The 144,179-nt window shown below is 47.1% G+C and overlaps 2 protein-coding genes across 3 annotated transcripts; one reads left to right on the plus strand and one right to left on the minus strand.

Moving 5' to 3' along the window:
• The first annotated feature begins 19,929 nt into the window (after nt 1-19,929).
• On the plus strand, nt 19,930-76,481 carry LOC142572969 (uncharacterized). 2 transcript variants are annotated; one of them, XM_075682448.1, is made up of 6 exons: nt 20,093-20,608; nt 45,751-45,907; nt 51,041-51,207; nt 68,405-68,487; nt 72,142-72,225; nt 76,323-76,481. In XM_075682448.1, exons 2-6 carry the CDS (start codon nt 45,785-45,787, stop codon nt 76,460-76,462), a joined length of 597 nt encoding a protein of 198 aa, XP_075538563.1. In that variant the 5' UTR covers nt 20,093-20,608; nt 45,751-45,784; the 3' UTR covers nt 76,463-76,481. The 2 variants fall into 2 exon arrangements, with proteins under 2 accessions (XP_075538564.1, XP_075538563.1); XM_075682449.1 differs by lacking the exon at nt 72,142-72,225 and having other exon boundaries at nt 19,930-20,608.
• On the minus strand, nt 24,842-26,080 carry LOC142572968 (uncharacterized). Its single transcript, XM_075682447.1, has one exon. It carries the CDS (start codon nt 26,078-26,080, stop codon nt 24,842-24,844), a length of 1,239 nt encoding a protein of 412 aa, XP_075538562.1.
• Nucleotides 76,482-144,179: the final 67,698 nt, after the last annotated feature.

A 144,179-nucleotide genomic window follows, 5' to 3' on the forward strand; every position in this document is an offset into this window, starting at 1 on the left:
TGAGCATGTAACTTACAGAAGTCGCATTTACAGGAGTAGCGAAGTAAGTTTCCGCTACATTTCTTCTGCGCTTACCGCACACGCAGAGCCATCTTGCGGCAAACACAGAAGACCCCCTCGTCTCAATGTACGGCGCTGCCCCGACAGGTGGCGCGCCATGCGCGCATTGGGGCTGTGCGCGGACCGGTGCCAGGCGCGTCGCGGCTCCGATTCCCTCTCCCCTGACGACGCTTCGCCGTGCTCCCACGCGGGTTGCAGAATCAAGCGCCGTTCCTTTCTTTAGATCACTATCTATCTATCTGTCTGCCCGTGCCGATCACGACGTTTGGCTGGCGTAGATCGTTTCCCCCTCCGAGACACCGAGTTCTTTGGTTCGTTCCGTTTGCTCAGGCGCACGTTTCGTTGCCGCGCCGAACGCTGCGTTGCTCGACGCTCTCCGTGTGGTAGGTGGCCGCAAAGTCCGATGCGGGGCGCCTCGTAAGTGATCCCTGCGCCGTAGCGCATTGTCTTACACCCCTTGGCGGGTCGATGGGAACGCTGTCGCGTTCCACTCTTGAAGGCGAAGCTTAAGCGTCCTCCAATTTTTTTTGTGTGTTCCGATTGTCGCGCTCGCATTTGACTGCAAGGAAATCATGCCTGGCTGCTGCGCCTTCGGGTGCAGCAACCGAACAGAGTCTGGAAAGATTTTTTCTAGATTCCGACCGGAAAAAATGACCGAGAGCATCGTTCTGCGTACTTACACAGAATCGGCCGGGAGAACTTCAAGCCTACAAAAAACACCCGCATGTGCGAGGTATAAGTACACCTTGCTTGTGCTTTTCGGCACTGTTTTAGAAGATATTTAAGCGATGTGCACGCGGTGTTAGCGATGCTACGAAAATAGGAGTTCATTGCAGGGATCGTTCGCGTCTTGCACGCTTGACTCGGGTACACGTGTACGCGTTTGTTGCTCAACATACGCGGCTATTCCGTGCTCGTGGCACGCGAAGGCACACGTGTCGCGCGAGGATTCCGCGTCCTCACGTGCACCAGGTACTCGCATGATTTCTCCGCGCGCGCAGGCGTGCTCTCGCCTCGAGTGACTCGACCCATATGGCACTTGTTTTTCGCAGATGGTGACGATCACAGTCAATAAAAACATGGTCAATGCGAGGCCCATGATACTTCCTTTTTTCCACTTATGCTTTCTCATTTATACATACGCATATTGAGTTTGAAACCAACGGCCAGGTGATATTCACAACACGTGCTTCAAATTTCGAGCGTCTAAGCCGAGCACATACAATGAAGTCAGCATACATCTTATGTTTTATGTTGGAATGCTACGGTGCATACCCAAATAAAGCTGTGCTTGATATATAACAAGAAATACAAAATAGAACACCCAGTAGCTTTAGTTTTACTCTGTCACTATGCATGTTACATAGACCGCTTTAAAAGCACAAGGATTTTATACATCGCCTATATAACTTAGAAAAAAGAGTGCTGCGTTACCAGCTGGCGTTCCTGCTTTTTTTTTTTTACACAGGCAGCAAATCTTGGCATTCTAAGAAAACCCTCATAAATAAGTTGAGAAGAGTAGCCGCTCATGGGGGGGGGGGGGGGGGGGGGGGTGTCAACGCACTAGACAGTCGCGTTCATAAATCGCAACGTAGCAAACTCTCGCTCATAATCAGTGTACAGAAGTACCTATACGTTGCTGCAATCAGGCAATGGGCTCATATTGGCCTTCCCCAAGATTTAGTGAGCAAAATGGTCATCGAAGTTGGTTTTTACGCCTGCTGTGCACAGATCGTCTTACTATCACGGCGCAAACACCGGTGCGCACACGGCAGTCGCAGTGTGTCGTGCGTTTACGGCGGACGAAGTCATCCGGCAGAATCGAGAACGCGCGGTATCCATTTACAAACTAAATTAAATGTATCCGATTTAGCTTGTGAAATTATGAAATGAGCGTACGTGCCTGTGACACTGTCAGGCGTTAGTTTTGTCCTGATTGGAAACATTCAATAGAAGCCGACGGCGGTCCACGATGTTCATGCCCAAAAGCACAAGCTTGCCTCATTCCGGCTCGAAGTGCCGAAGTGTTTCCTTCGTAGCTCGCTCCGCGGAAGGGGAAAAAAACGCGTGCATAAGCTCCCGATAGCAGCGCTAAGCTGCTGCCCACAATCGTAGCACAGTTCCAGCAGTAGACACGATCGGCGTGCAAAACAACCACCGGCTGCATTACTTCGTACAAAATAACATTTCATTTCCGTCCTTAGCAACCATTATCTCTGGGCACAAAGTATTTGTACTTTAGTAAACACTCAATCCAATGTGTCACCGAATATCAAGCTCTTCCAACACGGCGGCCTTCTCGCGACGCAGTCGGCTTGGAAGGTATACGGCGGTGGCTGCTCAGTGTTGCCAGTGAAATCCCGACCTTAGCGGTACTCTCAAATTTTGCCCAGTGACTCTAACAGCGAGTGCCTCTTCGCGTCGCCTACCGCAAATTGGGCGCGTTAAGTTAAGGCGCTCGAGCGCGCTCTAGCCAGCAGAATGCGCTCTTTTAAACTTAACGGCTGTTGCGTTTCGCCTGCGACACGTGGTTTTGCCGGCGCGACTGCGGCGGGGCGGCAGACATTTTGGCCCGATCGTCGTCGCCGCAACACTCATCGCCAGGTGTTTCCAGGCGCGTCTGCGGCGATGCGACCGCCTAGGGATCTCGTTCCAGTCATTGTGCCCGAAACAGGCGATGCCAAAGCAGGGATCTCATTCCAGTTATTGGGCCCGAAACAGGCGATGCCAAAGCAGGGATCTCGTTCCAGTCATTGTGCCCGAAACAGGCGATGCCAAAGCAGGGACCATCTTCTCGTTACAGTCATTGTGTCCGACCGGCAGCGCCACGACAGGGTGCTACGAGATCGTGCGCAGCGCCACGACGGGGTGCTACGAGATCGTGCGCAGCGCCACGACAGGGTGCTACGAGATCGTGCGCAGCGCCACGACAGTGTGCGTCACCATTAGCCCATTGTACATTCACGTGCTCGTCTTTTGAGGGGTTCCTTCTTGCCCTCAACTGCGAGAGTATAAAAACAGCTGCCCCCGGACGCCAAAAGGAGGGCTCCGATTTCTTCTGTTGAGTGAAGTGCTCTCCCGTCTCTCTACTTCGGTCAAACCTGACCGCCAACTCTTTGCGATGTTAAAATAAACAAGTTGTTTCGTTGTTACCAGTCGACTCATGCTTTGCCGGGACCTTCGGATGCTTCGAGTTGTACCCCAGGCCGCCAGGCCAACGCTACCCTTGGGGCTTGCGACCCAGGTACAACCACGGGCGTCAGCGCCGAGTTCCCATCCGATCGCTCCAGTGTCGCGATCCCAAACATCTGGTTGGCAGCGGTGAGATCGCCTACGACTTCAAACAACTGTCTGCCAGCGGCGAGATCGCGACAACGGAGGCCAGCAGCGAAGAGATGCAGTTGACTGTATGCTGAGCAGCTCAACGACGATCCGGGAGCAGTGCAACGAGCCCTGTGTGACGACTGGTTGCCTGCAGCGGAACGACTGCGCGGAATTCCTGCCTGCGAGGTTTGGTGAGTGCGGGACTTTCTTCTTCTGAGCTTTGCCAGGCTTTTGTTAGTGTCAGAAACAGAGCTGGTAATTGTGGTTGTCGTTGCTGCCGGGTTAGTTTGCGGCAAGACAATAGTAAGCAGTAGAGAAAGCAGCATTCAGAGCAGCCATGGATTTGAAGTCGTTGCGCAAACCGAAATTGTTGGAGCTTGCAAGAGAGTTGGGTCTGGATGTCTCAGACAAACTCAGAAAACCAGAACTGCTAACGGCTATTCTTGAGTTAGAGGCTGAGGATGACGAGCTGTCGGAATGCCTTGAGACTATTGAGGAGAGGTCAAAAAGACAGGAGCGCGAACTTAAAGAGCAAAAAGAGAAACAGGAGCGCGAACTTAAAGAGCAGAAAGAAAAAGAAGAGCGTGAACGTAAAGAACAGAAAGAGCGAGAGCAACAAGAGCGTGACCGTCAACACGCTTTGGAAATGAAGCGTCTTGAGGTAGAAATGGAACGCGCTCGTAATGGAAGTCAGGCACACGGTGCAGGAGAACGAGTATTGTTCAAAATGACTGACCTGATGCGGCCGTTTAAGCTTGGAGAGGACATTGGTTTGTTCCTGGTTAACTTTGAGCGAACGTGCGAGAAGCAGGGGTTCTCTCGGGAAACGTGGCCACAGCGCTTGCTCACTTTGTTACCCGGCGAGGCGGCCGACGTAGTCGCTCGCTTGGATAGAGAGGAGGCAGAGGATTTCGACACAGTGAAATCGAGTCTTCTAAAAAAGTACCGGCTGTCTGCGGAGGCGTTCCGTCGGAAGTTTCGGGAAAATGAGAAAGGCAAAAGTGAGTCATATACAGAGTTTGCGTATAGGCTTATGTCGAACATGCAGGAGTGGCTCAAAGAAGAGAAAGCGTTTGGTGACCACGATAAAGTTCTGCAGTGTTTCGGGCTAGAACAGTTTTATAGTCGGTTACCGGAGAACGTGCGATACTGGGTCTTGGATAGGCCAGACGTGAGTACGGTGGCTAGAGCCGCTGAGCTAGCCGAGGAGTTTGTGACGCGTCGAGCTCGCGGAGCTAAGGACGGTCAAAAGGGTGAATTTGGCTCCAAGTCTGAGAGGCCAAGGTTCACGCCCATGAGATTTAAGGGGGACACGCGTAGTGAGGATGCGAGTGAAAGCAATCCGACCAAACGTAAAGAGACGGCAGCCGAAGCCGAACGCAGAAAGCGGTTCGAGATGAGGCGAGCGGGCGTTTGTTATACGTGCCAGAAGCCGGGTCACTTTTCGGCGCAGTGTCCGGAAACAACACCAAAAGTTGTGTTTTTTTCAATAGGCAGCACGGACGAGAACATGAAGCTTCTCGAGCCTTACATGCGAGACCTCCTCGTGAACGGGAAAGAGTGCCGAGTGCTTCGCGATTCCGCAGCTACGATGGATGTAGTTCACCCGTCTTACGTAGAACCCCATATGTTCACGGGCGAGTGCGCGTGGATCAAGCAAGCCGTGGAAGCTCATAGCGTGTGTCTGCCAGTAGCAAAGGTGCTTATTGAAGGACCTTTCGGAGCGCTTGAGACAGAGGCGGCAGTGTCATCTATGCTGCCACCCCAGTACCCGTACCTATTTTCAAACAGGTCCGATCACCTCCTGCGCGAGAAGGGGCTTTTGTTTGGTGAAGCTAGTGTTCAGGCCTTAACCAGGTCGAAGGTTCGGGAGCTCGCTGCAAAGGCGGTAGTTGCGGGGCCGACGTTATCAAACAACGAAAAAGGGTCAGAGGCGCAGCAAGCTGATATTCAGAGCACGCCCGAACAGAATAAAATTGAGTCTGTAGCGTTAAAGGCGCCAAATACTGGAGAGGAAACGCCCGACGCGGGAAAGTTAGAAGAGCTATCTACTGATTTGCTCATCGCGCCTACGTCAGACGGACTTGATAGGTTGCTAAAAGTCAGCCGGTCGGCTTTGATAGCCGAGCAAAAAAAGGATGGCAGCCTGGAAAACGTGCGCTGCAATGTCAAAGAAGGTATCGCCAGGAAAACTGCGCGTTTTGTGGAAAGAGGTGGAGTCCTGTACCGGAAGTATCTAGACCGCCGAGGAGTGGAGTTCGATCAGCTGGTCGTGCCTCAATGCTATCGTCAGGATCTGTTGCGCTTGTCACATGGGGGTTCGTGGTCCGGACACCTAGGAGTTAAGAAAACTAAGGACCGTCTCTTGCAAGAGTACTATTGGCCAGGGTGTTTTCGGGACGCAGACCATTTCGTGAGGACATGTGACACTTGTCAGCGGGTGGGCAAACCAGGGGACAAATCAAGGGCGCCGTTGAAATTGGTACCTATCATAACGGAGCCTTTTAGACGGCTCGTTATTGATACAGTGGGACCTCTGCCGGTAACAGCCACGGGGTACAGACACATTTTGACTGTGATCTGCCCAGCGACAAAGTTCCCTGAAGCAGTGCCGCTTAAAGAACTCAGCTCAGTTGAGATAGTCAATGCACTACTGTCCATATTTGCGCGAGTTGGTTTTCCTGCAGAAATTCAATCAGATCAGGGCACAGTGTTTACTAGCGCTTTGACGACAACTTTTCTCGAAAGGTGTGGGGTAAAGCTGTTACACAGCTCAGTGTACCACCCACAGTCGAATTCCGTTGAGAAGCTCCACTCCGTCATGAAGCGCGTGTTGAGAGCGTTGTGTTTTGAACATCGAACTGACTGGGAGCTGTGTCTGCCTGGGGTGATGTTTGCTTTAAGGACCGCGCCGCATGCGGCTACGGGGTTTTCGCCAGCTGAACTGGTGTACGGTCGCTCGCTTCGATCTCCGCTTCGCATGCTTCGAGAATCATGGGAAGGTAGGGGCGACGACCCAGTCGTGGTGGAGTACGTGCTTAAGCTCCTCGAACGCTTAAGAAGGGCACAGGAGTTGTCAGGTGAAGCAATGACAAAGGCCCAGCAGAGGGCCAAGGTTTATTATGATCGGACAGCCAGGGCCCGTCGTTTTGAGGTTGGCGATGAGGTCATGATATTGCGCACATCGCTAAACAACAAACTAGACGTGCAGTGGGAGGGCCCAGCGCGAATTGTTCAGAAACTGTCGGACGTTAACTACGTGGTAAGTCTGCCAGGAAAGCGGAAAGCACAGCAAGTTTACCACTGTAATCTGCTCAAACCTTATAGACAAAGGGAAGCAGTGGTGTGCATGATGATAAACGTTCCTGAAGAGCTTCCGGTCGAGCTTCCAGGACTAGGCTCAGTGACGAACAGGGAAGACACCGGTCAAGTCATTAGTGACCTTATCAGTAAAGCACCGCTGTCGCCTGAGCAGAAAACCGAACTACACCAGCTATTACAAGAGTTTCAAGGTCTGTTCTCTGAGAGGCCTGGTAGGACTTCTGTACTTACTCATGATATAGAACTTACCTCCACAGAGCCAGTACGATCCAAGGCGTATCGGGTGTCACCCCGCCAGAGCGATATTATGGAGGCTGAGGTAAAGAAAATGCTACAGCTCGGTGTTATTGAGGCAGGTGAGAGTGATTATACCTCCCCTTTGATTTTAGTTGAGGTACCGGGCAAGGAACCTCGTCCTTGCGTCGACTACCGCAGGCTTAATTCCATCACTAAGGATCAAATTTATCCGATCCCTAACATCGAGGAGCGCCTTGAGAAAGTTAGTAGCGCTCAGTTTATTTCCACCCTAGATCTTGTCAGGGGTTATTGGCAGGTTCCACTTACAGAAGAGGCTAGTAGGTATGCGGCGTTCATTTCACCAATGGGAACATTCCGTCCTAAAGTGTTGAGTTTTGGTTTGAAGAACGCGCCATACTGTTTTTCAAGCCTCATGGATAAAGTGTTGCGGGGACAGCAAGAATTCGCTTTACCGTATCTAGACGACGTAGCGATATTCTCCGCATCCTGGTCTGAGCATATGACACACTTGCGGGCAGTGCTAACCCGCCTGCGCGAAGCGGGCTTGACAGTCAAGGCTCCTAAGTGCCAGTTAGCACAGGCCGAGGTTGTCTACCTCGGTCACGTGATTGGTCAGGGTCGTCGCCGCCCCTCTGAAATAAAAGTGGCCGCTGTGCGAGACTTTCCGCAACCGCGCACCAAGACCGATATTCGGTCGTTCTTGGGTGTCGCCGGCTACTATCAGAGGTACATCCCTAGGTACTCTGATATCGCGGCTCCCCTGACGGATGCTCTAAGAAAAACAGAGCCTCAAACAGTCGTCTGGGACGAAACAAAGGAAAGAGCTTTTAGCGCCCTAAAGAGTGCCCTAACAAGCCAGCCTGTGCTACGATCGCCAGACTATACAAAAGGGTTCATTGTTCAGTGCGATGCTAGTGAGCGAGGCATGGGCGTTGTACTGTGCCAACGGGAAAATGGAGAAGTAGAACACCCCGTCCTGTATGCTAGTCGTAAGCTGACCAGTCGTGAGCAGGCGTATAGCGCCACCGAGAAAGAGTGTGCGTGTCTCGTGTGGGCCGTTCAGAAATTGTCATGCTATCTAGCCGGCTCGAGGTTTATCATTGAGACGGATCACTGCCCTCTCCAATGGCTGCAGACCATCTCTCCCAAAAATGGCCGCCTCCTGCGCTGGAGCCTCGCTTTACAACAATATTCCTTTGAGGTGCGTTACAAAAAGGGGAGTCTCAACGGTAACGCCGATGGCTTAAGTCGAAGCCCCTAACGTAGGAATCAGCCTCAAAATTGTTTGTTACTGATGTTTTTCTTCCTGAGGCAGGATTTTTTTTTAACATATTGCTTTTGTTTAGTGTTTCAAAGTGATGATATGCTTTCTAGTGCAATTTTTCAATTTGTGGACGCGTTCTGAGTGATGCTAGACTACTGTAAGGAACTAGGCAGTGGTATAAAAAGGGGAAAGAGCCTGGCAGGGCTTAGTGAGGGTTGTGCCGTGCTTGCTGACTGAGCGGTTGAGTTTTCAGCGTAGTTCTAACGCTTGCCGGGAACGAGAACAAAAATGTGAACTCTCCCGAAGTCACTTTGCAGTGTCCCGTGCGAACCTGAACGAGAGAACGAGGCCTTCTCTGTGCGCTGCGCTCAAGAAACGTCAAGGGACGCCCGACTTCGGTTATGAGCATCATCGAGCGACATCCCTCCGGACAGCGGATGCAGTCCCCTGTCCATCGGGATCTCCTTCCCCCGGCGGGGCGGTCTGTTGCGTTTCGCCTGCGACACGTGGTTTTGCCGGCGCGACTGCGGCGGGGCGGCAGACATTTTGGCCCGATCGTCGTCGCCGCAACACTCATCGCCAGGTGTTTCCAGGCGCGTCTGCGGCGATGCGACCGCCTAGGGATCTCGTTCCAGTCATTGTGCCCGAAACAGGCGATGCCAAAGCAGGGATCTCATTCCAGTTATTGGGCCCGAAACAGGCGATGCCAAAGCAGGGATCTCGTTCCAGTCATTGTGCCCGAAACAGGCGATGCCAAAGCAGGGACCATCTTCTCGTTACAGTCATTGTGTCCGACCGGCAGCGCCACGACAGGGTGCTACGAGATCGTGCGCAGCGCCACGACGGGGTGCTACGAGATCGTGCGCAGCGCCACGACAGGGTGCTACGAGATCGTGCGCAGCGCCACGACAGTGTGCGTCACCATTAGCCCATTGTACATTCACGTGCTCGTCTTTTGAGGGGTTCCTTCTTGCCCTCAACTGCGAGAGTATAAAAACAGCTGCCCCCGGACGCCAAAAGGAGGGCTCCGATTTCTTCTGTTGAGTGAAGTGCTCTCCCGTCTCTCTACTTCGGTCAAACCTGACCGCCAACTCTTTGCGATGTTAAAATAAACAAGTTGTTTCGTTGTTACCAGTCGACTCATGCTTTGCCGGGACCTTCGGATGCTTCGAGTTGTACCCCAGGCCGCCAGGCCAACGCTACCCTTGGGGCTTGCGACCCAGGTACAACCACGGGCGTCAGCGCCGAGTTCCCATCCGATCGCTCCAGTGTCGCGATCCCAAACACGGCTAAAAAGTGACTTCCGGTGCGTGATTGCGGAGCGCGCTCTACGCGCCCCATCCTGGGGCCGAATCTTATAACGGTTCGGAATACGAACCGTTCGCTTCGTAGCTTACGTCACTAAATGTGCCACTCCCAAGCCGGTGGTGGAAGAAGGGGAGGACGCGACCAATAGATGAGAGGGTGCCACCTATGAAGTGTACGTCATTATATGACGCTCTAATCGAGGAATTGCAGAATGTTTATGCTTGCTAAATAAATGTAAAATATCAATTAAATATTATATGCCAAGTTCTGAACTACAAACGAGTGGTGCCTGGCGTTTACGCAATGCAGAAGTAATTTATTAATGTCATTCTTTTCCACTCTCAGCCGACAGGCGGTATAGCAAGCGTAAATACATTACGCTTGCAACGCTATTTCGTCTGCTACCAGGAGCTCGCACGATGCACGCAACAGGAACGCACTGCCAGTACTTTTAAGTAGCGATCGCGACAAAACCGTGAACTGGTTCTTAGGGACACCTTTACTTGCCGACTATATCAATTTTCCTTCTTTTTTTGCCCTTCGTCATCGGCTCGGACATGACTCGCTCGCCGCCGCACTGCCGCTATCCCTGCGATCTGTGCCCCACGGCGCGTCGCGTGATAAAAGCAATGGAACTCGTAGTGGAACATTACGATACACTGGCCCTGCATTGCCTGCGCGAAGCAAAATCGAAGAGTGTGGTGCTGACGGTGCGCGCTGGGCCGTGAAATTGAGGAACAAAGTGTTGCACTCCCGAACTAGAAAAATAAGGGCAGCCAAATAAGATATCTCCATAATATATCTTCCTATCCTGACTGTATGGTTTGATCAGCCGAACGAAGGAAGCGTTTAACCAGCCTAGTTTGAACCCTTCTGATTGCTGAACGGGGATCTGCGAGCTATTCACGCTGGCGATAGCACGGGGAATTCGATCTCACCTTGCAAATATCCCCTTGGCAGTGGCTTTGAAGCGGAGGTCATGGGAAAGCTGACTCAGCTCTTCTACCGGCCAACACAGTAAGTGCGAGAGCAACTTTGTGGACAGCGTAGACAGCAGAGATCTAGGTAATTCCGATGAATGCTTCACGTCCGACCGACCTCTGGGAGCTGCAGGCCGGTGGCGATGAACCGCAGCGCGCAATATTCTTTCCTCTGCGTGGAATGACCACTGGTACGCTTGCACCCGAGTCTCCTCCATTTGATAGCGTAGCCTGCAAAAGGTCTACTTAGAAAGCCGGCAGGGGCGGTGCAATTCATTATCCTTCATTTCTTCGAACGCGTATTGCACTTCTAGCCGTGGTTGATACTGAAAGAGCAACGCCGCAACGCCAAGCAGACGACGAAGGCGAGTAATAGCCTCCGAAGCAACCAACGCACGCGCGCGGTACGCCCGCGTGTCTCCGGGGTCGCGCGACCGGCGCGCGCGGCCAGGGTCGCAAGCCCACAGCCAAGCCACAGCAACGGAACCCAAAGCGGACTACCCCTTCGCGGGTTCCTAAGACCGGTTCGGTTTGAAGATGATTGGCAGATGCGTGACGTATTCAAAAATTGCGATACTGCCCCGCTGCCTCTGACGACCTGTGACGTAATCAAAATTTTGGCCAATCAGGTGAGGCCATAGGAACGGTTCCCCAACCGAACCGTTATAACATTCCGCCCCTGGAAACGGTGCGCGAGAGCGCGGGCCTGCTACGGCTTCCTGAAAGATGACGTGTTTCCTACTCTTTCCACTGATGCAAGTCCGTTCTCCTTGCCCACTCGTTCCTCCCGCCGCCGCACAGCCGGGCGTCTGAAGCTGCTCTCAGGCGAGATCGGGAACGTGTTGGCGCGCTTTCAGCTTGGAGCGAACGTTGAGCTTGCATCGCGTACGTCAGCCGCTGTTGTTGTTGTTGTTGTTGTTATTGTTGTTGTTGTCCTGAGTGGCCGTGGCACATACCCACAGTGGGGGATTGGCCAAGGATCGGGTGGTTCAATTAGGTGCATAATAAGAATAATGATAACAAAGGAGTTAACAATTTGAGCATTGGAGTTTAAAAGTAAACGTTTTGTGTTTGGAGAAAAAAGGAAATAATCAGAGGAAAACCGGGTATAAAATAGTAATAATAAGAAGAAGAACAATATTAAGTAATACTAGATAAGAAATAAAAGAAAGCTACGGTTGAGAGGGATGACGGTCAATCTAACATGGAAATCGTTTAGTTTCAATGAGGTAATTTTGGGTTGCCAAGCAAACATTTCTGTGGCTGAACCCAATAATGGAGGCTCCAAAAGATAGGATCACAGGCACTGATAAAGTTAGACCAATAGAGCGAAGCGGGATTTCGAGTAGTCGTTTTCTTATAATAGAAAAACGTGTGCAAGACAACAAGAAATGGTCCATTGTCTCCGCTTCGCCACAGAATGAGCATAATGGTGAGGGGACCAGACCAGACCTGTGGAGGTAGAAATTCAATGCAGGTATACGGCAGCGCAGCTTCGTGATGGATACTTCAATTTTCCGTGTTCAGCAAAAATCTATGTTCCAAGGGTGTAGGAGATGTCCGCAATTCACAGAGTTAGTAATTGCGGAGTCTGATACTGTCTGTATAATGACACTCCTGCGAAATCTAGCAGCAGTAACATAAGCAGTCAAAGGGCAGCAAGGGAGAATCGGGCCACTTATTGATGCCTTGGCTAGAGAGTCTGCAATTTCATTAATTATTAGTCCTTTATGGTCAGGCACCCCAATCAAACGCACGCTTCTCAAGTAACCAGGTACCAATGAATGAAATGTCCTCATCACGCGAGAATCACTAGAAGCAGTAAGGGATGAGCACAATGATAACGAATCAGTGACTATCACGGCTGACGTAATTGATGGTCCTAATTTGCGTAATGCCAGCACCACGGCCATGAATTCGGCTAAAAAGATCGGTATGAAATCTGACAGCCGAAGAGAAAATGTCCAATCGAGAATAGGGGAAATATTCCTACACCTGAATTTTCTTCACATTGTTAAGCATCTGTAGCAATTACAACGTTTGTTTGAAGGTTTTTCAGGTGATCTTGTAATATACCGTCTAGAACACGGTGTGGAAGTAATTTTGCGTTATTAGGAAAGATGTCATCGAATTGAATATCCGTGGCAACAGCTCTGTCGGGAATAGGAAGTACATCGCATATGCACACGCCCAAAGAGTCAAGTAGTTTTCGCACGAATATAATTTCCGGAGTATGTAGTCGCGGCCAGATGACACCGAAAAACAACGCAGGTTCTGAAATAAAGATTATTTGAATTGACGCAGCGGTGATTCATAAATCCTTAAGAACGTCTGCACCGTCAAAAGCCGCAACCTGCACGAAAGTGGCGGAACACATGATTCTAGATAAAGAATAGAATTTGCAACAAATTTAGGAAGACCTAAACACAGACGTAATGTTTCTCTTTCTAAGAGGATTAGAGGACGGGACATGTAGGCTGGAGCTCCAGAGAAGAGCAACCAAATTCTAATACAGGGCGAACGTACATACGATATATCATGAGGAGAGTATCTCTTCCCAATCCTATTCGACGACTGCTCAGCCTACGCAACATGCCAATTGCACGGGTACCTTTCCCAGTCACATGATCTATGTGTGAGCGCCACTTGAGAGAGGCATTATAAATAATTCCGAGATATTTAACAGATTCCACCTGTGGTATGTCTTGAAGGTGGTAAGACAATGAAATGTGCACTATGTCACGTATCCGAAAAACGAGAACAGCACATTTGCTGGCATTGAGTGTGAAGGGACTAACATCTAAGCACCTCTCCAGATCATAAAGGCAAGTTTCCAGTCCTTGGTATAGCGTGTGGTTGTCGTTAGCAGATGCAAAAAACGCAATGTCATCTGCATAAACATAAGTAGTTATTTCTTGGTGACAAGGTAGTCTGCTCATGAGAATATTAAAAAGCACCGGGGAAAGAACTGAGCCTTGCGGTACGCCCCTCGTTTGTTTGTGTTTAGAAGAAGAAACGCCGCTTTCGTAGCAATAGAATTCTCTTTCACCTAAGAATGGCTGAACCCACGCTACTATATACCCAGGAACACCACAGGAAGTTAACCGATTGATCAATACAGTGTGCTCCACAGTATCATAGTATGCTTTAGCGATATCGAGCGTCACTAAGGCAGCGTATTGCTTATGACGTCGAGCGAGTTGTATTTGGCTTTCTAAGTCGACGTGAGCATGCCAGATGGAGCAGCCGGCCCTGAAACCAATCTGACAGGGAGTAAAAATGGAATTATCAGTAATAAATTTCATGATACGACGGTGAAGAAGCCTCTCAATGAATTTTACTACGTTTTATGTAAGCGCAATGGGCCTAATGCTCTCCAATACATACCTTCCTTCTTGTTTCTTAAGCATCAATATTACTTTGGCGAGCTTCCAGTGCAACGGAATCCAAGCATACTTAATTGAGTAATTCACCAGGTCTAAAGAACGTTAGGCGATTCCTGTAACAATATTTTTAACATTGCATTTGTGACACCATCAGGGCCAGGGGCTGGATACGGTAAACATAGTGCAGTCTCATTTAGTTAAGCTAAGGAAATTGGAGTAAAGCCATTCGAAGAATCTAATGTAGAATGAATAGCCGGGACCCTGGCCGTAAATCAATTTTCTGAGCCTTCAGCAATCTCTTCTAGGGAGGCGCTCAGTTCCTGCGGGGTCAAAATAATTGAATCTAATGTTAAGGGTGTTGGTAGCACCTTCCTTGCACGAAGAAATGCAAATAAAGCACGCTTATTTTTTTAATTAGATAGATAATTGTAATGTCTAATATCGTATTCCTCTCTGGCTCAATTAACAGCACGCTTAAATACACCAGCATTAAACTGATAATTTCTCCAATTTGTCGGGCACTGATTATGCAGAAGAATTTTCCAAGCGGCCTTTCTTTTTCTATAGTCCCGCGGACACTCATTATTCCACCAACGACAAGCGGTGCCTTTAGCCGAAGGGATGACAAATACAGCTTGCTTCCGGGAATCCTCTAGAATTGAGCAAATGGATGAAGCGATTTCCTTATCATTGGCATTGGCAAGTTTCGAAACGGCAGAGCGCAAGAAAGTCTTAAATTTCGTATGCTCCACAAATGTACATGCCTGGTATTGTAAAGATGTTATTGGACAATTGATTTCAAATGACACAGGAAGATTATCACTGTTGGTTGCTGAGTCAACCGCTACCCACGACAAAGCCTTGATGCCAGCGCTACAAAACGTCAAATCTAACACTGAACGGAAGGGTCCTCTAGCAAACGTTACTTGTCCTGTGTTCTGACATGAAAGGTGACTATCGATAGTCCACTCCCAAAGTCGCCTACCACACAAATCTGTTTTTAGCCCCCACGACACGTGATGCGAATTAAATCCCCCACAAACAAAATTTCTTTTCTACAGGCAGCCACAGCCCTATCAAGTTGACGTGTACTTTTCACACCGCTGGGGAAATAAGCATTTATAATTGAAAATGGATGGTATACTGGGAGACACAAATCTATGGCCAAAATTTCACAGTCGCAGTCCATGATCTGAAAAGAAATTTTTGCCTTGTGACAAATTTTTCTGGAAACAAGTATCATTAATCCTCCACCTCGCGAGTCTCTATCTAATCGGAAAGCCCGAAAACCTTTTAAATGAAAAATTTTCTCTGGTGAAAGCCACGTTTCTTGAAGAAGTAAGATATCTGGATTGAATTGAATAGATAGGCAAGATAAATCTGTTAAAGCTGAAAATATAGAATGACAGTTCCACTGCAGCACTTTCATACTGTCCAATGGTGTTGAACGCACAGCAGCGGCAACTGCCGCCTTTAGAATACTTTCTGTAAGCACAGGAGTTGGTCGACTCTTTTTTGATTTTGGTTTCATAGTTCTTGAAATTGGGGACCCCATACATTTGGGAGCTCGAGTGTCGAGTTCCACGTCTGTGACAGTAACAGTGTCTGAATTGTCACTGTCACAATTCACAAGTATTCTTGTGAATTGTCAGTTAGTCTGTCACAAGTAACAGTGTCTATTGTCACTGCAGGCATAACCACTCCTTTTTGTTTTGTTTTTTTTTCTGTTGTCTCTTACAGCAATTTTCCCAATTGTATATACATATTCAATATGAAATAACTCTCGTCTCAATGTTACCAACCACTCTGTATTTCGATCTTGTTTAGTGTTTATTTTATGCGCTGAATGTCTTGTGCTCTCGAATGGGAGCAAGGGCAAAGACTCCTTGTCAGGCAACCACTTGCCTTTTGGTCTGCGCCCTAGGCAACTGTACCACGTTGTCTGAATAAACTCTTTGAATTGAATTGAATTGAAATAAGAGGGCTCATCCTCGCGTGTTTGGACTAGCGAAGTAGTGTCTGTGGAATGTTCTGCAACTGTGGAAGGCGTCTCTACCTCGTTGCTAGGCATTCGAGTTGGGCGTTAGATACAGGGCACTGCATTGGTGTCTTAGTGGTCTGCATTATTTGCATCATGTGACTGGAAATGATTTGCGCTAAGCAATCAGAGAGACTGGATATCAATTTATTCATAGCTTTAGCCATTCCTTTTTCCACAGCAGAGTCAATTGCGTCTGAGAGATTAAGAACCATGCTTGGAGTGTTGCGCGCTGTAACACCAGAGTATCCGAAGGCCCTGTCTTTGATAACTGAAATTGCATCTCTTCGGGGGCAGCGACGGCGGTCGATTATTTCAAGAATTTTTATTTCTTGAGCGCGAGCTGAGCAGTTTCAGTAGTCTGCTGGGTGTTCTCCCCCACAGAGGCAGCACTTTTCAGATTGAGTAGAGCATGCACTTGAAGAATGACCATCCCCACATGTGCGGCAACGCAAGCTAGACTTACATCCTCCTGCGCTGTGCCCGAATCTCCAACAACTCTTACACTGATAGGACGTGACGCAAGCGGCTCTACACGGAACACAAGAGGCCACACCTTTATTTCAGATGGACATGATGTGCCCACAAACGTTGCAATTACAGATTCTGTCGGAACCCTCTCGTTATTTGCCAGTCGATTGCAACGGTAGATAGCAATGACGCCTGCTGCGGATAGCTTGTCCAGGGTTTCAGTAGGACTTAATCGGGAGTCTACGTCCCGTACAAGACCCTTGGTGCACGCAAGGTGAGGCGGAATGAAAGTACTCACCGGGGTGGAAGCGAATGAAGTGCATTTCAAGAGGTCTTCAACACAGGTCTGGTCGGGTGAACGACACACTATACCTCCCCGTCCGAACGCTCGCACATCAGTGATGGTCTGTAAGTGGTTGGACGTGGCCTTAAGTGCCTTTTGGACAGCCTGTGGATTCGTGATCCTGATGGAACCTCCATTGGTAGGCACAAGCGCCACAGGAATGGTGCTGACGCCACTGCGAAAAAATAAATCTATGGGCAATTCATTAGGTGGCAGGGATGCTTACCAGGCGGATCGCGCCTGGCCTGGAGAACTGGTCGACATGAGCTCAAGACGGCTGACGCAAGGGATGCCAATCAACCATGAAATAAAATAAAGTTATTGAGACACCTGAAACCACCCTATATCCAGCCAAAACACCACTGCAAGTCAACGAACGGTCGCTCTGTCGAGGCCAGCAGGAACCAGGGCTGCGTACGGGTTCCTCGTCCCGTTAATGACGATGCGACGACCGGTTGACTGGAACGCTCTTTTGTAGTCCTTCAACCGCCTGCCGCTGCTGCTGCCTCCATCGCCGCGCGTCAAGTTCTTCTACCTCTTCATCGTCTAACAAGAACTGCAGGAGTACGGTCGGTGGGGTCATTTTCGAACAGCGCGCGAAGTGCGATAACGGATGCGGAACATTCGCCAGACGGCGCGTTCGTGCACCCAAAAAAACAGTGGACGAAAATAGCCGTTAAGTTAAGCTCCGAAGGCGTCGCACTCGAGCGCACTCGAGCGTGCTCCATTGAAGTTCGGAGCGCGCTAACTTAACGCGCCCATTGGTTACCCGGACGACCGCGCCCAGCCATGCCAGCGTCAACTCACCGACTCTGTAAACGCGAGAGTGACGTGACCTCATCTGATCCGGCAGACGTCCCGCGGTTGTACGGTGTCCGGGAACTCTGCATCGACATGCCGGACATCACCTTCATCCAGCTGGACAGCCACTTGTATATACATGGCTAGAGGCTCGGGCTGCCACCTCGTGGCCCCGACTTCTAGAGGAAAACGGGCAGCCATCCTTACTGACTACAGCACATCGAGCGCTCAGTCACCACAGCTCATACCATTTGAACCGTCGCGCCATTCGGCGTGTGATCGTCCTGCATCGCCTGGGTCCACCCGTGCCGACCGTTACCACGCGGCGGCCCCAACATCAAACCTCTACTCGGCTCGTGATTCTCCTCCCCAGCTCAAAGGCAGCAGGGCAACGACTCTTTCCCAGTAATTCACTGGGCCAAACGCACGCGCTTTCCGCTACACTGCGTCCCACAGCTCTCCTACCCTGGATGTTCCCGCAAGCTATCCGCTTTCCGTTTCACTCATCACAGATTCAGAGGCTCTCCCACCGGCTGCACTAGGCGCAAATGTACCTCTGACAAGCAAGGCGACACTATATGCACATCCTTGGCGATACCTTCAGCGACCATGGCAACCCTGATGCTATCGGCATTCGAGGTTTCACCCCAAGCAGCGGCAGCCGAGCCTTCCGATGTTCTGTAGTTGCACTCTCCGTGGATGCACGGCCTGCTGAAGTTTCGCAGGAGCAGCTCTGCCATCTGATTTCTTCATGTCGAGAATCACTTCTACAGCGACAGCGTGAGTGACCAACACTTGCGCTATCTCTACGCAAGTCGCGAGCTACCAGACGGTCTTCTTTCGGAGCTCCGACTTCTACCAGGCCTGGGCATCTACGAGAACCTGTGGCAGGTCATGATTTCGCATTACGACCTCACTATTGCTGCGCCTCGCTCACGACCTACGGTGTCGGCGCTGTCTGGCACGTCTCTCTCGTTTTGCGTGAACCCGACATTGTCAATGGCGACAGCATCTGCTTGGTGGTGGTGATCCGTGCCTCTCTGGCAAAAGCCCTGGCAAATTACGCACCAAAGGAGCAACGGCCGGCTTGAACACGCCATCTCGAGGTCAAGGTCTTACTGGTCGCAACAATACGCTGCCTTGCACGACCCTACCCGCACCTGAAATGGTGACTCAGCATGAATCAGCAAGGGTAACGAGGCACAGCGACACTCGCAGTTCTCCGTCACTGCCACAGTTACACTCCATTCGATGGCAGCGTCTTCTGCATTGTTCCTCTCAACGGCCTGAACTCTCGGAACGCGCCAGTAACCGGCCAGTACGCCTCAACTCTGCTTGCCGAGTTGCACCGCATTGGGCGCGCAGGTGCCGACAACGCAAGACGATGTTCTCCACACAGAAGACAATGCACCCTCTTTTCAGACACTCTCAGCCACGACCACCAGAGAGCTACTTGTGCTCTTCGCCGCACCATGGACTTTACCTGGAGTTCTTAACGGACGCTATAAATTGCCACTCATGTATATAGGCTCACGTATACAGCTGTACGTGGGCCCACACTTGCCTTTAGATAGGTCCTTCGTTTGGCATTTATGAAGTGCAACACGAGATGCGCGAGTGCAAGAACAAAGAAGGTACGTTATCAGCTAGGAACAGACGGGAAAGAAACAATGACTCTCCCAAATGGGAGCACTTTCTGCCATTTTACTTGTAGTGCTAGTGGGGGCAAATGCAAAAGAACTTGGCGAAAGAGATCGAATAAAGAAGACTAGTATCACTCACGTTGCCCGCAGATGGCGTAATTACGATAATTAGTTACGAACTAATAAATTATGAGGTCATCGGAAGATAAGCAACGGAAAGTGTAACTGTTTAAATCATCAAAACTAAATCTCGGTGGCTCCAAAGTACAAAGAAAAACTAAAAGGTAAAATGAAAGCTGAAAGAAAAATTATCAAACAAACATCACATATACTCAGGCATAGAACGCGCGATTCATCGGCAACATGCGAACGTCCACAGGGCAGATAGCCAGAACATGTGTCTGTTCATCCACTATACAAAAACAAAGCTCAATAGCAATCTCATAACTATAGAACGACTTTGGGACCTTGGCAGTAAATTCCACCAAAGGAAAACAGGAAAAGTGACGTTACCGACTCGGGGCATTCACAGGCGCGAGATACCATCGCTCTCAATATCGGATCCCTCTGCCGCTATACTTGCATTGCTCGGGGCGATGAAGTCAAGGAAAACATGCGCGAATAACATAAAGAGTGGTAGCTACGTGCCTAGCACGCAGACTAAGCTACTTGGAATGCAGGAAAACTACAGCAGCGAAACGTCGCGGGCAATGGCTTAACCCCGATAGGTTTAGCTGCCTGCGTGGCTCGAAGAAAGCGTCATTTGTGACCAACAAAGTCGCGACGAGTATCTGCGTCACCGCTTCTGCGCCTTCGCCAGCCTTGTACGCGGCTTTCTGCCTACACTACACCGGTCACCGCGCAACCTTAGTGCCGGTAGGTTCAGTCTGTTGTTTAATATGGAAAATGGGTTCTCGGAAAGGCAGTAAGATGGCAGAACTTGCTTGAAATCCAGAGTCGGAAGCCAATTCTTCCTGTTCATGAAAGGTTTCTCTACTTTGCGGTCTTCCGCAGAACTCGCTTGGCAGATTGAGTGCCGCTGCGCTTCGAGGTGTCAATTACTTCGGCCTCGTCCTACATCCTCCTAGCTTCATATGGTAGAGCGCCCATTTCGGAAAGGTGTTGGTGCCGGGCTAGACACCGCGATGAGGCCTCGCTTTCCTTGAGCTTTGAAGCTTTATTCCTGGCAAACACTCCCTTAGATTCGTCTACAGTCCAGGTTGACGGCACTTTTATTTTCTTGTCTTCTCTTATGTAATGTGAAAAAAATATGGGCAAGAAAGATTGGTCGCATATCTATATGTAATTATATCAACGGATGCCCGGTTTTCAAGCTCATATTTTTCGTGCACTTTGCTTTCAATGTTGCGTGTTCCAAGGACACAAGCCTTTGCGGGGAGTTCACAAAGCGGTAAGTACCGAGTTCACTTGTTAATTGAGCTGCGATAGCCTTTCTTGTTTTGGTTCTTGCACTTCTAACATGTAGAGCGATGATCAACGTTATAGACATATTGGTTTATCATAGGACCCTTTTATGATATTGCTGATACGTACAAAAAAGGAATCTTCAAAAATGTTTCCTGGGTCCAAACAGCTAATCAGCTATGGAATTAAATTTGGATGGTGCTTGCTTTTTGCTTTTCCAGCAATGAATGCATCTTTTTCTGCCACACAAATGTAAATGAAGTGGGAAAGTGCCACAAAATACAGTTTTCCTGAGAAAAATTTGCAGAAATTTGTTTTTAATATCTCTTTACACCCAGTGATAGTGCTCCGTGAACAGTTTTCATCCGATTCACAAAAGATTAGGCTCGTTTTAACTGATCCAAATGATCACTTAGGGAAGGTTCATTTTGGCTTGGCAGTTGCTGGTTTTGTTCAAACACAAAATATTACTCAAGTGTGGGCTTTAGAGGAATCAAATTTTGGGATGGTAGGGGGCAGCAATTTTATTATTTATTTGAAGAAAATACAGATATTTTCACTGTGCCAAGTGTAACGACATTCTCTCCTTGCATCAGAACCATTACAGGTCTCAATGCTGGCAGGGGAACAAATGTAGAGCGCACAAAAGAAAAGCCAGCATTGCCTCTCTCCGAAAATTGCTACCCTCATCACATCGTTGCAAGTCTTCAACTTTTAACGGTTCTAAAATTTCGAAACTTTCTAAATCAATGTTTTCTGGCTACACTGTGACTATGCAAATAGCCTGTTTCATGCCTTATATCTTGTTGCTTGTATGTTACTGCTTTATGCAGTACTAGCGTTCAAGAAAAGCACAATTTGCTTATTTGCAGAATTTTCTTTGTGCGTATACTTGACATTATAGTTTAGCGACTGGTTGTATTCATTGTAGTGCTGCTTTCTGTACTGTATTAATGGCATTGCTATCCTATTTTGATATTATTATTTATTATAATCTCAAAATTGAGCGTACTAAGTAGAGTGAATGAATGTTTTATGGTTTCACTGTGATAATGCAACAGCTCGTCGCATGCCTTAAGTCTTGTTTGTATCTCGTTGCTTAATGCAGTACTGGTCGCAAGCAAGGCACAGTTTGTCCAAAAATCTTTCCTTATGAAGAAACTTGCCATTACAGTTTAGTGACTGGTTCTACTCATTGTAATACCAATTTCTCTGTTCTATACATATATTAATTTTATATTTGGTGTTGTTGCAAGGATGTAGGGAACTAAGTAGAGTGAGTCAATGTTTTATAAATACACTGTGAAAATGGAAACACTGTACCATGCCTTATGTCTTGTTGCTTCGTTGTTATCTCGCTGCTTCATGCACTACTAGTGTCAGGCAGAATTGATATTTGTTGGCCGAGTTGGTGGTTCGTAAGTGCTAAAACATAGCGATACAAGACGGGACAAAAAGAGCACACGACACGAGCACTCACTATCAACTCTTTATTTCTTGGTATTGTCACCTATACATACACGCATGAACCATCAGTATGAAACTGAAAAGCAGAATCGACACAACTCAGCCCTTCGCTCATTGTCAACTAACAGGACCTCTTTTATGAAGTTCTAGTCGTGCCGTGTTCACGCACTTGTTACACGCGCGTGCAATATTTATTCTTTCGATGAGCTTCCTAAACCGCTTGTCTTTGTGAAGGCTGGTAATCCGACTGTTCAAACAAAGGCACGCGCATGGCCTAGAACGGCCCCGTCACCTAGATTGAGTCCTGCATTGACGGCAGTACAGGCTACAATGAATACAACGTTAATGAAAGCAACCAAGGCCACCTCACCCTGCACTGCCGTCAACGTGTGACACAATCTAGGCGCTGGAGTCATTATAACCCATTTGTGCCTGTGTTTGAAGTCATATTATATACCGTAAGCGGGGTAACAAGACTACCGAGGCAATGAATATTGCATGTGCAGTTAACAGGTGTGTGATCGTGTCATCGCTGGCACTATCAAGAACCGAGTTTAGTTGTACAAGAGTGTGCCAGTCACCTTGATTGTTCTTTTCACTTTCATGCTGGCGGTTCATGGGCGTATTTATACGCGGCAACATCACGGGATAAAACAGTTGAAAGTATGCACTCATGTCATTACGTTGTCTTTCCTGTCCAGTCATGTTTCGTGCTGTTTTAGCGATTAGTGTGAAGCAAACCACAATTTTCCTTACGTGTATACTTGCCCTTACTGTTTCTTGACCGGTTGTATTCGTTGCGCTACTGTATTGATTTTTACATTTATTGTAGTCAAAAGATTGGATGTGCTAATTAGAGTGACGCAATTGGTGGCTTTATGGTTACACTGTGATAATGCCAACAGCCTGTTTCATACCTTATGACTTGTTGCTCATCGTCTCTCCCTGCTTAATGCAGCACTATAGTGTCAAGCAAGGCATAATTTGCAACTTTGAATAATTTTTCTCATGCATATACTTGCCGTTACAGTTTAGTTACCAGTGGTATATTCATTGTGTTGTGCTACTATTTACATTTTTATAATTATTTTATTTCGCAAGATTTATTCGCCCTAATCAGTACGTCCAATATTTTGGTTACACTGCAATAATGGAAAAAGACTGTGACAAGTCTTATGTTCTGTTGCTTGTATCTCACTAGCGGCTTCATTCTGTACTAGTGTCGAGCAAGGCACAATTTGCCCAAGACACTCTGTTTATACATATTCTTTCCATCACACTTTAGTGACTGGTTATCTTCACTTTAGAGGTATTACTACTTTCTGTGCTGCATTGACTGTGGTGTATAACTGTTTCATAGTCAATCATACGTGCTCCTGTATACTTGCCATTATTGCATACTGTGCGTGCTTTTATTGCATACGTTAATTAGCAGCTGTCCCATATGGGCAGTGCAGGGAGGGCAATTGCCTTTTTTCCTCGGTCACCCATCTACCATTCATCTTATTGACATGATGCTCCAACACACAGTAAAATACTAGTAATTATGACATTGTTTAATATTAGCTATGCATTTACCACTATTGTTCAATACCAACATGCATTTCTAGCAGTTGCATAAAAGCGGTGAAATAATTCATCGCGTTGAAACGAGGCAGCAGTTGTAATGTTCGGTATATTATGTCAGTCATTAAAACGTGATGTGGAAGAAATAGAGAGCGTGAAACGACAGAAAATGTACTTCACAGAAAATGTCTGTGAATTATGAAAGGAAGAAAACTGTGAAATTACAGAAAAGTTGGTCACAGAAAATGAAGCTTCACAGAATTTTTGTTAGTTGCCGACAGAAAAACCTGCGAAATAACCGAGCAACAAACAGAAAACGGAACTTCACAGACATTTTCTATTCGTTGCAAACCGGAAAACTTGTGAAATCACCGAAAAATGCTAAAACAGAAAAGATAGCGTCACAGAAACTTTCTGTCAATTTCGCAGAAATTCTCTGTTACTTGCAAACATAGCTTCCTCTATACTTTCAGTGCCGGCTCAATTATGCGGCGCGCCATTGTTTGGCGACGTCGAGGTTAGTTCAAGGCTCTGCGAATGGGTGGCGCCAGTAGCCCTGGATGGCACAGACGACGAGGTCGCTGTGCATAGCACCGTTTTCTGCTGAAGCGCTAGCAGCAATGCATTTCATAATGCAAAAAAAAAATGTTCTATTGTGAGGTACAAGCGCATTACATTTATAAGGTTCTCTTGTGCTTGGTTCAGTGATTGATTGTTCTCTAATATTCATTAGTTTAAACTTGCTTTCATACCTTTTCATGGCGCAGCAGCACGTTGTTGCACTTAACAAGTATCTAATGTCGCGCCATCCTTTGTGTGAACGCAGGCACTTTTTCTCATTGTAAAATTGTGACTAATTGCCCAACTTACTGACCACGATTCATGCTAATGGCATTGCTTCCGGCTCACTTCCTTTATTTAGAAGTGGAAGCTGCAAAAACAACCGGACTGCACGTCGCCCTTCTATTCCGAGGTTTCTGTGCAACTCTCTCTCAGCCTCTCTTTAATTGTTGATGCAGGTCTGTCATTTTATATGCGCTCAACTTGCGGTTATTTTCCAGCTCAGTTACTGCCTACGAGCAACGCACAGCGTTAATGCGCGAAAAGAGAGAAGTGCAAACATGCTGATGCACATCAAACTTCGTTACCGCGTCAGGCTTGTTCAAGTTCATATTTCAGGCTTCACTTAAAGCTTTAGCTGTTTCCGAGAGAGTGGCTTCACAAAGAATGTCTTCGCCATGTCATTCTTGTCTGTTACGGACAATGCATAATTTGTGAATATCGGCCGGAAATATTTCGTGCGGACTATCTTCAACAGCTGCAGGTGGTGCTCAGGGCAAGTACACTTCAATACTCCACAGTCTGCCAGTAAGAATCCAGCATTCTCGACGGCTTCTTGCAGTGCCTTTGCAAGGTTTCTTCTCTTGCTTAGGATCACCTCAACGTACATTTTCAAGGCATGCAGCACGTGTACAAGTTGACGGGAAGGGTACAGGAGCCCTCTTCTGTCCTGATGTCGGATCAGACTGTCGCTTGGTGAAGCAGAAGATGGCTTTAACACAGGCGAAATACAATTGCTGCAGTCAATCTGTTCTTGAACGACACGAGCCAGGTAGCCTCCTACCATCGAGATGGCTGCCATGGCTACCGTTGGATGAAGCCTGTCTGGTTTTTTCAGCCGTTCTCCAAGCAGCCTTGTTGCTTCTGCTGGAAAGTGGCGCGAGGGATCATGTCTTGATTTACCAGCATTATGCAGTGCTCCTGATGCATGACTTGTGGTGTCAACTACATTGCTGCTTTCAGAAGCTGAAATAATACCAGTCTTCAGCACCTTTTCAATCCCAGAAAGAACAGCATGGGCATCTGTCTGGTCATTGCTGCCAGCAGATCTTCGTAGCCATCCAACAAAGGACTCCATCGGGTCTGATGAAAGCTTGCGTGTCAGCACGAACTTGAATTTGGAAGTTTCCAGCAGGTACTTCACACATGCCACATTAGACTTAGTGGTCATTACCAGTGCATGGTATATTTCCTTGCTAAGGAACTGCTTTTGTGTGCACTTGTTCTTCATCTCTTCAAGATATTCAAGAAAAGATGTCAAGAGCCAGGTCAGCCGGATGTCGTCAGCGGTCTCGTACTGTTTGCTCTCTGGCAACTTTTGGTCAATGTGCTGGACACAGTTACTGAGGTCCATCAACAGGAACCAGCGGTGCACAGTTTCCATGAACTGAACTGTGGGACCCACACTTGCAAAACTTATGTCAACTGTATGGGCTGCTTGCTCTTTCAGCACCTTAAGTGCCGCAGTGACCGGTGGCGAGAAGACTTGAACAGCCCTAGACACGTTCATTTTCTCAATATTCGATGGATATACCTGCTTTCTCGTGAGAAACCTTACAGGCTTCACTATGTTTCCTTGATGCATGCGGCATAGTTGTTTCAGATGAGCGGACGAAACTTCACCGCTCTCTCCAAGGTCCCGGGCTAGAAATTGTGACCTAATGTTTTTGATCAGGGGACACTGGTGAAATGCGAGAAACAGCTTCCGTGCCGGATTCTCGGGGTGCTGAATGCAATGTGTCAGGTTTCCTTTGCACAGGAGTTCCATGGCAAGAAGGTTGATCTTGTGATTGTCAGTTACTATGCGCACCACGACAAAGCCTGCTGCTTCGACCTGCTTAATTGCATACTGTATTAGCACAAAGAGCTATCGTCCAGTGCAGTTCTTGGTTAAGAAATACACTACAGGTATTCGAATGCACACTGAAAGTCCAGAAAGTACAAAACAAAACAGAGGATTGGCCAGTAGTGGTTCGGCAGTGCTTGTGGTTGGCAGAAGCTTCCCACTGTCTCCCTCTCCAACAAATGCATCTCGCTGTTTGATTCTCATTTCATCAACTACCAAAGAACAAGTTTTGGCCTATGTGCTTGTAAGGTTTGCCACCTCTGTTTGAAGCCGATGCTGGACTAACGACTAACCACTTCACCTGATGTTACTCCGAGAAATCTCTGCAAAGTAGCTCGGCTTGGAAGCTTCAGGATTCCCTCTTTTCGGATGTGTTCGTAGACTCGCGTTGAAAGGTTCCTTAGCAGTATAGAATGGCGCACTGTTATTTCCGACCACGCTGGCCGAATTTTTGAGAAGTTCATTACTTGGTCAAAAAGTACACTAGCACCCAAGTGCTTTTCATTTGCTGCTTCCACGACGCTGGAAGAAGCAGTCAAGTAGGTGTCTTCTTTTAACTGTAGCAGTGCCTGTTTATAAATGTCAACAGTCTGCTTCAGTCGCTTAATCTCGGCCTTTATGTCACGCTCTCTTCGTCGCCACCGGTGACGTTCCACTACCGAAATAGCACTGCGCACATCAACCTGGATACTTTGGTGCCTTTGCGTCATGCGCGCGGCTGGCACGTTCGGCTCAATTTCGTGCTGAGGGTCAACGCAGACAACTTCGCTGTCCGCATCCAGAGAAAAAATACCTGATGTTAGAGTGGTGACTTCATCTATTTTGGCACTCTGGGCAAGGCTGCCTACGGTCAGTAGATTGGCAGCAGACAAGGCAGGGGTGGCAGACGCACTGCGATGAACTGCTTCCAGTTTCCGCACAGCAGAGTTGCCCCGCGGTTTCTTTGCAGCCGGCTGCATGTACTACGGGTATTCGTCGAAGGCACTGGGAGTAGCACTCCTTTTCAGCTTGCGAGTCTTGCATCCTTGTTTGTAGTCCGTAGCGATGAAGTGCCGGCTACAAACTACCGAATAACGTGACGTTGTATTGGGTACCAGTCCTTTCTTGCGATGACTCTTAACCAACATTCTCGTAGCTTTTCATCAGAAGGAACTTCATGAAAACAAATGCCCGAAACATTCCGTTTCGAGTCCGATTTGCACTTCGGCACAGAACAGTAGGCCATGATGGGACAAAACACGTGCGAGCTGAAGCGCAGAACCACGAGCACAGCTAGCGTCGGCCAAACAAGGGATGAACAGGCCTGGCCAGCCTAGCCGGCTGGCTGTTGTTGCCCAGGGCTGGCGGCGCCATCGCGCGGAAGAAACCGGCAGAGCAACGTTGCCAACCGACAGCGCTTCCCCTACCTTTGAGCAGGCACTCCCAATACAGGAGGCTATGGTTGCAAAGATGAAAAACCTGCAAATAGACCGAAAGAAGTAACAAAATAAAACATAGCATAACAGAAATCTTCTGGGAAGCCAGATGCCAGAACATTAGTTTTTTTCAATAAAGATTTCTTACATCGTAGTAATCGGTATTCGTACATGTTTTTTATTGTTTGTTGTATCACTGAGGTAAGTTTACGTCAGATTAGCAATCGACTCGACTGGACAAGTGTTGATGAAAGAGCTGCCAGATTGTTGCATCTATGGATCTTCGTATTGCAGTACTTTTTAATCCTAAATGTGCTATAAGAATTGCCAAGGGATTCATTCCACGTGTTTCTGCGTCCGCTTTTCACCTAGAACCGGTAAAAAGATCATTAGAGGATGGTGTTACGTCTATGCAACTGTGGCACTGTGATATCAACGCATAAATATCACATATCCATTATTCAATACTGACAGATTTCATCTTAGCCCAGCGTATTGAACGATATTCCCACAGGCATTACAGTGATTACTCCCCCAAGTTATGCTGTGAGCGTTAAGTCCCCATATGTGATAATATTTGATCATCTGATGCTAAAAATAGTTACGAAATCATCAGTCGTAAATCGTCTCGATGCTTTCAGGTATACACTCTCAAAATATTTACACGTTTCAGAGCTTATCATGTCTCACAGGAATAATCGCCATCTCTCTTGTCTACATTTCCTATCTTGAACGCTGTGAACCTAATACTTCCAAGCACGAACGGTTTGCGCGTTATCAGCTTTACACAGCATACTCGACAGGAAACTAGCAAGCGCGGAGTTTTCGAGAAAGGAAACGCAAGCAAGGCATATGACGATTATTGCTGTGGGACAAGATAAGCCTCAGAGTGTGCAACTTTTTAAAGAGTGTATGCTTAAGACTCTTACTTATTTATTTATTATACAGTTCCACATTCGCTCAGAGAGTATTAATTACAGGGGGGGGGGAATAATGCAAATGTTAAACACTTGTAATTAGGGTTACATAACAAGAAACATGGTGACGAATAATACAGTGCAGGCTGCATAACTATCTCAAAACAAAAGGGAAGAGAAAGAAAAGGACTATATGTATTTATTTATTTATTTATTTTCAGATATTGTCAATCCCTCATGGGATTATAACAGGAAGGGCAAGTACATATGGTAGTATTTGCGAACAAAGAATATAAATAGATTATACAATCATAAGTGTGTTATTGCAAAGGTTTTGGTTTCACTAAACAAAAGAATTAAGTAGTTCATCACAAATGCAATATTTGGGTACAATATACTATAACAAGGAAGAATCTGAGAAAACAAGAAACCAAACAAGGAAAAAGAAAGAAAAACACCTGAAAGCACATGTGATATACAATACCTAATGAACATGACAAACAGGATGCAGTCGTGCGTATGATGCATCATACAAAAGGAACACTCATAGATTAAAGTGTTAGGCTATGAAGATCGGTAAGAAACCTGACTATGTAAGTCAGAGCTGTAAGGCAAGTAGGTGTTCTTCCACTGAATTAGCAAATGTAGCTATTGAGGAGCTGTTACGAATGGATTCACTAAGTTTATACCACTCTCTTATCGCTAAAGGAAAGAATGAATTCTTAAAGCAATCGGTATGAAAAGAATGCTCATTGAGTGTTTGTGTGTTTTTATGCCGCGTTGGCCGTGTTTCATTTCTGGAGATGTATCTAGAGGTATCAATATTAAGCTTGTTGTGTAAGAGCTGGTACATAAGTTTAGAACGGGCTTTGTTCCGGCTTTGTTAAGTAGTTCGATGGGCGAGTCTGTTAATTTATGTTTATTGTATATATACCGTAGAGCTTTCCTTTGTACACTTTCTAGTTTTTTAATTAGTTGTTTAGTGTGTGGAAACCAGATAACATTTGCGTACTCAAGGACTGACCTGACGAAAGTTTTGTAAGCCAGAAGTTTTGTATCGGGTGGTGCTAGTCGGAGGTGTCTTCCATGAAAGAAAAGGCGTTTCATTGCAGTTGCTGTAACATTATTTATATGGGAGTTCCATCTGAAGTCATGTGTTAACGTTAATCCGAGGTACTTGTGTTCATGAACTCGTATTAGTGGCACGTCGTTAACGGTATACATAAAGCTCGAGTTATTTTTTTTTTCAGGTGATTGAAAGAACAGCAGATTTCTTAGTATTGATGCTCATCTGCCAGTGGGCATACCAGTTAGACACAGCTTTCAAGTCGTTGTTTAATGTTATATGGTCATCATACGAGTTAATATTTCGATAAAGGATGCAGTCGTCTGCAAATAGCCTAATGTTTCCTGTGATTTTTGCAGGTAGGTCTAGTAATAAAAATTAGAAATAAAAGGGGAGCCAGAACGCTTCCCTGGGGGACTCCCGATGTTACTGTCCATTCACTTCCACAAACTGGGTACGGTTTGTACGATAGTCGCAAATCCAGTCAATTATGGGGCCTGTACCTAATGTAGCCTCAAGTTTCCTTATGAGCTTTTTGTGTGATACCCGATCAAATGCCTTCGAGAAATCTAGTAGGATGAGCTCTGTTTGTCTGTGTTGGTCGATATTAAATGATATGTCGTGGGTTAGTTCCAGTAGTTGAGTGATTGTAGAAAGGCCTCTGCGAAAGCCATGTTGATATGGTGATATGATACTCTCCTTGTCTAAGAAAACGGTTATATGTTTTAGTATGATGTGTTCTAGAAGTTTGCACACGGTACTCGTCAGCGAAATCGGCCGAAAGTTGGACGGGTCGTCTTTGCAGCCTGACTTATGTATTGGAACAACTTTTGCGGATTTCCAATCCTGTGGAAGAACAGATGATGATAATGATTTGTTAAATATTATACAAAGGTACTTCGTCATCCATTCTGCGTATCGTTTCAAGAAAGCCTTGGGTATTTTATCCGTGCCTGGCCCTTTTTTTATGTCCAGGTTTAGGAGAAGGTTCAGTACTGCGGCCTCCGTGACGGTGAGGGGGCTTAGTGTGCTGTTAACGGTGATGTCAATTTGGGGTAGTTTCCCATCGTCAGATGTGAAGATAGAAGAAAAGTAGTCATTTAGTGACTTAGCGCTTTGTTTGATACTTTCGGGCGACACTTGGGGATCACTTGATGCCTTAGGATTAAGGTAGTTCCAGAATTTGCTCGGTGAACTTCTTATAAATCCTTAAAGTGTGTTTGTGTAAAAGTTTGACTTCGCTGTCTTTATTTTAGATTTCACGTCTTGAATAGCCAGAGTAAGATTACTTCGTGCTATTTTCATTGATTTTTTCAGACGTTTGACTTTACGTTTGGCATGAATGATATCACGTAAGATCCAGGGATTGTGCTTTCTCGTTTTTTTTAACTTTATAAGGTACATACTTAGAAATACATTGAAACATAATTTTTTTGAAACCATGCCACAATGTTTCGATGTTTGTAGTGGAACGTATTGAAAGTTCTTCAAAGGCGGTAAATTCGTTAGATAAGTAGTCAATAATAGTCGCATCGTCTGCTCTACTGAAGTCCGGGTAAGTGATGCGTGGTTGGGAAGAAAATGTATTCTGAGCAGGTACAACACATAAAGTAATCTTATGATCAGACATGCCATTAATGAGTTCAAGGTGCGTTTGCTCTAACGGAAAATGATGGCTCAAAAAAACTAAATCAAGTGTGTTGGAAGTAGTTCCTTGAACACGTGTGGGCTCTGTTACGATTTGGCTAAGATTCAATGAAAGCATGAGTTCGAAAAGCATATCAGCACTTGGTGAGTGGTGTTCAAATGTTTGCCAGTTTACATCAGACAAGTTAAAATCCCCTAGAAGTATTAGTCTGGCCCCGAAAACGTTATTTTGCGCATACAAACACAGTCTTTCCATCACTTCAACCTCACATGAGGGACTACGATAAATACAGCTGACGACAATATTGCATGTAGAAAATGTTAGTTTACAAAAAATTCCTTCCACTCCTGTGACATCAGGTAATACGATATGAGGGATGTCCTTTTTAATCAATAAGGCGACGCCGCCACCACGTGTTAATCGGTCTTTCCGTACGATTACGTAGTTTGGTGGTGTGATTTCAGCATCCCTGATATCGATTGTTAGCCAAGTCTCAGTTAATGCAACAAAATCTGGTTCGATACGAAGAAGTAATATATATATATATATATATATATATATATATATATATATATATATATACGCATACATGGGCATGCATGCATATACAAACACATATACACTCATAAATATATACATATAGTATGCAAGCAAACGCGAAAAAGAAAAAGAAACATCGAAACACGCGAACTGATCACATGTCAAGCAGTTCATTAAAGAACGCTGAATTTGATATTTTAGAAACGGTGTCCTCAGACAGAGCATTCCATTCATTGATAGTTTTTGGGAAAAAAACAATACTTTAACAAGTTCGTTCTTGAATTCTTTGGCCTTACTTTTAATGTGGGTTCACGGCGATGGGATATGTAATACGGGTTAAGCATGTATTTTGATTTATTAGTGCCAGTATTGTTTTAAAAGATCTTCTGAACATATTTGAGACGCAAGAAACGCCGGCGCTCGGCTAGCGTCGTAAGCGCTAGGCGTATTTTCATTTCTGTGACGCTACTAGATCTGCGATAGCTCCCAGTGATAAATCGTGCCGCTCGGTTTTGAACGGGCTCTAGGATGTATTAAGGGTTGCCGTGATAATGGTCCCATATCGTGCACGCGTATTCAAGAATAGGCCTTACGTATGTCGTGTATAATAACTTCTTGGTTGCAAGAGGACAGGGGTGAGAATTTCGACCCAAGAACATTAGTGCGTCATTCCCTTTCGCAGCAATCTCCGCAATATGATCCTGCCAAGTAAGATCACTTGAGAAGTGAACGCCGAGGTACTTGGTCCCTGTTACGCTCCAAATGGTCGAATTATTTAGCCTGTAAGAAGGGGAAACGTCAGTTTTTTTTCCTACAAAAGCACACGTAGTTGCATTTTGATTCATTTAGTATCATGCACCAAGTGGCACACCAGTTCGAAATTTTATTTAGGTCCTCTTGAAGGATTTTGCTGTCACTTGGATTGTTTATCGAGCGGTAAACAACACAGTCATCTGTGTACAACCGTAGGGTCGACTGGATGTTCTTAGCAATATCGTTAATAAAGATAAGAAATAATAATGGGCCCAGAACAGACCCATGCGGTACTCCGTACGTGACTGGAACAGCGATTGAGCAACATCCATTTACCACTGTAATCTGTCCGCGATTTACGACGTAGTTAATTCACCAGTTCATTAGGTCAGCGGGAATTTTTAAATTCTGAAGCTTGTGTATTATGCAATCATGTCGTACCCGATCGAATGTTTTTTTTTTTTCGAAATGTAAAAACAAACAGTCAACGCTAGTATCTTGATCTAATGCAGTTGTTATGTCAAAAGAAAATTCCGTTACCTGTGTGTCACAAGAAAATCCGGGGCGAAAGCCATGCTGTTCTGTGTAAAAAAAAGTTTTGCGAATTCAGGTGCCTTATTAGGTTGCCGTATACGACGGGTTCCATAATCTTCGGAGTGCCGCATAGGAGAGAAATTGGGCGATATTCTGTTATTTTTGGTCCTTTCTTATGGACAGGAACCACATCAGAAAACTTCCATTCGGCCCGCATGATTCCTTCAGATAATGACGTCATCTACATTGTATGAAGAAGGTTGCTAAGAGAGCTAGCACATTCTTTCAGCACGCGATTGGATATGCCGTCAGGACCTCTCGCTCTGTTTGTGTCTAGCCTGGTAAGGATTTCAAAAATACCATGAATTGATAAAGTGACATCGGGCATTTCCTGAAGAACTGAGACGCAAGCCGGTAAAGCGATATTGTTCACCGCTGAATTAGCAGAAAAGGCGGATTTTAAATAACCGTTGAAAGCAGTGGCTTTCAATTCATCATTTGTTATCGTGCCAATGTCAGACATGATGGATTGTATGCCAATTTTCTCTTTCCTGGTTTTTTGGCAAGCTTCCATATAATTTTGTCATTGTTTCGAATCTTTGCGTCTAAAGTACTGAAGAAATGACGCTTCGCTTCACTATTTTTCGATTTACAAATTTGCTGGACAGAAAATAATTTTCCAGAGGTAAGTGGCATTTTGCTTTTTCTGAGGTTCTTAAAAAGATGGCGAGTTCTTCTAAGGAGTTGACGGATTTCGGGAGTGATCCATGGTTTGTTTTTCCGACGGTTGGCAGTTAGAAATTTTGATGGTATATATGCATATTGTTACGCGCGAAGGAGACCGTTTATAACCCTGACGGATGAAGGGGACCGTTTACTTTAGGTCGCGAAGGTGAGCGCAAGAGCGGTCAGCTGGTTTATCAACTGAGCGTCCTTCTCTTCTTTCTTCTTCCACTCGGGACCGCAAGCACGTTCACTGGTCTTCGTTTTCTTCATGCGTAACATTCCTCTCGTCGCAGACGAAGCCCGCTGGGCGAGTCAATCCATGTGTCTTGACGTGAACAATTTCAAGCGGGCGACATGGACCACTTGTGTCTTGGCAGCTCTTCTACCACTCGCCGTGAGGCGAGCTATGTTATACGTGACTTCCGTGAGTCTGCTAATAATCACAAACGGTCCATCGTAGGTGGCCAAAAGCTTTTGGCATAACCCGCGTTTCCGTACTGGAGTCCACAGCCAGACTAAATCACCAGGGCGATAGGTTACCGGACGGTGGCGAATGTCGTAGCGTACTTTTGATCTGTCCTGCGATGCCAAAGTGCGCAAACGAGCAATACGACGAGCTTCTTCGGCGAGGCAGAGAGTCTCGGCGACAGTGGAATTTTCGTGACTGCAGAAGGGGAAAACAGTGTCGATTGTGTACCGGGGTGGCCGTGCGTACAGCAGGAAGAAAGGGCTATAGCCGGTGGTCTCGTGCTTGGCGGTGTTGAATGCGTACGTGATAAAAGGCAGTACGTCATCCCAGTTCTTGTGGTCGGATGAAACGTACATAGATAGCATGTTTACAATTGTTCGGTTGGTACGCTCCGTAAGCCCATTCGTCTGTGGATGGTATGGTGTCGAGTGACGCAAGTGGGAATGACACAAACGAAGCAGCTCCTCTACGACGTCCGCTGTGAATTGTCGTCCACGGTCGCTGATGATCACGCGGGGCGGACCATGTCGCAGGATCACATATTGCAGCAGGAATGTTGAAACGTCAGTGGCAGTTGCGGAGGGCACGGCCGCCGTCTCGCAGTAGCGTGTGAGGTAGTCGACGCAAACAACTATCCAGCGGTTTCCCTTGGCTGATTTGGGAAATGGGCCTACGAAGTCAATGCCCACTTGTTGGAAAGGCGTGCTTGGAGGCGGGATCAGCTGCAGAAGACCTGCCGGAGCAGTAGATGGCCGTTTGTGGCGCTGACACTGCATGCAGCTGGCCACATACGTCTCAACAGATTGTCGCATTTCAGGCCAATAAAAGCGTTCCTGAATCCGGTAAAGCGTCCTCGCCGAACCCAGATGGCCAGACGTAGGGTCGTCGTGCATAGCACGCAGAATCGCTGTGCGAAGGCTCTCCGGCACCACTAGGAGAAAACGTGCGCCAGTGCTGGAAAAGTTCTTCCTATAGAGGAGTCCATCACGTACACAGAAATGGTTTGCTGTCGTCGAGGCGGTCGTAGCGGTGAAGAGCGGTGTTAATTTATCGTCTTTTCGCTGTTCGGTTTTGAAGCAGTCGAAGTCTGGAAAACGCGGCGACACAGAAGCCACAAGGTGATCGAAGTCGTCGGCGTCACAGTCCGTAGTACTAAGTGGCATACGCGAGAGACAGTCCGCATCAGCGTGTCGTCGACCACTCTTATAAGAGACGGTGAAGCTGTATTCTTGCAGTCGGAGCGCCCAGCGCGCAAGGCGGCCACAAGGGTCACGAAGATTCACAAGCCAACACAACGAGTGGTGGTCCGTGACCACTGTAAAGGGGCGTCCATACAGGTAAGAACGAAACCGCTGAACCTCAAATATTACCGCGAGGCATTCTTGTTCCGTCACAGTGTAATTCTGCTCGGGCCTACTTAATGAGCGGCTTGCATATGCGATCACGTGTTCGCGGTCACCGCAGCGTTGAACTAGGACGGCACCAATACCTATGCCACTGGCATCCGTATGGAGTTCTGTCGGAGCTGAAGGACTGAAGTGTTGAAGAACCGGTCGTGACGTCAGCAGGAACTTCAACTGACGAAAAGAAGAGTCGCACTCCGGAGTCCACTCAAAGGGGGTGTCCTTTCGTAGCAGGCATGTCAGCGGATACGCAACGTCGGCGAATTTAGGAATAAATCGGCGGAAATAGGAACAAAGCCCCAGAAAACTACGGAGCTCCTTGACACAGCGCGGTGCACTGAACGCTTCAACGGCTGCTGTTTTCAGGGGATCAGCGCGGATGCCATCCTTGTCGACGAGGTGCCCAAGCACAAGGGTTTGGCGGTCTCCGAAGTGGCATTTCTTAGAGTTTAAAACTAGACCAGCGTTTCTGATGCAGTTCAGGACAATATCCAGACGCGAGTTGTGTTCGCTGAAGGTGCGGCCAAAGATGACGACGTCGTCGAGATAGCACATGCAGATGTTCCACTTCAAGCCACGCAATACAGTGTCCATAAATCTCTCGAAAGTTGCCGGAGCGTTGCACAATCCAAATGGCATCACATTAAATTCGAAGAGCCCGTCAGGGGTTACAAAGGCAGTCTTCTCCTTGTCGTCAGGATGCATCGGAATTTGCCAATAGCCGGATCGTAAATCTACTGAGGAAAAGTAAGAGGCGGATTGAAGGCAGTCTATTGCGTCATCAATACGTGGGAGTGGGTACACGTCCTTTTTTGTTACAGCATTCAAACGGCGATAGTCGACGCAAAATCTCCAAGATCCATCTTTTTTTTTAACAAGAATCACTGGAGCTGCCCACGGACTTGCTGACTCTTGTACGACTCCCTTTTTCATCATTTCGTGCACTTGTTCGTTGATAATCTGGCGCTCTGATGGTGAAACACGATATGGCTTTTGTCTAATCGGATGTGCCGAACCCGTGTTGATGGTATGGCGCGTTCGAGACGCAGGGATTGCAGGTATATTGTCCTTCTGCGCAAAGTCGAATACCGAAACGTGCTTCGAAAGCACACCCACTAACGTTCGGCGTTCACTCGTGCTGAGCGATTTATTGACCATCGACGAAAGGGCCGTTTCCGAACTGTGGCCGTCAGGTTCTTCCGGCACATCTGTAAGTTGAGCCACTGATAAGGACGCGTGTTCCCTGGCGAAGGCTAATTTCATGCCGTCAGGTAGTATAACGGGCTCCTTAGAACAGTTTACGGTCCATAAGCCAGTGCGTCCGCCTTTGATCGACACCACACAATGTGGAACCAAAACATTCTTCTTCATACAGCTAAAGTGCATCGGTTCTACGGTAGCTTCGAAGCAGTCGCAATCGGCGCCGCAACAGACAACGGGAACGCAAACGGTAGATGATGCAGGTATGACCGTATCACCACAAACACACAGTGTAGTTTCGCGATCTACAGGGTTCTCCAGGAGTCCTGATGGAATCCTACCACTTAAGAATACTTTTCCGGTGCGGCAGTCGACAGTAGCACCACACTCCCGCAAGAAGTCCATGCCGAGAATAACATCATGGGTCCACCGAGGAATAATTACAAACTCTGTCGTAATAACATGGCCTCCCAAAAATACGTCAGCACTACACACACCAATAGGTCGCAACGGCTCACCACTCACTCCACAGAACTTTGAATCTTCGTCCCATTTAAACAAAACCTTTCGCCCTAACACGTGTTTAAACGAGACACTCATGACCGAAATTGTTGCGCCTGTGTCCACCAGAGCCATCACAGGGACATTATCTACAAGCACGCGCACTTTGTTTTTCAGCATCAACACAGGAGGTATTTCTGTCAGTAGCACGTCTCCAGCGACCTCACCTCCATCGGCCGCGCTAGCTAGTTTTCCGGTGACGAAGGGGACGCGGTGCGACGCAGCGGTGAGGGAGAACGGGGAGCACGACGTTGCGGTGGGGGTGTCAAACTTCTGTCAGATGCTGGGGAGCGATTCCGGGAGCTGCTCGGCCAATACTCGTCGCCAGACGATACGTGTGCTGGCCACGGGGCACCGTGCGGCCGTTCGGAGGGCCGAAAAAACTCTGACGGCTGGCCATACCACGTGGTTATACGCTGGTTGCAAAACCGCGATATATGACCCGGGACACCACAGGAATAACACACCGGGAGAGGTCTAAACCTTGGTCGTTCGTCGATGAAGCGGATATTATCATTTTCCCGCGTGTAGTGGGTTGGTTCGTGGCGAGTGTCACGACGATACATCGGGCGTCGAGAAGGCGTGCGCTGAGTGCGTTGGTCATAGCGCGGAGTCGGCGGGCGTGTTGTCATCCTCGACTGTGGGGCTGCGCTGTACTCCACGGCCGCTGCGGTAACCATCGGTTGCCAAGGGGCCGAATGTTGCGCCGTCATAGCCTCACGTGACGTGTACACGCCATGGTGATCACCAGTGGAATGCAACAATCCTTCGCGGCGGGAAAGTTCCTCGCGGACAATCTGTCGGATGGTCGAAGGAAGGTCGAGGCAAGGACTCGTGTCCACACTGGCAACCGTCGTAACGTTTGCCAACCGACCAAACTTTGGCGCAATCCGACGCATCTTTAGCGTTTCAAAAGTTCTGCAGTGCCGTATGACATCGGACACAGAACTGAGGCTCTCCTTTCCAATTAGAAAATTGTACACATCCTCAGCCACTCCTTTCAGCAAATGCCCAACTCTATCTTCTTCCGACATGCGAGCATTGACCACCTTGCACAGCTTTAACACTTCTTCGATGTATGTTGTGCATGTCTCACCTGGTAGCTGCGCCCGTTGCGACAGTGTCTGCTCGGCACGCTTTTTTTTTGGCGACTGAGTCCCCAAAACACGCCTTTAACTCGTCAACAAAATGTTCCCACGTCGTAAGCGCGTCCTCGTGGTTCTCATACCACACGAGGGCGGTATCGGTCAGGGAGAACACCACGTTGGTGAGCTGAGCGGTTGCATCCCACCCGTTGGATTTGCTCACTCGTTTGTAGTGGACGAGCCACTCGTCGGCATCTTCCCCCGCTTTGCCTCCGAAGGTGGGTGGAACTCGGTAGTATGGCAGCGGACTGCTAGGCGCTGCCCTCGCAGTGGCTCCTTCTTCTGGCATGTCGAAGATGGTCACGGCTGATGGCGGGAGGCCGGCAAGTCGACGGCTTCGACGAAGCTGCGGCAGTGATGGTTCCGTTGTTGTGAGCGATACCCCGCACCTCCACCACTTTGTTACGCGCGAAGGAGACCGTTTATAACCCTGACGGATGAAGGGGACCGTTTACTTTAGGTCGCGAAGGTGAGCGCAAGAGCGGTCAGCTGGTTTATCAACTGAGCGTCCTTCTCTTCTTTCTTCTTCCACTCGGGACCGCAAGCACGTTCACTGGTCTTCGTTTTCTTCATGCGTAACAATATATATACATATACATGTCTCTACGAGATATGCACCTTTACACATAAGTTTGGCAAGGCGATTTCCTCCTTTTCCATACATTTCATCGCGGTTGAATTCCTAGTTTCAATAAATCTTTATTACATGCAGTAGAAATAGTTCATAGTTGTGCATGTAGAAAAGGAGGCAGCAAGGTTTAATCATCGTTGGTGGGACACCCTGTGTAATTTATATGAGCAAATTGACAAAGTAAGAAAAGCAATACAAACAATGTAGAGTATATATAACTGAATTGCATATATATATATATATATATATATATATATATATATATATATATATATACATACAAATTACATATATAAATAAAGCATATATGCTTTATATTTATGATCTCCCCCTACACACCTAAGTTAAAATATGCTTTTTTGCAGATGATTGCGTTTTATATCATACACTTAAATCTCCTACTGACCATGTTGTCCTTAACAATTATATTGATGACTTCTGTAACTGATCGAAAGCATGAAAAATGAATATCAGCTTTTCCAAAACTGTCTCCATGTCCTTTACACGACGCTCAAACCCTTTATTCTTTGCCTATGCCTTTGACAATATTACTTTCAGTAGGGTCTTCGCATTAAAATATTTAGGTATCCTAACAACACACGATTTGTCATGGTCGGTACACATTCATGTCATCTGTGAAAAGGCTCTTAAAAGACGAGGTAACTTACATCGTACGCTGCGTCTTGCTCCTTGAGAAACTAAACTTCTTACACATAAAACCCTCATTCGCCCCATCCTCGAATATTGCGGTGTTGTACGGAATCCCTAAAACCACTGTGGGGTCAAAAAACTAGACTCACTGCAAAAAAAAAGGCAGTGCGTTTTGTTTGCAGGAGCTATGGCAAGGAATTTTCACCGTCTAACTCTCTTCCCCTACTTGGGCTCGCTCCTCTTGCAGAGCGTCGCAAACTTGAATGCTTAAAATTCCTTCACACATTAATCAGTTCTCCTCGCCTCGCCTTCTAGATAACTACTGGACTTTTTCCAAACCCTCATGTACGAGGAGTCACGATGCTCTAAATATTTCAACCTTTTTTGGCCACACCGATTCCTTTAATAACACTTCTTTTCCATCAACATTTGAAGTCTGGAATATATTACCGGGCAGCATCCATTCACTACCACTAACACAATTAACGCAAACTTGTTTATAGATTTTTGTAAGTTTGTTGTTTATCTCACTCCTGCAATAGCCTCATTGAGGCTGCAGTATGTATAAGTAAATAAATAAATAAATACCTCCACGTATAACGTTCACTAGTAGATGGGGTTATTTAAAGCTTGGAAACAGAAATTGTTTCACTTTTCTTTTAATATTTGGGAGTAAGCTACAGATTTCATACGTGTGTGTAAACTATCCAAGAATGACACTGAAGAAGGAAGTGGATCAACTATAATTAGCACGGATACTATGCAAGAGCAAGTTTCGATTGGTAGGGAAACTAGTCGAATTGGGATTAGAGAGCGCATGATGAGGGAAGCGGGCTAAACTGAGCACATGGTTATAAATGTTGAAGAACATATTGTCTATGTTATAAGCATAAAGCCTAGAGGAAGGCTAATATTAAGATCAACAAGAATGGGAAAAACGGCGAAAATCGCAGAGCGATTTCCGCCGTTTTTCCATGGTCCATGGTCGAATGGCCGGCACATCGCATTGCTGGGCTGAATTATTATTATTATTATTATTATTATTATTATTATTATTATTATTATTATTATTATTATTATTATTATTATTATTATTATTATTATTATTTGTTTCGAACACAGTACAGATCACACACAGTAGGGCCGGTCACTGAAGGTCACGCTACCACAGAATGTTTAATAGAATAGTGTCGACGCTACAAGCGTGAATCTAAGTTAGTTAACTCTAGATCACGTATAGACGCAAAACCACTTAGGTGTAAAAAGTCGTCGAGTGTCCTACACCGCAGGGCAAGAAGATGATAGTTTCTTACTAGCAACATGCGCTGCGCACTGAAAGCGGGACACTCAAATATAAGGTGCTGAAGTGTCTCGCAGCAGCCACAAGACGCACACGATGGACTTGCCACACGTCCTTGTCTGTATAAACGTTCGTGCACGTTCACGCAGCCAACCCTCAGCTTTAATTGTGCTATAGCGAGACGAGGCATGCCTCGATCGCGAACACGGGGCGGGAACGTTCCATTTGCGACGCGCTGGTCGGGATGCTGCTTGAGTAGGTGGTGACGAATCAGCAGACGACCGTCATCAAGCTTGCACAAAATTTCTGTACAGTCACAGTTGTTATGAGCGCAAGTTGAAGCGAGCAGATCCGCCTATTCATTTCCAGAGATTCCTACGTGTGAAGGTGTCCAATGAGCAACGAGAGATACCCCACGAGATGAAATTTTGCTCGCAGAGTCAGTAACGCTGCGCAGAAGTGGACAATCAATATCACTGCGTTGTAACCTGCTAAGGGCAGCATGGGAGTCTGTCTGTGGAGACATATGCGTAGACAGCTATGTCACAGGGAAATCACTGTCCCGAGGCAAACGACTTGGAAGCGCGGCTAGTACGGTGTTAAACAAAAGCGATGATAATACACTGCCCTGTGGGACACCGCACTTCGCATTTCCGTATTCACTAGTTACTCCTCCGACACGCACTTTCATCCGGCGCTCAAATAGAAAATTATGCACAAAGGGGTGCAGACAACCCGAAATTCCCGCGGTTGCAAGAGCGAAAATAATTGCCGTATACGGATCTGAATCAAAAGCTTGTTGTATGTCTAGGAAGAGCATGTAGGCGGAATGCTTGTTTTCTTTAGGAAATTCGAGTGCTGAGACAAGATCTGATATGCTGTCCAGAGCTGAACGGCGGAGACGAAAGCCACTCATGACATCAGGGAAAATATTCAGCTCCTCTAGCCTCACATCTAAGCGAAACAAGACCATTCGCTCCATTAACTTGGCATTTCAGGTTTGGGATATTGGCCGGTCGGACTTGAGGTGCCTTGCAGGACACCCGGGCTTTAAGATTTCTATCATCATGGACAATTTCCATTCAGCAGGGATTACACCGGTTCTCCATGCTTAATTATATACTCGTCCAATACACGGTCATGAAAACTTTTATCAACGTTCCCCAACGCTTGATACGTCACACCATCTTCGCCTGGAGCAGTGCGACGTTTGGAGAGGCTCAGCGCATGTCACAGCTCCTCAAGAGTGCAATCTGCCTAGTCCATCTGGCAGATTGGACCGTAGGAAGCGGTTATGGTGCTGTGACTTGTCAAAGAAGGAAGGTCGCCAATTGTGGTGTCACTAGATGCAGCAGAGACGAAAATGTCTGCAAATTCCTCCGCTGTTACTCTTGGTGACTGGTCAGTCGCTATGCTCAATGCAGCCGTAGGATTCTTGCATACTTCAGGAGTGCAGAGAGCCTTCAGTACGCGCCATACAGCTCTAAAACCACTTCCAGTATGCAACGAACTACACAAAGCTTCCCAGCTCTTGCGATGAAGCTCTTTTTTATGCCGCCGTATAGATGCATTAATGCGATTATATATAGCCCAGTCGGTGCGTCATTTAGAGCGCTGTGCCCATTTATACGCGCGCCGTCGACATGCACAGAGCCGCAAAAGCTTTAGATCGGCGTTTAGTTTGCCCATACTCCGTAGCTTGTCGTAAGCACTCACTCATAAGTTTAAACAGGCTGTCTTCAGATGGTGCCTCTGAGATCAGCTGACGGAACTTGTCCCAGTTAGTCACTGTATAAACGACATCCTGGCAATCCGCACTATGTGTTCGTGTTAACCAAATGAGTAGGTGATCTGAGCCCCAAGGGTCAGGTTCACATGGCTAGGCTAAGCACACATCTCTCGTTGATATCGCGATGTCTATAGTGGAATGCTCCTATCCTCTACCTATAAATGTAGGTGAATCGTCATTCACTATTTGCAGATCGTTCTTGACAATGATCTCGATAATCTCAGCCCGACGATTGTCTTGGGGATGGCTACACCATCGTGGATGGTGGGCATTAAAATCTCCGCACAACACAAACGATGCACCTCACCGAGACACTAAGCCCTCAAGTAGTGAGGTATAGGAAGAGCGGGTAGCCCTGTTGTTTATGCTCGCCACCGTCGTAGACACGCGTCTGGGGCTCACAGTAATAGCTGCACACTGAAACTCATCGTCACAGATGTCGTCTGTGTCAAGAACCGCGAAGTCCAAGTCAGCACGCACGTAAACTGATAGTTTTCAAGCATTGCGCGTATGCGCCGCGTCCACACACTGGAAAGAACCTCAAGCTGGCTCCGCGCATCGAGTGTTACTGTCGACACCCACAAATCCTGGCAATCGATATTCCTCTTGCCTTACGTTAGTTTCCTGAAGCGCTATAACGTCTGGTGGAGTCTTCATAGCGATGAGTCGAAGAACTAGATCAGCGTGCCGCGGTCGCATCGACCTGCCATTCCATTGCAACACAAAGGGGCGAGGCTACTGACAACTGCTAAAATTGTTTCCGGTAAAACGTCTAGTGAAGGCCGTCGAGGACTGGAACGAGGGCCTCCAAAAGGTGCTCTGCTGCTGACACTGCTGGTGTCTGGCTACCCGCGATTAGAGATTCATGACGTTGACAAGCATCCTCGGAAGATTTACAAGTTGCATATCGTCGTTGGCTGCTGATACCGGTTTAGGTATTGTGTTTGCAGTGCTTTAAACTGCAGTGGAAGTCTTTGTAGGTACTTGTTCCGGCGATTGAGATGGTAGCGCTGGCCACGATGTGTCTGAGAGACAGAAGGTCCACCCCCCTACTTTCCGATGCGTTGTGTCTTTGTCACTCTTTGAACGCGCTGCTTTTCCAATCGCTGGGGCAGCACTACGGCGACGGGAGCTTTCATCTCCTGCCGCCTTCTTTTTGGCTTTCTCTTTTAGTGCCTTTAGTCATTCTTCAATGAGGGACATCTTTTATTCATTGCCGAATGTTCACCATTACAGTTAGGGCACCGATATGCCTGACTTTCACAGGAATCTACATGGTGATTCCCACCGCATTTGGCACAGACGCAGATCTCTGGTGCAAAAGTCCTGAACATGACCAATCTTAAAACACTTATGACATTGCAAAGGCCGTGTTACGAATGGTCGAACAGGATAGCACACAAGTCCGGCCTTTACATGACTAGGCAGCTTTCCAGAGGCAAAAAGTACCTTCATACACTTTGACGAGCCCATCCTTCGAACGCTCTTTATTTTGCGTGGTGGCGTGCAAACGATCAAGTTCTTAAAAACGTCGTCTTTGAGGTCCAAGTCTACATCAGATACGACACCAGCTGCTACTTTCGTTGTCTGCTGTGCTGAACGTAACAGTGTTCCATCGGACCAACTCGGTTCACCGAGCCTGTGGCAAGGTGTACGGACGTGCTGCTGTTCCATGAACCTCTTTCACGCCGTCATGGGTCACCGTAGATGTAGGACTGGATGCGTACCGCTGTTCGAAGCCGTATATATATATATATATATATATATATATATATATATATGTATATATAGTGCAACTGGCGGTGGTATGCTCCGGGTCACTGTCAGTTGCAAATCGCTCCTCAAAGAGGAACGACTTGTGACGAATGAGCGCCTGAACCAACATATTGCAGTGTGGTTTGAAACATGAATCCGGGAACAAAAAGAGCTGTAAAGTAATGATAAAGCACATCTCTCGCATTTACCGCTACATTGCCACTGATATTTCTTTTATTTCTTGGTCTTGCCCAGCCTGCGAAGTGTATTTCATAGGTGGAAGGAGAATGTTAGACCTGTACGGTAACTTTCCCTGCACGAGCTTCACTTAGCCTGGCATGTCTTAACAAGGCATGATCACATGGGAAATGCGCTAGTGTTTTGTTTATTGTACTAATTAGCAGTGTATGTGAAGCTACATCGTCCTAGTGTATAACAGTTTTCATAAGAGCGCTCTAAAAACGAAGACGAAAGGACCACATACAACAGGACTGGCGGTGCTTCCAGCTGGCGTTTATTTCAAAAGATCATCCATTTATTCTCTGAGCATCAGGTACGTCAGGAACTCATCATCATGCACACAAGAAACTGTATAAGTGAATTACATCACATACACGTTTTTATGGTCAATCAGTTGGTGTGCCTAGATACCTCGAAAGTAACATCACTTCTTTTTCCTGCAAAACCAAAGACGGACAGCTGGCGCACTTGTCACCTGCTTTCCTTGTAAAATATGCTTGAATTATATCGTGTTCTGTCTTTGTGTTTTCCTTCTTCAAGAAAGTTGTGTGACCAAACATGGGTGTTTTTCGATGAAAGAAATCACAAAAGCAGAACGCGAAATAGTTGAAGCGTATTTTATCACTTCTAAATTTTTATAATTCTTTGTCACTTTTTCTGTTACAGGCCTGGTTAATCCACAATCCGAAAGCAAGTAGCAATGCGTGATGGGCAAGTTGTTGCCTGTTGTGGCGCCATCATCGTCACCGTAGTTCTTTCATCCATGGCATCCACATTGCCTGAAAGAAAGAGTTACCTCTCTCCGTTTCAAGATGCTTGGAAGGTAATAATTACTAGAAGCTGATACGTTTCAAACGTGCATCTTCTTTTTTTACTGCAAAGGAATGGACTCTGCCACAAAAGCTGCCAAACGACGAAAACGTACGGCGCAGTCGCCCCATCGCCGGCCACACAAACGAGCATCTAAAATAACATAACAGAACAAGACAAGCACTGCTTCTCTAGAAAATTGGGGAATGCAAGCACAGGGATGCCTGTTGGCATGATGTATATAGATCCAACGAAGCAAATGGGGCCTATGAAAAATTTATTCACATTGTCAAATCGATATATGAATCTAGCTTTCCCTCAGTGCGCGTTAAGCCAAGCAAAAAAATTCGGAAACCATGGAAAAACTCTGAGCTTCTCAGACGAATCACGCATAAAAATGTTCTCTATGGCAAGTTTATTTCAACTAAAGATATCGAATTATTCCGCCAATTTAAAGCGTGCCGTAATCACCTCGATAAAGATATAAAAAAGGCTAGGCGAGAATATTTTGCAAATTTCTTTGCAGCAGCTACTGGATGCTCTGAGATTATGTGGAAAAGGCTCAGCTCTGTATTAAGGCATCATCCGCCTATCAGTAAACTTCTTAAATTAGATATTAATGGTATAGAATTATCTGGGAAGCGGCTTGCAGATACATTTAATACATATTTCGCAGGTGCAGGTAATACGCCTATGCTACCAAATGATCTTAGTAATATTCCGGTTAATAGCAACACTATTATTCTTAAACCTGTCGATGAAAACGAAGTAAGCCACATAATTAAAAATCTAAACAGCAGCAGTGCGAAAGATATTGACGGGTTACAGATAAAATCTTTAAAACACGTTGTCGAAATTCTGGCTCCATGCATTGCATATATTTTCAACCTTTGTCTCAGTCAAGCTATTTTTCCCAGTAAAATGCAAGAAGCACGCATTAGTGTCCTATATAAAAAAGGTGACAAAAATGACATGAGCAACCATCGTCCAATATCAATTCTCCCTATGTTCTCGAAGGTACTTGAAAAAATAATTTTAAATCAGCTTATGGATTTTGAGCAAAAACATAAACTTCTAAATGAATGCCAATTTGGCTTTCGCAAAGGCCACAGCACGGAGTGTGCCTTACTTGCTCAGAAAGAGTTAATTTCAAGGGCAATTGATGAGGGAAATCTGGTTCTGGGGTTGTTTGTAGATTTTACAAAGCATTTGATTGTGTCAATCATTCACTTCTTATTAGGAAACTCATACGTTATGGTTACCGCGGGAAGGCTGCATCCCTCATCACATGTTATCTAGAACACCGCAAGCAAAGGGTCGGTATTAATGATGAACTCTCTAGTCCACTGCCCGTTTCTTGTGGCGTACCACAAGGCAGTATTTTGGCCCTTTCCTCTTTAATTTATATATTAATGATATCATTAGTATCAGTATCAAGGCAAACTATATAATTTACGCCGATGATACTAGCATATTCCTGATGAGAACTTAATGATAAGCAAACTTAGTTCTTCCAAAATTGCATGAATGGAGTCGTAAAAATTGTCTTAAAATAAACACAAACAAAACAAAAGGAATAATTTTTCGAAGCAAAAATAAAAGCGTAATAATTAATACGCCTATATTGGTAAATTCAACGCCTATCGATATAGTTCCGTACTTTAAAACTTTAGGTGTTATCTTTCAAGAAAACTTATCTTGGGATATGCACGTAAATTCCTTGGCGACAAAATTATCTCAAATAATCGGGCTTGTTTACCGTAACCGTCATATACTGCCACCAAAAATAATGATGCTGATTTTCAACACACTGTTTCTTTCTAGTCTAAACTACTGTCACTTAGTTTGGGCTGCTACCACACAGGGAAATTTGGAAAAACTTTATGTACTGAAAAAAAATTCCTACGAGTCGTAGGAAATGTTCCAAAATATGTTAATACACGTGATTTTTTATAAACTACAATGTAATGCCAATTACCAGTATGTACGATTATCGACTCTGTAGAGCGTACAAACAAAAAAATAAAAAAATGGAGCCAGCTTTCTAAGAACACTAGCGGATTTAAAAATCAAAATTACAGCATATGCGACAAGGCCCCGAGAGTTTTGGAAAGTAGAAACCGTCAGAACGACATACGGACGACGAACTATTCGTAACAACCTGCCAAGGTTACTAAATAAATTACACAACGAAACCACTGAATTGGAAAATACCTCTTTTAAAGCTCTGTATAGTTATTTCTGCCTGCACTAGATTGTTTCCCTGGAGTTCGCAAATTTTTTCTTATCGAAAACAACTAGTCCCATTGTATAGCTTATATTCTTGGTTTCTCATTTGTTTAGTTTGTATGAGAAATGTTATTGTTACACCTTGTGTTATGATTATATCTTTCTCACCCTCGTGTTTCTTTTTGAACAGTTGCGATACCGTTGTGCCCATCATTGTTTTTTATCCTTATTGGTTAGAGATGATTTTTACTATGACCTGTTAGAGCACATCTCTTTCTTTTTCTTGATTTGCTTCGCATGGTTCGCGATGCTCAATATTGTGTAAAGGACATTTATAACAATGATGTACTACCTTTGTGCTCGCTAACGCCGCGCAAACGCCAATGCGGGGGCCTGCGGCTTCGTCAAGCTGTCCATGTGGCAGCTTTTTCTGCATGCTCCTCGCGTCATGTACTGATGCAAAATAAACATCATTATCATCATTGTCATTGTCAGAGTAATTAATTAAGAGGATGTTTCGTTAAATTGTTTAGGTATTCAGATTTCTCGTGCCAGTAACGTCCGCCTCTTCTAATAATCCGGCCCATGGACAAGAATTACGCTATCTGCCATAGGCGATCTTTAAAAATTTCATAAAACTTAAAAATGATCACTCTGTATATACAGATGTTTAGAAAGGCAAAATGCCTCGTCGTCCCTTCTTTGCCTCCACAAGCGCTCCAGGGGAATCAGCCTACGCTTCAGTTATCCAAACTGTCATTTAGGTGCAAGGCTACAAGAAGAGCCACTTTTTCGAAATAGGCAGCCGATATAACATTTCTCTGACTATTTGCAGCCCAACTACCCGCACTACTGTCCTGCTTTTGTGTTCTAACTTTATGCAAATGTTTTTAAGCTTCATCTGGACGTAGAGAAACGCACCATCTTTTTTTTAGTTTGGTTCGTTTTGTTTCGCTTTTTACCCGTATGTATGGATGCGTTTAATTAGGCAAATATTTTGAAACCGGAGACCCAAGGTTAGGACACTGTTGACCAGGCGCACAAGGGACTTACATTTTGGCTGCACAAAGCCGTTTCTGAACGCTATTTCTGAAACTATGTCACTTCTGCACGGCCAGTAACCTCCACTGGGATCCTCGTTGTCTTATTATTTTTATTTCACTACATTCATTTCCTTCTTGTAGTCTTTCTCTTTTTCTTCAGCCATCTATATATTATCCTTCTTTTTTTATTTCTAAAGAAGCTACGTTTTGCCCCTGATGGAAGTTGCCAGGCAGCTTTTTCTTCTGTGAACGCTACCGTAATTCCAAACCCATGCACTACTGATAGAAGCATGTCTAAATAGAATGTCTCCCGACAGCGTCCCTAGTTTTGGAATAACGCGTGCTAACTTCTGGCGATATGCATTGACCTCTCACCAATAAGCTTTCTGATGCCGTGTTTTTTACAGATACTATTCATTTGCCATTGTTGTCGCCTTGTGTTACAGAATCGCTCGAAGCCTTCGCCACCGCTATTACCGATATCGGCTAGTCGACTGGACAGTTTATAAACAATGGAGAGAATTCCAGAAAAACTACCCTTAGAAAATATGGACCCCAAAAGGCTTCGTCCATGCAGGGCCGACCTGCACAATGTGAAAAGCTTAAGCGTTTCTCAGATGATTCAGGAGTCGAAAGTCGCGACAACGGTGGCACTCTCAGGTTTCTTGCTCCGCCGACATGACCTGAGCAATGAAACCCAGAAACCTCGCTTTATTCTGGCCACTACAACGTGTCCCTTCAGAAGCTTATTGCAAAGTAAATTCTTTTATTTGAGGACGTTTACTAATGCCCCACACTGGCGCCATACGCGGAGCCCAGTTTCATTGCAATATGGTTCCTGAACCTGCGAGAAGACACGACCTACAGCCGTGTTGAGCCCGTCATCGATGGCTGCTGCAGCTGGCTGACATACAAGACCAAGCGTGCCACGCCGATAGCGATTCGCTACTCTACACGTTCAGGTCGACGCCGTCGTGCACCTCTGTGAATTGGCCGCCCGCCAGAACCGGCGTAGACGAACGTTTCACGAAGAGTGGCTTCGTGCCCAACCGAAACAAGGCAAGGCGTCGCTAGGCTGGTCAAAAAAAAGAAACAGGCGACACAAGTAGGACCATTCACCAATTTTTGCCGTCGGCTCGACGATACCAAATAGCCGCAGCCAGACTCCGGCGCTTCAGTGCCGGGTATCAACCCCCTCGTGACAGCACAGTTAGCAAACGCCAGGACAGTTCATTCTTATCGAAGATAACGACGTGGGCTCCTTGTCACGCTGCAGGAGGATAGAGCCGGCTCCTTTTCATGGGCACGTTGCCGAGAGTGGTAGCACGGGTACTTACCTGTACTCACCAGGGAGGGCGTTGGGGCGTCCAGGCATCCGAAAGACCCTGTGCTTGTAGCTCGTCGCCAACACCTCGTCCAAGTCCACCAGCAATCAAAGGCCCACCCACCAAGCGTTACTTCAAGAACTCGTCGTGGGTCACCAGCATCATAAAAGAAAGACGGCCAGTTTGAGAATTGCTGCCAGGAGGCGCGCTGCAGGACAATCGCAGCCAAAGCGTGAGCAAGAAAGAGGCTCAAGTGCGGTCTAGCCGGGGCCAGACATGCATAGTTCGGGCCCGCGTCTAGCGCACAAGTGTTAACTATAGCGCACATCGCACGTCTGTTCGTGGCCGGACGCTTCTTGAACTTCTCTGCATTGATTTAAGTATTTGTTAAAACTTCGCCAGAATGTTCGGCTTAAACGGTATGAGCACAGCCTTCTCAAGTGTCCATATTTGGTTTATTAGCTTGGATGCTGCAGTTTCACCGCTCATATCGTGAGCGATGAATGGCGCGGCATCAAAATCACCATTCTTCTCCCACTTTCGCTGCAGGCCTTTCTTCAAACCTCCGTCTTCGTGCTGTACCAAAGATCGTTCGAACGCGACCTCCTTCTCGGAGGGGACGGCCAGTGCTTCCATGGGAGAAACACTGAGTGTAATCACGAAGAAAAATACTGCTTTGCGGAGACGTATTACTGGGACAACGCGACGGCGAAAATGTAAGTTTTCTGTTTGACGTTAACTTATCGTGTTCGTTACACGAAGGAGTCCTGGAACACTCTAGCATAGTTAGAAAATCTGTTTTAAATTCAACTTTATGAATGTTTTTTCTGCGAGTAGTTTATGAATGTGCCGCGTCCGAGTGGAGTTACAGGCAACCGAAGATAACCCTTCGCTTCCCTACATCGCGTTTACGCTGGTCCTTCCGAGCCGTGCACGCTAAAGATTATGGAGGAGCTGGCTTCCCTACCTCGATACGCTGTTGTCGCCGCAATACCAGAGAAAAACACGCTATAGATGCGAGGATAAATGAGTTGGTCGCGCACTAAAGGTAAGCGAGACGACAAGGAAGAGTGGGCGAGTAAACACGGGGCAAAGGCGTGCTTTCTGTAATGTAGAAAGATGTTTCCGGGACAAGTTACCCGGTGTTTGTCGGAAAACCGGTACTACCTTTTTATTCCATGGGGCCAAGATACAAGCTTCCTAAGCAGTGTTTACGCAGAGCCTTTTAGCGAGGATAAACGTTAACCTACGATCACTTCAATGTGTCGCTTCAATAAAAGGATGTATTGCTTGCCAGTTTCATTACATCTTTCCAAAAAAAAATGCCAAGTTCATATCCAAGCAGACACTATAGTCGGACTTTTCAGTGAGTATCTAGGAGAGTTATCTTCTGTAGTCAACCAAAATCGCGGATGGGCTTCGATTTTGCATTCAGCTTGAGCACTGCAACATTTGTAGCATTTTCCACTTCCGCCTAAGAGCTATGAAAGAACGCGCTCAAGGTTATCATTCCGCGTCTGAAATTGGACAAACGTCAAACTACGAACGATTAACATCTTGGCCTGTCTTGAAATGATTCTTGACGCTTCGATACAATTAACAAGCATCAATGCGCACCGTAGCATACTGCCGCAACGTAGGGGGTCCATCACCAGGCCCTATTGTATAGTTTCGTATGTACGCTCCAAGCTGTAAAACGCTGCACGTAGCTTTTTACGCTCATAATTCTTCAAATGATTGAATTATCAGATCAATAAGAGGAATACAAATATCCCGTCGACATGTTACCAGGAAGTGAGCTTCGCCGCCAAAATAATTTGATGCTCCCGTCTCCTTGACTAGCGTTCGCAAGCGATATTCCCTCCCTATCTTCCGTCATGCCTTAGCCTAGCGAGCGTGCCATGTTCACTTCTGGGGCACCGCCTCCATTACATCTCTTAACTTATTTTTTTTTTTCATGCATATCATTTTTTGTCTAGGGTTCCGGGGACACTTTCTACTTCGTTCAGTTCGTCCTTTCGTTTCGTGTCTCAGTAAACCCGTAGCGCCATCTAGCCTTGAATAGGTGAATTTCTGTGAACGCACAAACTTATAACGCGAACTGCCCCGTACTTGTAGTCACTCGAACCACCGACACGATATTTTGCCAGCCATGATGGAAGCGTTGGTTTGTACGTGTATTCGCCCAAACATTATTTATTTATTTATTTATTTATTTATTTATTTATTTATTCGGCATACCTACATCGTCTGTACGGCATTATTCCATGGGGGTTAATATACAGGAGGTCACAATAGAAAGTGCTCAATATAAAGAAATAGATCAGTAAATGTAACAACAGTTAAGTATTGAAATTCGCAATAGTGGAAGACAAACTAACAACGAGTAAAATAATTTCTAGAGCAACAAAAATGGAATAGCAGTGCACACAGTCGTGTATGTTCAGAAATGAATAAAATAGCATTCAAAGATTATTTCGCTCAATAGAATTTTCAATACTAGACGCTGCCATTACTTCATTAAGGTGCTCATTCAAATCGTTAATTGTTTCAGGAAAAAGTTAATATTTAAACACGTTGGTACGGCACTGATAAGCTCTAATATTGCTAGCGTGGTCTCTCCTAGATGAAACGTTATGCGGCTCCTTAAGGAAGAATGTTTTGTCAATACTAGTTTTACTTTTCTACATATTGTAAAGGAATTTCAATCTTGGGATTTTTCTGTCTGAAGAGAGAGTTTTCCAACCCAATCCTTCCCGTACTCCGGATCCTCTTACAGCAAAATTATAATTTCCTGTTACGAAGCGTGCTGCTTGGTTCTGTACTTACTCCATTTTGGCTATGAGGTATTTAGTATACGGATCCCAGGTTACGCATGCATGTTCTAGAATAGGCCTAACGCTAGTCAAATACAAGATTGCTTGCAGTGATGACGGAGAATGCTTAAAATTTCGTTGGAAAAAGTGAAGAGGGCAAGCTTTTGCGGTAACGCAGTTAACATGATTAGCCCTGTCAAGCGTTTCAGAAAACTTAACTCCGATGTGTTTAACATGCTCAGTGGTACTGAGTGCAATATTATTTACGTTATAGGAGCTGTGAAATTTTTTTTTTCCCTTTATCTTTGAAAACTGCACATGTAACATTGACCGGTATTCAGAGTCATCTGCTACCGGTTGCACAAGACGGATACTTTTTCAAGACCGTCCTGCAAGACAGACTTTTCGGCATGGCATTTCACTGGACGATACGTAATACATTCGTCGGCATACAGTCTAATGCTTGAGTTAATGCCCACTACTAAATCAATAATGTGAACAAGAAATGATATGCTTTATGATTTAGCCTATGGTTTTGCTTACGGTTTAACTTAGGGGTATGCTTTGGTTAGCTTATGGTTATGCTATACGTGTGCCTTGTGTAGTTATGCAAATTTCTCATCAATGATATATACCATAAGTTATGCATTATTATTAAACCCCTTTATTCATTATTGTTGAACACATTGTCTTGCTATTTCTGTACAGCCATACACACAGCTCTCTGTATCGGTAGTAGCACTCCCTTCTCCATCCATGTTGAATGCGCACGCCTATTCTCTGGCAAGCGGTTATATAGTCGGTCTCCGCGATAAAGAGGCGCTTGCGGCGAACGTCAAACCAAGGTAAATATGCCTGGTAGCGAAGCTTCCATAGTGGCCCATACGTTCGAAACATGGCGGTCCATCAGCGGTTCATGGGGCTTAGCGCCATCTGTATGTGGTGGGAACACTTCCGGCGGAAGAAAAAATAATGTGACGCCATGTCCGTTAAAAGCAGAAATGACGTCATTTTGTTTGCGAAGGCGCGAAATTTGTTTTGTTGGCCTGCTTTTGGAGCTATATATTCAAATGCACCGCCATTCGTCTTGATGGGCGTTTCGAGCTTTCAGCGCCGAAAATGGATGCAGGAAAAACGAGCCGTATGGTTATCGAAATCGCACCCCTGTGCAGAACATACGTTCTTTGGAGGCCGACGAAAGCTTTAGATGTAGAGTGCTGATCCTATCGTAGAACGCCAAGCTCGTCGGCCGGCGCAGTCGCACGAAAACAACTACAAATTATCTGGCGGTCGTAACTCACTACTTTTGATTGGACAGATTAAGAAGCGATGAAGCTACCCGCGTCACCAAATTCAGACAAACTTCGACAAGCAAGAAAGCGCAAACCGTGAGGGGGGGGGGGCGTATTTCAACCGGTGAACTTGAACGAGTGCGCCTTTCTGCCCATATCAAGGCGTGCATTGCACTGCGAATGATAGTGGCGTCAACGCCCCCTGTAACGATGGGCGCCGAAAATAAATGCATTCATTAATAATAATAAAATTGAATGAACTCGTATTTTCTTAACTCGTCACGAATATATAAAATTGACAGGGAATTTTATTTTCGTTGAATGAATCTGTGTCTCGCTTGAATTAAAAAACGCGTATTTCTTTCCCAATGTTTGTTCCCTCCAAACATAGTCGCCCTTCAATCGCTGCTCCCATAACCCCCCTTGCTGATGTCGGTGACAATCTGGACTGAACCGCTTTTCACCCGAAGCTTCGCGACCTATTTGGTTCGACCTTGGTCAAACGATGACGCATAGCACGCGGCAGTGGCCGCCGCGCCGACTCCGAACACGCTTACGGAGCCAATTGCGACATACGCCGGCTGGCGCGAAGCGGGGCGTTGACTAGCGTAGTGAAGCTTTTCGCTTCAAAAGTGGCCCCATTACAGAGCCTTGAGGTACTCCCGATAACACTTGCATTGGAGCCGATGTCACACCATTGAGAACAACCTACAGTTCCCGCACGTGTAAATAATCCTGTATCCAGACAACAATATGTTCAGGAATGCTCAGGAATAATAATTTTAAGCAAAGTAGCTTATGCGGGACATCAAATCCTTTCCGCAAAACTAGGAAGAGCGCATCTATTTGTTCACAATGGTCCAAGCTGACGGAATTGCCAAGAGTAAATTCGATTAGTTGTGTTGCTCACGAAAAACTTGAGTGTAACCCAGGCTGAGCTGAGGAAAAAAGGCTGTTTGCTTAAAAATGCTTCATCGGATTAGAATACAGGACATTTTCGAGAAGCTAAAGATACTCGCTGTAACTGTCTACGTGTGTGCCATCCCCCTCTTGAAGTATCGTAGTGACGTTGGCTCTCTTCCAATCATTGGGCAGCTTGTGAATTTCTAGTGACTTGTTGAATAGTATTACTAAGAGAGGTGCTATCTGTCTTGAGCAGTGTTTCAAAACAACCTCCTTATGGCTTTAAGCGGCTTCGTGACTTTGTACACTCTTAGTTTTAAACGAAGTGCTGTTTTATAAGACCTTAAATAAACACCATCAAAAATGCCCGCGGGCTGGATTCGAACGCAAGACGTCTAGTGCAGAAGGCCGATATTAAAATCCTTATGCCACGGATGCGCGCATGAATAATCAGCATAGAACGCCCTTATGAACTTCTCACGGGCAAGCGTGTGCGTTCAGACCCTTGGCGCGTTTCGATTTGACCTCACGGAGGTGCAGTTAGAATGCAGGAGAGACCTTGTGCGGACAAGGCACAAGCGGAAAACTCAAGCAACCCGAGTATTGCGTCTACAAAGACAGGTAGAAGCTTGAAGAGTTCCTGCGTTGGTACGCAGGTGAGCATGTCACTGGCCAAACAACGAGAAAAAAAAGCCCGCAGACCCCACGCCTATTGGGAATCGATGTTATCCGAAGCAGTGTGCGGAGAGCCTACCAAGTTCACGAATGACCACGAGAGCGCCAAGACGAAGGTGGCTGTTTCATGACCTACATGATACGCATGTCTTGACGTTCACGTCATGACCTATCACTTACGTTCGTCATACTATGCCAATTGAGGTACATACCAAGTTAACGAAACGACCATCAGAGCACCCAGACGTAGGCCACGGTTTCATGACCTACACGACATACACATCACGAAATGCATGCTATGACTATTTATGTTCGTCGTGCACTTTTGTCTTAATATGCCGGTTTGGGTACTTACCAAGTTAGCGAAATGACCTTGAGATGACCAAGACATAGGCCGCTACATGCATGCTGTCAAAGTAGCAAATGTTGGCCAGTAAGTGCTTCGCATTTAAGGGAGGGATGCGGGGCTAAAATACCGATTTCGGTGAAAAAAACGTGCTTTGTACTCCGAGTTGCTCGGAATTGCTTGTTTAATAAAGAATCTTCTCACCAAGTTTGGTAGTTATCTGAGCAGTAGAAAGGAAGAAACTGAATTTTTTCACAAGTTGGTAGCAGGCATTTCCCGTCGAACGCGACTCTAAACGCTGTTTTTCCAGACGCGGCCGCATCATGGGGAAGAAACGAAACGCAAAGTGAATGCCCACATTAGGAAGTTTGTTTTTCGCGCTTTTTAGATGATGAAAACGTTTTATTTAAAGAAAAAAAAGGAGAGGGGAGTGAGGAGAAGGGTGGTCGGGTTCTTATTCCGGAATTCCGTTGGCTAAGGCCGCCGCCCTAGCTCTTTCCACGAGGGCTCGCTGGTCCTTGAGGGTTGAGCTGGACAGGGCTGCCTCCCATCCTTTCCACGTTGGCTGTTTTATAGCTTCGAAGGCACTATTAGCCTGACCGGCCCATACCATATGGTACAAATCTGCTTTCTGCCCGCAGAATTTACACTCGGCCGAAAAAGATTGCGGCTGAATAGCATATATGTAGCTTGACTGGGTTATTAAATGACAGTGTTTGTAACCTTCGTAAATGACATTCTTCTGATTTGTCTAATCCCTTAGTTGGGCCCGGGTATTTTCGTCGCGATAAGCGCAAGTGTTGTAATACGTCTGCATAAGTTAATAATGGCACTGGGAAGTCCGAGTCTTCGGGGAGGGAGGAGGAGGGACCCCGCGGGAGAAAAGCTCGGGCTGCAGCGTGTGCACGCTCATTTCCCTCTACACCCTCGTGACCTAGCACCCAAATCAGCTCTTTGCGCGAAGCGAAGACCCCAGATTGTTTGAGGATCCTGCAAGCTAGCGGTGCAATTCGGCCCCGCGTGCAATTTCTATATGCAGTTTGCGAGTCTGTAATGATGTATTCTGAACTAGGATGCGAAGCCGCCATGGCGATCGCCGCCTCTTCCAATTCTGCAATTTCCCCGTGCCGAACAGAAAGTCCATTGACCGTCTGCCCTTGATGCACCACCGATATTGTGGAGACTCCTCCCACCGGACCTGCAGCATCCACAAAGAAGGCTCCCTCTAATTTAGAATAGATCTGGTCCATCTTCTTGGCTCTTGCCCTCCTCCTTGCTTGATGATATTCTGGGTGCATGTTTTTAGGAAGGGGCAGTGTCGCGAATCTGCCCCTCCACTCTTTCGGAATGTCTTGTTTTGTTGCCGTATAGTAAGGACAGCTGATATTTAGGTCCTCTAGTACTTTGCGTCCCGTTTTCGTTCCTGCCAATCTGGCATATTGACTTAATAGGTGGGCCTCAATTATCTCATCTGTTGTATTGTTCACCCCCAACTGCAATAAGCGTTCTGTAGATGTTTTGACCGACAGTCCTAGTGCCTTCTTATATGCTGTTCTGATCATGACATCGAAATGTTTTAAATCGCACCTCCTCATCCGAAGGTACGGAGCTACGTACACGATTCTGCTGAGCATAAAGGCTTTGACCAACCGAAGAGTGTCGTTCTCCATCATCCCTCTCGTTTTATTGGTGATACGTGTGATCATTCGCATTACTTGTTCGCAGGATGTACGGAGTTGAGTAATCATTGCTGCGTGACACCCTTGTTGTTAACCAGTAAACCCAGGATACGCACTGTCTCCACGTCAGGGATCGCAGCGTCGTGCACCCTAATTTTGACCGGGGCTTCATCTTCTCGTCTGCGCATGATTAGAAGTGCCGATTTTTCCGGAGAGCAGCGCAGTCCGCACTCCTCGGCATACTTTTGAACTGTCGAAGCAGCCTCTTGGAGCGCCTCTTCCATCTGCCCCAGACTGCCCTTCGTCACCCGGACCGTGGTGTCATCTGCATAGAGGGCGTGCCGAATTCCTTCTATGCGATTGAGTTGCTCAGGCAAATTTATAAGAGCAATATTGAAGAGCAGAGGGGAGAGGACGGCTCCTTGTGGCGTACCCCTGCTGCCCATAGGAATTGGCTGGGACCTAAAATCTCCAATTCTTACATGAGCCTGTCTGTCTAGTAGGAAGTCTCTGATGTATTCAAAAGTCCTTCTTCCACACTGTGTCTTCCGCAGGTTCTCCAGGATCTTTGAGTGCTTCACATTATCGAAAGCGCCCTTGAGATCTAGGGCTAAGATGGCTCTGCTACTGCGTTTGTTGGGTGGGTCAATAACTTCCATCTTGAGCTGCAGCAGTACGTCCTGCGTGGATAGGCGCTCCCTGAAGCCAAACATGGTCTGGGGCATGTAATCGTTTTCCTCCAAATACGCTGAAAGTCTGGCATGCACTGCTTTCTCCATCAGCTTGCCGGCACATGAAGTGAGCGAAATCGGACGGAGGTTGTTAATATTTACCTCTTTGCCCGGCTTAGGGATAAAGCTGACGTCTGCCGATTTCCACGCCAGGGGCAGCTTGCCAGCTCTCGAGCACTCATTGATATAATCCGTCAGCTGGCCTAGCATCTTCTTGTTCATGTTGGCGAGCAAGCCGACTGTAACTTTGTCATGTCCTGGCGTCGTACCTCTTCTCATGGTTAGTAGCGCCGCCTGTATTTCTTCTACTTCGAAGTCTCTGTCGAGTTCTGCATTATCTTTACCTTGATACTGCAACACAGGCTCGTCATCTTTGGTCGTACAGCGGTACTTGCTCGTCAGGGCTGCCACCAGCTGCTCATCCGTACCCTCATAGCCGTGGAGGGCTCTCTTGAGGTTCCGCTGCTGCTCTCCGCTCGTCTTACTGTGTTCGATGAGGCATCGCAGGAGGCTCCACGTCGACTTGACGCCAAGCCCGCCTCTCAATGAGTCGCACTTGATTAGCCAGTTATTTTTGGCTAAGGTCCACGCGTATTCCTCCGCTTGTCGTGTAATTTCAGCGATCTTGATTTTAAGCTTGCGATTATGTTTTTGCTTTTCCACCTTCTGGTGCGGCCTCTCCTAGCCTCCCAGAGGTGGAGAAGGTGGTTGTCGACTGCCGGGACATCCTCTGAGGTGTGCAGCGTTCTCGTGACTTTCTCTCTGGCAGCTAGAAGTGACTCAGCCCATTGCTCATAATCTTCAATAGGCGAGTCGAGTTGAGGACCCTTGGACTCTCGAAAAAGCGACCAATCCGTAAGGCGGGCTTGTCCCCTGTGTTTACGATGCTTGTTGTGGTCTAAGCAAATTCGGAGTATATAATGATCACTGCCTAAGGTTTCGTGCGTATTTTGCCACTCGCAATTTTTAACATTTTTGACTAGCGTTAAATCATGGCATTGTCCCTTGAAACACTATTGCCTATTCTTGTAGGATGCTGCGGGTCCGTCAGAATAGTAAGAGCCACATCCGATATTGCTGCTGCCAGTTTCCTGCCTTTTACGTTTTCATTGTTGTAACCCCAAAGAAAGCTGTGCGTGTTAAAATACCCCACTATAATGAGGGGCGCAGTTTTTGCAGCCTGCATTGCTTTCCGAAAGATTTCGTCGAAGACTGCTGTCCTGTGTTTAGGGCGGCTGTATATGTTAAGTACGTACGCCCCTTTACTGGAACGAGTGTTATGGAGGATACGAATAAACACATGTTCTATTTCAGCATTAAGTTCGATGTCTATAGTTGAAGCCGTACTGTCTTTATGTACAAGTATGCAAGTCGAAGTGTTAGTTTGATGCGCACTGTACGACCTGAGTTTAACTGCCACATTAACGTCCTGTAGCGCGATTACATCCGGCCTCTCATCTAGACAGTCCAAATACTGTTGCAGAGATTCCCGCTTATGTTTAAAACCCCTGCAGTTTCATTGTAATATTGTTAACTTAGTTTGACGAGCCATATTGCAAACTGGAAGAGGTCAGTCCTTGTTCTTTACTCAGGTCAAGCGCATCATCAGACGCAATCTGCCTGGTGCCCATTTTTCCTGTCAACCTCGGTGTCTTAGTGCGCGAGCATTCAGCGAATTCTTGTAACTTACGGTCAATCCTATTCTCGTAAGCGTGGAGTTTTGAGAGATGCGGCTCTAACATTTTATGAATTGTCTGCTCTGTCATTCCTTGTAAGTTCTGCTCAATTTTTTGCTTAGCGTCTCTTCAATTCTTTCTACGCTAGCCTGTAGGCTCGGTAGCATGCGACATTCCATTTTCTCGATTTCCTCTCGCATGCGCTTTTCTATGCTTTCCATCCATGCACTGAATTTCTTTGTAATTGCGTCCACATCTGTGCGTGTCGTACACTCCTCTGTCCAGGGTGCAGCCGCCAACGCTACGCTGCCGCCCGACGCTCCTCGGCCGAATTCTGACGTACAAGGGGGTGACTTAGTCGCACTACCTGACGGCAGCGGGGGAGGATTGTCCTCCTCCATCGCCTGAGCTGAGGGTACCTGAAGTGCTCTAGAATTTCCTGTATCGTTCGCTGCCGTCTTCTCTCTAAGTTGTTGTATTTCTAGTTTGAGCCTTTCGTTCTCAGCCCTAAGTCTCTCATTAGACAACGTGAGGGGAGGGGAGGCAACCACACTGGCCCAGCTCACCTTGTTGCTGCTCGTTTTGTTTCCGGGACTGTGTTCTGGTTCTGGCCCATCGTGCTTGTCTGCTGGACGACCGCCTCCTTTAGGGCCCCCTCTGAAGGCTCCTGCATGCGGTCGAGGCGAAGGGGTCACCCCCTGCGTCCGAGCTTGCAGGTCGGGGGCTTCGCTCCCTCCAGCGTTCCTGGAGTGATGTTGCTGACTGGCTTTTCCATTGACGGGCTTCCGCTTGGCCCCAGTTCCAGCACCGCCTCTCCTGTACTTTTGCGTGCACTGAATTGATCCCGTGGCATGAGGGCCCCCGCAAATGAGGCAGCTGGGTTGACACTCGTGGCCCTGTTCTAGATCCGTCTCGCCGCAAGCCTGGCATCGACCGGCCTGTGGATTAGGGCAAACATCGGCGCGATGTCCGATCGTGGCGCAGCGGGGACAGGCTGGCGTCGTCTTGCGGTAGAGGCGAACCGGCACAGCTTCGCCCCAATAATAAACGTTGAAAGGCACCTTCCGGCCCTCGAACGTGATCGCTGCTACGTTGGTCTCTCCTAATTTTCGGACTCCTACTACTGGAGCCCCTGGTGAATAAATGGCTTAAGTAATATCCGCTTCAGTGGCTGTGGGATCCACTTGAATAACACCACGACTTGTGTTGTCCGATGACTTGAGGTAGGCTTGAACCGCTCGGGCCTGTCCTCCAAGTTGGAGCTGTTCGATCGCAAGGACCTGACGAATGAGTTGGGCGTTCTTGATGCCAATAATAATTATATTCTGGTCCCAGGCCGGCCAAATAGCGAGCGCCTGCGACGCCCGCGGAATGCCGCGGCAGCGTACGTTGCTTCCCCGATCTGGTTGCTGCCCTTAAATTGTGCGAGGTTCAGAGTTCCCTTTGGCTTGATGATGACCACAGCGTCTTCCGCTCCGAATTTCGGCATGACTTGTGGCTTCCAGCGTTTTCATTGAGCTTGCTTGCCAAGAGCCAGAGTAGTGACGTGGCCGTTACTGCCGCCGCCGTGGCTGCGTTTATGTTCGGAACGGGCGCGCGTCGAGGTTGCTCGCTCCCACTGTTCCAACTTTTTCTGGATGGTATACTCCGTAGTTTCATCAAAAACTGGCGTCTCCGCGGTCGAAAGCTCCATTTCTCGCATGCTGTCTGGGTCATAGCCCCGTACGATAGCCATGGAGGCCGCGTCTGGTGCCGCGTCCGCGGCTACCGCGCCTACGGCGTTCGCGTGGTTGAAGAATAGAGTCCCGTAGAACTGCCAAAAATTGGCCCACCTGGATAATAATGATATTCACGGGTTCCTGGTAACTTCACGGATGTAGTCCAACTGGTTTCGGGCGGTGAAGAACAAATTTTTGGCGGCAGCACATCGATTCGATGGAGCCGACGTGAAATGCGTCCACTCTCCTGGACAGCTCGCAGCGCCCCTCCCGTGCTCTTTAGAAAAATTGAGAAACTAAAGAAAACGACAAAAGGTCTAGGAGGCAAGGGGAAGCTGACACACAGTGTTGTAAAAAACTCACTGTTTACTATGCATCTGCCCTGAAAGACAATGCTGCAGATGTAAAAAGAAATGCGACGCTTTTTCACTACTACTCAACAGATGAAGTCCCACGACATGACGGTTGCCCTGTTGGTGAGGACTCTTGGTGCCACGACAATCGGCACAGAGCCCTAGTTGCAGCGGACAACCGATTAGTGCCAAGATCCCATTGTACAGCTTTCAGCAGAGACGTTGTCAAAGAGCTGATGCCTCTCTGCAACAGGCTTGGTAAGCCAGAGCTTCTTGCGCGATGTTCAAGGATGCAGACACAGAATGCAAACGCGTCCTTCAACGCTCTTGTATGGAAAACGTGCCCAAAGACAGAATTTGCATCACCTAGAACAGTAAAGACTGCAGTAGCCCTGGCTGTGCTAGAATTCAATGAAGGAGCACGTGGCATCAAGAGAGTTCTCGACAAGCTGGAATATGAACATGGAGTCCAGACTTGAATAAGCACGTTGAGGAAGCAATGAAGCAAGCCATTTCACGAGCGCAGGCAAGAGCGATGGATAGTTCTAAAGCTGAAAAAAAAAAGAGACGACGCCTTGAAGCGATCGCCGACGAACAGCGTCGTGTTAAGAGGAGAGCCCGAAATATGCAGCAGGGCACTTTGATTAATTTTTTTCTGGTCATAAGAATAAATGCCATGCTCTGATACCTTTGAAGTGATTTTTCTCAGTTTGCACGTTTTGCAAAATACTGTTTTAGGAAAAGTATAATTTACAAACTGCTTCACCAAATGCTGCTTCCAACGTTTTTTCTAGACTGAAATTTTGTGAGGAACAAGATAAAGTACTTTTCAGATGCCTAAACTTTTTTCAACGTATAACATTTAGCAGATCTTTGACATGCAATGACTGTGAAAAAACTAGACCATCTTCAGAGTGATGGCATTTTTACGGAAATGACATAGAAAATGTGCAACTCACCTTATCCTGCACTCTAAACCATCTAGAAGGTATCAGAAGGTATACAAATAATTTGTACATTTTCATTATTTTGTAAACGATAGTTTTTCTAAATTGGACACACAAGATTGCTAAATTTCAGAGTTATAACTTTTTTCTCGCTGTGCTAGGGTGCTGATATTTGTAAGATATTGTAATGACAACAAGGTGAACTACCCCTGAAAATTTCAGGAAAATTGGTTGAGTGCTTCAAAAGTTGACCCTTCAACCTAGCATTTCCCCTTAAAGAAAGACGGCACCACAACATTTCTTTCATTTACCAAACAAAAGATTGGAGGTAAAAATAAGTTTGCTGGGGAGATCGTCATAGTGTGCATGGTAGTCTTTCGTATCATCTATTAGGATACGGCAGTCTTGGTTTCAAGGGCACCAGCATAAGCTTCATAAATAAATACAAAGAATGCTATGCGCTATGTGACAATTCCCGAGTGGAGAGTTTCTGCCCTAATTTGCTTCTTGTTGTGCAGTGGATTTTCAGTCGCCTTCTGCATCCGACTGCTTATCGATGCCACGTGACATAATCGTTCACGCCCTAAGCTGTACGTATGAGGTAGAGACGAAGCAGCTATTGCAGATCTAGGGAAGAAGCCCCTACCTCACGCAGTTTGAATTATTTGAAGCGTGCCTTTACCGTTACTAACGGCGCATCTGAGATGCCGTCATAGGAATGAATGTGAATTCCAATGATATTGCGTGCCATGCAAGTCCTCAGACGTGTCGCACGAGACAGCGCGTACCTGCGTCACATTTTCAATAAAACGCGCTGCTGGGCTAATTGGTGCATGATTGCTTTACGCGAATTTTGGTGGCTGTAAAATGCCATGGCCGAGGTGAGCGCAGGTATCTTTTACCGTTCGGCTTCCGCTCTTTCCAAGACAGCGAAACCAGCGATCTCATCTACCAGTTCGAAATCCGCATTTAACGATTGATTGCGACAATGCCAATAACTATTAGACAACACTAATCATCATGGCACATTTGGTGGCGCCAGCGTGCATTGTTTGCTAACCGCTGGCTCTTCCGTGGTTCTGCTTTGACGCTAAAAAAGAAGACAGGGAAATTTCAGTAGTCGTCACCACAGCTACACGCTTGCGCACCAGGGCTATAGTGGTCGCAAACAAGCTGCGAACCAACTGATTGTGGCCCGACATAGGAAATTGGTGGCTGCCTTGTTCAGAAACGCACAACATATTCAGCGAAATTCCGCCTTGCGTCAGTAATACTAAAACCACAAAGATATGCCACACGCATAATATAACTTGCCCCCGAAAGTCTTGCGATTAGAATAGTTCTTAGAATCGTAACCGCAACTAAACAAAATAAAATTTACAGCAGATACAAACAAAGGTGTAGCGCACGAATATCAACAACATCAGTTGAAAGCAAGCTCCTAAAAATCCGAAGGAAGATTCCTTCCGTAGTTGATCCTTAAGTCTTCACGGAAACAAGTGAAATTTGTAAGTTTTACTAAAAAACGTTATAAACTTTGAAAAATATTCCAACCTATTGAGGCGGCCTCGGCTTTCGCTACCAATGTTTATTGGAAATTTTGTAATAAATTACGGTATTTTGGTTTTTGCCATGAGTTATTTTGACTTCTCACCAGTAACTTCCAGGAGCCTACATGGCTCTTGCAAATTATCAACCGATGTAATCTTATCTTGTGCCTTGCGTGATGCATACAATGAAATGTTAAACATGTGAGACGCGCGAATGACATGGGTGCGTCTCACCAGCTAACGCTCCAATGTGACACGTGCAGCACCAAAACGTCACATGAGGCATGGCTGTCTCGCAAAACAAATTTGGAAAGCCGTGTGAGCGCGTGCTCTCAAAAGCTAATGCTAGGAACCAATGTGGCAGCTGGATGGATGCATGGATGCAAAACTTCAATGAAGGTCCTGAGGTACGCGACTCAGCGCGCTGCGGAGCGCTCCCACGTTGGGACAGTCAGGCCACGCCCGACCACCGCATCGTGGGCCATCTGGACAGCCCATAGTGGCGCCCCGGCATCGGGGCTCTTGATAGCGGAGAACCACTTGTCCTCATTGATCTGTTCTGTGTCTCTTGCAGGCATTGCAGTGCCTGCAAGAACTAGTGGCATAGGTGTCGGGATAAAGCTTGTGGAATAAAGCCCGGCTGGGATACGAGCCTGTTGGCAATAATCTGAGGGTCAATGCCTGCGCTCTATTTAACTTCTTGTGTGGAAGGGGAAAGTCTCTGCTGCCGAGATAAAAGTGCTGCGCAATTCCATTGTATGTGGTCGGTTGATCTCTGTTCTCTACCACTGCGGGCCGCCATTGGAGTTTTCCATGGTCGCGGAAAGCGAGACCTCGCGCCTGGGAGTGGGCCAGCTCGTTGAGGTTCGCGGGGCCTCCCATGATGGATCCCATGTGAACGGGGAACCACGTGAGAGTGTGGGTGGCGATGCTTTTGCCGTCGAGGATGCGACAGGCTTCCCTACACAGCGCCAACGCTGAAGGCGCGGATGGCTGCCCTGGAGTCGCTGAAGATATTGGTATGTTTGTCGTCCAGGAGGGCCAAGGCAATAGCAGCTGCAACAATTTATTTTGTTTACATGAACCGGTAAAAAGTGGTAGGCTCAAAAGTCGGTGTCAGAAAGCCCGACCCCAGGGTGTTTGCATGAACTCGTACGTTGTGCGGTTGATTGCCTGCCGGCTGTGAACCGCGTTAACAAACGAGCTGAATGGAACTACATCGTGTACTCGTGCTGCTTCACCTTGACTAAATAATGTTAAAAGGACACTAAAGGGAAAAATGATTTCTTCTGCATCAGTAAATTACCATTCTACAACACCAAAAACGCCACTCTTACAACAATAAGACGTTTGGTAAGCCAGAAAAAGCGCAAGAACGAAGTACGGGTGGCGACGCCTACTTAAGTTCTCGCACCTGGAGGCTGTGACGTCTTGGTTTTTGATGGCATCTTCTAGGGCCTACTTATCATATATAGCGTTACAGATTGACTAAATTGTGTTCTAAAGGAACCAAATATTAAACATGGCAAGATTCGGGAACCTTTATTCCAACGCGGCCCAAATACGAAAACATACTTTGGAATTCCTTACGTCACGGTGACGTACAGGCGCTGGGGTTTCGGCGCGAAATTCAAATACTGATACTTTGACCATTTTCTCATCTAATATTCAATTTTTTTTTTTTGAAATGACTGCCTGCAGGGTTCTCAAACAATGCTTCGTTAGTCTCAACTGATTTATTGTTTTGCTTTAGTGTCCCTTTAAGAGGAAGCTTTAGCTCGGGACCAACACCGATGCTACCTATTCAAATACATGTAAAATGCAAAAACGCTTTTCTGAAATAACCCCTGGACCGATTTCAATGAAATTTGTTGAATTTGAAAGAGAAAGTTAAATTCTAGGGACCGTTGGAAGCGGAACTTCGATTTAGAACGTGAAATTTGTCAAAAATATTTTCAATAATTCGAAAGTTTGAAAAAAATAGAAGCATGAAGTTTACAAGTTAATAGTTCTGCATCAAGAACAGATATCGCAGTTCTGTAAACGGGATCCATCAGATCATTCAAGGCGGACAAATTTGATGTGTCAACTTACATTTTGGGTGACTTTGTTACGTTGTTCACAAGGGTTCTGCAAAAGCTGCATTTCCATATTACTGAAACTTTCCAGATTCATGTGAAACATATCAATTTTGCGCGTTTTAAATGTAGCATCAGATGCGATTCACAGAATTGTGCTGTCATTCATCCTTGCTGAGTTACATAGTTGTAAACTTCAAAGTTCCGTTTTCTGAATATTTTCGATTTTTGCCAATTATTAACGAAAAATTGAGGACCTAAATGAAAATTTCGGAACCTACAGCCACTAGATCTTAACTTTTTCTTTTAAACGCAACAAACCTCGTCACGTTTGGTGCTACGGTTGTCTAGAAAAACGAATTCTCCTTTTTCATGTATTTAATAGGAGCACGCGAGCTAAGGCTTCCTCTTAAGCACAACAGGTTAACGTTTACCTGAGCACAACAAGCAAGTCTCATCCTGGCAAGCCTACTCAACAATTTTGCTCGGGTTCCTGTAAGCGCCCTAAGTTGAACGTGTATTCCAATTGTTCCTTTCTATGAGAGGTTTAGCCCTCTCTTCGCCTACGGTGTTTCCGCCCGTAGACTGTTCAACGCACTTCTTCAGCTCCACCGCTTTTTGCCTTGCACCGTCTATTACAAACCGTCGAACTGGTCGATTCTCCGGTTTGTAAATCGAATGCGTAAACACAAAGTAGGTCCAATTTAAAGGCCCTTCTACAACTTCTACCACTTCATACAAACATCGAAGTTGGCATGCAACGAAAGTTTGCATTACAATCATTCAACAAACCTGCATGCTTCGGTTGCTGGAACGCCGCTTAGCATGTTTTAGGTGTTCCGAATTCTTTCTATGTCACTGGGTATCTGTCTGTGCTTCTCAGGGGTAACGAGGAGATCTTTTCAAGAGCACGTGTGATTCACAAGCTCGTGGAGAAGTGCCTCCTCTTAAGGAGAAGTCCCTCCTCTTAAGAAGAAGTCCCGCTCCCGTTTCGTAAAGCAGCGTGCCTTATCCAAAAGTGCACTGTGTCAGGAGTAGCCGATCTTCTCGTATAATAGGTTACGGATGTGGGTAGTGCTATAAGTAATTGTTTGCCTGCGAAACATTTATTTTGTTGAAGCACACGGTCAAACGCACCTTTCTTTTCAGCATAAAGAAGCCTGTGTACGCATACCCTGAAGCAACTCCAGGATATGAGGTGCCGAATGCAATGGCGGTCTCTCCCTACAAAGGTAATGACACAATGATAAAGAATATTTCATGATTTGCTGCACGAGAACCGAAGAAATTCTCTCCTAAGGTGCTGAGTATACCAGCTCTCCTAAGAGACTGTATACAGGCCGCTTCAGTGACGACTGCCACACATTGTTCGAACCATGGAATCCGAGCTAACGAAGTTCCTGCTGGCCAAACTTCAGAGCGATGGTCGATGTTTGTATTTTCGTGGTTATCTCCAGAAAAATTGTTAATTTTGTTAAACATCCAGACAACTTTCTTTAGGTACATTTTTGTGGTCCATGCTACAATTTTGAAATTAAATACCGAAAGTGATCAAGCGATTTCCAGAAGAAGAATCGTAAGACGTGTCATCTTCTATGTCACCGTCCCGAAACATGCGAAGAAATGCACTGGCGTTTCATGGAGCACCCCCATTGGGCACAAATCTTTAAATGCCTCCCGTATGTTTCTGCCAAGTAGGCTTTACTTCCAAATAAAATTTCTCCTTCTCTTCACACTTCGGAAAAACAAACGCAAGATCCTTGTTCTTCCACCAAGATTCCAGGAAGTCCAATTCTCACCTACGTAATTATTTCGGCGCCTCCACAACATTTACCGAACGCAAGTTCTCCAGCATGTTTCTCTTAAAATGAGGTATGATATACAATGTTATTCTACAAGGTTATTCAACCTGGGGGTTCTGAAATAAGGAAGTGTTGAACCAAAACGCAGTAATCTCGTGAGCCGGCTAACTACGAAAACTTCTAAAATGGCCCATTTCTGTCTTTTCTGATGGTTAGCATACATTAAAATCACATTAGGTGGACTTGAGCTTTCCCTTCAGTGAACTTTAGTGGTCATTCGAAAACGACATTCTCCACTTCAGCGATTCGCACTACCGATTTCACTGTAAAAAAAATAAGAATGCGTACAGCAGTGCTGAAAATGTTATCCTTAAATCGTTACGTCAGTATATAACGAATATACAACTCGATTACATTGTGCTGGAACTATATTAATTATGTCCGTGTGTGTGTGTGTGTGTGTGTGTGTGTGTGTGTGTGTGTGTGTGTGTGTGTGTGTGTGTGTGTGTGTGTGTGTGTGTGTGTGTGTGTGTGTGTGTGTGTGTGTGTGTGTGTGTGTGTGTGTGTGTGTGTGTGTGTGTGTGTGTGTGTGTGTGTGTGTGTGTGTGTGTGTGTGTGTGTGTAAATTTAGTTAAACCTGCCGGCAAATTTCTAAATTTGTTTTTCCTTAACGGCGCGCCCATACAGTATACGAAGCAATTAACTTACAAGCAACGTTCCCTTATACTGATAGTTTTGTCAGTGCTACGGTCATGTCATCTGTTTTCGATTCAATTTTAACCAAGAGAGCTTTATTGGTACCGATAGCAAGGGTAACACAAAGATAGTGGGACCAATAGCCTAATTAGCTACTTCCTTGTCCAATACGTGATGCATGTCCAGTCAGCACAAGAGCTACAAAGTCACTCTTGCAGATCACAATAGATTAGCACATCGCATTATTCAAATTTTCTCATCATGCAGCACGTGATTTGAAGATAATTGACAAAGATGTCTTTATTCTTAAATTGTAAGTAGTAATAGCCCAGCGTTTGTAGTGATACAGGTATATAATATGTACTTGAGTACAGCTATTTATAGGACAGATTTGAAGAAGGAATCAAGGAATTGATGATGAAGGAGAAGAAGATATGATGATGATGATGATGATGATGATGATGATGATGATGGTGATGATGATGATAATATGTTTATTTGGCGCAAGGGCGAAGTGTGGCCAAAGAGCGGCAAGGCAGTGGTGATGAGTACTGAATGGACTAATTGCTGATGTGACGTGGCTCTAAAGAGGCCTAAAACTGAGAGCTATAAATTGCTTAAAATACATAAGGAATAAAAATCTGAGAATGACTGAAGTAGGGTATGCTATAAGTATAGGATGTACATCAATGGTGTAATAATGTTGCATGAATAGAAATGGACAGGTGATTGTTGATGACGAGTAGCACAACAGCCTCAGCGGGTCGCTTGAGTACAAGGGCCCGGAGGCATGCGCTACAACAAAGGTAGACATAGCAATCGTGGCCTCTCGCAAGATGCCGTGTTACGAATTTCTTAGGCGGAAAACGTGGAGCCTGTCAACGTAGATTAAAAAGGCTAAGGTAGATTGCATGTCAAATAGCGGTTCTCTGCCTAGAAATAGTGCCAGGTGAAGTGGTATACACTGAATATTTGCTAAGGGGAAGTGTCTTTTCCTCTGGACTTGTCTCTGACGGCATTCCAGGAAGACATGCTGAACGCTGAGAGTCTCCCCACATCTACTACACATCGGACGTTCACCGCCAGTCAACAAAAAACTGTGTGTACCATAGGTGTGCCTCAATCTAAGACGACAGAATAGGACATCGCTTCGTCTGGACTTGGTCAGTTATGGCCAGTATCCTAAATATTGCTTAACTACGAGAAGCTTATTAAGGATTTCAATGTCCTACTTATTATGCCAGTAGGTTCTCAGTTTTTTTTTTCGAAAGTATGGCTTTAGGTCTGATACCGGAACGGCTACGGCCATCTTGCAAGCTTTCGTGTCTAAGGTGGTAGCAGTTCGGTCTGCCAGGACGTTACCTTCAATACCTCTGTGTCCAGGCACCAAGCATACAGTTACATGTTGGCCAGAGGCATAAATAGTACAGAGGAGAGAGAAAAGATCTGCAGTTACTGGATTTCAGTGTTTGAAGCATGACATCAATGTTTTCACAACGCTTAATGAGTCTGTGTATATGACCGCTTTATGTAGTTTTAACTGTTTGATGCGTTTCCCAGCCGACCATAGTGCATGAGCCTCTGCTGTAAAGATGCTTGTTTGAGGGTGCAGAACATCAGACTCCGAAAAGGATGGTTCGACGGCTGCATACGACACGCCAGCATGCAATTTAGACACATGTGTGTAATATTCAGGACACGGGTATTTAAATTGTAATTCTAGAAATTGCACATGACTGTGGGCCTCTGGAGCGTACTTCGTTACCTCCCCAAATGACGTGTCACAGTGAATGATGCGCCACAACCACGGCGGAAACGGCTTGGCAGAAGCCATTAGACGATTTTCATGAATAGAAACATCCATATCCTCGTTCAGCTTTCTCACACGGGTCGAGAAGGGCTGTCTGGCTGTAGGTTTATTATGACAGAGCACTGCAGAGGTCATATCGTTTATCGTGGGATAACAAGGATGATTTGTATTAGCATGTACGTTCAGAAAATAACTGAAAGTAGAATATGACCGCTGCAGATCAAGGGACCATTCGTTAGATTCGACATGGAGGCTTTCAATCAGACTCATCCTAAACGCACCGGTGGCGGTCCAGCATCTTGAGAGCACTTGGCATAGCAGAGTGATACACTACGGCACCGTAGTCTAACCGCGATCGTACAAGCCTCCTGAAGAGGTTCATGAGGCATTTCCTGTCGGTTCCCCATGTTGTGTGTGACAGTATTTTCAGGGTATTAATTGGTTTAAGGCATTTAGCTTTCAGGTACTTGATACGACGAATGAACGTTAGTTTTGAGTCGACTAATAGTTTTTTGACACAGGGACGACGCTTACGCCATCAACCCTCAATCTTTATCTTGTTTCTTTTCTCTTCACAGGCAAGCTTGTATCCATCTACTATCCATTCGTGGTCTCAGAATATAACAACTGTGATATACTCCGTTCTCCGAGGCACGACAATGGTGAGAGATTTAGGTAGCTGGACTTGTTACGTCGGTAGAAAACTTGAGACCAACAGTATGAAAAAATAGGCTTTTTATATTTAAGTTGCATTCATTTTTCGCCTCCTGCAGATCGTGCGCCACAGACTTAAACGCAAATTTGCACAGTATAGTCGGTGACAACTTCCGTATTAGAAACAAGCTCCATCCACAAAAATTCTGTGCAGCTGCGGTTCACCTCTGAAAGACAGTCTAGCCAGCTGCAATCCACTCACAGCCTAATGACTTCACTGATTGCTAATGTATATGTTAGGCTCATTGGAAAATAAAAGCTAGTTGTTTCCAGCTAAAATGTTACTTTTGGTGAGCACACATGCGTGAATCTCTCACAAACTTTGGCTAGAGGTTCAGGTTTCATCCCGGACCAGTGACACGAAGGCAGTTGTTTACGGAATCAGTTGTTTCAAACATCCGAAACCATTTGACGTCAGATAAGTAGGCGAACCTAATTCGCTGACGCATCTTTGCTTTTGCAATGTAATAATATTTTTGAAGTGGAATTGGCAAAGCCAGTGTCAAGCAGACACCACTCACTCTTTCGTTTGCTCATCTGTTTTCTTTATATAATGTAAGATGTATTGCATGTGCGATATGTTATGCTGTACTTTGTGTTCATACCATAGTTGTACCCATGCCCACGGGTGAATAAATTTTCTTGTGATCTACGTTTGAGTCGGAAAGCGTACACGTGCCCTTTTAATTCTTAGGTTGTCACCAACTGTAACAGGTACAACGCGTTGTCTCTGAGTAGAGCTATTACACAAGCTTTCCATTATTTGATTGAGACACAAAGACCACGCAGTACCATGATGTGCTTATCCAGTCCTGGTTTAGCCTGTCTTGGCGTTTTCACCCAGTGCCATAAGTAAGCAAGTGGAAAATAATGCTCGCAGTTAGACAACTAAACCTGCGGCAACCCAGGCTTGCGTTTTCATTAAAAAACTATTGGGGCGAGCTGCACTACTGGAAAAGCTGGGGCCGCCGTCGGCGTCACGTGCTAAGAGGGATCACGGTAACACAGCGGCCCCGTTGGCTGCTTCGCAATCGATGAGGCTAGCTGAAAACGAATGCTTAAGGTCCCGCCTGTACTGCGGTTCCCCATTAGGTGCGGAAGCTTTCCGGCTTCGGGTGTGTGCTTGACAATGCTTAAAAGCCCTATAATATCTAGTGGCTGCGTCTGAAGGCATCCAGCATGGTAGGCTACTGCTCGGTGCCGCAGTGCCGGACGTACACAATGGAGCCCGGGGTCAGCCTTCACACGTACCTACAGGACACAAAGCTGCAAGAAGCTTGGATCGCGAAACTTGGAATCGGCAAGCAGCTGTCGGCTACAACTCGGGTGTGCAGCAGGCACTTCCGCGAGAAAGATGTTTGATACAGCATCGGGGCTGCAATGTTCTTTGAGTAGCTGAAAGCGCGTACCGAGACGCTCGCCCACGCGCGCTACCAGGCTAATGTAAGGAAGCTTTGGTCTATAAGCTTGTTGACGCTAGATATAGGTAAGTTCCGTGGAATGGAATGGGAACAGTAAAAAGCACATTAAAAAAGGCTCGGCATATGCTCATGCTTGTGTAGCACCAAACAATGAAATGTACTGGAATAAACAAAAGAAGCAGTGGGTTATTGCGCACTGAGAAGACCGATAAACATACAGTGCGACGCAGCTTGAAAAGTAGTGGTATTGAAAGGTCTAAGACTTTAGAAAAACAAGATTTAATCGTCACGACAGAACGTTCCAAGTGTCCGCGCAACAATGGTTGCATGTGCACTGTCATATGCTCATACAGGCTGCGGCCTAAAGCTCACGGCACGGTGCGAAAACGCGCTCACAGCGAAACCGAAACAATGCGCACGTACATGCATGCTGACACGCAATCGGTCACCGGGAGCCCATGCGATCGCTGCATTGAAACTTCATTCTCTGATTCTCCATTTGGTTATACAGGCAGCCCACTATAAGCACATATTTCACAAAGTTAGCTCTCAGTGACTGCCGACCTTTCGCTCAAGAAGCCGGCTCGGGTGATTCCATCGCGGCGACCGCGTGCAGTGTGCGTTCACTAAGATATAGTGTCTGCAAATATTCTGTGCTTTCTGTTTGACCAAGATTATTATTTTGACGGCAAAACACTTCCTTCGCTTCGACAGTACACACAGAAATGCTCAGGAGGGCTCCCGCGTGGTGTTCTTATCGAGCGCGTAGGGGCAAACCTATGAGGACGTGCCGCGTCATCCCTAATACTACGCAAGCGAGGCGCTTCCGACAGATGCCGACTCCATCCTCGCCCATGATATGGAAATTTAAAACTGCTCAGCGTAGTTCTTGTCTGAGGACTGCACAAGGCATGGTAGTTTCTAGGGAAGGCTTCAATATGTGTACTGTTCTTAAGAAGCTGTTGTAAAATGTCTGTTTCACGGCTTGTACTTATTTACTTATTTTTTACTTATTATTTTACAGTACCTCAGGTAGCCTCAACGCCGAAATAGTTAATGAACGGCGGCGTTGAACTTAACACGGCAAGTCATGAAGAATGAGGATTTTAGGGCCGTCTTTTTTAGTCGATGGCTGTTTTCATAAGAAGTATTTGAAGATTTGCGGGGCTGCGGCCATTTGTAACATCAAATGGCTTCTGTATCGTTGATGCATTGAGAGACGCCCACGTTCCCCATTTACTGGCAACTCTGTGAGAGATGGCCCCATGTCGCTGGGAAATTCGACTGCATGGACACTCTATCATCATTCTAAACATGCTCGCGGGCCAAGATTTCGAAGTTCCTCTTTGTCGTCCAGGTAAATAGTGGAAACTTCAAAAATATAAATGAACTGCACTATTTAGAATGGACAAAGAGATCGGCAAATTTCTATGAAGAGAGGTTGTCAAATGAAGTGCGAGTACTTCCTTTCATTAGGTAGGGCAGGTTTAAAACAACAATTTCATCACTCTGCTTTCGATAAGTTGGGCCCTTGCTTCGGGACTGACTCGATGTGCAATGATGCGTTTCGTTTCATAACCTCTAGCCGTCGAAAATCGTTCGAAGGCTAACTGGAAGGAGCTTTCACTTTCATTAAATAGTTACTAAACGTGTGATACACACCACTGAAGCTTTGATGGCAAAGCTGGAGGGCTGGTAATTGTATAATGTTCTTAGAAGCAGCCTTTCAACAGAACCTAAGCAAACAATGCGTGCATCTGGTCGTTTGCGGACATGACGTAACTACCAGCACGTGGTATCCGACACTTTTCAGCGCACCGCGGATAGCCGCAAGCGCTGAAAAGTCATCAGTCCTGCTCTTCTGGGTCATGCGTCACCTCAAGCGAGCGGCAATGGCAACGTTTTGTTTTCTTTCTTCAATTTCGGCATCAAGGGTGTGTACCCAACCAATTTGATGTCGATGCATTAAATCGTATTTCAAAGATAAAATTTCGCACGCAGGCTGCTTTATATGTACGCTGTCAGAACTGAAGATACTTAGGCGGGGCAAAATTTGTTGCAGTTGACGTTTGACGACACTCAGAAGTTGCACTCGTGTCCGCGTACGGCAAATTCAAGGGCAATGCAGAACGATTTATGGCATGCCAATAGAAGCACCACGCCTCGCTCTGCAGCGTTTGGTAAAGAACGCGAGTTTTAGAGAATTCGCTGCATTCCAGAAATATTATCAATCTGAGAACTAGAGCGCGGGAATTTCTTTTTTTTTGCAGAAGAAATGCACCACGACCTGTGCACTTAATCTTCAATTTCTCTTTTCTACACGATTAACCTAAATATATAACTACCGTACAGCCAGTACTTAAGGTAAGTTCGAAAAATGTGTGCGTGTTCAGGTGCCTCTGTTCTCCTTTAAAGCACCAGCGTATTCGCAAGTTCGTTGCTGCGGTGCATGATGTTGAAATTCAGCCCTCTGTACTTATTGATCGTGAATTTTATTTTACCTAAAGCTATACAGTATCCAATGACGACGCAGTGTGGCGATGCAGTTGTGATGTATTAAAGTTGCTTTTGTTCAGCGGGTCCTGCAATGCGGCATTATTATACGCTACTTCTCTCCAATGCAGGCTGTGAGCTCTGGGTCACACGGCAGGGGGCGCAGAACGTCAGCAGCGCCTGCCTATTCATCTACGATCTCTTATGCGGACCTAACAAGTTTCAAAAGTACGACGAGGAATTCTGCAGAGATAAAATTCAGATTACGTAATAAATGTCTGATGCCTCACTCTTTTGAGTCACGTGTGCTTTATTTGCTTGCCTTTGCGCCAGTGAATCTGCGATCAAGGCTCTTTCAAATACAGAACCACGCTGTCTCCAATTCCCACCGTTCTCAACCATTGGAGTCTCTACGAAACTGCGCACTTTGACAGAGACTTTAGGCAATGTCAGTGTGCGTGCTACTCAACGCCACTCCCGCTCATGCCGGCGGATGAAGAAGCATCCTTTCAACTGCAATCACTGCACGCCTGCGGTTGCAGCAGTGTGCGTCCGACTTCAGTTGGCATGTTGTTTACATATTGAGGCGTCCCTACCCTGAGTTGGGAAGCGGGCACCTCCATTCAATTCGGCTTCCATTGCAGAGTTGAGAATGCCGCAATTCCACTCCTTTTAGCTACTCGGAATGGTGGGACTTGGACCAACATTCCGAGTAGCTGCTGAAGTGGCTGAGCTGGTTCACGCCATTCCTCCAATTCAAGCAAATGAAACGCTCTGTCTATCATTACGTACTACGCGAGCACCCATGTTTGCTTAGTAGCTGAAAACATATTTTCGATGTCTTCACAACGTTAGAAAAAGTCCTGCGTACTAATTTTTCGCACAAGATCATACACGTTTTGTTGCATGTCATCTTGGCATTGAGCTGTCGCCTGTAATTTCTAGAATATCTGCTATTTTTAACAGTAGATACATAAGATAACTGCGTGGGTTCAAGTCACCAATACGTGGCATGATTGCAGAATATATTCAGTTCTCGTAGTAAAATACATGTATCTCCAAAACGTGTCACTTTCGAAGGAATGGCCCGCATGGCAGGCTGAAAGCCTCTCACTTGTTTCCTTTTTCCTATTCTTTTTCCTCAAGAAGAAGAGCGAATAAATAAAACAAAGCTTCGGTCATTATCTAGGTTTAATCAAAATAGTAATGAAAAAATAAAAGCTCCATGGTGATCGAACCTGCATATGCAAACTCTCTTCGCCGTGTTTACGTAGTTTCTCTTCAATTTAGAATTAGGCGTGGTTCTCACAGCAAAAGTTGACGCTAATTTCGGACAGCATAGTGCATCAATTTTGCAAATAATAGCCTACAGCTACCCGCTCGTGACCTGTGAAGTTACCTTTACTTTAGCTGCTCACGTCTTCGGTGGTTCACGTCAACATCGCACGCTATAGTACAATCTGGCTTTGACTTCTAATTAAAATCCACCACTTCCCAAGATCAGTCATTCTTCCGTAATTATTCTCTTTGGCAAGTAAACCAAAGTACCAAACAATCTTAAACAGTTATCTACGTCATACATTTACCCAGCTAATTATTTCATTTTGATGACTGACACGGAATCGAGACGCATTGATATGATTTGCAAGGCGGTCTTTTTTGTTTCAAAGTTTCCGGTGTATTGACAGCCACGATTTTCCAACGCGCCTCTACGGTTACCTGTTATTGCACGCTCTCGATGCTAGACAATGGACGCCATACCGTAAAGCTATTCTAAACTTTTCTATACCAAGGGCCCCGTAACGTAAAACTATTCCAGCATGTTTTTATTCCAATCTCCTGACAACGAATTTGCGTAACCGCCGACGCAAGCATCGGGCTGTCACCCGCAGCGCTGTCTAAAACAGACCGATCAAACGCTCTCCTCGCTTATAGGAGATCACTTTTGTTTCCTTGAGAACGGATAACACTGCCTACACTGACCGGCTTGTCTTATCTAATTGGCTCACAAGAGGCCATAAGCACGCTCAAGTGGAGAGGGATTCTGTGGGGCCGAGCCACTGCACTCAAAATCGAAAACCAGATGAAGAGGGTGGAGGGCGATTGGTCCGCTTTCCCTTAGCTTGCAGTGGCTCCTCGACAGTCACGACGGCATGCAACGGAAGCTTAAGAATGACGCTAAAACAGATCCTCAGCAAAGAAGAGTTGCCAGAACGAGGCTGTAAACGTGGCGAAAGTACTCGAAAACATCACACGGAACAAACAAAAAGTTTTATTACACGCAAATAAACCCATGCTGCCCGGCAAATTCGAGCGACCAGTGCACGAGCGATCGGTGGCAGCCATCTTTTATTCATTTCGGAAGGCAGCCATCTTTTATTCATTTCTGAATTGCCTGCGGCAATTCAGAAAAAAAATTCAGTTTTGTTCGGCATAGTGATGCATCTTTGACACGCAGACGTCACTTTGACGCGGTGTGTTTTTGCGGTTTTGTGACGTCGCGGGACAGGCAGGTGAAGTGGGTGCAGCCCGATGCGCTTGATCAATAGCCGAGGGCTAATGGTGAAAACGCGTCGAATCAGAAATTTTTTTGTTCGGTCAAATAATGAATAATCAGTGTGTGCACGTCATATCAGAAGGGGAGCTATCGCGGTTTTCGTGACGTCGCGTGAGAGACAGGTGATATGGGGGTGGTCAAAAAAAATTTGAGACCGATTGCAGAGGGCTGATTGCAGAATTGGAATAGAGGAGTTGGGAATAGTTTTCCGTTATAGTGCCCCAATTCTGCAATCAGCCATGCGCGATTGGTAAAAAAACTTTTTTCGACCTCCCTCACTTCGTCTGCCTGTCACGAGACGTCACGAAAAACGCGATAGCTCCCCATCTGATAGGACGCGTACACACTGATTATGCATGACTGGACCGAAGGAAAGAAAAATTGTTATTTCTAATTCGACGCCTTTTCGCCATTAGCTATCGGCTATTGGTCAAAAGTTTTCGGGCTGCACCCACTTCACCTGCCTGTCATGCGACGTCACAAAACTGCGAAAACTCACCACGTCTAAGTGACCTGTACGCATGAAAGGTGCATTAATATGCCGAACAAAACCGAATTTTCGTCTGAATAGCCGCAGGCTGTCCCGTTTCGTAAGGAATAAAAAATGGCTGGCGCCGATCTCTGAGGTACTGGCCACTTGCACTTGCCGGAAAGCTTGGGTTTATTTGCCGACAATAAAGCTTTTTGCGTGGCAGTGTAACGTTTTCGAGCACTTCCGGCCCATTTACGACCTCGCTCTGCCAGCTCTTCTTTGCTGCGAATCCGCTTTAGCGCCATTTTTATCCTTCCTTTGCATGCCACCATGATTTTCGACAAGCCACCGCAAGCTAAGTGAGGGAAATCTGACCAATCGCAGACGCCGTTACCACCCTCTTCATCCGGTTATCAATATGCAGTGCACTGCCTCGGCCCCATCGAATCCCTCTCTACTTGAGCGTGCTCCTCGCCTCTTGTCAGCCAGTTAAATAAGACAAGCCACTTAGTGTAGGCAATGCTATTTGTTTATTAAAGCAAAGAAAAGTGACCTCCTATAAACGAGGAGAGCGTTAGATTGGTTCGTACAGACAACCCTGCGGGTAACCGCCCGATGCTTGCGTCGGCGGTTACGCAAATTTGACGTCAGGAGATTGGAGTGAAAACATATTGGAATAAGTTTACGTTATACGGCCCAATGTGTGAAAAACGTGGCGCGCGTTACAAATCACCATGGACTCCCGCATGGTGCAACCGCTTGTTTTCTTGCTCAACCTTCGTGATATATGTTAAGCAGGCTCTTCCTATCATCGATAAATTCTACACAACTAAATGTTGCTGTCTTTAAAGAATCCCTGAAACAGTTAGTACAAAAAACTTTAGACGCGTATGGTACAGCTACAGTAAATCGTTCACGGTTGAGAATGGCACGACACAAAATACATGGATAGGAAATGACCGGACGAGTGACACGGAGGCACTAGTTTCGTCACTTCATGTTCGTGTATTTTCTGTCTTGTCATTTTTAACCTTGAGCTATGTACCAGCTAGCACAGTAGAAAGCTTTAATAAAGCGTTCACATTCGCGTCACAAGCGAAGCGTCTGATATTAAGAGAGCTATGGACGATTGCAAAGTACCCTTCTCCCTAGCCATGCTTCTCCTCCTCAAGTCGTTCGCCGAGAGATCGGGACTAAGCTCCGCCTTCGATGGGTCTGTCTCATGGTGTGACGTCATGACGGCTGCTTCCTGTGTCGTGGAGCCAAAACGCGAAGCCTCTGTTACCTTTCCGCTAGCCGCCTAGCCGTGGATCCCAAGCGAGAGCTATCCAGAAGAGTTGACTGTTGGGCTAGTTGGTTGGAAACAAGAAACAAGTCCTTGTCCGTCTTGTTTCCGTGGTTTTATTCGCGCTAAGTTACTACTTCAAATAGAGAGCTACCCAAGCTGCGTACGCTGCGAGCGTTCTGTCACACCACCGAGTGTGCCCAGTTTCTGGTAAGAGCAGAGAAGCTTGGCTTTTTCGCGGATGTGTGGAGGCGTTACCGTTAGCAGCCTGCACAGTGCAGCCAGCTGGTAGCGACGAGCTCAGCCGGCAAAACAAAGAGCTAATAATGTTTAACCATGTTTAAACATTTTAACCATTTAAAAAGATGCGATTACGCTGCTGCCGATAATTTAGGCTAGCAGTAAAATAGAATACCCTGCGTTACTGTTATAATAGCTCTGTATTTGTGCGGTTGAGCTCTACGCCATCATGTGGCTTCAACCTGGAGGCCGCTCACGTTTGCACTTCCGCCCATTCTGCAAAACGCCGAGTCCGGCTGCATGTAGCGGAATACCGGACATGCCCATAACTCTCTATTGTGGTGGTAATGCTGCGGCCTCAAGTGACAGATGCAAACATGTAGATATTTGCGCCGATCAAATACCGACAGCCCGAAGCACTGCAGCTACTCCGCTCTCCTGTTGCCAAGAAGACAAACATCATTTCACAGCTTGTGACGTCGCCAATCGCTAAATTTGCAGCCCACAACGCAAAAAGGTAGATTCATGCTCCTCGCGAAAAGAAACATTGACACCTACAGTGACCACGCAGATCGCGCCAGCATAAAGCATGTCGTAACACCTGCAGACGACGCTTGCAGTTTGCCAGAAGAGCCCCAGTCTAGTGATGAACCGCCGCTGTGTATATTTTTCTCTTTTATTGAAACAAGTTAACCAACATTCATACTATCAAGAACTACATTTGTAGACCTGAACGCTCAAAAGATTATCGATGACGCTACGAGGGCAGCCAATCAGATGGCTCGCCTTACTGACGTCATGCGCACCCACTACGTAGATGGTCCCGAGTGTGTAAAACTAAAAGCACCGGTCCCTGTGCTATGGGAAGCGATGCACATATTTAAAACCTTATCGATTACGCGCTTTCCCCGGAGCGACTAAATGTGTCACCTAATAATCACAAGGACTTACGATATATATATATATATATATATATATATATATATATATATATATATATATATATATATATATTGCCACATCCAATATACGACACGTAGAGAAAGACAAAGCTCTCGCGCATTGCAGAAGAGAAGACGACGTCCCTGCGCGATCGTTTTTCAGTTTGCCTGCAATTAAAGTGTCCACCCTGTTTTATCAGTTCCTGCCGCTTGTGAATTGTAACACTGGTGGAGGCGCTGGGTAAATGTTTCGGTTGCCTGTCAACTGCCCCACATTAAGCCCAGGACGGTTTCTGCGTGTCGAAGCACCCGTTCACCGCGCCAGCCGTCGCCTACTAGGTATAAGTCCAGAATTTGGCCCCCTATCAGGAAGCCTGCCTGTTACAACGAGTTCCCAAGCTATGGCAGACCCAGGCCCTGCGCAGGTGACTCTTTTGACTTCTGTATCCCCCGTGAGCTTCCACGGCAACGCCTACGAGAATGCAGAAGACTGGCTCGAGGAGTACGAGCGCGTAGCCAAGTATTATTAGTGGCATGCTGGACAGAAGCTATCCCATGTGTATTTCTCTCTTGAAGACGCAGCCCGCATGTGGTTCGTAAATCGCGAGGGAATCTTGCGAAGCTGGGATGAGTTCGGCTGCCAGTTCCTCCATACGTTTGGGAGCACCAAAAGGCGAGGGCACGCACAGCGTCTTCTCGAAACACGGATTCAAAAGCTGAAGGAAACTGTTGCCACGTTCGCTGAGGACATTGCTCGTCTTTGTCTGTCGTAATGCATACCCCGATATGCCCGAGGCGAAAGAACTCAGCCACCTCATGCGCGGCGTAAAGGAGCAGCTGCTTGCCGATTTGTGGGGAACCCGCCAACAAGCGTCGATGAATTTATTAAATAATCGACGCCCATAGGGCGCGTTACAGCTATGCAGCCGCCAGTTTGATCACCTGACCAGCACTGGACCGGCAAGCGCCGCAGCAGTGACGGTCATAGAGGGTTCCTTGCGCCGGCTGATACACGAAATTGTTCAGGAAGAAATTCATAAGCTCACTGCCACGCCAAATGAATGCAGAGCTGCGTCGCAGGCTTAAGTTGTGCGCCAAGAAATAAAGCAGGTGTTTGCCGCTCACGAACCAAATTCCCAGACGTCGCAGCCAAGCTACATAGATTTTGTCCGTCGACCGCGACCTGCAATGCCGACGGCACAGTATCACCAGCAGTCAGCACCGGCATTACCTTGGTACCATACGGAACAACCGACGCGACGGACCGCTTCGCAGAACCGATATTTAGCGCACAACATGGCTACAGGCACTTGTACTTCCACTGTGGGGAAGCGGGCCGCATCTGCCGTCATTGCCCTTATCGCGTCGAAGGGTACCAAGCGTTTCCATCCACTGCTTCTCGTGCTTTTGACGGCAGCCGAGCGAACATGGACTCGAATTCGATGAGCTAGCAAGCCGATTCTCCTGGTTACCGGTCGCGCTCCCCTTTTCCGGGACATCGTTTTCCAGGTGTAAGACGTAGTTCCAGCGACTTGGCCCGAGGGCGATCTCCCAGCCCACGCCGGGAAAACTGAAGGCCGCGACTCCAGGGGTTAGGTTGCCACACGTCGAAGAGCCGAAAATCCCCCATTGCCGTTGAACGAGAAGCCGATACAGCCGGATGATTTGACGACAGACGAGATTGTTGGCGCCGATGTTACTCTATCAATTGACGGCCACAACGTGAAGGCGCTAGTAGACACGGGCGCGGACTTTTATATTCTAACTGAAAAACTGGCGGACAGACTTCGCAAAGTGAAAATGAAATGGTCAGGGCCGCAGATTAGAGGTGCTGGAGGTCAACTGCTGACACCGACTGGCAAGTATACTGCAAGGGTCAGCAAGGAGATTCGTCAATCGCCGCAAATTTTGTTATTCTCCCTAACTGCTGCAAAGATCTAATCTTAAGTATGGACTTCTTACGCGAGCATCGCGCCGTCATCAACATACCAGAAGGTATACTAACCTTTTCTGGGGACGAAATTGCAGAACTACAGCGCAAGCCTTTGCGCATCATGAACGACGTGACCGTGCCACCATTATCTTGCCGCCTTGTTTCCGTCAGGTGCGACACAGAATACGACGGGGAAGATATTGCCGAGCAGATAATTCGCTTTTGCTCACTCACGGTGCTGCCACACCCAGAAGTCTCGTCAAAGTAATGCATGAGCAAACAGAACTACTGCTGACAAACTTCAGTAAGGAACGACGACGCATTGCGAAAAGCGCAGCAGCTGCTTACCTCGACGAGACGGCGGAATTCGGCGAAAGCTTTGCATTATAACAACGAGAGCAAGACGCTTCGGCACGCTTACCTGTTCTTGACCAGCGCGCGAGCTTATCAGCAGTGGAAAGGCAGCGCCTTGTGGACCTCCTTCACCAGTTTCCAGATTGCTTCTCGCCGACTCCGACAAAATCCGACAAAACCCGTACCGCGTAGCCCCCAAAGAACGCAAAACAATCCGACAGTAAGTGAAGAACATGCTCGACGACGACGTTATCCAACCATAAAAAAGCCCGTGGGCATCGCCGGTAATGATGGTCACAAAAGAGAGACAGCAGTCTACGTTCTTGTGTCGACTACCGTAAGCTCAACCGGGTGACAAAGAGAGATGTATACCCATTACCGCGTATCGACGATTCTTTCGACAGGCTGAAGTGTGCCCGCTACTTCTCGTCGATGGACCTCAAAAGTGGCTATTGAAAAATCGAGGTTGACGAGAGTGAGAGAGAAAAGACTGCTTTCGTAACGCCTGATGTGCTTTACGAATTCAAGGTCCTGCCTTTCGGTTTATGCAACTTTTCAGCGACCCATGGATATGGTTCTGTCAGGTCTGAAGTGGCAGACATGCCTAGTATACCCGGACGACGTCATAATTTAATGGCTCATAATTATAATAGGCAGTTATAAAGTTTCGCCCATATCTCTATGGCCATTCCTTCAGTGTTGTCAGCGACCATCACTCACTTTGCTGGCTGACGAGCTTGAAGAATCCGTCCGGTCGACTGGCGCGTTGGAACCTAAGGCTTCGGGAATTCGATATGACAGTGGTGTACAAATCCGGACGAAAGCACTCCGACGCCGACTGCCTTTCAAGGTCCCCTATGGGAAACCAGCGCTGGAGTTTTGACGACGCCTGCAGCGCCGCCCTGGCGGTCAGAACGTGCACAATGCAGCCGCGGAAGAAAATTGCTACTGGTAGTGGCGTTGCGCGCCCTGAAAATCGAAGGAAAACAAAAGGACGCCGATGATACTGTTGCGTATACCGGTGCCAGAACTACGTCGGGATGAGGGAGGCTGTATCCTTCTGCGTCTTTCCATTTGAACCCTAAGAACAAAAGCGGAGGCGGCGTTGGATCCAAGCAGTCAGGCGAGCGGAGTAAGTTCCCGTCTTGTCGCCCTGTCAAGCGGTGTCGGGCTGGTTTCCAAATCGAATTTCGCGTGTGTGCTTGATTTATTCGATAGTGAAGACGGTCAGCCATGGCAGACAGTACCAAACAGCAGAATCTGCAGTCGGCATTTCGTCGGAAAAAATGAGCAATAGCATGCACCATCCGGCATATGTACCAACCATTTTTCCTTCGCAATACGACCGCCAAGCCTCTTCCAACGCCAACGCCCCAAGCGAACGATACGAACGGTAAATATTATCTATTCATTGCCAAGAATTATGTGGTAGGGAAGCTGCCTTGTAATACGAGTTGTGTGCGCATACTGCCGGCGCACGCGTGACTAAACTGCTTATGTGTTTTCAAAAATCCGCATGCGGATGAGGACTCGCCGCTGAGATGCATCCGGTAAATTTATGTAATTAGTGCTAAATGTAGCCAGCGTTGTTACGGATCCAGCAGCGGAGCACTCAAACCTTTGCTTGCGCGAGTCAGCTGATGCGATAAAGCTTTCTTCTCCATTGACTGCTCTGCCGAAGTGACCTCAGAATTTTTTATGTCTAGCCAGAGAAATATGGAATGTCTTCAGGCCAACTAATACTTCCGAAACCACAGCGCAGCACGACCGGAGCCATAGCTACTAGATTTGCGAGGCAGGCTGCCACGCAAGCATGGCAACGGACCACGACGCAACCATATGGCGCAACCGTTAAAGAAACACACGTGCTCGCTGCGACACACTGTGAAAAATATATAAAGCTCAAAAAGCTTCTTTCGTCATTTCTTCACTTGATGGCGCTACCTTCTTTACGAAAACTGTCCGCTTGAAGCGGCGGGAAAACGGGAACATACGAACTTATAACACGGCCGCGCGCATGTGTGTCGTCTGGTCGAGAGGCTGGAATATGCCGCGTTTCGTCGCCAGGGCGGCGTGCAACGCACTCTTTTCGACGCGCCGCCTATCCAGCGCTGGTTCCCCATTGAGCAGGAAGTCACAGAAGATGGCGAAGACATGGTTTTTATAGGTTTTATAGACACTGCCACCGTCGCTCGTCAGCAGCGGGACGGCAGCAAACAGATTCCGCCTATTTATTTTTTAGAAGGCCGGTTTACAAGCGCGCCCAAAACATTTGCAAGAAGCTTGCCATCATTCCGCTTCCGTAACAATGTTCTATACAAGAAGAACTTTTCTGCAAGTGGAAGCAGCCGCCCACTTGGCGTCCCAACATCTCTGCGTCACGAAGTCTTTCAATACTGCCACAATGAACCGACATCTGGCCACCTCGTCTACACAAGAACACTGGCCCGAGTCAAACAAAAATGTTACTGGCCAACGATTGCCACCTCTGTGAAACATAACGTGCGCAAGTGCCTCGGTTGTCAACGACGAAAACCACCACATATGAAATCCGCTGGGCTACTTCAACCTGTCCAAGTGCCCACGACCCCATTTGCCCAAATCGGGATGGACGTTCTCGGACCCTTCCCGACTTCCAATACTGGCAATAAGTGGGTAACAGTTGCCACCAATTACTTGACACGCTATGCAGAAACCAAGGCCCTTCTAAGCGGCACCGCAGTCGAAGCAGCGAGATTCATTATTGAAAACGGGGTTTTGAGGCACGGTGCGCCAACGGCGAGGATAATGGACAGAGGTATTGCCTTTACGGCTGCACTTCTAAAGACAGTGCTTAGCCTCAGCGGCACGGCACGCCGAAAAGCCACAGCCTATCACCCGCAAACGAACGGCCTAAGAGAACGCCTGAACAAGACTATCGCCGACATGCTGAGTATGTACGTAGACATGGAACCCAAAAATTGCGATAGCATTCTACCGTGCATCACATTCGCTTACAACACTGCTCAACAGGAAACAACGCGAAATACCCCATTTAGCCTTCTTCATGGCCGTGAAGTGGCGACGATGTTCGATGCGATGTTGCCAAATGAATGCGGTCATACAGGCACGGAAGCTGAAGCTTTCGCTCAACGGGCTGATGAATCGAGACAACTCGGCCGCGTCAGAATCACCCGACAGTGGGACCACGGCGCTCGACGCTACAATCTACGGCGCCGATACATCACATATCAGTCAGGCGAAAAAGTTTCGGTTTGGAGTTCCATCGATCGGCAAGGGCTTTCAGAAAAGCTCCTCAGGCGGTACTTTGGTTTGTACAAGGTTGTACGACGCCTCAGCGACCTGAACTATGAGGTTATCCCTGACAGTCCTGCCTCCTCCAGGGCGAAGCAGCGTCCACCAAAAGTCGTGCACATTGTGCGCATGAAGCCCTATTGTTCGAAATTAAGTGCCCATGTCTCGTCTGACACATCCGACTGCCGATAGGTGTGCATCGGGACGATGCTCTCTCTGGAGGGAGGCAAATGCCACATCCAATATGCGGCATGTAGAGAAAGGCGAAGATCTCGCGCATTGCAGAAGAGACGACGAGGTCCCTGTCAGGTGTCAGCTGACGTGGCCTGGTGCCTGAGCTCCCGAACACTGGTTCTGGTCAAGTATCTGGCGGTTTTCTTTTAATCTGTGTGTTTTACGTAATTGTTCTTGACCTTTTATTTCAAGATCTGTTAACCTTCCAGAGTAATTTCCTATTTCTTGGCAATGTCACTCTAATCGCCAGGCCAGGAGGTTTTCTCCTGGTCGGCTTCTGTTCCTAACTCTGATTTGCCGGTGGAGCTTTTCTTACGCAGTGGGACAAGCCTGTGGCTTTGGTTCCGTGTGATGGTGGATTGATTCGCATGAAGAATCCCAAATCAATTCAACCCGAACTCCGGATGGCCTCGGCCAATTTTCAACAAATCACCGAGGTTCGACAGTTTGGCCGAGGGGGCATTCTTTGCTGCTCGTCAGGCCAGGCTTGTGTTCAAGATTTACTCAAGTGCGGTGTTTTTGCGACACATCCGGTGAGCACTTTCATTCCTCATCACCTTGCATGTACCAAAGGCCTAGTCCGCGGTGTCGCCATAAGTCTATGTCCGGCAGAAATCTTGGAAATGTTTTCAACGACAGACGTGATTTCTGTTTGTCGTTGCAGCCGTGTCGTTGCTAATAGGCGCATGCCCACTGACACAGTCATAGCTACTTTCGCTGGAATGAACCGCCCATCGGAAATCAAGGCATGGCCACTTATAAACCGAGTTGAGCCTGTATCACCTCGTGTCCTTCAGTGCCTAAAGTGCTGGCGGTTTGGGCACTCCATAAACGGCTGCAGGTCTAACACACGATACCGAATTTGTGGAGAAGGCCATCATTCAAATGAGTGTTCTTCCCGAAATGAGTCCTGCTGCCTTTGCAGTGGTCCCCACCCCGCAAATGAACCTAATTACCCCCCAAGGTCAAATGAAGTACAAATCCTCGAAATAATTGACAGACGTCGATGCTCTCGTCGTGAGGTCATTGGAGAAATTCAGAGCAGAACTCAAGGGTATGCTGGTATAACGGCCCGTCAAACATTGTCTAAGAGAACTCAATCTCTGAGGCAGTGGCAGCTTCCGTAGAAAAGGCATTGGAGAAAGCAATGGAGCGCATCATGACAAATCTCACCGACTCCCTTGGTCAGGTGCTGTCCTCACAACTAACTCCGTGGCTTCAACTAACTAATAAACCAAATATTGAGGATCCGGCGTCGGGTCTACCGCGGAGTCCACCTATTGAAATATCGACCGCGCAGCCACTCACAAATAACGATTCACCAAAGCCATCAACTCCTGAGAAAGTCGACCAAATCTGTCTCTCCGACACAGATGGGGTGAAAAATCAAGATGTAGATGTGGACCCCCGATCTCTTGAACGAGGTCACCGACAGAGAAAAAATCTAGCTCTCCCATCAACACAAAAGCAAAAAAGTACGTTAGACAGATTCTGACTAAGAAGGACTTCTTAAAAAAGAACGTTTTAGACTCTCTGATGCTCGGATTTGTTCACCATAGGAACATTAACAGTAATTCAGTGGAACTGTCGTTCCATACTTTCGGCCGCAACATATTTAATATATCTTATTTCTACATACTCTCCAGATAATATTATTTTGCAGTAAACTTGGCTTGCTGCTGGTCAATCTTTTCATCTAAAAAATTTACGATGTTTTCGATTGGATCGCCCATGCCGAGGCCGTGCTTTAGTGTTGTTTGTCCCGTCAAAAATCTGCCATAGAGCTACTATAGCATACCAGATAATGTCCCCAGACTGTGAAATCCTAGCACTGGATATAATACTACCTGGTTGCAGACCTTTTTCTATAATTAACACGTACCTCCCCGCTGGAGTACAAGTTACCCATTCTCTAGATACCTCTATTGCAAGCAGTCAGAAGAACATCATACTAGTGGGAGATTTTAATCCTCATCATGTATCGTGGGGTTTCCGAACGGACACTTGTGGCAAACGCTTGTGGGATTGGGTCTTAATGAATCATTTCTCCTGCTTAAGTTCGAGAGCACATACTTTCGTTCGTGGTCAGTCGCGATCTGCCCTAGATCTTAAGTTTGCTACCCCGAGCATGACTGTCACCTCCTGGAAGACTGTAGATTCGGGAACTAACAGTGATCACCTTCCTATAATTTTTGAACTGCTTACTTCTTTAACTAGTTTAAATAAATATAAAAGTTTATAATAAAAAAAAGTTTTAAAAGTTTTTTGAAAACCTTAAAACTTCCAACAATATGCGCCCTTTTATTAACTACAAAAATTTAAAAATGCTTTAAAATCAGCTTTACAAGCCCAGGAGGGCATGGAGAGGTATTTTAAAGCAATGATCCTATGTTCAATACTAAAACAGTCATCAAAAAAAGCTCAATTTGCAGTGAAATCTCATAAGGATGGATCGTATTGTCCCTGGTGGAATTCTGAGTGCGAGTGAGATTTTAGACGTAGAAAAGCTGCATGGAAAAAGCTTTTATACAACCAATGTCCTGTTGTTAATTGGGCTGATTATACATATATAGCTACCAGATTCAAACGAACAGTCTCAAAAGCTAAGGAGGATTACGATTCCAAGCACTACACATACCTTTCGAAGTCTAGCAATAAAAAAAACCCTGTTTAAATTTCTTCGATCTCGCAAAGCTATACCGGCCCCCGGGAACGTCATATCTGTCGTTCTATCGACAAAAGAATTATCAGAATCACTTGAAAAAATTGCTCAAGGACTTGTGCGACGTTTCACACATAAATTGCCGATAGGACTAAAGAAACCTCCCTTGGTAGACTACTTTGTAGCGGTAACAGCGACAGAGCTTCAAGGCATTATTAATTCTTGGACGGCGTCAGCCCCCGGTCCAGATGAAATTACAACAGGAATGCTAAAAGTTTTATTTGATTATGCGCCTCAAGACCTACTAAAGATAATAAATTTCTCTCTCAATAATTCATGGGTTCCAAGAGAGTGGAGGGTAGCTAAAATTATCCCAATATTAAAGAAAAAAATCATCCGGTCTTGACTTAGAAAACATAAGACGAATTTCTCTTTACTCAAATGTGGTCACGTGCAGCGGTGGCGTAGAGGTAGAACACCCGCCTCGCGTGCAAGAGGTCCGTGGTTCGAATCCCGGTGCCGGCAATTTTCCACCGGATTAAAAAAAATCCGCGTGTTGATAAAAATTGCACAAACAGGCCTGGAGTGTGGCCTGATCCCGGTGAAGAACGGGTAACGCACTCCCTCACCAGAGCAGGATTGGCCACCCTGGTGCAGTACTTGGCCACAACCTCCTATGAACACAACAATCAAACCCCGGCCCTCAGTCCCCAGCAGCTGCGAAGCAACTGACCACGGCGGCGGTCAGACCTGCGACGCAGCATAGGGTGCTAAGAATCACTGGCTCCGGACAGGCCGCCATTGGAATATGAACCTGGCAACGTTTAACGCTAGAACGTTATCTAGTGAGGCGAGTCTAGCAGTGCTATTGGAGGAATTAGAGGGCAGTAAATGGGATATAATAGGGCTCAGTGAAGTTAGGAGGCCAAAAGAAGCATATACAGTGCTAAATAGCGGGCACGTCCTGTGCTACCGGGGCTTAGCGGAGAGAAGAGAACTAGGAGTCAGATTCCTGGTTAATAAGGATATAGCTGGTAACATACAGGAACTCTACAGCATTAACAAGAGGGTGGCAGGTCTTGTTGTGAAACTTAATAAGAGGTACAAAATGAAGATTGTACAGGTCTGCGCCCCTACATCCAGTCATGATGACCAGGAAGTCGAAAGCTTCTATGAAGACGTGGAATCGGCGATGGGCAGAGTGAAAACTAAATACACTATACTAATGGGCGACTTTAATGCCAAGGTAGGCAAGAAGCAGGCTGGAGACAAGGCAGTGGGTGAATATGGCATAGGCACTAGGAATAGCAGGGGAGAGCTATTAGTAGAGTTTGCGGAACAGAATAATATGAGGATAATGAATACCTTCTTCCGCAAGCGGGATAGCCGAAAGTGGACGTGGAGGAGCCCTAACGGCGAGACTAGAAATGAAATAGACTTCATACTCTGCGCTAACCCTGGCATCATACAAGATGTGGACGTGCTCGGCAAGGTGCGCTGCAGTGACCACAGGATGGTAAGAACTCGAGTTAGCCTAGACCTGAGGAGGGAACGGAAGAAACTGGTACATAAGAAGCCGATCAATGAGTTAGCTGTAAGAGGGAAAATAGAGGAATTCCAGATCAAGCTACAGAACAGGTATTCAGCTTTAACTCAGGAAGAGGACCTTAGTGTTGAAGCAATAAACGACAATCTTGTGGGCATCATTAAGGAGTGTGCAATGGAAGTCGGTGGTAACTCCGTTAGGCAGGATACCAGCAAACTATCGCAGGAGACGAAAGATCTGATCAAGAAACGCCAATGTATGAAAGCATCTAACCCTACAGCTAGAATAGAACTTGCAGAACTTTCGAAGTTAATCAACAAGCGTAAGACAGCCGACATAAGGAAGTATAATATGGATAGAATTGAACATGCTCTCAGGAACGGAGGAAGCCTAAAAACAGTGAAGAAACTAGGAATTGGCAAGAATCAGATGTATGCGTTAAGAGACAAAGCCGGCAATATCGTTACTAATATGGATGAGATAGTTCAAGTGGCTGCGGAGTTCTATAGAGATTTATACAGTACCAGTGGCATCCACGACGATAATGGAAGAGAAAATAGTCTAAAGGAATTCGAAATCCCGAAGGTAACGCCGGAAGATGTAAAGAAAGCCTTAGGAGATCTGCAAAGGGGGAAGGCAGCTGGGGAGGATCAGGTAACAGCAGATTTGTTCAAGGATGGTGGACAGATTGTTCTAAAGAAACTGGCCACCCTGTATACGAAATGCCTCATGACCTCGAGCGTACCGGAATCTTGGATGAACGCTAACATAATCCTAATCCATAAGAAAGGGGACGCCAAAGACTTGAAAAATTATAGACCGATCAGCTTACTGTCCGTTGCCTACAAAGTATTTACTAAGGTAATTGCAAATAGAATCAGGAACACCTTAGACTTCTGTCAACCAAAGGACCAGGCAGGATTCCGTAAAGGCTTCTCAACAATAGACCATATTCACACTATCAATCAAGTGATAGAGAAATGTGCAGAATATAACCAACCCTTATATATAGCTTTCATTGATTACGAGAAAGCGTTTGATTCAGTCGAAACCTCAGCAGTCATGGAGGCATTACGGAATCATGGTGTAGATGAGCCATATGTAAAAATACTGGAAGATATCTATAGCGGCTCCACTGCCACCGCAGTCCTCCATAAAGCAAGCAACAAAATCCCAATAAAGAAAGGCGTCAGGCAGGGAGATACGATATCTCCAATGCTATTCGCAGCGTGTTTACAGGACGTATTCAGAGACCTGGATTGGGAAGAATTGGGGATAAAAGTTAATGGAGAATACCTTAGTAACTTGCGATTCGCTGATGATATTGCCTTGCTTAGTAACTCAGGGGACCAACTGCAATGCATGCTCACTGACCTGGAGAGGCAAAGCAGAAGAGTGGGTCTAAAAATTAATCTGCAGAAAACTAAAGTAATGCTTAACAGTCTCGGGAGAGAACAGCAATTTACAATAGGCAGCGAGGCACTGGAAGTCGTAAGGGAATACATCTACTTAGGGCACGTAGTGACGGCGGATCCGGATCATGAGACGGAAATAATCAGAAGAATAAGAATGCGCTGGGGTGCGTTTGGCAGGCATTCCCAAATCATGAACAGCAGGTTGCCATTATCCCTCAAGAGAAAAGTATATAATAGCTGTGTCTTACCAGTACTCACCTACGGGGCAGAAACCTGGAGGCTTACTAAAAGGGTTCTACTCAAATTGAGGACGACACAACGAGCTATGGAAAGAAGAATGATAGGTGTAACGTTAAGGGATAAGAAAAGAGCAGATTGGGTGAGGGAACAAACGCGAGTTAATGACATCTTAGTTGAAATCAAGAAAAAGAAATGGGCATGGGCAGGACATGTAATGAGGAGGGAAGATAACCGATGGTCATTAAGGGTTACGGACTGGATACCAAGGGAAGGGAAGCGTAGCAGGGGGCGGCAGAAAGTTAGGTGGGCGGATGAGATTAAGAAGTTTGCAGGGACGGCATGGCCACAATTAGTACATGACCGGGGTTGTTGGAGAAGTATGGGAGAGGCCTTTGCCCTGCAGTGGGCATAAACAGGCTGATGATGATGAAATGTGGTCAAATTAATAGAAAGAGTTATTCAGGGCCTTATAACAAATTTTATGCAGGATGATAGCCTTCTCAGTCCTTGTCAGATTGGATTTCGTCCAGGGCACTCCATATGGTGCGCCCATGTAGATTTAGAGCGCCTGATTAAACTTGCTCGCCGCAAACGAGAGTACGCAGCTTTGGTGATGCTAGATTTAGCAAAAGCATACGACTCTGTCGAACATTGTATTCTATTCGATAAGCTTCACTCTACGAATTTCCCAAAATATATAACCGCTTGGATCTGTGAATTTATAAGGGATAGAGAGTTTTGTTGTTACCAACACGGTATTTCGACGTCTAAACACTAGCAGACAAGAGGTGTACCACAGGGTTCCGTTCTTTCCCCTTTATTATTTAACATTTTGCTAAGCACCATTCCTTTGTCTCCGGAAGTACATGTTTATGTTTATGCGGACGATATCGCAGTTTTTTCCTCCGCAAGCAATTTACATTCTCTACAACAGTCGTTGCGAAACTACGTAGGAATGCTGGAGACATGACTAGAGAGATTAAGTATGTCATTAAATACTAGCAAAAGTGCGGTCTTAGTATTCCCATTAAATGCACAAGTACATATATCTTTGCAATGCCGACAGGAAGTCATTCCGCAAGTAGACGAAGTCAGGTACCTTGGTGTTATTTACGATGCAAACTCACCTGGCGCAGCCACATTGAACATATTAAAACAAAGGCAGAACGAGCCGTAGCTATGCTCCGCTGGCTCAGCCACCGCCGCTCTGGACTACGCAGGGATACCTTACTGATTCTTTATAGTATGTATGTTCGGCCCATATTAGAATTTGTCTGCGTAATATTTTCCGGTGGCCCCGCTTACAAAATTAAACCTCTCATATTTTTATAAAGAGAAGCTCTACTGTCATGCCTACATTCACTTCCTAGATTTGTTGTCAGCGCTGTTCTATATCAGGAAGCTCATATACCCACCCTATATTGCAGATTCCGCATGCTTACGGTTCAGACATTTTTAAAAATTTATGAGTTTTCAAAAAGACGTACGCAATATGCTTTTATCACTGAACCATCTGAGTATTTTCAGGTATCGTGGTCAATATTCCACAGTCCTCAGATATTTTTGCAAGCACAGTTACAACAATTGAATGTGTCCATACGCAAAGTTTGTCATTCAAATGATGACTTAACAGACCTCAAAATTTAGTTCGAGGACATATTTCCGAATCATGCTAAGCTGTTACCAAGGCGAGATTTAATTAATATCTTACACGACCATCTACACCAACTAACCACTGAAAGTATAATAGCTACTAACGCTTCTGTGTGCAATCAAAAGGCGGGAGTGGGGATCTTCTCTGAATCTCTACAATGGTCTTCCTCCCTTCGCTTTCCCGATTTCACATCTATGTTTTAAGCAGAATTATTAGCGTTACGAAAACTGCCCAAAACGACCCATTAGCTGTTATTGTGACCGACTCGCTATCTGTATGTGCAGCACTAACTACATCTTTAGATACAAGAATTTAGTAACAATTCTTTCGATGGTACCTCCGTACTTACGGAAAGTATGTTTGCTTTGGGTACCGGGACACCATGGGTTACACTTGAATGAAATTGCCGATTCACTCGCACGAGCATCCCTCAACGGCCCCATCTTATCTGTTTTGCCGACATCAGCTTATGTCACCGCGGCTAGGTACAGAAATTTCGCTATATCTCAAAACTCTGCAACATCCATACTAACACCGTCTTCTGATTTCCACCATCTTGGCTTCCCATGGAATAATAATTGGTGTCTCTCAAGACAATTGGAAGTTTCTTTTAGAAAATTGAGATGTCGTATACCTACTCTAAACTTTTACTTACACAGGTCTGGTCTCGCTATGTCCCCTCTATGTTCTTTTTGCAGTGCACCTGAAACTATCGAACATTGTTTCCTCTCCTGCCGCCGCTTTATAAGACAAAGAAAACTATTAGTACACTCATTCACCAAACTTGGGCTATCGCTAACCTCACCAACCATCCTTTCTTTTGGTGCGACCTCACTGGGATCCAGCCACAGGGATTCTTTTCTTGCAGTTTACAAGGTTATTAGAAATACAAAAAGAGTACCTTGCTGACTTTCTAAGATTATCAATATTTCCTATTATTTCATTTATTTACGTTCACTTGTTTTATCGAAATTCTTAACAATATTTACATCACACGTCTAAATTACAGTTCTAGTCTCACGCTCCACAATATAAATCTAGTTTGGCTTTACTTCTAAGCATATGAAAAACCTCCTGTTTCTTGGCCAATCCCCCATAGTGGGTATGCGCCACTGTCTGGGAGACAAGACGAGACAAGGTCCCTGCGCGATCGTTTTTCAGTTTGCCTGCAATTAAAGTGGCCTGCGCTATTTTACCAGTTCCTGGTGCTTATGAATCATTTCAGGATATATTTAAGTACACTTTCAAACTGTAATGCAGAAAGGCTTTCGACTCTCCGTAAGTGTAGAATATTGTGTCGTTTATAATTGCCTAATTACCACTGCTGAGGTAGTCACTTACTAGTAGATAATGGAAAACGCCGTATTCAGTGAGAATTCAGAAATATAATAATTTGGCTTGGTCTATGTTATGTCTAATTCACAAATTTACCTGCTTTGAAGTCTTGCTTAAGATCAATATTTCTTGCTCCAAGACCAGCTGCCCATTCCAATCCCACTCCATTGCAAAATCCCGGGCTCTCATTCCCCTTCCATCCCATCTGCAGGACTGGTGCCATCCTTCCATTGCCATTGAATTCCGGGTGTTTAAAAATATGCACTGATTGCGTAATTATTCCAAATCCGGAATTTCCACTCCGCAAATCTGGTACCTACTACGCCTGCTTAGAGTCAAAATCGTGATACGATGTTAAGAAAAAGTAAGTCTATTGGAGAACATTTGCAATCGCTGTAAAGTTCGCGGAACGAAATTCTATCTGCACTATTCATCTACGCTGAGTGCAAGGGACCGCGTAGAAATGACACTTAATTTACGGCGCGGGAAGGGTAATCGCTTCCGCTGTGTTCACTAAGCCATCGATTTCGCGTCCACGCTATCTCTCTGCATATTTAGGTTTGGCTGCGACACACTCATCAATGCTAGCGTAAATATTTTCCTGTTAGGTCACGCCGAACGGACACAAGTGATTTTTTTTTCCTTTAATGCCTTACAGACGACTTTCAAGTTCAGAACTATATTCAATAGCAACTCTAACACCTGAGCTTCGGTTTCGTATTTATCATTAAGTGCGATACCACAGATATAGCCAGGTAAAGTAATATATGTGCCTCAGTGATTGTGGCCGAGAACCATGTGCCCTGTGGCAACAACCATGTCGCGTGTGGGAAAAAATGCTGCCGATGAAACGCAGTTGCTGGAAACCACAATGAGCGAAACATTGTTTGAATTGTTTCAGTTGAGTTATCCGCAAAGAGACAGACAATAGGAGTAAGTCCCTTTTATTTGTAACTTCTGCGAATGGGGGGGGGGGGGGGGGCTTACATCTTACGCTTTAGTGCGAGCGCAGATTCACAAGGCTTCGTCGTACGCGACGGGTTTGCAGCGATCACTTGCACTCTAGTGCCACATTTTGCGAATGTTGAGATATTGGTCGTGTGCACAGGTGCGTGTAAAGAGAAGTGTAAGTGTGTTGCATAGCTGTGCGTGTCTCAAGCTTCAACACCTGCGGCGAACACATAATAAATAATATGCTAACCGCGTGACCCCACGGACTTCCCGACTGAGCCTATCCGGCGTAATGTGCTCTGTAGCTTCCTTTTGTCCTGTAAAGGTTCCTGCTTTCCCTGCCGAATGGTGAATGTTAAATCGGGGATTTTCGACAACGACCACCTATTCAATGTTCTTCTTAATCTGCGGAATTGGATTCTCAAAAACAAATGGGTTTCCTTTGTAGGGCTTTCTTTTGTAGCAATTGCTACGAATGGGTGGATGTCAGATTTCCCCTTCGTTAACTACTTCCCTCCGCTTTGCGGGTCTCCACAGAACTATTGCGCCAAACGCTTGCCTTTGCTTCGTGTTGTGGACAAATTCGACTTGACCCTGCCCTCTGCTAGCCGCCTGGCTAGCTCAGATAGTAGAGCGGCCGTCCCGTAAGGGCGGTGGTCACGAGTTCGAGTCACGAGTTCGAGTCACGAGTTCGAGTCCCGAGCCAGCACCAATTTTTGTTCAACCGTGAGGCTTTTCTTTCGAGGAGTTCGTATGGGTTTCCTTTGTAGCAATTGCTACGAACAGACGGATTTCTGATTTCCCCTTTATCAAAAAGAAAGAAAATCACAGCAATCACTATGTAATCACCGCAACTAGTGCGGGTTCCAGCGGTCGTTCAATGACGGACACGCCTTCGATACTTTACAGATGTGATAGTTTTCAATAGACGTATTACGATAAAAGCACCTACTATTATTGACGCCCGTTCCATAATGCCCGCAATTTCATTTCCAAACAAGCCGGTATGGCCGAGCACGTTAACAAAAAGGTTGATTTTCCTGCCATTCTGTAAAGGTTGTGTTCTTTCTACAAACCAAAAGATACGAAAAGACTGCGATCACGCAGCCTGTCTTTTTCTTTATTATTTTTTTATTATTTTGGGAGTAAAGCGTGCACGATATAAAGCGTTATTTACTATATCTCAACGTGCCGCAACTAACCATGCGCATTTTCGGGACTGCTTACGCAACTTCCTCTCGCAATATCTACCACGCATTCTTTCCGATAAAAGAGCCACGAGGGATGCGCCAACGCCGACGACGTAGGCGAACATGTAATCGTAGAACGGGACGTTGAACGAGATCAGCTTCCGGTTCCGGCGTGGAGTAAAGGCACGTGACTCGACTGCCTGAAGTAGGCCCGACTCTTGCAGGGCGAGCAGGAGCCGCCGATGTTGATGCCTGCGCATGTTGAGCATATCATGGTCACACATTCGCATATTCACTCGCGAGTGCAGCCACTGATACTGAGTCGCAGTTCACAGTTGGGAGTGTGAGGGAGTGACGAAGAGAGGGAGCGTGTTTGAACATTAAGTGAGTACCGGTGAGGTGTGAACGGAGGTGAGTATGGAAGGGAGTCAGTGGCGGTAAGTGAACGTGGGTACGAACCTGAACGACTCTAAGCGTGTGTAATTCGACGTGAGTTTGAACTCCAGGAAGCATGAGTGGAGGCGTATGTGAGCGTGAGTGATTCCCCAAGTGAATGGCAGTCGGCGTGCTTGAGCGTGAACGCGAGTAAATACCACTGAGGGTGCCCAGGCGCAGTCATCGTAGTCGCGCAGAGACGTTATTTCTGTCCTAGCACTTATTTCATTTAATTATCTGGTACTATTATTAATGTAACACTCGTGACACTTTCGGAAAGAGCAGAGTATAAATAAAGGCACCGGTGGGGAAATGCGACACAAAAGCGCATAAGACGACATAGACCAGGCCACCTATTGACATATGCGCCGTTAAAGACGCCTAGAGGAACAATAACTTTAACAGAAAGCAAGGCTGCGCAGATGCCACCAATTACCGATCACCATGAATTAGCTATATTGCTAAATTACCGAGTTTAATGTTCCGCAGCTGCACAGTGTGTAGTGCGGGAGGCCACAATCGGTGGCTCTTGATTAAATTCGACCACCTGAGTTCGTTTGACATTCGCCTAAATATAAGTGCACGAGCACTTTTTTTTTTCATTCCGCCTCATATATGAATGAGGGCGCTCCTGCCGGGAATCGAGACTGATGACTACCACTCCGCAGCAGAACGTGATAACCAGTGTGCCGACCTTGTGAAGCGACCAGGACTCAAGACACGAAGACATCGGCCCACCGCCAATCTCTCTGAGGTATAGAGAAATGTAGTTTTTCCATTCCATTCCAACCTGTGTGCCACTGCGGCCAGTGCTACTAATTGCTCTACTGCCGTTGAGTAAGTACCTTGTCCTCTTGCCCGCTTCTCTGAGAGTGTCTCCAATTGTCATGAGTCTCTGTGGATCTTCTTAACTATACGCCATTTGCAGGGAAGTACAGGCAAGCAGACATTGTCGGCCAGGTTCGGTGCAGAAGGAAAACAAAATCTAGCGTTTTTCGCACTTAAGAAGTCTAGGTGCCCAAAATTGTATATTTAATAACGTCTTAACAAGGCTTGCTGGGGGCCTAGTTGGCTCATCGAATATATCAAAATCAAAAGAGTGCAAGAAAGGACACGGACAAGACTGAACGCTTGTGTCGTTCAGACTTGTCCGTGTTCTTTTTTCGTTTTTTTTTCTATTCTACCATGCGAATAACGTCGTTGCCTTTTCTTGTCTCACTTGCAAAGTTCAAGCAGAATTACACTTTACAGCAGTAACAATTTGAGAAGGATTGCTTGTTTTTAAATAAAGAAATATATGCTTTTTCATTCCATTATATCATGACTGTGCATTTCAAGACCATAGGACAAAGGCCCTACGTCGAGCGTTAGCTTTATAAGCCGGTGTGCGGTCAGAACACATTCCTTCACTGCCAACACCGCTGGATTGTCGGTACCACCCGAAGGTCAACATGACCAGAACTGCTCTTTTACGGTCTTTACCGACGTTTTACATATTGAAAGCGTTTGACGTTGTATTGTTGCAACAATCTTACCTCAGAGGAAATCTTCCATGCGTCGGGGATGTTCTCAGCACTGTCAGGAAAACGTCCTCTCCGAAGACAAGTCTATTTCGCTGTGCGAATTGCAGTGTAAATGCCGTATACACTGTTATTGCAGCGTAATCCCCAGACCTAACTTTCTTGAGACAGCCATTTTGACTCCCGTAAGACGTACAACGATGCCCGCATGCCTTAAGGGCTCTGCGCAGTGATTTCAGGTAAGTCACATTGCCCACAGATAGCCGCAGAGCGCGGGACGTCGCTTCAGTCACGCACGGCAAGATGGCGCCAGTATCTAGCTTCGCTGCAAGCTCACGCATGTCCCGAATTTCTGACGAATAAGGCGGAACACTGCGGGATGCCGTGATTTCCATCTGAATGAAGTTCAGCAGGAAGAACACGCCGGCGGTCCATGCAACCATGCTTATCTTGCTGGAGGTTAAATTAGACCTCATCCCTGGAGGTGGACCTCGGCCAAGAAAAGTGCTTAGCAAGAAGTCGCTTGCCACCGAAACGCTGCACGCTTCGTTTGGAAATAAGCGGCCCTGCAGACCGAGCGAAAAGAAAAACATAGCTACGCAGGGAGTCAAGATCAGGGAGAGCTTCAGAAAAGAAAACCAATTACGGGCAAAGGACGGGTACATAGGATCGCCGCGACGAACGAGAAAGCAGAAGTAGCTTGGCGAATGCATCGCGTAGCCGTAGACAAAACACGGAGTCTGCAAAGGGCATTTCACAGCACGGTTACCGAAGAGAACGTCAGCGCGTCGGTCTAGGAGCATTGAACTGGCCCCTTTGCGATTGTCACACTGCAGGATTAGCGTATTATTGAGTGCCGCGTAAGCCTCCACAGTTGCATTTATAGCATTCCCGCGGAACACGCTACAGGATATTGTAGGCTCATCCAACAAGGCGTAGTTGATCACCTCATGCTTAGGGTATGTCCCTAAGGGTGGTACGTGCTCTTTCGAAAGATTGTATGGAGTAGTGAGAACTCTTCGCTGTCGGCACAACTTGTAGTCGTCGTAAGGCGAATTGATATCATGTTCGTCAACGGTCACCACGTGACACGGCTCCTCTAGCAGTTTGTCGAGGACGTCCGAGGGCTGCTTGACCGAGAAAATCCAGTTCACGTTCGAGTGATACTTTTGGAATTCGTCAACGTACTTGAATACAGTGGTTGGCAGGGAAGTATGATGTGGTACTGCTATTAAACCTGGTCGTGGGAAATCTGCGTCCTGTGTCACGTATCGGACGAAGCTGCGGTGGTGATGTGAGTGGCTTGGACACGTCCAAAGGGTCACTGCAACCGGAAAGTGTCCAACCAACTTCCCCAGCACTGCAGCTTCGGGAGCCATACAGAGCACGGCAACACGAGAAACGGGGACGGCCATCGTCTTCATAGTGTCAAGCATTAATGGGCTCATAGGCGAGTACATCGCTGCAGTGAACGAAATAAGTGACAAAGCTACTGCTAGAAAAGCGGCCATCTTAACGAGCCTCTTAGGACAAATGAAAACCTTGGCGAGAGTTTTCCCCTAAATGAATACTAATCTTAGTTGCTTAGATTCTCGCTCCGGCGTATGAACACTCTCGGAAATACCCCGTGTCACTGAATGAGCAACGGCCGCAAAATCACATTCGCTTCGAAAGTAAGTGGCTTCGCAAACTGGGATATTAACTTTCGAATTAAGAGAATAAATCAATACCGAAAATTCACACTACGTCGTCTGTGAACTCAGCGAATGCATCCTCGCTTAAAGCAATCAATATCCTTTCCTGAATTCGGCATGTCCCCCTCTGAAATTTACTTTCTCCAGTCAATGTTATCGCGAAATGCTTTCTTCCGCTGAGAGGCTTTGGGCCGTCAGTGTGCTTGAGGCTTTTAATGGAGCTCTTTGCACGACCCCCCGTGTTGACATGTCCGTTTGCCAAAGCATTAGCCAGAAGCCTCCAGCTCGAGTGGATCAAATAATGGAGAACCATTTGCCTGCGTCCCGTGTCTCCATAGCGCTGCTGCGATATCTGAAAGCTACAGGATTGATTGAGCGTCTGTGATCCGGACTGATTGACCGAACGATATCCTCCAGTGGACTTTCTCTTCTTCTTTTAATGTTTCCGTCCCCTTTTCCTTTTCCCCAGTGTAGGGTAGCCAACCGGGCTCAGTCCTGGTTAACCTCCCTACCTTTCATTTATGATTTGCTACCACTTACCCCGTATTTAAAGAATTTGGCTTTTCGAACGAACATGCAATCCATTCAATATGCATGCTCCTTAGAAATGGTGTGCGCCTATGATATTGATTGCTGAGCACTTACAGCACATGCCTCTTGTCGTCTCGGCATAACACCCGTTTACTTCAACAGTGATACGTATTGAGAACTCAGGAAAGGCAGCGCCGGTGTGTTCTTTCTGTTTAGCATTTTGCAGCCATGAAGTGAAACGTTAAGGGCTGTTGGATACGGACCCTTTTCCTGGCATCGCTCAAGTTCCCCGACCACATCCAGTCGCCGTCGCATTTCAATTACGGTGTGCCGGGGCACGTCTACCACGTACCCGGACCAGTCAGACAAGTTGACGACCCCCACCTCATGCGCCGCACGTCGAGCTATTGTCTCCACCCCTGCTTCACTCTTTCCGAAAGTGCAACGGGAACCTGGCATGGTTCTAGCTAGTTGATCTTGGTCCCGAGCAAATCTGTTTTGCAGCTCCGAAAGCGCATTCGAGAACAACCGGTCTCCCCCAGCTGAGCGCTTGCAGGCAAGGAGGCAACGCCAGTGCCAAGTCACCCGTCGGACAGTGGAGCCCATGGAGCGACCCTATGGGCCGAACGTGACGGCACTTTCACGGGCGCCTACCATTGGAGGAAAATGACGACACCCGAGCCGGCTCGACGATTGGTCGAAAATGACGTGACCCCGAGAGACCGAAGGGGTTAAAAGCGAGAGACAGGGAGAAGAGACGTTCGTTGATTCATACATTCATTTTTTTCGTTCTTCTTGCCACGGGCCCCAGTGTCCGATTTGCTACCGGCCGTCGATGCCTTTATGATTGTTCCTTACTTTGTGGTATTACTGTAAATAATGTAAATAAACCTTCAGTTCACAAAATCCTCGTCAGCGTCGGCCAACTCCCGCACTCAACGGCAACATTTAATAGGGTTACCGTTCTGCAATATGCACTGTTCTATTCTGGCATAGTTTATTCTCCACAAGGACGCTCCTATACGGGCACTGTTCACAAAGTCGATATTTCGTAAAGCTAAATAGCAGTGGCCACTGCTTGAGCATTTGGAGACCGATGTGATCAGATTACGCTACCATCATCATTAAAGAAGTAACGTTCCAGGGACAAAGAAATGTCGGTCACCCTTCATCACTCAATCCTTCACCAGTGTCCTAGCAATATCGCTTGATCGGCAAGTTAGCACACGTTCATCTTATTGAGACAGCTAGTGTAGAAAGAATGACTATGTTCGCTTGCCCCTAACTGACCTAAAATATTCTTATGGTGGTGTTGGTCGTGGTGTGTTGTTGGTTCAGGTGCGTTAGGTCAGGCGATCACGGTCGGTGAATGCCCCACCTGTGCGTATTATGGAGTGTCTTTCTGGGCGCATGTTCCCTCACTCAAAGGTCAAGTTTTTCGCAGCCTTCCATTTTTCACTCACTATAGACGAATGTCTATATTTGCTTCATAGACCCACCATGGTCGCTCGGCAACTTAGACGTTCTGCCGCTGAGCACGCGGTATTTGTCGAAATGCGGTGGCGACGTACTTCAAAAACGCGGCTGCAGTGCGCTATGAGTGGATGTGGAAGAACACAAAGTATTCTAACTAATCCCGGTGTCGTAGACTATAAGCCGCCTCTCACAGCATCAGTGTTGCTTTCAAACGTTACGCCTTGTAAATCTATCAATTATTTACCTCCAGTTTGATAATAAAAAAAAATTTAAGGTGACGAATCGCTTCGTGAAGGTGGGTGAGGCGTAAGCGTATGGGGTCTATAGCACACACGACGTTATCGACCCTCGGTGCGCTTCCACAAGGCAGATCGTATTAAAGACAAGGCTCACGCAGCCGCGCTATACGCAGCAGCGGCCAAAGTAGAACGCCCCCTTGTAAACATACGCTAACTAAATTAACTAGCACGGTGCCAGCGCGTACAGGCAAACATGAACACTTCCCACTCGATGACTGCAGACACTCGCCGTCAAAGCGCTTTCGTAAGAAATCCCGCGGCAGCAGCAGCGAGCGAAGTGACGCTTCAACGCAAAATATGTTAGAAGGGTGAGTAAGCGCTTGTCCTTGTTTTTTTACTGTGTCCCCTGTCCCGCCTCGCACGGCACTGCACAGTTTCAACGCAAACTGAGGGGTGAAGGCATAGCGCATACAAAGCTACGAGCAGTCCACCCACATAGACTGTGTTCTGGTCCGAAAGCTGATCGCTTTCAAGATAACTCTGTACGACCGCGCGCGGCCGGAGTACAAAGCCCCGCCTCCCTCCCCTCCTCTCCCCCTGTGGCATGCGCGCGACGCAATACGGCGCGCTTCCGCCCTTGCGCACGCGAGATTGGGCCGCCATCATTGGCTCACCGTCGTACGCAGCGTACGGTGCACGAGGGCGACGATATCCCAGTACGTCTGTACTGCGAACATAACCTGTAGCAAATGCCAGACGTGATCAACCCGGCGGCGTACTTCCAGTGGCTAGTAGGTACAACGGGGCGTGGCACTTGCGGAGACAACGGCCCTTTGGGCGCATGCGCGAGTAAAAGCGGGTGCGAGAGTGGAAATGTGGGGACTTTTGCTCCTTGAATATACCACTATGCTTAGGCATCACGGTGCAGTTCCTTAGCGCGTGTTGTATGCGTTTCTCCCTAGGCGCGCTGGCAGAAGTCGCGGGCCGCGGTAATGCTGAACCTAGCGTAGCAAGTTGGCGGCTCGAGGCAATTATATTTATTCAATCGTGTTGTTTGCTAATTAAAAGAACGTGTCACTACTTCGCCTTATTGGCGGCACCTTCAGGACACCAACGCGGCAACGGGGACATCAAAGCTACAAGCCCGACAGGCTCCATGGATTGGGGCTCGCAGAGGCCTGCGCGTACCAGGGGAGTATAAGGTCGGCTGTCCGCTGTCGCGGACAGCCAATTTTCTATGTGAACGCCCTTTGGCACGCTTTGCCGTCCGCGGCACCAACCCACCGGCCGCCCTGCTTCCAGCTTTGATCCCCCCCGCTACCGCTTGGGTATCCAGGAGATCCTGCGCCACCTGCTTTAATATAACCTCAGGTGCTCTCCTGAGGCCTCCGTTTGCCGGTTACATGTGCCCTCCTGGAGCAGTACTTGTAAAAAACACAATCTATCGGCGCGAATAACAAAGTGACCTATGACTTATACAACACCAGTCAGAACCTTGCCCCTTCAGAAACAGCGATTACAAAATAGGACGCCCTTGCCCACTGCTTCACCTCGCGGACAGTCAAGCGGCGGAGCGTAAACTCGACTACTCTCCGCCATGCCGGCACGCCTAGGGGCAAACGCAGGCTACACACGCCGAGAAACTTCTCCACCGTAGTGTTTAGGAAGAGTCACATATTCAAGGAGCAAAGGCCCCCAGATTTTCTCTTTTGCCCCCGCTCTCACTCGCGCCTGCGCAGACACGTCGGGCGCTGTCAAAAGCGCTACGCCCCAATGTACCTCCTAGCAATTCTAAAAACGCAACCCGGCGCCACTCTGCCTACTGTCGTCCTGCGCAACGCTTCGCCTCGTCTGTCCTTGCCGCCTTCCTTCAACGTCACCTACACTTTCCTCTAGGTCGCGTTACTTTACCGCACGCTTGCGCTACGCGTGGCACTTCAATAAAGTAGTTTCCTCCTCTTCCCGCCTTCGCACTTTACCCGGGGACAGATTTCCTGCTCCTCCGGACACCTTCCTCGTTCGCTTGCTTCGCGGCTTCAGACACCGCCGATTTGTAGAGCTGGACAGCTACGCTGGCGCGTGAAAAATTAAATTTCGGAGATTCACATGCATGTCATGGTCAGAGACTCCAGGTTAATTTCGATTACCTGAGTTTATTCCACGTGCATGGCACAAGGGCGTTCTTCGACTTCGCGCCCATCGAGATGCGCTATCCGCGGCCGGGATTTCACCCCACGACCTTGTGCTTCGCAGAGCAACCGCAAAGCCACTAAGCAATCGCGGCGGGTCTATTTTGATATCCCTCAGCATTTATGTTCCCTTCCGTTTCAGGAAGCTTTCTTTTATTGTAATATCAATTATGCGGACACTCCAGGTGCACTTTCGCCGTCGGCATCGCTGTCGCCGTGAGGTGCTGCATAAATTGCAAGGGCGATGTACCCGTCGCCGCGCGCCTTATGCTCCATGTGCGAGTGAAGGCGCACGAGATTGAGCCGTGAACTCGGCTCAATCTCGCGTGCGCAAGCGAGGAAGTGGAGGCGGGGGTGCGCTCTCCTCTGTAGCGCGCGAGGTAACCAGCTAAGGCGACCAGCCGTGGTTGCTCAGTGGCTATGGTGTTGGGCTGCTGAGAACGAGGTCGCGGGATCGACCACAGCGGCCGCATTTCGATGCGGACGAAATGCGAAAACACCCGTGCACTTAGATTTAGGTGCACGTTAAAGAACCCCAGGTGGTCGAAATTTCAGGAGTCCTCCACTACGGCGTGCCTCATAATCAGAACGTGGTTTTGGCACGTAAAACCCCATAATTTAATTTAATTTAATTTAATTTAACCAGGTAAGGCGAGGGCGAGGGGGTATGCTCTGGCGGCTGCAGCTTACGGCGCTGCCGTGCTGGCGCCATATCGTGCCAGTAGGGTACACTCGCAAGCGATTTGCGACATGGCCAAAGTGCGCGCCCGCGCGGGCGTCGTCTTTGAAGCCAACTGCGATGTTTGCAGAGTGCGCGTAGTGCAGGTAGCTTCGTATGCTCTGCGCTTTCGGCGTTGCGTTCATGTTGAAGCGACCGATGCACGAAAGTGAATTCGCACGCTGCTGCTACCGCGATTCATCACTCCAGCATTTTGACAGTGAGTGCCCACGCTCATCGAGCGAGATGTGTTCATGTTTACCTGTGCGCGCGTGACGCCATGCTTGTTGATTGATTTCAGTTTCAGTTTCAGTTTATTATTCTTTGAATACAATGCATTGCAAATATACAATATACAGACGAGGGTCCCAAAGTCAAAGACTGCAACGGGACCCTTAGCGGCCTAGTTAGTTTGAATCCGTGATAGAACGTGTAAGCGCGACTGAGACAGAGACAGCGCTGTCTGCGCTTGTTTCTTTCTACATCCTCGTTCATTCCCGCTTACACTTTCTGTCATTGTTAATTTAGTTATTAAGCGAGTTTTAACAAGTTCATACGGCCGATAAAGGTGCTATCTTTTATTAATATAGCGATCTACTTATTTTCTATCCCTATCCGTGGTTCGCCTTTCGGCCGAAACTGTGACTTTTCTTCCTCTGTCAAAGGAGGTACTGTGTGGGTAACCTCATGGAAAGAATGGTGTTCACGAGATTGGTATGAATTCTTTAGAAGTGCATCCTTAACCCAGACCTCATGGCGGTCTTTCGCAAGGGAAGGTCATCCATTAACAGTCTGATTGACTTGATTTCCACCGTCGAACACGGAAAGAAGCGTCGGCGCTTGTCACTAACACTCTTCTTTGACGTCAAATTTGCGTATGACCATGTGTTACATGACGCCACTCTCTATACACCAAGGGACCTGGGCATTGGAGGCAGAATGTTCCAATGGGTCATGAACTCCCTAACAGGCAGTACCATCTTTATATGGCGACGACGGATGAGGAAACCAGTCACCATCAAGTCACGCCTAACCACTTCACGAAGCATGCAGGGTGTCTAAACGCGCACCTCCGCCGCGCCCACAGCGCGCGCATGCCGGCGTGCGTGGAGGACATCGAGGCCCCCTAAAAGCATGCCAAACGCCCTCTTAGATAGGGACCGGGGTTACTTGATATATTTTGCATGAAAGCGAGGCTTCATAATGGTGGCGTAGCCAACATTCTACGGCATTTCACCGATCTTTTATAAAGAAAATAACAAGTTTATGATAACGCCATTGAAGGAATAACTTATTTTAAATAAAAGAAGTAGTTACAGCACAAGTACCACTAAAAGAACGCCGCCCTTTTTCAGGTGTGCTGGTATTTGTTGAGAAAAAGGCAAATATTTTACAAAAGTATCTCGCCAGTGTAAGACGGTGTATTGGAATGGGGTAGTATATAACCTTCGTTCTAGTCAGCTTTGCGCAGCGGCGGTGTCGTACTCAATGAAGCGCTGCTAACTTATTAGGAATACCTATTCAAATATCCGAAGTACATTGTTCCTTGGTGGTCCGGAAAGTGCACCGTTTCCCGTTACTCGTGGCGTTCATCAAGGGTGCCCTCTATCCCTAGTACTCTTCGTGCTCAGCCTTGAACCATTTCTGCGCTCAATAGTGAGTGACCCTTACGTATGCGGTCTCCCACTGCCTGGTAGCGGTGTTGTGAAGGTGACAGCCTTCGCCGATGACATCACATTATATCTCAGGAATGAAGATAGCTTAACCCGTAGCCTTCAAATTTTCACTGAGTACGGAAATATTTCAGGTGCTGCGCTAAATTTTTCAAAATGTCGTTATTTGTTCATTGGTTCACCACAGACACGCCTAAGTCCCCTTTTCCGTCTTCAAAAGAGCAATTCTCTTCGCATTTTAGGCCTTGACTACACCTCTAATGGTATAGCAGACTCTGTGTGGCTCTCAATTCTTGAAGATGTAAGGCGAAATATTGAAGATGTTCAAGGGTATGATTTACCCCTATCAGAGAGAAGGTACCTAGCGCAGTCTGTATTTTGTGGCCGAGTGTGGTACGTTTGTCACGTCGTACAGCCACCATTACGGGTTACTAGGTCCTTGCAGTCCCTTCTTGGTGCCTTCTTCAGGTGGGGCCGTACAGAACTGATCTGTCGCGCGGCGCTTGGGCAACCACGCTCTCGCGGTGGGTTCACCTACCCATCCGTGTCTGTCCGCTGCCGGCTGCTTGCTCTGCGATTTCTGCTCCGTCTGTTACAGCATGATCCAGCATGTTACAGCATGAGTGTCCAGCGCATGAACTCGGTTGCTATTTCCTTGGCACAAAAATTCGCTACATGTTACCGGGCGTACTCATAAATCACGGACCACAAGTGTTAAACGCACCTACATTTTACTGTACGGCCGTGGCATTTTATAGCCACATACAACAGGTATGTCCTGACGTAGACGTTCTACAAAACCTTGTAGTAGATACTATGTCAGCCTTACTGCTTCCTCTAGTTCCCCCAGAGCGCCTCGCACGTTCAAATAATGTGTCGTGGGACGCGATAACGGCGTCATTTTTGCCTGCCCACCTACGCGACTTCATGTGGCGTCTAGGGTGGCAAGTGCTTCCAACTCGGGACAGGCTTGAGCGGTGGGGCATTGTCCCATCTTCGCAGTGTCCCAATTGCCCCCTTCAAGAATCCAATAAACATGTACGGCTGCAATGCGTCGTTGCCAGGATATCTTGGAGGGCCCTGCATACTGGATTTCGTGGCCTTGGAGTTAACCGCTTTATTACATCTGGTCGCTGCTCACGTGGCCGCTTCGCGCGACCTTTAATTGCTGCGGGGGCCTTCTGTCTATGGCGTAACCGGTGCGAGGCAGTTGCCATGGGACGACGTCACCGCTCTCTCTTTCCACTTATGGGGAGGCTCTACTCTGAGCTACTGTCGTTTCTGTCGGAGGAGTTGTCCTTCCTTGGAGAAGAAGAGCTCCTTCGACAGTGGTCATGTCGTTTCCTGTCGGTGGCTGATGGACGCGTATGGCTGAATTTTCGTCCAGCCTGGTTCTTGTAGCCAGACCATCAGAAGTATTCATTTAATGCACATAGAATGCAGGTGCCCGTGATTTCTGTGTGTGTGTCCTCTCGTATACATGTTCATTTTTGTACATACACATCTCGTGCACATCACTTCAAAATTGTGTAAAGTGTTCTATCACATCATCATTGTACGTAACCATTGTGTACACTGTATATATTCAAAATGATTTTGTACATGTGGCATTTAGTTTATGTGTAACTGTGCCTTTCGGTGGGTGAACGTGTTTATATGTTGGTGCGTGAGGACTCGGACGTTCCTTACGTTGGAAACGTGCTGTGTTTTGTTTCTTACATGTTATCGTCCCGGTGGAATTGTGCCGTGATTATGACTCAGTGTTCGTATTGTCTCTTGTCAAAATAAACTTTTTCTAAACACACTATTGCTAGTTGAAAACTTTTCCCAATACCTTGCCGAGACAACGTGTAATACCGTTAGACATTAGCAATTAGCAATTTTGACTAGCAATTTTTGACTGGACCTACGGGGCTATTTTAAAGAATTCAAAATCAGAATTTTGGAGGCTGATTCATGATGGCGAAATGACCTGTTCGGCTATTAGTATGGGTGAAATACGAACCTCATTTCTCCTCAGGCCTGCTCTGAGCAGAATACCATAACGATCCCCAATAATGCAATAACATAAATATACTACAACCCAGTAGCCTTCGTTAGAGAAATAATGCAGCTAAGAAATACTGCAATAATATTGATAACTATCTACTAAATGCGCATGCACTCTATGGCTCGGCTGGTACTTCACTTTGCTTAGTACCCATCGCTACCAATCACCTACTATTATAACGATTACATGTGTTGACCAATTATGCATTTATTTTGCAGATACATCGTATCAGAGCGGTCCAAACGCTGTCACAACTGTTCATTTTTTTACAGCGGAGCGCTATATAGCTAGGGTTCCATAGATTTTTGTTCTCCGTCAACAAAAACTACCATCATCAATGGCTCATAACCCCGTAAGCATTCATACACCTGTAAGCAAGCAAATAATGCAATGACTCATACCCCCTAAGGCATACGCTACAAGCACTTGGCAAAGTGAAGCGAATAGGAGCGGTATTCTGAAACGTTCACCTCCCGCGATAGTCACGTTTAATAAAACATGTTACTGCTTACCCATGACGTCAGCGCGCACTACCAATACGCGCTGTCGAACGCTTCACATCGCACGAGAGAGCGCACCGTGCTAGTGCAGAGCGGCTCGGGTTTGTTTTCGAGTGCAGTGGCCGCAGTACGGGTTCTGCGCACTGACTACCGTTAGTTACGGCTGCTTTAGGTAAAATAAGATGAATAAAGAAGTGTGAAATGTTGTATTTTAATTGAATCAACAAATATCGCCGCGAAACAATGCCTGTAATGTGCCACCAATAAGGCTACTATAAACTACCACCTACCTTATCTCTACTACACTCCACCACCAACCGAACGCCAAACGACGTGTTCGTTAATTCAATATATGTCAAGAGCACCCATGGACACGATGACGTTAAAATGACATACTCGAAACTACTAGATGGCGCTGTTTATTTTCCGGTTTTGCTTAAACTACCAATCAGAGCACGCCGTCGGCGGAGACGTGGCCAAGGCGATAGTTTCGCAGAACGCGAACGTTTCAAAATGCGGGCTCAGTACTTAAATTCTTTCCAATCACGCATACAACATACAGAACAGCATGTCGAAAACTGTCATCATTAATGGCTCATACCCCCGTGAGCAATGGCTCATACCCCCCGTAGTCGAACAAAAGTTGCGATGACTCATACTCCCTTTACGTTCATGATTACTCACTTTGCCTGCTGTCAGTGATTTCAATATGGATGTGTCGGTACCGAAAAAGGAGCTGTTTACGCTTTCCGTGTTGCAGACATATCCGTAGCGATGCCACATCGATCCGGCCCAACCGACCACCCAGTGGCGTACGTGAATCGATTGGACAATATCAAAGAATGTGATTGAGTTCGTACCTTTGTTCAAAATTGTGTCAACTCCGTGTCGTGTGCTAAACAGCTTCGCTGGCCAACCATCTTCAAAGAGAGGAATGGCTCGTGAATTTTGCATCACCAAAGCTTTTTCTTATTTTTCTGTTTTAATGCGATATCAGTCATATGGACATACCGTTCGCATTTCAGCCATCGCTGTCGCCGTGTGGTGTATGTGCGAGTGAAGGCGCGCGTGGGTGAGCCAGCGAACACGACCCCATCTCGCGTGTGCGAGCGAGGAAGGCGGACCGGTCGTTCGTTTGAGGGATCGCCAGGGGCGAGGAGAGAGAAAATCTGGGGGCGCTGTTAAGAACGGCCAGCTGCAGTGCAAGTTTTCCACCCAGTTGCGACTGTGGAAGCAACATCTCGGGAGCATCACCGCCAACCTCTAGCCACAGCGTGACTAAATCGACTTTGTGTCGAGGAACGGGACGCGCATCCCCCACTCTCCGTCGCTTCAGCTAGGATGCGTTCGATGAAGCAGGCTTTGTGCTGAAACCGCCGCCAACACTACCCTCATCGCCGTTGTGACGGAATGAGTTCGGTGGGCCAACTATTGTTCCCAAACTCCCCAACGCGGACCTCATCTGCTACGGGTGCGCGAGTTGCCGCGCGAACGCGGTTTCGCGCTGCTTCCCACGCACCGGCCAAGACGCAAGACAACCCGCTACCCGGAACGGCTCCGAGTTCTACGGGGCCCCTCTGACGTCGGCTCCGGACCTTCGCACTTGTGTGTATGCGTGTGTGCGTGTGTGTGTGTAAACCGTGCCGCAGAGAGACGGCTAGTTTGCGATGACTAAACGAACGTTCGCATCACCTTGTATCGGGAGAGGACCGAGTGTTTAAAAACCGCTGTTGTGCGACTGCTCAGGACACTCTCTCACAAGCAGTCATGTTAGACTGATGTATTTTCTCAAACAGTCATGTTAGACTGATATAAATACTGTAAACAAACCCGTATTCCTCGTACTCGATGAGAAGCAGTCCTTCCCTTCATCAACGTCTTCAGCGTGGATAAGTTGGACGACGGCATGGGCCAGCTACCTTATAATTCATGCCCGACTCCAACCTTGACAACGGATCACGAGCGATGGGATTGAACCCCCAGTCATAACAGCGTTTGCTCTTTGAATATGACTCTGCCTAGGCACTACGAAGGAGGTTTCTTAGCGCGTGTTGTGTGCGTTTGTCCCCTAGACATGCCGGCATTGCGGAGTGCGGTCGATTTTACGTTCCGCCGCTGGCTGCGTAAACTTGAAGAAAAAAAGCTGTATAAACAAAGTAGGGCAAGCACGAGAAAAGCTGGCGAATAGCGAATGTTAAATCGGTGATTTTCTTCAGCAACCACCTCTTGAACGTTCTTCTTGATTTGAGGAATTGGCTTCCCCCCCCCCAAAAAAAAGAAAAGGATCACAACCATCACTATATAATCACAGCAGCAAAGTGCGGATTCCAGCGGTGGTTCAAGGACGACACGCCTTCGAAACTTCACAGGTGTGATAGTTTTGAAGAGACGTAATACTATAAAAACGCCTACTGTAATTGACGCCCTTTCCAAAACGCCTGCAATTTCATTTCGAAACAAGCCGGTATGAGCAAGTCCGTTAAAAAGAAAGGTTGATTTTCCTGCAATTCTGGAAAAATTGTGTTCTTTCTACAAACCAAAAGATGCTATAAAGACTGCGACCAGGCTGCCTCTTTCCTTTCTTTCTGTATCATATATATATATATATATATATATATATATATATATATATATATATATATATATATATATATATATATATATATATATATATATGTGTGTGTGTGTGTGTGTGTGTGTGTGTGTGTGTGTGTGTGTGTGTGTGCGTGTGTGTGTGTGTATTCTAATTTTGGGCGTAAGCCGGTGTAGGATATAAAGCGCTCTTATCTATATCCTCAGCGTGCTGCAAGTAACCGTGCGCGCTTTCGTGCTTTCGTGGCTGCTTACGCGACTTCCTCTCGCAATATCTACGACGCATTCTTTCTGATAAGAGAGCCACGAGAGATGCGCCAACGCCGACGACGTACGCGAACATGTAATCGTAGAACGGGACGTTGAACGAGATCAGCTTCCGGTTCCGGTGTGGTGTAAAGGCGCGCGACTCGACTGCCTGAAGAAGGCCCGACTCTTGCAGGGCCAGCAGGAGCCGCCGATGTTGATGCCTGCGCATATCGGGCATAGACACAAAGCTCAGTGTCATGGTCATCCACATAGGTATATTCGCTCGCGAGTGCTGCCACTGATACTGAGTCGCAGTTCACAGTTGGGAGTGTGAGGGAGTGACGAAGAGAGGGAGCGTGTTTGAACATTAAGTGAGTACCGGTGAGGTGTGAACCGACGTGAGTATGGAAGGGAGTGAGTGGCGGTAAGTGGACGTGGGTATGAACCGTACTAAACCTAAGAGTGTGTACTTCGGCGTGAGTTTGAACTCCAGGAAGCATGAGTGGAGGCGTATGTGAGCGTGAGTGATTCCCCAAGTGAATGGCAGTCGGTGTGCTTGAGCGTGAACGCGAGTAAATACCACTGAGGGTGCCCAGGTGCAGTCATAGTAGTCGCGGAGGGACGTTATTTCTCTCCTAGCACTTATTTCATTTAATTATCTGCTACTATTATTAATGCAACACTCGTGACACTTTCGGAAAGATCAGAGTATAAATAAAGGCACCGGTGGGGAAATGCGATGCAAAAGCGCATAAGACGACATAGAGCAGGCCGCCTATTGACATATGCGCCGTTAAAGACGCCTAGAGGAACAATAACTTTAACAGAAAGCAAGGCTGCGCAGATGCCACCAATTAACGATCACCATGAATTAACTCTATTGTTTGCTAAATTACCGAGTTTAATGCTCCGCAGCTGCACAGTGTGTAGTCCGGGAGGCCACAATGGGTGACTCCCGAATAAATTCGACCACCTGAGTTCGTTTGACATTCACCTAAATACAAGTGCACGAGCATTTTTTTTCATTCCACCTCATATCTGAATGAGGGCGCTCCTGCCGGGAATCGAGCCTGATGCATACCACTCAGCAGCAGAACGCGACAGCCCGGGAGCCACTGGGGCCAGTGCTATTAATTCTTCTACTGCCGTTAGATGAGTATGTCGTCCTCTTGCCCGCTTCTCTGCGAGTGTTTCCAATTGTCGGGAGTTTTTGTGGATCTTCTTACTTATCAATACACCTTTTGCAGTGAAGTACAGGCAAGCAGACGTCAGCCACGTTTGGTGCAGAAGGAAAACGAAATGTAGCGTTTTCCGCACTTGGTGCCCAAAATTGTATACTTAATGACGTCTTAACAAGGCTTCCTGCTGAGCTAGTTGGCTCATCGAATACATCAAAATCGAAGGAGTGCAATAAAGGACACGCACAAGACTGGACGCTTGTGCCGTTCAGACTTGTCCATGTTCTTTTCGCGTTCTTTTTTTTCGATTCTACCATGCGAATAACGTCGTTGCCTGTACTTCTCTCACGTGCAAAGTTCACAGAGAATTATACTTTGCAATGGTCACAATTTGAGAAGGATTGCTTATTTTTAAATAATGAAATATATGCTCTTTCATTCCATTATATCATAACTGTGCACACAAGTGCTATTCCAAGACCACAGGACAAAGGTCCTACATCAGGTATTAGGTTTCCAAGCCGGTGTGCAGTCAGAACACATTCCTTCAGTACCAACAGCGCCGCAGTGTCAGAACCGCTCCAAGGATACCATGACGAGGACTGCACCTTTACGATCTTTACCGATGTTCTACATATTGAAAGCTTTTGACGTTGTATTGTGTCGCAACAATCTTACCTCAGAGGAAATCTTCCATGCGTCGGGGATGTTCTCAGCACTGTCAGGAAAACGTCCTCTCCCAAGACAAGTCTATTTGTCTGTGCGAATTGCAGCGTAGATGCCTTAAACGATGTTATTCCAGCATAGTCCCCAAACCTAAGTTTCTTGTGACAGCCGTTTTGGCTCCCGTAAGACGTACACCGACGCCCGCATGCCTTAAGAGCTCTGAGCACCGATTTCAGGTAAGTCACATTGCCGACGGATAGCCGCATATCACGGGACGTCACTTCAGACACGCACGGCAAGATGGCGCCAGTATCTAGCTTCGCTGCAAGCTCACGCATGTGCCGAATTTCTGACGAGTAAGACGGAACACTGCGGGATGCCGTGATTTCCATCTGAATGAAGTTCAGCAGGAAGAACACGCCAGCAGTCCATGCAACCATGCTTATCTTGCTGGACGTTAAATTAGACCTCATGCCTGGAGGTGGACCTCGGCCAAGAAAAGTGGTTAGCAAGAAGTCGCTTGCCACCGAAACGCTGCACGCTTCGTTTGGAAATAAGCGGCCCTGCAGACCGAGCGAAAAGAAAAACATAGCTACGGCGGGAGTCAACATCAGGGAGAGCTTCAGAAAAGAAAACCAATCACGGGCAAAGGACGGGTATATAGGATCGCCGCGACGAACGAGAAAGCAGAAGTAGCTTGGCGAATGCATCGAGTAGCCGTAGACAAAACACGGAGTCTGCAAAGGGCATTTCACAGCACGGGTACCGAAAAGAACGTCAGCGCGTCGGTCTAGCAGCATTGAACTGCCCCCTTTGTGATTGTTACACTGCAGGATCAGGGTATTATTGAGTGCCGCGTAAGCCTCCACAGTTGCATTTACAGCGTTCCCGCAGAACACGCTACATGATCTTGTAGGCCCGTCAAACAAGGCGTAGTTGATCACCTTGTGCTTAGGGTATGTCCCTAAGGGTGGTACGTGCTCTTTTGAAAGCTCGTATGGAGTAGTGATAACTTTTCGCTGTCGGCACAACTTGTATTCGTCGTAAGGCGCATTGATATCGCGTTCGTTCACGGTCACCACGTGACACGGCTCCTCTAGCAGTTTGTTGAGGACGTCCGAGTGCTGCTTGACCGAGAAAATCCAGTTCACGTTCGAGTGATACTTTTGGAATTCGGCAACGTACTTGAATACAGTGGTTGGCAGGGAAGTATGATGTGGTACTGCTATCAAACCTGGTCGTGGGTAATCTACCTCCTGTGTCACGTATCGGACGAAGCTGCGGTGGTGATGTGAGTGGCTTGGACACGTCCAAAGGGTCACTGTAACCGGAAAGTGTCCAACCAACTTCCCCAGCACTGCAGCTTCGGGAGCCATACAGAGCACGGCAACATGAGAAACGGGGACGGCCATCGTCTTCATAGTGTCAAGCATTAATGGGCTCATAGGCGAGTACATCGCTGCAGTGAACGAAATAAGTGACAAAGTTGCTGCTAGAAAAGCGGCCATCTTAACGAACCTCTTAGGACAAATGAAAACCTTGGCGAGAGCTTTCCCCTAAATGAATGCCAATCTTAGTTGTTTAGATTGTCGCTCCAGCGTTTGAACACTCTCGGAAATACCCCGTGTCACTGAATGAGCAACGGCCGCAAAATCACATTCGCTTCGAAAGTAAGTGGCTTCGCAAACTGGGAGATCAACCTTCGAATTAAGAGAAGAAATCCATACCGAAAACTCACACTACGTAGTCTGTGAACTCAGCGAATGCATCCTCGCTTAAAGCAATCAATGTCCTTTCCTTAATTCCGCATGTCCCCCTCTGAAAATTACTTTCTCCAGTCAATGTTATCGCGAAATACTTTCTTCCGCTGAGAGGCTTTGTGCCGTCAGTCTGCTTGAGGCTTTTAATGGAGCTCTTTGCGCGTTCCCCTGTGTTGACATCTCCGTTTGCCAAAGCATTAGACAGAAGTCTCCAGCTCTAGTTGGTCAAATAATGAAGAACCATTTGCCTGCGTCTCGTGTCTGCATTTTTAACGCTGTATTTATGGAATTTGGCTTTTCTATATTTCAAGTGAACACGCAATCAATTTGAAATGCATGCTCCCTAGAAATTGTGTACACGCTTATGATATTGATTGCCGAGCACTCACAGCACATGCCTCTTGTCGTCTCGGTATAACACCCGTTTACTTCAAGAGTGATACGTATTGTATCACTGTTGTCGATATTTCTTAAAGTCGATATTTCGTAAAGCTAAATCGCAGTGGCCACTGCTTGAGCAGTTGGAGACCGACGTGATCAGATTACGCTACCATCATCATTAAAGAAGTAACGTTTCACGGACAAAGAAATGTCGGTCACCCTTCATCGCTCAATCCTTCATCAGTGTCCTAGCAATATTGCTTGATCGGCAAGTTAGCACGCGTTCATCTTATTTAGTCAGCTAGCGCAGAAGGAAAGACTACGTGCGCCTGTCCCTAATTGACCTAAAATATTCTTATAGTGGTGGTGGTCGTGGTGTGTTGTTGGTTCACGTAAGTTAGGTCAGCCGATCACGGCCGGTGAATGCCCCACGTGCGCGTATTATGGACTGTCTTTCTGGGCACATGTTCGCTCACTCAAAGGTCAAGTTTTTCGCAGCCTTCCATTTTTCACTCACTACAACTTCTGTATAACCTCCTATGAATATTTTAGGATAAGAGAGCATGTCATTAACCAATTAACTGAAAGAAACTGCCTTATTTTATTAGCCGCCTTCTTCTTTGTCAACCTATACACAGGTAATTCTCTCTAGCATCAGTCCAATGTTAGGGTTGGCGTCTGACACCACGTGGCGACAGGTCATTCACCCTAACACCTGAGCCGGAGCCCACGTGCACCGGAGAGGTCATTCACCCGACCTTCTCCCCGGATTCGTCGATGAGAGGATCGACCTCTCCTACCCGTGCTTGGTATTGCAGGAGGAGGGGCCCTCTCTCCGTGCCTGTCACGTGTCATCGGTGGAAGCAAGATCCCGCCCACACTTCTAGAGAGCTATTTAAGGGGCTCCGAAATGTACTTTGATTTACTTCTTACTTGAGACTTCATACTTCATGCTTTTCTTATCTTCTTTCAACTACCTTTGAATAAACCGTGCAAGTTTCGCACTAGCAAATCTTCTCGCCCCTGCTGGGTCGCCATGATCTACCGGATGCCTGCAGCCCGCCGACAACGCCACGCTACCCAATAAGTAATGTCGGTCGAGCTTCGTTAGGCAGGCGCCGCTACTTCTCGGCAGCAGTACGTTACGCTACCCTGGAGTACGCAACACCAAGCAATCATCAACCGCTTAGCAAAAAGTCTTAATCATATAGCCTTGTACAAGTAGAAACGTTAATATAAATGCACTTCACAAGCAACCTGTTTGCCAACCTGTCCGTGAAACAATGGCAAGTGTTTTCGCGAGGCAGATTAAGGAAGTATACGGTCAGCAATTTACGTCCCAGTCATGGCAAACTTTAACTCGGGATATTAACACGCTTAGCTACAATGCACACCGCACCCTTGAATCCACTAGTAAAGCAAAAATAATTGCGTCTCAACATTCATGGTCATTGTTACTCTTTTTTGGTTCAGAATTCGGAATGCTGCTGCCCCGTTTTATCTTGCACGAGATCGCAAGTGCGCAAAGCGAAACTATCGTTCTTGCGAAACCTGCTATTGCAAAGCCAACTAATATCGTGTTTACAAGAACTGGCGATTCGTTCCGAAAGTTGCCGCTTGTTCTGAGCGGTCGCCACGACGACGACGTTGGAGATATCGGACACGAGACCAAATTCGTTAAATGCGACTGCCTGAGAGGCACAGTTTCCGATCTAGTCTTTTTCTTCGTATACTTTAAAAATTGAGGCCGGCAGCGCCACTTCAACTGTATGCGATGTACTCGACAGTCTTGGTAATAAATCACCCTGAAGCACATTTGCTTCGGTCAGAAGCTCTTGGTCTTCGAATGTATTGAACAAGCTAATGTAGCCGGTACTGTCACGCCACCGGACGTATTTGACTGAAAGAACAGGCGCAAAAAAAGCCAGTACTTATATTAGTACTGTGGGAGTCACCAAAGCTTTTTTTGTTTAACTGGTGGCGTACAGTTGATATTAATCTTATAGGAAGCTGATGAAGAAAGCTGATATTAGAGTAATTTGGTTAATGCTGCGTGATATATATATATATATATATATATATATATATATATTGTTACGTGTGGAAAGACCCAGACGAAAGATGCTATTTACACGCTATTTACACTTGAGCCAGGCAGCCAGGCTGACACTCGCTCGTGCCAAGGGCACCGACCAACTTCGTCGTTCTCGCTTCGGCTCGTCTCTTGAACATCGCTCGATGATACCGTAATATTACCCCCCGACTTCAAAAGCACCTTCACGGTGTTGTTAAATATCCAAGGTGCATGGAGAGTTGTAGGGCTTGAGTCGGGAAACGTGGACAATGTCACTGGTTGTCACAGCGGAGGACGTAGTGGGCCTGTATAACAGGAAAGCAGTTTTTCACAAAGGCCGACTTGACTTTACGCGATGGTGACCAAAGCAACACGAGGGCGCCGGGCCCAAAATGGACATCACGGTGACGGAGGTCGTAGCGTTGTTTCTGCTTGTCTTGAGACACTTGTAGACGAGCACGCGCAAGTTGGCGAGCATGGTCAGCATAATTATAATCACGGGCATAATCGCTAGTTGAAGCTGCAGCGGACGGAAGCACAGTGTCCAGTGGTAGCGTCGGTTCGCGGCCATACAGGAGGTAAAACGGGGAAAAGCCAGCAGTTTCGAGACGGGAAGAGTTGTATGCAAAGGTAATGTAAGGTAGAGCCATGGGTTCCAGTCACGCTGGTTGTCTGAAACGTATTTGGATAGCATGTCTGTAAGGGTGCGGTTCAAACGCTCAGCGAGGCCGTTCGTTTGGGGGTGGTAGGAGGCGGTAAATTTATGCTGTATTGAGCAGGCACGCATGATGTCGTCAATGACTTTGGCCAAAAAGGTGCGGCCGTGGTCTGTAAGCAATTGCCGCGGAGCACCATGCATCAAAATGATATCATGTAGGAGGAAGTCCGCAACATCAGTTGCACAACTGGTTGGAAGCGCACGGGTTACGGCGTAGCGTGTCGCGTAGTCCGCCGCGACTGCAACCCACTTGTTTCCTGGTGTAGATTCCGGAAATGGGCCGAGAAGGTCCAAGCCGACACGATGGAAGGGCTCGGCGGGGATGTCGAGCGGCTGCAGGTAACCAGCGGGGAGCTGGGAAGGATTCTTGCGTCGTTGGCAAAGTTCACAAGCGGCGACGTAACGTCGTACGGAGCGGGCAAGGCCTGGCCAGAAAAAACGGCGACGTACACGGTCATAGGTTCGAGATACGCCGAGGTGTCCTCCCGTTGGTGCGTCGTGAAGCTCTTCTATAACGGTGAAGCGGAGGTGTTTAGGTACTACAAGCAGGAACTCAGAGCCGACCGGATGAAGGTTACGACGGTACAGAGTACCATGCCGGAGGACGAAGAGGGGTAAAGTAGCATAGGCCGGAGAGTGTTCAAAACGGTCGATGAGTGCGCTGATGTAGGCGTCACGACGTTGCTCGTCGGCGAAATGAAGCAGCTGCGAGACAGAGAATACAGAAGCAGCACTGGTAATATTGGAGGATTCAGGGTCGTCAACAGGGTAACGCGACAAGCCGTCAGCGTCTTGGTGCAGGTGGCCAGACTTGTACACCACGGAATATGAAAATTCCTGTAGCCACAAAGCCCATCAACCAAGCCGGCCTGTAGGATCTTTTAGCGATGAAAGCCAGTAGAGAGCATGATGGTCAGTGACTACGGAAAAAGGACGACCGTAAAGGTAAGGACGGAACTTCGCAACCCCCCAGACAACAGCAAGGCATTCGCGTTCCGTAATTGAATAGTTGCACTCCGATGGTGCTAGGCGGCGGCTCGCATAAGCAATAACGCGATCCTTGCCACGCTGACACGGTACCTACGCCATGACCGCTGGCATCTGTACGTAGTTCTCTAGGGGCATCAGGGTCGAAGTGGGCGAGAATCGGTGGTGAGGTTAGAAGAGTGACGAGACGAGAGAAGGCGGCGGCTTCTGCAGTACCCCGCGAGAATTGTACGCCTTTCTTCAAAAGATTAGTTAGGGGCCTAGCAATTGTCGCAAAATCCGGAACAAAACGACGAAAGTACGAGCATAGCCCGACAAAACTTCGAACGTCTGCGGCTGTCTTCGGAACCGGAAACTCTCGGACAGCGTGAGTTTTGTCGGGATCAGGCTGTACTCCGGAAGCGTCAACGAGATAGCCCAGAGGAGTAATTTGTCGGTTGCCAAAACGACATTTGGACGAGTTAAGTTGCAGCTTCGCCTTGCGAAATACATCAAGTATAGTTGTTAGACGCTTAAGGAGAGTGTCGAACGTTGGCGAGAAGACGATGACGTCGTCGAGGTTGCAGATGCATGTGGATCATTTTAAACCTTGGAGCAAGGAGTCCATCATACGCCCAAAGGTGGCAGGGGCGTTGCATAATACGAACGCCATTACTTTAAATTGGTGTAGGCCATCAGGTGTGATGAACGCGGTTTTTTCTCTGTCCATATCGTCAACAGCAATCTGCCAATATCCCGAACGAAGATCAATAGACGAGAAATAGCTGGAACCGTGCAGGCAATCAAGGGCGTCGTGTATACGTGGGAGCGGGTAGACGTCCTTTTTTGTAATTCTGTTCAGGTGACGGTAGTCTACACAGAAGCGCCACGTGCCGTCCTTCTTCTTAACCAACACCACAGGTGACGCCCAGGGACTCGAAGTTATCGGGCATTTCGTTCACTTCATCTTGAATTACTCGGCGTTCCGACACAGAAACTCGATACGGTCGTCGGTGAATAGGCGCGGCATCGCCAGTAAGAATGCGATGCTTGACCGCGAGCGTCTGACCTCAAGGGCGATCATCGAAGTCGAAAATATCGCGGTAGGACGATAATACTTCGCAAAGGTCTTCCGCCTGCGTAGAGGACAGGTCAGTCGCAACCATTTTCTTTATGTTGAGATCGACGCCCGAGGCTGGCGCGAGGGTATGCTAAGCTCGCGAGAGCCATCGGTCGGTAACGCTGCCACGTATTGGTCGCCGAGACAATCAATGGTGGCAAGGCAAATGACTTGCGGTAAAATTTGCTTTGCCAATCCAGTTACAGACAGGCATTCGAGTGTGGTTCGCAGTAATAGTAAGTATAGTGTGAGGCACGGTGACGTCATACTGTATAGGGATGTCGGGCAGAGGAGTGACGAGGTACTCGCCATCAGGAACTGGTGGGAAAGACAACAGTTCAATGTAGGCTATGGGCTTTGACGGCAGGCAAAGAAAGCAGGTGGTGCGTAAGCGGCAGTGGGGTGCGTCAGAAGGTTATGCGAGCATCGGCAACTCAAGGCGAAGGGTACTGGAAGAGCAGACATAAGAGCGGTATGGGCGGAGAGAAAATCGAGGCCGAGAATAAGGTCCTGGGGGCAATGAGCAATTACGGTGAACAGGACAGGAGTGTGGCGGCCGGCAATGCTCACACGTGCCGTACATATGCCGATGATAGGCACAGTACCGCCATCCGCAACGCGGACGACGCGTGCCGACGCTGGGGTGAGGAGTTTGTTCAGTCGTCGTCGGAAGTGAGCACTCATAATAGAAATATGCGCTCCTGTATTCATGAGTGCGGTGACATGATAGCCGTCAACGTCAACGTCAAGAAGGTTTCGGTTAATAGGTAACGTGAGCAGAAGATTTGCGGGCAGGGTCGACAACGCAGCTTCACCTCCAGAAGCTGCAGTGCCTAGTTTTCCGGCTGGGTCCGAGAGGCGATAGGCGACAGAGAGAAGCGACGGGGTTGGGGCGAACGAGACTGGTGGCGTCGCGGTGAGGGCGAGCGGCTGTAGCGAAGGTTTGGAGCAGTGGCATCAGCGGTAGTGGGTTCATGGCGGGCGGCATAGGGTACAGAAGGTCCAAAAGTGCGGGAATAAGTCCGAGGACGTGGTGGCCATCGGTTGCGGCAGTGACGGTCGACGTGGCCGATGCGACAGCAGTGGAAGCAGATCGGCCTCTCATCAAGGGTACGCCATTCGGACGGGTTGCGGTGAGATGTGGCAGAAAAGGACTGCCGGGGACGAGGAGGGCCGCTAGATAACTGGGGAGCGCTGGGTCGAGACGTGGACACACGGTGTTCAGACCCATGTTTTCAAATTCCTGTCTGACGACGGCGTGAATCATCGGAATGGTGGTTGCTGGCGGATCGGGAAGCGTCGTGGAGAAGGCTGGCGAACAGGCGGCCTCGAGTTCGCCGCGAACAATACGGGTGACGTCGTCACAGGTGGTGGTCTGACGCGGTCGACCCTCACATGTCGACGTAGCAGTAGTGTTGGGTAGCCGCGCAATGTGGTGTGAGATACGGCGGCTCTTAGCCTGTTCAAGGCGACGGCATTTTTTTATAATGGCGTCGATAGTCGAGACGTTGCCGAAAACAAGCAAATTGAAAGCGTCGTCGGCGATGTCTTTTAGCACATGTGCCACTTTATCTGCTTCGGACATATTATCGTCAGCTTTGCGGCATAGAGCCAAGACGTCGAGGATGTAAAAAACGTATGGCACTGTAGATGACTGAACACGAGACGCAAGAGCCTTTCTCGCGGCAGCCCTGCGCCCAATGGGGTCACCGTACAGTTCCCGTAGCTTTTCTTTGAAACTGTCCCAATTGGTTATTTCGTCCTCATGCGTCTGGTGCCACACGCGTGGGGTGCCGCCGAGATAAAAGATGACATTGGCGAGCATAATCGTTGGGTCCCACCTGTTATTAGCGCTTGATCCAGTCGTCGACATCTGTCTCTCCAGGCCAGAGAACACACCTGGGTCACGATGTGGGGCAACCGTGACGATTGGAGCAGTCGGACAAGCCGAAGCCGTTGCAGAGGCGGGCTCGTCACCGAGAGGCATAGTAACAAGCTCGGTGTGCCGACCACTTCGAAGTTCCGTGGTGAGGACGGGGATCGCTGACCTCCACCAGAAATGTTACGTGTGGAAAGGCACAGACGAAAGATGCTATTTACACGCTATTCGCACTGGATCCAGGCAGCCAGGCTGACACTCGCTCGTGCCAAGGGCACCGACCAACTTCTTCGTCGTTCTCGCGGCGGCTCATGTCCTGAGCATCGCTCAATGATATCGTAATAATAATAATAATATATATATATATATATATATATATATATATATATATATATATATATATATATATATATATAACAAATGTTTACAAATACGCTTGTAGGCTTTAGCACAGCCGGCATTCATCGCAACCTTGCTAGTAACGATCATACTAGGTGTCCATATTTGGGTTTTACAGAACGTTTATAAATAGCGTCTGGCAGATAGCATAATTCTAGTCCTTGAGTTCGATTACTCAAAGAAGCGCTCGTTACTTGCACTACAAATCGATACACACACTCAACTAATCAACACAAATTGCTAACTGAATTCCTAATTATTTACTTCATGGCAGATATGGCAATTTACGAATTGCAGCTGGTGATTTCGCAAGGCGTATCCACTTAGAAATAATTTTCAGGATGACATCTGTTTCGAAGTGTTCATTGCCAATGTGGGTGACTAAATACATCCTTGAACAATTATTTATATAAGCGGGACAGCGCATTTTTACCGCGAGTTTGATGGCGCATATCTCGAAACCAGGGCCATGCTCAAAGTTTCTTCCAAGTGGATACGTCTTGCAAGTCCACCGGCTACAATTCGCGGCACATATAACTGCAGCTATATGTGAAGTAAATAAAATAAAATAGTGACGTTTTGTCAGTCACTTGAATATGTGTTTCGATTTCTCATGCCAGTAATGTCCACCTCTTCAAATAATAATACAACTGAAGGACTGGAATTATGCTATCTGCAAGAATAATTTTCTTTTTAAATTTTGTAGCACATAAGAATAATCATCCCGCACGTCGAAGATATTTTTCTCGACTTCTCAATCACACAAAGGCAAGGGCCGCAGTGCTACTTCATTTCGACATTACTTTCCTCCGTACAGCAGATGATCAAAGTTGGACGTGGTGGTTATTTTTTTTATTCTTGCTTACTTGTTTTTACACGACGCAATAAAGCGATCACATCAACCCTTTCCCCTTCAATGTCATTTATGTCTCAGATAACGCGCTTTTTCAACCGAATTTGCTTGATGCCTTGTACGCGTGCGCATGTGCTCGGGTCTGGGAGGACGATTTATGTAGGATGCTTTTGCGCTCATTAAATAGTTGAAGTAAGCGCCCGCGATGCTTCCTTTCTTGTGCGTGTGGTCTTGGCGCAAAACTCGTTTATTTTGTTGATTTCTATAACTAGCGTCAGCAAATCGCCGTCGCCGACTCTGTAATGTATTTTATGCCGGTCATTATTCCGGAACTGATGTAGGCCAGATTGCTTGTCATTGAGTTAGTCGCTGTAACGTATAACAGTAATTATGCACTAGCAGCCTCATATTAGGAAACTGTACAAAGCAACTTACTTTATTTATTGAAGCAGTGAAACTTAGTAACTCAAGGGACCAACTGCAATGCATGCTCACTGACCTGGAGAGGCAAAGCCGAAGGGTGGGTCTAAAAATTAATCTGCAGAAAACTAAAGTAATGTTTAACAGTCTCGGTTTAACAGTTTAACAGTTTAACAGCAGTTTACGATAGGCAGCGAGGCGCTGGAAGTCGTAAGGGAATACATCTACTTAGGGCAGGTAGTGACGGCGGATCCGCATCATGAGACGGAAATAATTAGAAGAATAAGAATGGGCTGGGGTGCGTTTGGCAGGCATTCTCAGATCATGAACAGCAGATTGCCATTATCCCTCAAGAGAAAAGTGTATAACAGCTGTGTCTTTCCAGTACTCACATACGGGGCCGAAACCTGGAGGCTTACGAAAAGGGTTCTACTTAAATTGAGGACGGCGCAACGAGCTATGGAAAGAAGAATGATAGGTGTAACGTTAAGGGATAATAAAGGAGCAGATTGGGTAAGGGAATAAGCGCGAGTTAATGATATCTTAGTTGAAATCAAGAGAAAGAAATGGGGGAAGGGGCAGGACATGTAACGAGCAGGGAAGATAACCGTTGGTCATTAAGGGTTACGGACTGGATTCCAAGGGAAGGGAAGCGTAGCAGAGGGCGGCAGAAAGTTAGGTGGGCGGATGAGATGAAGAATTTTGCAGGGACAACATGGCCACAATTAGTACATGACCGGGGTAGTCGGAGAAGTATGGGAGGGTCTTCCCCCTGCAGTGGGCGTAGCCAGGCTGCTGATGCTGATGGTGATCATGGTGATTAAACTTACTGACAGATACTGGGGTGAACCAACGGCGTCATAACAAACTGAACGTCGGATATACCGAACTCGAGGAGCCCACAGCAAGCGTCATAGCGTCTCTTGCACCCCTCTCTTGCACGGTTTATTGGATCAAATTTTATTGTATTTTATTGCGTTAGCAATTATATCAACACTCCAGTCGGATTTCTGCCGTCGCCGTGAGGTACTGCGAAAGTCCAATGGCGATAAACTTTTCGCCGCGCGCCGTCTGCTGCATGCGCGAGTGAAAGCGTGCTCGCTTGTTCGCCAGCCTTCTCCACGACGCTTCCCGATCCGCCAGCAACCACCATTGCGATGATTCAGGACGTCGTCAGACAGGAATATGAAAACATGGGTCTGAACACCGTGTGTCCACGTCTCGACCCAGCGTTCCGCAGTTATCTAGCGGCCCTCCTCGTCCCCGGCAGTCCTTTTCTGCCACATCTCGCCGCAACCCGTCCGAATGGCGTGTCCTTGATGACCGGCCGATCTGCTTCCACTGCTGTCGCATCGGCCACGTCTACCGTCACTGCCGCAACCGATGGCCACCACCTCCTCGGACTTACGCCACCACTTATTCCCGCACCTTTGGACCTTCTGTATCCCATGCCACCCGCCATGAACCCACTACCGCTGATGCCCCTGCTCCGAACTTTCGCTACAGCGGCTCGCCCTCACCTCGACGCCACCAGACCCCGTTCGCCCCAACGCCGCCGCTTCTCTTCGCCGCCTATCGCCTCCCGGACCCAGCCGGAAAACTAGGCACTGCAGCTTCTGGAGGTGAAGCTGCGTTGTCGACCCTGCCCGCAAATCCTCCGCTCACGTTACCTACTAACCGAAACCTTCTTGACGTTAACGGCTATCCTGTCACGGCACTCATCGATACAGGAGCACATATTTCTATTATGAGTGCTGCCTTCCGACGACGACTGAACAAGCTCCTCGCCCCAGCGTCGGCAAGCGTCGTCCGCGTCGCGAATGGCGGTACTGTGCCTATCATCGACATGTGTACGGCACGTGTCAGCATCGCCGGCCGCCATACTCCTGTCCTATTCACCGTAATTGCTCATTGGCCCCATGACCTTATTCTCGGCCTTGATTTACTCTCCGCCCATACCGCTCTTGTTGACTGCTCTTCCAGTACCCTTCGCCTTGAGTTGCGGATGCTCGCAGAACCTTCTGACGCACCCCACTGCCGCTTACGCTCCACCTGCTTTCTTCGCCTCCCGCCAAAGCCTATAGCCTACATTGAACTGTTGTCTTTCCCACCAGTCACTGATGGCGAGTACCTCGGCACTCCTCTGCCCGACATCCCAATACAGTATGACGTCACCGCGTCTCACAGTATACTTACTATTACTGCGAACCACACTCGAATGCCTGTCTGTAACTTTGGATTGCGTCAGTGATCGTGTACTGGAAGCTCTTATTCATGGATACGAAAACTTCGATTATCTGTTTTTGAGTTTGATCTTACAGCGCGCTGTAAATTACGCCACTTACCGCGTCGCCAGGGGCGGCCACGTAAACGCAGAGTGGCATAGTCCACGTAAATGCGGACTGTGCCTAGTAGCAAAGAGTCGACAGCCACGTAGTTCTTCGCTCGGTCTTCGGCAGGGGAACTGACCGTGAACGAGTTGTTGAATGTGTTCACGCAAAGTTTGTCCTATTGCCGGGCGGGGCTATATTCAATGCGGGCTGCTGTGGCACACGAGTAGGAGGAGCTCTCCGCCGTTGCACTGTCGCACGGACATTCCGCCGCTGGGTCTGAATATAATCTTGAGGTCCGCTTTGGGCAGATTTGGTAGAGGAGCGTGCCTTTTTGGCTTGTCGGAAGCCCGTAGAGACGTCGGCAGGGTGGTTTAGCTGGAAGCACTACTGGTAGAATCGGCCGGTGGCGCCAGGAGTGGTTTCGCCGCCATGTGTTGGAGCTTGGTGTAGGCAGCTTTCTGGGCTTCAAGGGCCCTCTCCCTCCTTCGGTCTCTTGTGAACTCTTCCGGTGTGTTATTTTCTCCATGGACACAGCAACTCATCTCTACTGACGGCTCCATGGCGCCGAAGAGGATCGGAACACACGCCAGTAGGCCAAAACCTAACCAGCTGACGCGTTGAGGTGCTCGTTGCGCTGGGCGTGAAGTTGGCCTAGCTCGGCAGCCGCCGCATCAGATGGAAAAGCACCTCTCAGGCACAAAATTCGGTAGGGAAATTCGGAAAAAAGGGTGAAGTCGAGTGCTAGACACCTCCACAGACCTTTGAGGACCGATTTCAGATCATTTACGATGAAATATTTGCCTTTCCGGTGAAAAATTCACGCAGCCAATGTGAGGTACGTCCGCTTTGCTCCGCCGCTGTTGGCGTTCCTCCTCGCTGCGAGCGACGGGGTTGTGATACTCTTCTAAAGCCAGTATGGCACAGTCTGCTGTTTGGGCCAGTCGGGCGTTGTGCTGCTGACGTGGTTAGGCGATTGCCTCCGTGGCACTGGGAATCGGCTGGTTACGGCAGCGTGGGACTGGACCGGGGCCGTGGGGCACTGCCATGGCGACGTCGTCGGGGCTCAGGAGCTGAAGCTGTCGCCGACCAACTCTCAAGCTTCCCTTTGATGGTCCGTGGCCCTCGAAGCTGCCGCTTCCCGTCTCCAGAACACAGCTGGAGACGCGTTTTCCCTGCTGTTCGACCACGTAAGGAATGCCCGCTCCGCCAACTTTTTTTCCTTTTTCTTCATTTTTTTTCTTACGCACTTCAAGTGTTTCTCGTGTCACGTGTCCATCTCCGTTTCACCGGCCGGCATACTCTCCTAATCACGCATCCGAGCGATCCGGGAACCTTCTGGAATACCGATTGCGCCGACGTTGACGACTGGCTGAAGATGTATGAGCGCGTGAGCACCCACAACAAATGGTATCCCATAGTGATGCTGGCGAACATATTTTTTATACTTCGCGGGAACAGAGTGAGCGTGGTTTCAAAACCACGCACCAGAACTCAGTGACTGGGAGACATGCAAGCAGAAGTTGCGAGATCTCTTCGGAAAACCATTATTTCGGAAGGTCATCGCCAAGGATGAGTTGGCATCACAGTTGGCATCACGAGTTCAAACGTCCACCAATAGTCACGTCGCCTATACACAAGACGTGCTGGCACTGTGCCGCAAGGCCGACACTGAAATACCTGAGTCTGACAAAGTCAGGCATGTCTTAAAAGGTATCGCCAACGACGCTTTCATTCTACTGATTTGTAAGAACTGTACATCGGTTAATCGCATTATCACGGAGTGCAAGCACTTCGAGCAGGTGAAAAGCCGTCGTTTCTACAAACTATTCGCACAGATTTCCAATACGTCTGCAACATCGTCTTGTCAAGACCAACAGGAATCTCCTTCGGGGCAGCAACAGCCTTCAGAGCAGCTGATGAAGTTTGTGTGCAGTGAGCTCGAAACTATGTGTACCGCGGCGCTGTACCCACCTGTCAACGATACATGCGCTCCCATGGTTCCACTTCTTCAGGCTATTGTGCGCCAAGAACTCGCTAATGGCAGCTTTCTGTCAATTTGCCTCGTAACCAGTTCCTGGCCGACCGAACATATTCCGCTCGTGCATACCCAAGATCAATGGGTCCCTGGAGGTTCTCGCCACATGGTAGAGTGGCGAACACCGGACGACCCGCCTATTTGCTTCAGTTGTTTCCGCGTGGGTCATGTCGTCCGGTATTGCCGCAACCACTGGTCCTAGATGCCTTTCTCGAACAGCCCTCAACCAGGCGGCAGTTTTCGCAATTTCCAATCGCAATACGAGCCGAACCTGCACGCCACGGACGGTATACGACCACATGGCGCCGTGATTCACCGGTGCCGAGCAGTCACCAGTCCCGTCCGCCGCAAGGCCGTCACCCATCGTCCAGGTCACGCCAGTCCTGTCGCCTGTCACCGTCTTTCCGATCTGGGCGTGTACCTTCGGAAAACTAAAACACACAGCTCCTGGAAGTGACGCTGCCTTGTCGACGTCTCACCCTGCCGACCATACGCAATATAGTCAATCTAGAAGGTCACGGTGTATGTGTTCCAGCGCGAATATCTCGTTAAAATCTCTCGGTAAAGAGCAACAATTTTCTTTGCCGCCTGAAGCAAGTCCTTACAGCTGCCCCATCCCGTGTTATCGGGGTCGCCGATGGAGCAATGCCCATTATCCTTGGCATGTGTACTGCCCTAATAACTGATGCTGGTTTCAACATTTCCGTTTTATTTGCTGTTCTTCAGCGGTGTTCCAATGACTTGTTCTTCAGCCTCGACTTTTTATCGCAATAGTCTGCACTGATTGACTGTAGCCCTGGCCTCCTCCAACTTGAGCTGCCTAATCACTGCTGTCCTCCAAAATGGGCTGAGCCTCGTTTATGTTCTGCAGACTTCGCACGGTTGCCGCCTCAAGCCGTCATGTATACAAATTTGACATGCCTCCCATCTGTCCCTGACGATGGCTGTGTGCTGACTCCTAATGTCATTGTTCTCCCCCTACGCACAGTTGCCGTTCCTCACACCATTGTGACTATAGCCGACTGCTGCGCATTCCTTTCTTTTTTAAACTTTGGTTCATGTACGCAAGTTATCCCGGAAGGCATGTAGCTCGGCTAGGCTTCTCCGATCGACGATACCGCCATCTCTGTATTGGACGTACCGTCCTCGTCTGCAGCCACCTGAACCTAGGCGGCTGCAGGCCACCAGTCCGATCAGTAACGCAGCCTACGATCCCGGCATATTTTCAAAGATGATCGCTATGACCTTCCTCCCGAACAGGCTGCCGATCTCTGTCGCGCCCTTGTGTCTTATCGCGATGTCTTTGACTTTGAGAATCACCCGCTGGGACAGACTTCCGTTGTAACCCATAAGATTAACACCGGTGATGCTATTCCTATCTGCCGAAGTCCTTATCGCGTGTCTCACGCAGAACGCCACGTTATCCAAGCTGAAGTAGACAAGATGCTCGCCCAACAGCAAAAACGGGCATGCGTGCGTCATTGTCTACGCCATCCGCCTCTTGTCCCCTGCAGAGCGCATTTTTTTCTGTCACCGAGCGTGAGTGCCTCGCTCTGGTGTGGGCAGGGGCTAAATTTCGCCCTTACTTGTTCGGCCGGCATTTTCTGTCAACACGGACCACCATGCCCTGTGACGGCTATCGTCACTGAAAGACTCGACTGGCCCCATTGGTTGCTGGGTACGCAGACTCCAGGAATATTCTTTCGTTGCGACGGGCAAGTTCAGCCGCTTACACCTGGATGCCGACTGCTTGTCTCGTAACTCCGTTGATTCTGCTGACAATGATGTACTGGATTCCGGCATTTCCCTTCAGGCCATTTCTAACTTTCGCGACATAGTTACTGAGCAGCAAAAGGACGACTCTCCACGGTCGATAATCGAGTGATTGACGTCTGGCCAATCAGATTGCACAATCAGAATGTTTTTGCTCCATGGCGACATTCTTTATCGACGCGCCATCAGCTCTGAGGGACCTGACTTGCTGCTAGCGGTTTCTCGTCCCCTCCGTTCTACTGTTCTTGCGAAGCTCCACTACGCACCCACTGCCGTACGCTTTCGCGCTGCCCGCACTTGCGACGAAATGCAACGTGGCTTCTCCTGGCCAGGCCCGTACCGCACTGTGCGACGTTACGTTGCGTCTTGTGATCTCTGCCGGCGGCGAAAGAGGCCATGTGCGCAACCTGCTGGCCACCTCATCCAATCGATGTCCCTAAGGAGTCTTTCTTCCGTGCCGGCATAGACCATCTTGACGTCTTCCCCACATCGATAAAAGGGAATAAATTGATAGCCGTTGCAAAAGGCTATGCGGCCTCCTATACTATTACACGCGCCCTGCCCACCAGCTGTGCTACAGGTGTAGCAGATATTTACTTCAGGGCGTGATTCTTCACCATGGCGCGCCACGGCAGCAGCTACTGGCAGATCGTGGCCGCTACTTCCTGTCCCAAGTTGTGTAATACATACTTCGTTCCTGCTCCACCGAACACAAGTTCGCAACCGCCTATAACCCACAAAGGAACGGAATGACTGAACGACTACATCACACCATTATAGAGATGTTGTCCATGTACGTTTCAGCAGACCATCGCGATTGCTGCAGCACTTTCCCCTATGTGGCATTTGCATACAATTCGTCCCGTCAGGATACCACGGGTTTCTCGCCTTTCTACTTTTTGTTTGGTCGCCATCCCACTCTGTCTTTTGATACCCTGCTACCTTCGTTGTCGCGACACACCACGGAATGCGCTCATGACGCCATTGGCCGGGCTTGCATAGCTCGCCAGATTGCCTATGATCGACTTACAGCGGCTCTGGCGTCACAAAAGACTAGCTACGACAGTCGCCACCGCAATCTTAACTTCTCTCCCGGAAATCTCGTTCTTCTGTGGACTCCAATTTGCCACCTCGGCCTTTCCGAAGAACCGCTGTCGCGATATACGGGGCTGTACCACGTACTGCGACATCTAAGTGACAAACTACAATATCGCCCCTGTCACCATCATCCCATCGTCATCCCAGCTGCGAACTGACATCGTCCACTTGTCCCGCTTAAAGTCATACGGTTCAACTAGTTTGCCATGACTCTAAGAAGCACCTGGACGGTGCTCCAGCCCCCGGGGGTCATCTTGCGGTGCATTTGGACAGGACTGTTAGCGCAAGAGGGAGATGCAGAGGAAGTGGTGGACTGTCTACTGAAGCTGTTACCTTTGTACCAGCCTGCGCGTTTACCACTAACTTTTTCCTATGTAAATAGTAGTACATACGTTTGTGCGTCGGGCTTTATCTTCGTAACAATATGACCCATCCAAGTTCCAGCGTAATCGATGGTGCCCGCGTGCCTTTTAAAAAGTTCTACACGATTCGTATCGCGCAAATTATCCGATTGCGCAAGGTTCGGTTAACTGACAATGGATATAAGCAGCGATAACATTCGAGAAACTCCATATACAGAAAGTGCGTCGTGCGCTGAGCTATGACAATGCAACGTAGACTTGCTCGTAAAAACGCTCACCCACGACAAACAATTTGTACACGTGCCAATATAGATAATACACTAGTGAACCTAGGGCAGCCGGTGGGCCATGACGAAGCACGCTGCGCCAATTGCTAAGAAGGTCGCGATGCTCGGCGGGCCAGTGTGTCATCACTCCGCGAAGAAAGCAAACGACGGAAAGCACGCGAGCGTGGGCATTGCTGGAGTGGCGGAACCCTTTCCACTTCTTCCGCGAGAGCATTGCGAGTAAGTGCCGCGAGCTGGACCGGGATAGGAAGCCTATACGTAATAAGACCCAAATGAAGGCTTCCTATGCCTGAACAGCCCGCCCGCCACAGCTCCCACGCTGCAGGTAATACTGAACCCGATACAGTACCTTAAGAGGAAGCTTGAACTCGGGGCCGAATCCGATTTCCCCATCCAAGGACACGTAAGAAGGATAAATAAATTGATGAGAGTACTGCAGAGCTGATTTGAATTAGGTCTGTTGCATTTGAGAGAGAAAGGGTAATTGTTCTCCGAACTGCATTTGTTGAAGCAGTGAAAGCGGACAAATTTCATATGTGAATTTACAGCTAACGTGTATTGGTCACAATCTTTACCTAGGTTTTGCAAAAGCCCGACTGACGAATGAGTGGTATATTTCAGAGTGTGCATAATACGTCACTTTTGTCCTCCTGAGGTGTCTCATTAGGAGCAGTTTACAGAATTCAGGTGCACGGCAGCTATCTGAGAATCTCCGGTTTTGCTTCTGAATTTACAAGGTCACGCAAACATGCTGTTTCTTTATATTTGTTTTCTAGTGCATTTCTTTATTAAACACCTTACCTAACGCACAAAATTAGAGCTTCGTAAAACGTCACTTGTTCTTTAGATGTGAAGCCCCGACGTATTCCGTTTTCACGCGTCAGAGATAAATCCACAAATGTGCGATTTGATAAGCGAATTTCAACTCCAGATTTTTTCACGATGCAGAATATGTGGTGCTTTCAGCATTAGTTCACACTGAAAGAATTAGCAAAAAGAAAATGATACTTGCCATTTGAAGACATCGTTGCCAATTATGACTTCCCATGCTGGCTAACCCCTGCAGAGGTCATTTTGCATGTTCGGAGCATATGCGTTGTGCCGGTTTTTCTCACTACTGTCCCCAATAAAGAACTTAGACACCTTTGCCGGAGAAAAAAAAACACACATATAACATCCTCGTACTCATGCAATACCTCTCATGTGCAACTGATACCTGAATGCGAGCCATTCCTCCACCCACGTTCTGCTGACCGCGGTTCAGCTGTCAGCGCACGTAGCTATACGGTTCCAGTGCGGTCAGCAGTTATTTACTTAGTTTCGTTTCCTTCATCTCAAATGAAAATTATCAACCAGTTACTACGAACACTCTATGACTGAATATACTGCAGAATTTATTATGCTATTTATGCAGCGAGCTACTCCGGCGCGGCAACTTCTTTTAATACATGAGCAGCGAAACTTTCGAAATGCAAACCCGGATGCAAACTCAAATGTCGTCATGCGCGCGCGCTCATGTTTGTGCGTGTCTCTGTGTGATTGTGTGTGCGTGTGCATTAAGCGCGTGCGTCAATTTTTACTTCTATTGCGACAGTTTGGTAAACGCAAGTGTCGACTGCTTGTGTCTTTATTGCTTCTGTTGCACTGCTTAGAAATAAATAAACAGTACTTTTTTTTCGTTTCAGAACGGTTTCTTTTTCTTTGCTATTAGAATTTTCGTGATCGTTTTTCTTGTTGTTATTTGATAATCTTCTTCGTTAACTCAGTTCTTTTTTTTCGAAACAGGGCCACTTGCTAGTCTCGGTCGTCCCCTTTTCTGAGGTAAAATGCATAAATAAGATATTGGCACCACTTTTCAACTGTTCAGCGACAAGACGTGCTTCCGTTTTTTCGATATAAACCTACCTCGTGGCGACGAATACGCACAGGGCCCAAGTTGGCATTTATGCACTACGCCTTGTAATTATTCAGCGCTGAACGTAGAGAAGGCGTGGGGAAGAAAATAACCCAGGACAGATAACGGGGCGTCTAGATGAAAACACCGTACGTCTTGTGCAGTTTTTCCTATCGCCTTGCCTGTGTTTAGCATTCACTAAACCATGATACACGGTTTTGGTATGTACGTATTGTTGTGCTTCCTCGCTGAATCTCTGCAAGCACTTCTGTAAATGATGGTTTAATTAGTCTTTTCAAATGCGCTGAAGCACGAAATTTGGTCATTTTAAATGCAACGCGATGTACCCACGTTCTTTACGTATGGTATAAACATCATATAAGATTCGACCAAGTCGCCAGCGGGCTAGTGGAATTCAACTGCACAGTTTTGAGCGCCAGCATTGTCCCTGCACATACTGCAGTCCTCTCCGCTTGGTGTCCTCACCGCGAATGCAATTTTGTCGGAACAGACGTTGGCTCTAACTTGCCAGTTGAACACAAACTTAGGTGTTGCTGCGAAATCCCACTGCGATATGTTTACATGGTCACATTTATTTGTTTGTTTGTTTGTTTATTTATTTGTTTTGCTTGCTTGTTTGTTTGCTTGTTTGCTTGTTTGTTTGTTTGTTTTATCGAACAATATCTGCAAAGCTTCCGTCCTGCTACTCAAGCCTCTTTGGCTTTTCTTGTACTCGCATTCCTCCACCCACGTTATGCTGACCACGGTTCAGCTGTCAGCGCACGTAGCTATACGGTTCCACTGCGGTCAGCAGTAATTTACTTAGTTTCGTTTCCTTCAACTCAAATGAAAATAATCAACCAGTTACTACGAACACTCTATGACTAAATATACTGCAGCATTTGTGATGCTATTTATGCAGCGAGCTACTCCGGCGCGGCAACTTCTTTTAATACAAGAGCAGCGAAACTTTTCTCCATTGCCTCAGTACGAAGTGATGTCTCCCACTGGACGTTTAGTTCATAACAGAAGACGACGCGGTAACGTGGCGTGTAGGAGCAGGGGCACGCCGAACAAGACGGAATTATGGGGCCCATAGAAACGTAACGGCTTCTAACTGGGAAGTATACCACCAGTAGAGCATTTCCTATGCTAGCACAACTTAGCTCAGACATTGCGTGCTAATTGAAAAGCTGTTGCGAAGAAATGCCCTAGGAGAGTTGTCCAGAATGAGCAAGGAAGAGGCCGCAGTATCTCTTACCGCATAAAGAACACAAAGCATGCCCAGAAAAGCCATTATACGCGTAGGTACGAGCAACATGAATGCAACAATGATTCGAAGTAGATAAACACGTTTCCGAGTGCGGTCGTGCACACCGAGGGGTTAGGGATGCTTGCTTTAATTTCTATTCACGAACTCGGTCAGTGCTACGATCCCATGTTCCGTGAAGATGAAGAGTCGCGTGCAAACGACAATCCACACGAAGTGATGTACTTACGGGTATGCTATAGAGACTTGAATGTTTTGGGTGAGTCCTCTTAGCCCATTTATCTCTGTCTAGCGTTTCCCAAGCCATTGCCTGCTCCTGGCCGTCTAGTGCGAGAACAGTTCTGACCCAACCGTATAAATAGCTATGGCCTCCAACATAGAAAATGACTGCAGGTTTACTTCGGGTTATTTGTCGCCTATTGATTGGCTTTTTTGTTTGTACCAACTGCCTTACGCGCCACTAGAGTTCAATATATTCAAGTCAGGATCCGATGTTATTACAAAGAGCTGTTTTAAACCTCACTGTGATGTTCAAGTTGATATATTTTGAAGCTCTTATTACAAATGAAGTGGTGCCTTTATAGCAAGACCTCACTTCCAGTCTCTATAAATAAGGCATTCCTCAATCCCTTGTGTTCCTGTGTGTATCGGGCTTTTCAATATTTTTTTTCATTGTTGGGTAAGTACCGAAGTTGAGACTTAGGGATAGCCGGCTCTGACGTAGCCGACCTTCTCATGTTTGTACATTTACATAAAAAAGAAGAGACCGCATTTCGCTGCAATTTCCACCGGGTAGAAGCATGCACACAAGAACAAAAATATGGGGGCGCTCCTCAAGCTACTCCGGAGAGAGAGATACACGAAAGCATAAGTGGTGTCTCCATAAGAGACCAATTTATGTTTGTTTCTGTTCTTTGTCCTGGTCCTTCTCCGCGATATACACAGTCGTTATGGTTGATTCCTAAGCGCCAAGTTGGGCGGCGATCGATTGATGCGACTCCCTCAAGAGCCACACGAGTCCGGCCAAGGTACAGCCAGATACGTCTTGCGAAGGGCACGCGATGCTTCACTTACTGTGTTTACACTAGAAGAGCCGTCGCGTTTGCTACGCGCCTGATACACGCTTCGCCACTCTCACGGCTTCCAAAAGCGCCGCGCGTCATTGTGGCATATTGGCGTTGCGCCGCTACGTGCTGCTTCTGCAGTGCGGCGCTGGCCATCGGCTTCGTGGAATAGCAGCGCAAAACGCTCGCCAATGGCGCAGCCAGCCGAGCCTCTCGCTTCCCTAGCACCTCGCCCACACGAGGAACCTTCTTCGACACGTCAGTCCTGCAGCGGCTCCACTCGACGACCTCCTCGCCGGTCACACGCTCTTAAGACGGGCACCACCCCCCGCAACGAACGTAACACGGGCAGAAGGGAATGGAACAGCCCAAAAAAGCTTATTGTTGGCGATGATAAACACGTCCTGCTTTTCGCGCTGTTCAATTCTCTTCTAAACATGCACCAACCAGCCCACTACCAGCACACTCATATAATACAGTCAACTGTAGCACGGCGCAGCTGGGGTCACGCCGCCCTGTGTGGCCGCTGCAGACTTCGTTGCTCGCGATCACGCCACTCCTGTGGTGCTCAGCCTCGAGACGCGGTACCGTAGCGGAAGAATAGGAGTGCCCAGATTGGAATAATTGGAATCCCGCAGCAAATCAAAATCATCATCATCATCATCATCATCATCAGCCTAGTTACGCCCACTGCAGGGCAAAGACCTCTCCCATACTTCTCCAACAACCCCGGTCATGTACTAATTGTGGCCATGTTGTCCCTGCAAACATCTTAATTTCATCCGCCCACCTAACTTTCCGCCGCCCCCTGCTACGCTTCCCTTCCCTTGGAATCCAGTCCGTAACCCTTAATGACCATCGGTTATCTTCCCTCCTCATTACATGTCCTGTCCATGCCCATTCCTTTTTCTTGATTTCAACTAAGATGTCGTTTACCCGCGTTTGTTGCCTCACCCAATCTGCTCTTTTCTTATCCCTTAACGTTACACCCATCATTCTTCTTTCCATAGCTCGTTGCGTCGTCCTCAATTTCAGCAGAACCCTTTTCGTAAGCCTCCAGGTTTCTGCCCCATATGTGAGTACTGGTAACACACAGCTGTTATACACTTTCCTTTTGAGGGATAGTGGCAACCTGCTGTTCATGATTTGAGAATGCCTGCCAAACGCACCCCAGCCCATTCTTATTCTTCTGGTTATTTCAGTCTCATGATCCGGATCCGTGGTCACTACCTGCCCTAAGTAGATGTATTCCCTTACCACTTCCAGTGCTTCGCTACCTATCGTAAACTGCTGTTCTCTTCCGAGACTGTTAAACAATACTTTAGTTTTCCGCAAATTCATTTTCAGACCCACCCTTCTGCTTTGCCTCTCCAGGTCAGTGAGCATGCATTGCAATTGGTCTCCTGAGTTACTAAGCAAGGCAATATCATCAGCGAATCGCAAGTTGCTAAGGTATTCTCCATCAACTTTTATCCCCAATTCTTCCCACTCCAGGCCTCTGAATACCTGCTGTAAACATGCTGTGAATAGCATTGGAGATATCGTATCTCCCTGTCTGACGCCTTTCTTTATAGGGATTTTGTTACTTTCTTTGTGGAGGACTACGGTGGCTGTGGAGCCACTATAGATATCTTCCAGTATGTTTACATATGGCTCATCTACACCCTGATTCCGTAATGCCTCCATGACTGCTGAGGTTTCGACTGAATCGAACGCTTTCTCGTAATCAATGAAAGCTATATATAAGGGTTGGTTATATTCTGCACATTTCTCTATCACTTGATTGACAGTGTGAATATGGTCTATTGTTGAGTAGCCTTTACGGAATCCTGCCTGGTCCTTTGGTTGACAGAAGTCTAAGGTGTTCCTGATTCTATTTGCGATTACCTTAGTAAATACTTTGTAGGCAACGGACAGTAAGCTGATCGGTCTATAATTTTTCAAGTCTTTGGCGTCCCCTTTCTTATGGATTAGGATTATGTTAGCGTTCTTCCAAGATTCCGGTACGCTCGAGGTTATGAGGCATTGCGTATACAGGGTGGCCAGTTTCTCTAGAACAGTCTGACCACCATCCTTCAACAAATCTGCTGTTACCTGATCCTCCCCAGCCGCCTTCCCCCTTTGCATAGCTCCTAAGGCTTTCTTTACTTCGTCTGGCGTTACCTGTGGGATTTCGAATTCCTCTAGGCTATTCTCTCTTCCACTATCGTCGTGGGTACCACTGGTACTGTATAAATCTCTATAGAACTCCTCAGCCACTTGAACTATCTCATCCATATTGGTAACGATATTGCCGGCTTTGTCTCTTAACGCACACGTCTCATTCTTGCCTATTCCTAGTTTCTTCTTCACTGTTTTTAGGCTTCCTCCGTTCCTGAGAGCCTGTTCAATTCTATCCATATTATAGTTTCTCATGTCCGCTGTCTTACGCTTGTTGATTAACTTCGAAAGTTCTGCCAGTTCTATTCTAGCTGTAGGGTTAGAGGCTTTCATACATTGGCGTTTCTTGATCAGATCTTTCGTCTCCTGCGATAGCTTACTGGTTTCCTGTATAACGGCGTTACCACCGACTTCTATTGCGCATTCCTTAATGATGCCCATGAGATTGTCGTGCATTGCTGCAACACTAAGGTCCTCTTCCTGAGTTAAAGTCGAGTACCTGTTCTGTAGCTTGATCCGGAATTCCTCTAGTTTCCCTCTTACCGCTAACTCACTGATTGGCTTCTTGTGTACCAGTTTCTTCCGTTCCCTCCTCAAGTCTAGGCTAATTCGAGTTCTTACCATTCTATGGTCACTGCAGCGTACCTTGCCGAGCACGTCTACATCTTGTATGATGCCAGGGTTCGCGCAGAGTATGAAGTCGATTTCATTTCTAGTCTCACCATTCGGGCTCCTCCACGTCCACTTTCGACTAACCCGCTTGCGGAAAAAGGTGTTCATTATCCGCATATTATTCTGTTCTGCAAACTCTACTAATAATTCTCCTCTGCTATTCCTAGAGCCTATGCCATATTCCCCCACTGACTTGTCTCCAGCCTGCTTCTTGCCTACCCTGGCATTGAAGTCGCCCATCAGTATAGTGTATTTTGTTTTGACTTTACCCATCGCCGATTCCACGTCTTCATAAAAGCTTTCGACTTCCTGGTCATCATGACTGCATGTAGGGGCATAGACTTGTACCACCTTCAATTTGTACCTCTTATTAAGCTTCACAACAAGACCTGCCACCCTCTCGTTAATGCTATAGAATTCCTGTATGTTACCAGCTATTTCCTTATTAATCAGGAATCCGACTCCTAGTTCTCGTCTCTCTGCTAAGCCCCGGTAACACAGTACATGCCCGCTTTTTAGCACTGTATATGCTTCTTTTGTCCTCCTAACCTCACTGAGCCATATTATATACCATTTACTACCCTCTAATTCCTCCAATAACACTGCTAGACTCGCCTCGCTAGATAGCGTTCTAACCTTAAACGTTGCCAGGTTCAGATTCCAATGGCGGCCTGTCAAATGGCGGCCTGTCAAATCAAAATGCTCTCCTTCAAATCCGGTCGAAACCGGCCTGCGAACGCATCTCGGAGTTTTTGGACGACATCGCCCATTCAAGGAACTCCGCTGCTACCTCCTGGAGCATGTTACCCCGCTAAAAAAAAAAAAGAATGTAAGCGTCTTACCTTGCCTTCACTGTCACAGTAGAGAGCAGGGTATTTTTCATTTCCAGGAAAGCCATATTCGTCCAACACGCCCAACCGAAGGTGCGACCACTCATGAACGAGGACATAGCCTACAGGTGGAAACGATGTGAAACGTAAAGAAAAAATAAATTTTCTCTAACGCTTTTACCCATGTTGAAAACGGCTGCACATGCAATTTAGACTATAAAAAGAACGGCTTGAAGTTGTTTCTGGACTAGTTGGCGAAGCTTCTTATGCCCATTTTTCTTGTGCCCGGCCTCTTAATTTGTTTATTTCGACGTTCAATGTGCATTCAAGGAGGGAAACTAACGCAAACGCACTTTGTCACATAATGTGTGTCTTCTTATCCCAACATTACAAAGTACGTATATGATTGCATTCATAGCGATAAGTCTCTTTCTATTTTTTTTAAAAAGAGACTTTTTAGTAAAGCAGCCCTTCCCAAAATATAATATTAATAAATGTAGACACATTGTTGCGGGCGGACGTGGCACCAGGGCATAGAAAAAAACATGTTTCAATAAAGACGGAAGAAAAAATAGATGATACGGTTTTTAGGACCTAGATTACGCAGGAACAATGTGAAGGCAGTGCATGGCTACTAGAGAAACGCAGAAGCATGTCAACACTGCATTGACCAATTTTTGTCAGCTCAATTTTCAAGTCTCGTTTGAGCAACGAAGACTTCAAACGAAGCTGTTTTTTTTAAGAAACTAGATTGTCTGTACACGCCAAGACTAAGGTATTTCTATTGGTTTCGTGAAGCAAAAAAACGGAACGTGGAGAAGCTCTATCGTGAGATACTATTTATGTCTAACTTAACCAGAAATGCGAATAAAATTTTCTATTTGTGAAAAATTTTCAGATAAGCTCACACCACAAAGAGATTGCTTTTCTGCCCCCCCTGCCTTCCGGCGGAGTCCTTGCATATTTGACGAAGGAAGTGTAACTGCCATTTATATACTGACGTGAACTGGTCAGACCTGCATGTAAGGGTGCTTCAGCGAACACTTTCAAAATGTTTTAAAGGTTGCCCGTGGCAGATAGCTCAATTCTAGTTCATGAGCCCGTCTACTCGAAAAGGCGAACAATACTTGCACAAAACATTGAAACGCAAGATCGACCATTTAACAATAATTCACTAATTAACTTTTTAGCTAGTTATCTCATGACTCATACTGTAACTTACAAATTCTAGCAGTGGACTTCGCGAGGCGCATGCACTTGGAACGAATTCTCAGGACGACACCAGTTTCAAGAAATAAATTCCCGAACTTCGCGTGGAAATGCATTGGGGTTCCAGTTACATGTGTGCTTCAGTGCATGAAACAACGTTTTGTGAACAAATTAACTGGGAGGCCAATGCATTTCTCCGCAAAGTTCGGGAATTTATATCTCGAAACTGGTGTCATCTTGAAAATTCGTCCTAAGTGGATCCGCCTTGCGAACTCAACGGCTATAATTTGTAAATAGCAATATGTGCATAAATGTAATTAGTTAAAAACTTAATTAGTGAATTTTATTATTTACACGATGTTGCATGTACATTTTTTGTGCAGGTATTGTCCGGCGCTTCGAGCAGACCAGCTCATGA

The sequence above is a fragment of the Dermacentor variabilis genome, chromosome 2 (assembly GCF_050947875.1).
Source record: "Dermacentor variabilis isolate Ectoservices chromosome 2, ASM5094787v1, whole genome shotgun sequence".
In the NCBI taxonomy this organism is placed as follows: Eukaryota; Metazoa; Arthropoda; class Arachnida; order Ixodida; family Ixodidae; genus Dermacentor; species Dermacentor variabilis.

Bases quoted from the DNA above. Each gene is read 5' to 3' on its own strand.
- LOC142572968 (XM_075682447.1), bottom strand. From the start codon at position 26,080: ATGCATCAAGGAAACATAGTGAAGCCTGTAAGGTTTCTCACGAGAAAG.
- LOC142572969 (XM_075682448.1), top strand. From the start codon at position 45,785: ATGCGTGATGGGCAAGTTGTTGCCTGTTGTGGCGCCATCATCGTCACC. The intron at 45,908-51,040 runs GTAATAATTACT...CTTTCGCTGCAG, and splicing joins CGTTTCAAGATGCTTGGAAG to GCCTTTCTTCAAACCTCCGT. The intron at 51,208-68,404 runs GTAAGTTTTCTG...CTTTCTTTTCAG, and splicing joins GACAACGCGACGGCGAAAAT to CATAAAGAAGCCTGTGTACG.